At 41.9% G+C, this 144,179-nt stretch overlaps 1 protein-coding gene across 5 annotated transcripts; it reads left to right on the top strand.

Annotated features, from left to right (window-relative positions):
• The first annotated feature begins 32,601 nt into the window (after positions 1-32,601).
• On the top strand, positions 32,602-141,567 carry ZPLD1 (zona pellucida like domain containing 1). 5 transcript variants are annotated; one of them, XM_035540615.2, is made up of 13 exons: positions 32,602-32,738; positions 110,903-111,019; positions 119,701-119,790; positions 120,354-120,467; positions 125,454-125,674; positions 128,319-128,500; positions 129,115-129,187; positions 131,815-131,912; positions 132,567-132,647; positions 133,476-133,647; positions 135,020-135,128; positions 137,837-137,866; positions 139,708-141,567. In XM_035540615.2, exons 3-13 carry the CDS (start codon positions 119,760-119,762, stop codon positions 139,881-139,883), a joined length of 1,287 nt encoding a protein of 428 aa, XP_035396508.1. In that variant the 5' UTR covers positions 32,602-32,738; positions 110,903-111,019; positions 119,701-119,759; the 3' UTR covers positions 139,884-141,567. The 5 variants fall into 5 exon arrangements, with proteins under 5 accessions (XP_035396508.1, XP_035396511.1, XP_035396509.1 ...); XM_035540616.2 differs by having other exon boundaries at positions 32,608-32,738; positions 110,906-111,019; XM_035540618.2 differs by lacking the exon at positions 119,701-119,790.
• The last annotated feature ends 2,612 nt before the right edge of the window (positions 141,568-144,179 follow it).

Genomic DNA, 144,179 nt, shown 5'->3' with positions numbered 1-144,179 from the left:
CATGGCAGGGAGCTGCAAGGCCTTGTGGAGGAAGCAGAGGAGGCTTTGGTGGGTGCCACGCAGCTGAGGCCTGGTCCCACCCTCGTCCCGACTTGTGAAGGCATTCCCATCCGCCACCACGCTGTTAATTTACATCCCAGCCCAAGCTGCCAGAGTTCTTTAACTATCGTTTTCTTGGTACATATTGATCTTATTCTGTTGCCTAAAGCCATAGAAATAATTAGCAGAAGAGTCTTCCCATCTCATTTGCCATATAGTTAATTAGAAGTTTTATCATATAAAGCATTTGTGTGAGAAAAGCAGACCTTTAGTAACACAAGTCTGTTTTCTCAGCTGGGGTGAAACAGCAGATCTCCATTGACTCCTTCAGGTCCTCATTTTACAATAGCAGCAGAAAAATGGTCCTGGATGTCGTGCCAAACCCCAGTGTCTTCTGTTTCAGGCACACTAGGAGACCCTGCAGGTGCTCCAGCGACACTCCTGCTGTTGAGCGGCTTGTGGGGGGATTAAGCTGACTTGGTGCACATCAGTGTCAATGCTATGTTCCCCCCTGGTGTCCTTTCTGTCACCATGGGAGGGACCTGGCAGGTTGGCAGCATTTCCACACTCTTCATGTTCATCTGGTGCTTAGGACACCAGTCTGCCCACAGGCTCAGGACTCTGGGTCTCAACATGGTAATACTAAACGCTGAGCCCTTCCTCCTGTTTCTGCTAGGGCTTTCTCCTATAGCAGGAATGCCCTCCATGCATTGCCCAGCTTTGCTGTGGCAGGAAGGCTTTTCTTGGCTCACAGTGCCAAGTCTCTGGCTGAGATGAACCAAACAGCTGCCTCCTGTCCCTCTCTTTCACCCTGGACCCTAGCAGTGGGTGCTGCGTGCTGCTTGTGAGGTGGCCAGCCAACCATCCATGCTGTGTCCACCCCTCCTGCACAGCGTGGTGGTGCCAGGCCATGGTTCACAGAGGGGGAGATGGCAGCGTTGAAGGTTTGCATGCATGTTTGAAGGTGGCGATGGTAGATCAGTGCGTGCTGAGTGTTGCTTGTTGTGACGGCTGACTGCAAGTTCAACCTTCAGGTGCTGCTGGGAGTGGCGGAAAGGCGCTCTGGTGGTGTGTCTGTATTTGTGTGTATACAGGGCAGAGATGAAAAAGAGACTTGCACATGCCAGTAGGTAATTTGGGTATTGATAACGAATCTCTCCCTTGTAACCAGGTGGCTTAAATGCAGCTGATGGCCTAGAGAGAATAATGTTTATTCCTGAAATGAAGGCTCTTCAGCAGGCTTTTCTGGCCATAGTCCAACTCCTGATATCCATTACTTAAATCAGAATAGGCAATGTGTGTCCCAGAGAAGAACTGAGGCTGGTGGCTGTCTGAAGGTGAAGGTCAGTCTCACCTCCCAAAAAGCATCTCCCATAAAGCAGGGTGGAAGCATGTGCTTGGAGCTCTGTCTTTAGGCCTCCACCTCTCTGCAGAGGTGCCATGCCGGGTGGCTGGTGCTCCTCTGAAGCTGCTGGCAATTAAGCACCCGTTCCTGCTTGTGATGTGTAGAGAGAGGTCGTGCTTTGGTGGGGAGTGCAAGATCGGCCACCGTCGAGTAGCGCTGCCTCATGCTTCATGCTGAGATGGGGTCTCAGCACGTGGAAAAGCAGTTGAATACATGGCTGGTGGCATTTCTTTGGAGGGGTCCCTGGTCAGCGAAGTGGGGTGGGTGGAGGTGCAGAACAGGACTCCGGGGAGGGCCCTCTCAGCAGAGACCAGCATTTCAGCCAGTTCTGCTTTCAGGTCCTCTACTGCGAGCTGCTGTAAGCTACGTGCCTTTTATTTCTGCAGCCGCTGTCCTACTTGCATGGTAAGCTCTTTGGGCCTGGGTGCTATTTGTCTTCCTCTTGTGCCCTGCAGCCTTGGTTTGATGTGATGCTCTGCGGGCACCCGAGGTGGCTCCTGGGCTGGGGGCACAGGCGGGCAGCCCGCCCGGGGGGCACATCCTGAACCTGGGCTCCAGGGATCTGAATTGCCTTCTGGATACTCTGCTTAGCACCCAGGGCTGGTGTAAGCACCCAAGTTAGATGCCTAAAGCTAGTCTAAGGTAGTCGGACTACCCTCATCCTCTCTCCATATGTATTTTTTATGCACACGCACATTCTTATATGATTGATTCTTGTGTGGTCATTTCCACCAAAAGGCTCTTCTACACGCAGTCAGTGTTGTGGTGGCCTTTGCCTGGATAGCCAACATGTGTTGAATATTGTCCTGCAGCTGTATTTGTTGGAGCCTGCAACGAGGGCTCATCTATTGCTTGTGTGCCTCCAGATTGAGGTTTGAGATCCATGTTCAGTTTGGTTGATGTTAGAGTGTATTTAAAAATATAATTTCTCTAAGCCTTTTCCAAATGTTTCTGTTGCACCACTGGAAAATGAGAAGTTCTGCTTGCTGAAAGCCCCCTTTCTCTTAGATCTCTGTCAATGCCTTGCCTAGCTTAGATAAAATACCCACATCACAGCTCACAGCTTTTATCATGTTAGAAGTGAACTTCTCATCTGAGTCTTGCACAAAAGAGCCTATAACCTCAAAACAGCTGTAACTGAATGAGCAGCAGCTGGGCTATAAATTGGTTGCTTCTTCAGAGACAGCATTTTTTTTTCTCTTTGAGTAGCTGGCCAAGCTATATTGCTGGCTCCTTTTTAATTTAAAGCAAATTTACTCTCTCAGCTGTGCTAAAGGAAGACGGCACCATCGTTACACAGCTGCTGTGCCCAATAGAGGCAGCTGATCAAGTGGCAGACCTTTCCGGTGTGTTGTGGAGAAATCCCTGCGAGTGTTTCCCAGGCACAACCCGCCTGCCTGCAGCAAGCAGCTGCCTCTGGGTGTCTGAGGGTTTGCCCTCGGCACAAGCGCGCAGGGCAGGCTACTGCGCGGGAAGGCAACGTGAAGCCCCGACTAGATCTGCCAGCAAAACGGCTTGTTATCTACACCCCGCCGGAGATGAAAGGAGCCCTGTCTGGCTATTCAAACTCTTTGAATGAGCACGTTGTGACTGAAGTAGATTAAGGTGGAAAGCAGGTTATGGTTAAGTAGGGATGCTGAGCTGACACAGCAAGATTTGGAAATCCCATCCACTTGTGACCTCTCATTTAGAGCAGGCTGTTGTGTGTAGCTCTGAAATGAACCCCCATTAGTTCTGGGCTGGAAACAAGAGAGTCTGCTTACATCCCCAGCAGTGGGAAGGTGCCCAATGGCATTTTTAAATGGTGGAGGATGGAGAGGGCAGCAAATCCTTGAGTGTCTGCTGTGGTTAAGGTAGACTCTGAGCTCCCAGATACTTAAAGCTGCATGTGATGAGAAGCAAGACAGTTAACGGAGTCAATGTTTTGATTTTGGTAGGCTTTGTGATAAGGCTATGTGGAAAGTTCACCAAAGCCATTTCAAGTCTTGCCCATGATCTATACGTATTAGGACAATGCCTTGTTTCCACATAAAACAAGACATTTCACAGCTCAGAGTTGCTTATCTCATATGTGGTGAAAGCAGTAATTCTGTTGCTGGAGAGCAGGAATCTGTAGTTTCTTATTATCAGATATATCTTTCCTAGGGTTAATCTTTGAGCCTCTCTAAAAAACTAAGGAGCTACTAAAGTCGCAGCTGGCATTTATCCCCAAAGTGATTTTCTTGGCAAGGCTTCAACAGGTAGGCTTTAGCAGGAGGAAAGGAGGGGTAGAAGTTGGAATTTCCCTCTGCAATTAATTGTGATCAGGAAAGTGTTCTCCTTGCACACCTACAGGTAACCTTCAGGTGGGATGCTCCTGGAGTCCTTTCCAACGAGCAGGAGGTGTTGTGTCTGGAGTCTTCTACTTAAATGTCATTTATCAAGGGGTTTCCCTTTCAGCAGCTGCCCAGCATTTTGAAGTACACTTTGAGGAAAGCTAATTGTTATCGCTGCAGAAAAATATTTCACTTGTTAAATGAATTCAAATGAATTCTTCAGTCCTGCCCAGACTGAGCTGGCCAAAGCAGATTGCTATCATCCTAACTAGCTCAATGCTGCCCTAATGAATTTCTGGCTTGAGGATGAACTTTCCTCTCAAAACATGCATGTCTGCAAACACAACTGTGAATGTAGCAGGTGGAGAGGCTGCAATCCAGCATGCTGCTTCAGATACAGATCTGCCTTGAAACAGCAACCTGGGCCTGATTCCCCTTGCCAGGTCTTTCAGTGGCTTTACTGTATGTGCGAGGCATGGGGCTGTGCCTCGACACAGCAAGGAGAAGAGGGAGGAGCAGGAGCTGGCATCGTCAGGGAACAGGATGGGAAAAGGGGAGCCTGGTGGGAAACCAAGCTCCTCATCCCTGTGCCATTTCTGATGGGGATGGTGTTTGCAGGGCTGTTAAGGGACACCGTGTCCCTCGCTGGGTGCATGTAATGTGAGTTGTGAGAACTACTGATCAGTACAAGGTTGGAGGATGTCTCTCTGACCTGAGGAATCATTTCCACAAATGTTCTGCTAACCTCAGAAGCTGGTGAAAACTGCTCTCATCTAAACCAGATCTACGCAGAAACAGGATCAGGTCTTGCAAAATATTTAGTTATTGCACCCGATATGTCCGGGTAATTCAGCAGACAATAGCTGCTTTCTCCTCTGACAAGAGTTTCACTGATTGCCCAACTCGGCAGGGAGAAGAAATGTGGAGCAGGGTTCCTGCAACAGCAGCTCCTGGAGCAGTGCAGACAGTGGTGACAGGGAGGTGTGCAGGGGAGAAGGGCCAGGCATCTGTAATGTGAAGTGAAAACCCAAACCAAACCAGGGAGTCAAAGCATTGCTGGCAGCTCCTGTTTGCTTTTCTATTCGATTTGCTTTAGCAGCCAAGCAGGCCCTGCATTTCTCTGGGAGCCCGGGCGCCCTGCATGGTGTGGAGCCTGGGATGGCAGCTGTCTCCGGACCACAGGTGCTGGGGGCTCCCTTTGGGTCTCTGCTTCAATCCTTCAACTTGCCCTGAAGCTTCTCCCTTCCTCATTTCTTACACAGAAAAGGTTTTTATCCCCCACTTCACCCTGTGGCAAGGTGCATCAAGGGCAGCGTCTGTCTCCCTGGCAGACTTGTTGTTCTCAAACTTTCCTCTTGTTCACCTCGCTGGCTTGGGACTCTGCTTCTTGCTGTGAGGCTGCCCTTCCACTCCAGTTGCAGTTTCACCCCTCCACCTGTGATGAGGGGTCCTGGTGCTGCTTTGGCCCGGGCTCTTCCTTGCAGCGAGCAGGACCTTACAGCCTTGACAAATCCTCCTGCACGGGGCTGGAGCTGACTCACGAGAGGAGCTGCGTGCACACTCTAGCAAGGCGCTGAGCCAAGGACAGAGAGGGACAGGGCTTGGCACCTGACTGAACATCGCTGTCTCCTCATGTGGGTGTGCAGAGCCGTTCCCGCGGGGATGTTGAACCAGTCCTGTTTGCAGTGTTTGGCTGCTGGTGAGCCTCTGCCTCAGGGCAGGAGACTGGCGTGGCACACAGGCGGGCACAGAGGAGCAGCAGGATCGTGGGTATCGCTGTGAGTTACCAGGATCCATAGGGCTCCCGCAGGAGGAGGACAGGGCTCAGACCCCATGGCCTCTTGCCCTTATGCCTTCCTGGACGCAGCACACCTACCCCTGAGGCAGGCTGGTTCAAGGATGTTCATTTAGTGTTGCCTCTTCCACTGCCTTTTGGTCTTGCTCTTACCTGTGTGTTTGTCCGATGAGCTGGAGAAGCAGGTTGCACCTCTCCTTTCAAGGTGTTTAGGTCACCCGGTGATTCTCCTGTCCTCCTAGCCCCAGCTGGCTTTTCCAACTCCAGCCTGCTGGCAGCTGCCTCAGTTTCAAAACAGGGAAAGAAAAACACAAAAACTCTGTGTTTTTCCTTTTTAAATAGGTCTTACGCTTTATTTTTAAAATGAGTAAATGCCTCCAAAAGAGGAAGTGACAAGGGAGAAGGGGAAACTAGTGACTATCAAGATGCTTGGCTCAGTTGAATCACTCAGACTGCCCTTCTGAAGTTAACTTCCTGCACTGCCAAAAACACTTACAATAAATGTATTTCAGAAAAAAAATGAGAGTGATCTTGTCAGTTTCTCTCTGAAAAAAACAGAAAGTGCTTTTTGACTGTGGATCACCACATGCTATTACATGATGTGGGAGTCTCCAGTGAGCCATTTTCCTGCAAACTGATTTGAGGAAGAATTACTCAGCAGAAGTTCCCTTCAAATATGTTGAGACATATGCAGGTTTCAGCTGCTTCCTAAAAGCAAAACAAGCCTGCACCGTGATTTTAAAAAGATCAGGTATATTGATAAGGGCCTCCCGAGAGATGAGTTACTCCGATTCTTGGGGCTCCTGCTGGAGGGTTACTTGTTTAGTCCATACCTGGCTCTGGCTGACCGAGGCTGAACTGCTGTGGCTGGGATCCCACGCAGGGCTTGTGCTTACTGTGCAGAAGGTAGCAATAGCTCTGCTGTCTGATGGACACAAAGAAACTCATGGTGCTTCAGTGCTGCTAGGGAGCAAATGAAGTGGAGTCCTCTGATGTAAAAGTCCCATGGTGTGTGGGCGGGCTGCAGTCAATACAGCCTCCACCCCAGTTTGGCAGGAGCTGGACTCTCCAGGAACAGGACCGTGGGATTGCAGGCCATGAGCCATCACCCATCCCTTCTTCTGTGCTTCAAGAAGTGAACCTGGGCAGGGTTTGGCTTTTGTTTTCAGGATAAGGGCTGGTTTGGGGTATGAGTCCTTTAAAGCTATTTTTCGCAGGTTGGTCCCTCACCTGGAGCACCAGGGAGAAGACCATATGGGAAGCAAGATGCTGCTTGATATTTCCTTCAAGGTCCTGCTGCTTCCTCCTACGCAGTGCCAGGCGTCTACACACAAGACGTAGTACCAGCAGTGCTACTGTTTTTGCGCATACCCTTCCTGCTCACCATCAGTGTGAGTGCTTGGCGCACAGTGGCTATCGGATTGTGGTGGAACAGAAGGGAGGAATTCAGATTCTCTCTGGTTTCCAGTAGGATATGGCACAACAGTGCTACCTGTGAGGTGTTCATATCTTGAGGTTTCTCAGTATTAGCCCTAAGAGCTGGTGGGAGTGGAGCGTTCCTGAGAAGCGATCAGTGGAACAGCAATTTCCTGCAGCTGCTGCTCCATGTGAGGTGCTGGGAATCAGTCCTCCTCTGATTCACTACCTGCTGTCCCCAGGGCCAGACCGTTCCCAGCCCAAGGGCTCTGCGCTCTCTCGCAGGGCAGAGGGGTCAGTGAGTCCCTGTGACTGCCTTGAACGGAATAGAGTGGAAACGGTTCCCAGAAACACATTACAATTGGAATAGAAAGAATCAAGGCTAAATCGGAAACTGAAGAGAGCGTCCCAGGCTCAAAGCCTCAAATACAAAGAAAACATCCTTCACCTCTCAGAAAGGAGTGTTCACAGTTTACCACTGGCAAAAAATTCTCTGGGTTATCCAGAATGCCCTTTTCCTTGTAAACCTGATGCACTAGAAGACAGAAGCAAAGGAGTAATTTAGATGCAAAGAACTTTCACTGTGCTTGCACCAAGCCCCTTAAATTTTATAGGAACACTTTAAACAGTGAAGGACCTTTGAGAGGAGTCACCAGGTCCAGTAGTATGGGAAGTGGTCCACATGCAGGAAGACTGGGTAGATTACGTAGGCAAAAAAATGTTTTAACAATTATTTTATGGTCTTACTGGAGTAAGTAATTCCTGTGTGCTGATCCTGTCACTTTTCTTTTTTTCTTTTTTTTCTTTTTCTCTTTGTGAAGTGTTTATAAGGAGATAACAAACTTTAAATTGAAGTAACCTGTGGTTTCTTTTTTTTTTTTTTTTTAACCCACACAACTATTTTTCCTGCTCAGTTGCTGAATGGTTTATAACGTGACGTATGCTGAATTTCAGGTACCATTGAAATGATTTCAGCGAAACTGCAAATGTAGAAATAAGGCAAAACCTTGCCTTTATGCAAAGGAAAGCAAAGCAAAGACTACAAAAAAGGACTTTCCCAGGCTTTTTCTATTTCTTCTTTGATGTCATTTCATCCGATATTTATTTGAAAATCTAAACATGAGAACATGTACTTCCTGTGCCTGACACTGTTTCTATTTCTGAAGTAAAGGAAATGATTATTTTCCTATTCACTTATTTCTTTTGTACTGATTCAGCCGTAAGTGTTAGTTGACCTCAACTGGATACGGATCTGTCCAGGCTTTTCTGTTTTGCTCCTTGTGAAATCTTGCATCTGTGCATGCATGAGTCCTCTCCTACCTTTTTGGTTTCCCAACCTGTGTTTTTGTTTACAGTCTGTAGCAGGCAGTCTATTGCTGTGTGCCCAGAAACCACAATGAGTGTGAGTGTAGAGTGGTAGCAGACCACGCCATACACACGCTGATATTTTTATGAAGTCGGGCTGGTCATTTTCAATAACCCTTGCTGGTACAGGAAGATGACGTCTGGTGTTGTGATCATACCAAAAATCCCCCGTTGTTTTTGGCATGAATCAACGTAGAGTTGTTCCTGTTTGAGATGCAAAACCTGAATCCCAACGCCCAAATGCTGCAGTGCGATGAAGCTGTGTGGGCAACCCCAGTGCCCCCAGACCCACAACCCAGCAATCTCTATCTAATGATAAGGGCTTATTATCAAATTCCTGTTTTTGTGATACTGGGTACACATACGGCGTACATGGGTGGTCTGATGGTGGCATGCACCATATATCTCGTTGTTCAGCTTCCTGACTTGGTGCTTCTAAACACGTACTGTAGCCTTCAAAGATGCGTATGTGCTTAAGGCTTTATTCTGAAACTTGAGTATTTATAACAACAAATAGTTGTTCAAATTACTTTCCGGATTCTATTGTTTAGCTTGACCTGATAGTTTAGGATTTGGTAACAGATCTTCAAGGTCTGTCTTAGAGCTGCGGATTTGAAACAAGGACCTATCCTGTTGCTCATTCTGTGCCAAAAGTTAAACTGCTGGCTCATTTCTGCAGGTATCTTGTTGAAGCAAATGCTTCTGTCTAACAAGTTACTATGGGAATGCCTCCTGAAAGCACATAGGTACATCGTATTGCTTATCTGTGGGAACGTTTCTTCCTCTCCACAGAAAGCCATGCGTCCCTGCTGACTCACACAGTGCAAGGAGCCATCCCATAATTCTGGTGGAAGGTCTGCAAGACAGGGTCCAAATCTGAGGAAACATGCTATGCCAGTCTTTATGGTTCAGCAAGGACTTTTCCTCTTCTGATCTACTTTGCTGTGGGCCAGATGGGATGGCAAGATTTGTAACGTCTTGTAGCAATGGCACCAGTTCCGTCTTTTACTTAGGATGAGGTGGATGGTGAAGAACAGTTTGATTTCTGGAGGAAAGCTGTTAGGCCTTTTCAGAGCAGATTGCAGTCTCCTTGATGACAGCATGTTTTGGGAGACTGCGATGCTTCTTGTTCTGTAAAGTGGTACAAACAAAAGGGATGTCTAGCTGGCCAGGGTCACTCCTGATGTCCTGTACTATGGTGCCTTTCCTCAGCATGACCAATAAGGACCAGGTGTCCACACAGCTGGTCTGCCAGTGTGCTCAGCACTGGCCCTTTCAGCACACACACAAAATACTTAAAACTTCTGCAGAGAAGGATTATGGCGGGCTGCCCAAGGTCACAAAGAAAGTCAGGGCAAAAAGGAGATGTGAATCTAGATCTTTATGCACTACACTGGGTCCATGTCTACCAGACCTGCCTTTCTCCTCTCTGTCCTTGGCTTGGGGTAGCTCACTTTTTCCTCTGTAGTTTAAAAAGTCCTCCCTGGCAGCTGGCAGAAAGCATTTCATTCTGCACAGGGCTTCTGAAATTGAGGTATAGCTGATGCAGATCACTAAGTGATGTCTCTCCCCAGCTGTGTGAGGCTGTTTGTGAGCTCTCTCTTCTCTTCCAGTGTTGGCCATAAAACTGAGAAACCTCCCAGTTTTGCTTTGTGTCCGTTTTGTGGTGAAGCTGATGCCAGCTGATTTCTGTCTGTTTCCCTACCGGCATGAGCTTTATTTTACTAAATCTTCTAAATGGCTGTGCATGGGAGAAATTGCAGCTGGATTTTTTCAGGAGGTCTTGATGAGCAAGAGCCGTGGAAATGCCACACTGCTTCCCCACAGAAAAAGCTCCTGATGTGCTGAAGCAAAACACGAGCTTGGAGTGGGAGCAGCAGCTTCCTCCCCGAAGGCTGATGGAAGATTAGGCGTGCTTACATGACCCACAGAAAGGGATGCTGGTTGCCTGTGTCTGTCTCGCCTGTGACGCGGACCCAGTGGGGCTAAATCTGCATGGGATGAAATTAAGCGGACCTCCCCAATAGCAACAGAGCCACCAGGGGCTGGCACTGTGGTTTTGAATCTAAATACTCTCTGCAGTGATGTGGTTGATCAGAAAAGAGAAAGGGGATGGCTTGTAGCCCTTGGGAAGCCATGTCTGCTCAAGAGTGTCCTGAGAAGCTGCCCGCATTTGCTGATGCCAGGTCAGCTCTCCTGGAGCTACTGCTTGCAGCCTGCGGGATTGCGCAGCGCCAAGTCGGAGGAATGCTACGCCACGCCTGGGGCCTCTAGACATTGTTGTCCTACAGATAAATAACAGGGTTTGAGCTGCTGACGTTGCTTGTAACACTGTGAGTCAGCTTTTCCAAAGAACATGGTGCCTGATGTGCTGAGCTGGGGGAAAAGCTGGCTTTGCATTTAGGTGTCTGCTGGCACGCCATGCCCTCGAGAAAGTTTGGTGCTCCGCTGCGGGATCTGTGTTTTCATGGGTTTCGTGGCTCATATCTTCTGCTTGGCCTTGAGGCTAGCCTAGCCTCACTGGCTCTGTGCTGCTTCCCTTGATAGGATACCCCAGTTCTGGGTGGGCTTGTGCTTGCCCGGCCCCTCGTTTTTGAGGATCTCCAGCTGGCCTTGTTCCTGGAGAGGCAAAGAGACCACCTTGCCCTCGCTGGCCTTCACAGATGAGGCTGTTCCTGCCCCCTGCAATGCCTGGGAAGAGCCAGGCGTTGCAAGAGGCATATTTAAAATGAATAGAGAAAGGTGTGTCTTTGCACAAGGTTCTGTTCAGCCTTGGAGCAAAAAAAAAAATCCATCACGGTTATTAAATACACAGAAACTACTTCTGACTCAGGAAGTCCCTGAGCTGTATAGTGCCAGACTATGGGTCTATATTCAGGGGGAAACATCGCTGTATGCCTGTGCTCCTCTTACACTCTTCCAAACTGGAGCCTGGCTGGTTTCAGGGAGCGGAGGTGTAGCAGGATGGTCTTGGATGACACCCCGTGTCTCTGCTCTTGGGCCTTGCCGTTGCACGTGGCCCTCCTGGGGGCTGAGGTGTTGCCTGAGGGGAAGCTCCGGCCTGCACTGCCAAGGGAGAGAGACCAGGCGGGCTCCAATCCCCTGTGTACTGGGCGATTTCTGCTTAGGACTTTGTGTATTGTTAAAAAAGGAAATACAGCTGTCTGCTTTCCCCACTGCAACGATACCAAGAAAAACCACAGAGATGAAACTGTCACAGGACAAACCCCAGACCTTCTCAAAACGATTCCAGCTGTGCTTCTCTTTTTGTGTAACATAGAGGGTTTAATATTTTCACTGGTTTTCTCTGTGTGTGTTGTTGTTGTTGGTTTTTGTTTTTTGCCTTAGGCCACAGACCAGACACAGTGTCAGAGGCAAATGTCAGGGTAAACACTGCAAGTCCAGTTGGCTCAGCTACCCTGAAGGGGTCACTCCTTTGGCCTACTGTCTTCCCTTTCCCTGTATTATTATTTCCCATTTTTCCTTTCCTTTTTTTTTTTTTTGTGTGTGTAGTGATTTTAGACATTGTAGTTCAGCTGTGAGACTCTCCTTGTGCCCCACTTCTGACCCTGATGCAGCAGTAGCTCTGAGCATAGACCATATACATCTGTAGGGAGAGAAATACTAGCATGCCCAGCCCTCCCTTCTACAGCAGTGGCTGTGCCACCTTGCAAGCTGTCCATGGAACCTGTGTGCTTGCCTTTTTGGGCAGCTTATTTCTCTTCTGTGAGGAAAAGGCTGAAGTCCACGTGGAAGCATTGTGAGGACAGCCAACTAAACCATGCTATTTAAATGAAATTCCAGTTTGTCTGGCTGCCAGGGCAGCTGTTCCTTTGAGGCTGAAGCTTCTTTTGAAAAACAAAACAAAACAAAAACTGACCATAAAAGGTCAGGAACTATACAAGGCACTGAACTATTCAGGATACCATCAGCTAGGGATGGAGAGTTGTGTGTGCCTGCCTCCTGCACGCTTGGCAGTCCCTGCCTGGGGCCAGGCTGGACACTCAAATCCTGCTGTGTGTAAGAATGTTGATTGTTTGGGGTTTCTTTCTCCCCAAAGGTCAAAACTGTCTGAAAAACAGGGCTTCAGACTACTCCCTGAAACCTTTCCTTCCAAGGAAGAAAATAAAGCCCTTTAGTGTTGTTTAGATGGAGTAAATTGATGTGGTTTTGGTTTGTATCTTAAGAATTTATATTTTACTCTGGTCTATTTCTACAATATTGAATGAAAACATATTGAAACCACATCATTTGGAAAGGGGGGGATCCCTGAGCAGTTGGTTTGCTGTGACTGGGTATGGGAACTTTTGCCCCACAGCCATTTTTACCTGAGCCAGGGTATTGGCAAAATTGATGCTGAGTAGTCAGATGGAAAAGCAATCCCATTGCAGTTTTCCAAAAAAATCTCATACTTATCTTTGCAATGCAAGAGTGTAGGAAAGTGTACTGTCTTTCATATCTAATGTGTATATTAGAGACTGTATGATCCAGCCTGAATGCCTACTTAAGCACTTAACCCCTGTTGATTTCAATGAAAATGTCACGACCAAGCATCCTTTGAATGCCAGGGTCTGATCTTAGCTAGCCGGATGCAGAAAGCTTTTGGCAGTGCAAAGAACTAGCCATCCTCCCTGGGGAAGGACTGCAGCCAAGGAATGCTACTTGCCATAACACTTATGATGGACTCTCAAATAGAAGTTGTGGCTAAGGCGAGTGTCTGTGCTATGAGAACGGGTCAAACCAATGGGAAGTCATTTAAATTGCAAAAAATACTGCTGAAAGGGAAAAGAGAATAAAAGGCTTTATAGGTTAAATGAGTGTAACATACTGTATGAAAAGAAAGGTGAGAGTGCAAAATGGTGATGAAAGATGAAATTTGGAAGCTAAAATAGTGATCTATTCTATAGGGAAATCAATGGAAATGAAATGTTCAGATGCTGGAGATGCCACTAGCTGACCTACAATGGTGCTTCATGAGAACATCAGTGGGGAATGTCGCAGGTCCCCAGTGCATGGCCCTGGGAGTACAGCATAGCATTCAAGTAACACTCTGAGTTCATGTGAATTCAAGCTAATGCAGAAGCTATGGGAAACCATTTGATTTCCTTTGACAAGATGAATTGTTTGGCAGTGAAACTAAGTATTCTGTTGATGGTGGGAAAAAAAAGGCATTTCAGCCATATTTATATTTTCTTCTCTTATTTTTTTTTTTCAAAAAATGCATGAAGAAAGTTTAATTTGCAGGTTAGAAGTTAAGTATTGTGTTGGTTTCACCCTGATGGACAGCTAAACACCACCACAACTGCTTTTTCTCTCCCCCTCCTCAAAGGATGAGGAGGAGAAAATACAGTGGGAAAAGGACTCAAGGGTTGAGGTAAAGACAAGGAGATCACTCACCATTTACTGTCACAGGCAAAACAGACTCAATATAGTGAGATTAATATAATTTATTGCCTATTACTAGCAGATTAGAACAGTGAGAAACTAAAAACAAACTAAAAAACACCTTCCCCCCCAACCACCCTCTTCTATCCTTGGGGAGGTTTAGGTTAGAAATTAGGAGACATTTCTTCTCAGAAAGAGTAGTCAGGCACTGGAACGGGTTGCCCAAGAAAGTGGTCACGTCACCGTCCCTGGGGGTGTTCAAGGAAAGGTTGGGTGTGGTGCTTAGGGACATGGTTTAGTGGGTGACATTGGTGGTAGGGGGATGGTTGGACCAGATGGTCTAGGAGGGCTCTTCCAACCTTAATGATTCTAGGATTCTACCTCCTCCCCTTGAGGAGGGGGCACAGGAGAACAGGGAATGGGGGCTGTGGTCAGTCCCTGACACTTCACCTCCATCGCTCCTTCACGGTCACTCCATGCCCCTGCTCCACCTGGGGTCCCTCCCATGGGATGCCGTCCTTCCCGAACTGAGCCTGCGGGGGCTGCCCACAGGCAGCAGCTCTTCAAGAACTGCTCCTACATGGCTCCGTACCACGGGGTCCATCCCCCAGGAGCAAACTGCTCCAGCACGGGTTCCCCATGGGTGGCAGCTCCCCCCCAGGCCCCCTGCTCCTGCGTGGGCTCCTCTCCATGGGCTGCAGCTCCGGCCCGGGGCCTGCTCCTGCGGGGGCTCTCCATGGGCCACAGCCTCCTCCAGGCCACATCCACCTGCTCCCCCGGGAGCTCCTCCACAGGCTGCAGCGTGGAGATCTGCTCCTTGTGGGACCCATGGGCTGCAGGGGGACAGCCTGCTCCACCAGGGGCCTCTCCACGGGCCGCAGGGGAACTGCTGCTGCGTGCCTGGAGCACCTCCTGCCCTCCTGCTGCACTGACCTGGGGGTTGCAGGGCTGGTTCTCACTCCTCTCTCCCAGCTGCTGTTTTGCAGAAGTCCTTTTTCCCTTTCTTAAATCTGCTCTCACAGAGGCGCAAACAACCAGCTCCGGCCAGCAGCGGGTCCCTTTGGAGCCAGCTGGAGCAGGCTCTGATCTGACATGGGGCAGCTGCTGGGCTCTGCTCACAGCGGCCACCCCTGCATTTTTGCTGCTACCAAAATCTTGCCACGTAAAACCAATAAAAATTTATGCATCTTTAGGAGGCAAAATGCTCTCAAAGCAAGACACTTGTGAGTTTCACAGTTTCCACTTATGTTATTCATAACATTTACATTAATCAGGACGTGATGTTTCTAAGACACTCAATTGCTCAGCCAAGAGGCTAAATCTAAAATAATCAATCAGTTCCTACTCAGGAAGTAACCTCCTCTGCTTCCTGTCAATGTAAATTATGTTAATGTAAAGAGTATAATTTAATGCAGTGTATAGACTGTTAATGGAAAGAAATGTTAATTTATTAATTGAATATTTTTTTTTGTTTGCATCTTTTCAACTAAACTGACTTGTCACTCTGATGTGCTTATTTTTATGTCATGAAAAAAATACAATATGAATAAATATAGCACATGAAATTGTTTTTTTTTTTTTTTTTAATTTTATTTAAAGATCAAAGCCAGAATTTGAAATATTTGTTGTTGGGACAGGTGGATGTTATGGATGTTAGCCAGAGAGCATAAAAACAGTAGATTTGTTTTTCCCTAGCTCTTGTGTGGCTGGAATACTGTATGAGTGAGTTTACTTATACGGTGACAAGAACCCCATGAAAAGAAGAGTTTTGGAGGATTTGTGCTTCTCAGGGAGTATGCTATGCAATGCAATGGACAGGATGTTCACACATGGGCAGAAGGGCATATGGTGTTGTTGCAGGTGGGCTTTCATCCAGACTGCAGTGTCCTGTTGTGAGGGCATGATCCTCAGAAAGAGTTGGTATTGCTTAAATGTGACCCATGTCCTTTTAATTCCTAATACTTGGTGTTTGGCACTTGACAATCTGGTTTTAGAGATTTTTTCTTTCCCTGTGGTTCTTGTTCTCATAGCTTCTTAATCATTCTCCTCTGCCTTGGCTTCCTGAAAGGAGTGCATCTGTTCTCTTGTGCTGGTTTCAGTCTGAGCTGAAACCACAAAACTCAGATTAGACTCTTCAAAAGCTTTACCAGGCTTCAGGAACTCCTGAAGCAAATCTGGGCCCGTTTTCATGCAAATCCAAATACCTTTTATGGTTTCGTTTCAACTTGACATTTTGATTTTGAGATTTTTGAGTTGCTCAGACCCTAGGGCTTTATGTGAAACCCAAAGGGCGTGAACTTACATGAACTGAAATGGAAAAATATTCAGATGAACCCACTGAAGACTGAAACTATGTTCCCACAACTGTGCTTAATAAACCGCTCTGTTTTTTTCTTAATTGGAGAAGTGGCAGCTTCTGTTCCACAGCTTGAAGCGCACGGCAAGGCATAGTTTTCAGTTTATGTATACGGGGTATTAATTAGGTATCCCAGTAAATCACGGATGGTTCATACCCTTCCAACTGGGAAGTCGGTAAATACACATCTGTTCCATCAAAGTGTGACCCGAGTAGCCAAAAAACAATGCTTTCCCTTCTTGGGGTGTGCTGATGCAGGACTTATGCTTCTCGTCATGGTGGGTCACCAGCTCTGTGGCTTCCAGGAAAACTAAAGCTCCTCCTCTGCCTTGACACAGCTGAGATCAGCAGTGGCCAGCCCAGCCCCAGCTGTGGTGGGGAAGTCCTGGCTCTGCTGTATCCTAACACTTCCAGCATTATTTCTGTTTCTTCCGGTTGTGGCCCACTGGATCCTGTTGACCCTCTGCTGAATCACTTTTGTGGATTGAAACCCTAACAGCCCTGGGGATGTGTGCTGCTGACAGAAGTAGCCATGCTCAGGCACTGGTGGCTTGGTGCCATCCCTCTCTTCTGCCCTCACCACCCACCTTGCCAAGGTCCAGGAGGCTGTGGGGATAGTCCTGTAGGGATGGGATGAGAATGGAGATGGGAGGAGAGAGGAGAAGAAGGAGGAGGTACTGCCTGACTCAGGTACAGACAGGGCAGCTGTCAGGAGGGAGAGCAGTGCGTGCCCCAGGCAAGCTTTAGCAAATAGCTGGGGACTTGGTTATCATGGTAATAGCCAGTTGGGCCCAAACACACCCAAACTTGTCTACTCTCAAGAGCAAGCCTGTAAACAAAACTGCAAGGTCCTAGCATGGCAACAGATTTTAGAAATTACGAATGCTCTTAGGGAGCCCTTGTTCCTAAGTCCTTCTCTGCAACTCTGCATGATAGCTCCTCTTTTCCACCCCTTTTAACTCAGCTTGTGAACCCTGTCCATCCACAGAACTGTGAGGACTGGCTCTCTAAGGACATCCCCACTGAGAGGAGAGCTGCCAGCTCTTGGCACCCCCAAACTTCTGCTCTGTCCTTTTGCTGGACCCACTGCAGCACAGGAAAGCCCACTGTGGGTGCTGCAGTGCATGGTGCTCGTTCCCCACCCACGTCCAGTGGCAGTGGGCTTTCGAAAGGTTTCTTAACACCTGGAACAAAGCTGTGATGTTGCGATGAACATCTCTTATCGCTTCAGTGGTCCAAAGTGCTTTCCCTGCCAAATCGTGTGCACCACGTGCTCTCTGCAGGAGCAGAGGCAGACCTGCGGGGAGGGCAAGCCTCAGTGGCTCTCCTCACTTCGGGGCTTGCACTCTTTCTGTCCTTGAGGTTTCAAGCATGAGAGACTACAGTAGGCTCCATTCAAAGAAACAAATGGTAGTGGTGGGGCTCTTTTTTATTTAAAAAACCCCAAACTTATTGGCACAGCTGTTCACAAGCCCTAGGAGGGAAATCCCACAGTCTGTGACACTTCCACAGACAGATGGATGGCAGCATATGACCTTTTGGCATCATGTTTCCCTTCAGAGGCTACAACTAAAGAGAATGGAAAAACTGCTGTGGGGCTATGGCTGTGAATGGCTGCCCTCAGCCTCCGCTTTTCTTTTTTTTTTAACAAAGCGCGTGCTTGGAAGCAAAGGTCTGCCATTTCAAAGGCTGACTTTGATTTTGGATGTTTGTGTCCATGTGTGAAGTGAGCCATCCACACCTAGGAAAATGAGGCCTTTTGAAATGAAGCTTTCAAAACCATCAGTTAAGACTTTTTATGTTAATTAAAAGATTAATATAATTGATTTAAAGAGCATGCACATCATGGCATCCTATTAGGGACATGATATCTGCAGTTTACATTTGGTTTACTCACTGCAAATACCATACATACAGTGAAGCAAAGAGGGTGAGGTTACTCATGGGTGGAGGGAAGCAAGTTGTCCTTGTTTAGTTATCTTGTGGTAAAAAAACACAACAACTGTATCTCCATTAGGATTTTGCTATGAGCTTGCTAACACTCAGTAACTAACTTGTTTTTGTGTTCTCTCTGAATCCTCCCCCCAGCTTCTCCTGCACTATGGGCTTCAGTTCGGAGTTACCTGATCTCCACAATCATAATTTCTGCACACCTGGTTGTCGACAGGCTTTTGGCTCTTACAGCTGGTAATGGATGCAAGGACTCAGTCACTTTCTCAAGGAGACATGGGAAACCAAGGTGGAAATTGAACCCAGGCATTCCCAGCTAAACGTTTCATGTTTTAACTCTCTCCTCAAAACTCTGAGGCTGTTTTCCTAGGGCCATGCAGTTAGTTAATCCATCAGACCTTTTTTTAGGCTGTTACCACTCTAACACCAAAATTTACAGAGTTCCCCAGCAGACACCTTTTTTTTTTTTTTTTCTTTTAGCAGACAGGGTTAAAAAAATCAGTCTTCCATGGTGTGCAGACAAAACTACTGTAACCTGTAGTTACCTGTAGTTTGTAGTTACCTCCAATAACTTAGCTTTACTGTGAACAGACCTGAGCAATGGTTGTGGCCTGCCTTTCTTTCCGAAAGATTTACAGACTCCTCACTGAGGGTGGGAACAGAGAAGTTGGTATTACTTTTACTTTCTGGCAGCCGTATGAAAAAGTAAAGGACTTTCTTAAGAATATTTGCTTGTCTTTCATTCATATTCCTATGTTCAGCTCTTATGCTGAAAATATTTTCTTCAAGAATTATTTGTCTGTGGGAAAGCATATGGAGGATTTATTGGACGGTCATTGATTCTTTATCATTCAAAGCTTTCTCTAGGCAAGAAGGCCATCAAGCTTGACTACTTCTCCTTTTGCAAATATTGTTGTGTTAATCACAATGTGATGCCTCCTGGAAGTTCAGTGAAGAATCAAAGCCCCTCTGAACTGCTATGACCTACAAATGGCAAGTAGCAGAAACTAGGAGGATTTCAGACATATGTAATTGCCATTAGCAGCATCATAGTTGTTGCCAGAGCTCAGAACAGTTGAAGTATTCCAATAGGAATTTAATCCAAGGTTTCCAATCTTTTTTTTTTCCTTAGGATCATTTTGCAGGTGCTGGGTTTGTACATCAGGAACAGTATTTGTGCTGCTGCTCGGGGGCTGGCATCCCCTCAGAGGGTGTACTTGGTCCTTCTCCTGGGTCAGCTAGCACGGCTTCTCTAGGCATTTGCCATGGCCAGGCTGGCAGCAGCTTGGAAATCACTGAGGTGTTTTCTGGTGGAGGAACATCTGTTGAAGAACAGCCAGTTTGTTGGGTTCAATTTAAACAGGTCAGCAGAACAGATCATTTGTTTTTTCTTTAACCAGAACTTACTGAGTTTCCTACAGGCTCCTCAGCTACAATATGTTATGGTTTTGCTGGTAGACAACGTGATGTTTGGCAGTTTTGAGTGAGTCTTAACCCTTTGTTTGGGTGGCTGCAGCTATGGGATTAAAACTTCTTAAATCAAAGCTGTGAGTAATGTTTCCTGACTTCTCTTGCCAGCCAAATCGCAGGGATGTTTTCTGGTGTATTGCTTAAAAAAAATGACTGAAAAAGTTGTCTAAAGTGATGTGCCTGTAAAACACTATCTGATCATTTTGTGTTTGCATGAAGGGCTGCAAAAAGGTAGAAAACTGTGCAACTTTGCTCAGTTTGAAGTGTTTTGCTTTTTATGGAGCCTTTTAATAACATTTGGCTGGAGCTTTGTATCTGCTTGGTTAACAATAGATAATTTGTATAATGAGAAGGCTGTTGGACATCAGAGTGACAGGTCAGGATTGGTTCTGCTGCAAATGAACCAAGTCACTCACAGGACTGTGGCCAGAGGGGAAAGCCATGTAGGGCTGTTTCAGGAGGATGTGTAATGACCTGATGAATGTGGCTCCAGTATTTCTTTCTGCTAATGTAGAAACAGTGGTGAGTAAATACCAAAAACAAAATCCATGCACCCACTTTAAAAAAAAGAATACACAATTTATATTATTGGTTCATTGTAACTTAGTTTTGAGAGGCAAGACCATGTCCTTTGAAGACTTTGGTCATCTTAAAACAATGCTACAGGTCCAAGTGACATTTTGTCTGTAGAAGAGGTGAACTGACGTACAGTTCTCAACAGTTCTAACATTTAGTTGTGAGTGACCTCAGAGCTGAAGACATCTGTGCATTTATGGGGCAGGATGCTCTTGATCCTCAGAGTCAGCTGGGAGTTGGATCCAGTGGTCAGAAAGCATAGGGAGCTGTTTAGATTTGAAAACAGCTGTCGCCCGCGTACAGTGGGCTGGTTCCTGTTTAACGTTTCATTTCGATCTTCTTGTTTGTGGGTGCAACAAGAGGCCAGAGAAGTTTACTTCTCATGAATAATTTTTTATATCCTGTGACACTTTATTGTAGCTGGCCTATCTGCATTCTCTGAGCAAATCAGAAGTAGCTGGAAAATAATAAACCACCGAAACAGTTGCAAGGGCAAGAGATGGAAATCTATAGCTTTCAAAAATGGAAAACAAAAAACTTAAGACAGCAATGGAAACCATGCATCAGTTGAAACAGAAAAGAGCATTCGGATTTGCATTGGGTTGAAAAAAACGGCTTACTTAATACACCTACTGAGTGTTGTTTCTCCCTCTCCCCCCACACCTGAGTACTTTGGTTTTCACTAATTGGCTTGTTACAATGGATTGGTGTGCCCTTAGCTTTACCCAGGTCTCTTTGTCTTCTGTACTGTGTTACCAGTGACCCTGGTCTTTTATTTCAGTGCAAATGTTATAACAGGTTTGAAAACCCATATGGATGGTGCAGACTTACCATAGATATTATTTTTTCAAGAAACTTTTTTTTTTTTTCTTAAATTTTTAAGTTTCAACACTGGATGGATTTTCTTTCACACGATGCCTATGAGTACCTCTGGCTCAGGTTTCCAGCCACTGTTTTTTTAGGGGATGGGTGGGGAGAAGAGGAGAGAAATCATATGGTTCCCACACTCTGAGGTGGATCGTTGTGCTGCAGCTGCTGGGCGTGATGTGTGGTGGTTTCAGTCTGAGGAGGGTTCCTACCCTCAATTCTGTTTGCTCTGTGATCTACGGCATCCACTCACACTTAAGCATCCTGGTGGCAGCAAGAATTAATGTTCTTCACAGAAAACTGACCTGAAAGTAGATCAGTTCCCTGCAAGGATGAAGGACTGCCCATGGCTTCAAGCACTGCCCTTTGATTTGGTATGCCCAGGAGCATGTTCAGGCCCTTCCACTGTCTTGGTTATCCTTTTGGCTATTCCTGTCAGTGAATTTTGCTCCCAGGCATGGATGCAACCTCTAGACACTCAGCTGTCACCAGGCTGTAGCCCTCAAACCCCAGCTAACAAAAATGCTTCTGCAGAACAAATATTTTCCTGCCTTTTTTTTTTTTTTTTAACAGCCCAATGCAACTTGATCATAACAGCATCCCACTACTAAAGTCACTCAGAGGATTTATGAAAACTACTGGGAAAAGGCTCCATTTGCTGCTCTCAGCACCTTGTGGGATGGGGTTTTAAACAGTGGCTTGGGATTTTTTTGGAAAACCATCTCAATTCAGCATGCGCTGTGTATGGCAGTCACTCAGCCTCCTCCAAAACCTTTTCCAGAGTAACTTTGCTCTGTGTACAATTTTTTTTTTTTTTTTCCCCCGGAACGGCCTGGCCTGGCCTGCCCTTCCCTAGGCTGACTCTTTACATCTGATGGGTCTGAAGAGCAGCAGAATGGAAGTGACTGTTTTAATAAGCACTAGGAACTTGCCGGATTTTGTTACACTTCTTTTTGGTAAGTACTTCTTCTTCCCTCACCTTGTGCCTTTTCTTCTCATTAAAACAACTGTACATCATATGACAATCATGCAGTTGGGTGCCCTCCTTGTTAAAAGTGGCTTGGCATCCTTCTCGCTGAATGCTCCATTAGCTGGAGCAGGAAAATGAGCGCTCTGGCCACGGAGCAAACCTAGTCCTTAGTGCTGCAGGGCTGTGAAAACCCATGGCAGTGTGCTCTCAGCAGCTCCTGCTGCCGCCCCAGTCTACCTGCTTATGGACACAGACATACGTACAGTGAGTGTGCAACCAGGTCATGACATGCTTCTCTGTAACCCGCTTCCAGACCAAGCGCTTCCGCAAGTTGGGAGTGGGCGAAACCCGGTTTCCTACAGCTCTGTGCCTTGCGGTTTGCTTCACTGGTGCCTGGGACAGAGCAGGTGATGACTGACGTGGCTTCTGTGCTTGAGAGACATCCTGAAGACCTCGTGTGTGAACCTCCATGCCCTTTTCCTTGGCCATGGATGAAGCTCTCCCTCCTGTTGCCAGCTGCCAGCTTGAGAAACTTCTAGGAAATTGCTGTCTTTGAAAACTCAGTACTGGGGAAATTTGGCTCAGTTTGGTGATGGGGCAGTGGGAGGATGGATGGGAACAAATGCATGAAGAAGCCCATGGCTGCATCAACCTCTTTTCTTTAGGAAACTAAAAACTGGGCTAAATGCTTTTTCTCTCTTTTTTTTTTTTTTCCTTTTCTTCTGACCATGTGGGCTATCTCCATTTATAAGAGCACCCAATTCCGTCTCTACCAGCATTTTTAAGCTGCTAGTCTGAAATTTTTCAGTGAGGACGGTCTGTCCAGGGCATGCACTTTCAGGTGGCCACCACCTGAGTTTCAGGGAGGGGATACATGGCAACTTCACAAGCTAGGGCAGAAAGTCCTCGTGTCAGTATCCTACAGCAAGGCCAGCTGCGTGCCAGGTGGATGGACAGGGACAGAGCCTCCAGTGACCAGCTGAGTATTAATACGGGGCTTGGGCAAAACCAGACTGCTCCATGGCTTCACAGGGTGCCCAGAAGCTGCTATGTATGCAAGCGTAAGGACAGGTAGCTGCCCCCAGAGGGTCAGGTGTTGCTTGCCTGCATGCTCAGCAAGCTGTCTTTCAGATAAATGCCCGGATTTGTGTGTGGCAGCAAGCATTTATTTCCCTAGTCACTGAGTGCTATTATTTGTTGATCATTATTCATATTTTTCCTTTCAAAGGGCCTCAGTCAGAGATTACAAAAGCAGAAATAATGCTTTCCTGACAAAACAAATTTAATGAATTATAAACAGTTGAACAAAACTGCTTGCAATCAGTTGAGGATAAAAGCTGTTTTGACACCCCTGTGGTAGAAGGAGCTGAATGCTGAACACATTCTTAGGAAGCAAGACTGTCTCACAAATGAGGTACAGACAGCAAAATATTTGCAAATAATTTCCTTTCATTCTTCTCAATAATTCATTTTAAAAGTCTCTAGGGCCCTGCTTCTACAGCTTCAGCAGCTGTAAGCCGAACTCTCTGAGTCCTTTTTAAGGATTCAGATGCAGGCAGCTTGGGAGCCTATGATTTATAATTCAGCAAAGGAACCATACAGGTGCATTTCATGTGGTTTGGTAGCCTAGGGCTCATGTAACTGCTTTACCACCATAACTGCTTCTACACCAGCGGTAGTTTAACTGTATCAGTGCAGCTATAGTGGTACAAAACCTGCGTGGCTCTTGGCAGTGGCTATCTCCCTTTTAGATGTGAATTAAATGTTCTTTTGAGCAAGACCATGATGCTAGGACCACCTGAACCTACAGCTCTCAGACAGTGGTTGCCTATATCGAAGGCTCTGCAGCACTATGTGAAGTTTGCCACTGGAGACAGGGAAACAGATGAGCATAATACTTTCAGCAGCGAAATAGGTATTTGCATCTTATTTATTTATTTATTTATTTCCCAGTGAAATATCCAAAGGGCTATTCTCACTTCTCTGTCTTAGGAGACAGAAGTTCAGAGAAGAACAAAGTGGTACTTGCTGACAGAAAAAACACCTTCTGTGGCCCGGGTTTGGCCATCCTCTTGAGCATGTATGTTGAGGGGGTGAGCAGTTTACATGCTTTTGTTCAAAAAGCTCATGTTCAAAGCCTTTGCTGGATTACAGAGACTGCACACAACGTGATGTTAACAGAGTTTCCTTTGCTGTGAGTGCTCCTTGAAGAGCTGCTTGCTGCCATATTACATCTACTAAAATGCCATCAGCCCTGTCAACAGGCATACCTCACCAGTGGTGGGTAGGAAATGCATACATTTTCTGTACCAATAGTTTATTTTGTGGTGCTTTGTCTGTTTGCAAGTCTTCCTTGTCCTTTTCCTTTTGCAAGGCGGTTGCCCAGGATGTTGGACTGTATAACAAAGGCCACTTAAGCCATCTCTCACTGCTGTAAGTAATGGAATTAGGATTGGTGTAGGCTGGAAAAAAAAAAAAAAGTAGGCTAGAAAAAGATTGGTAACTTGCTCTAAATGCAGTTGTTTTTCTTGTAAACTGAAAAAAAGGAGGAGGCAGTTGGGATCTCTAGCACTGTCTATCAGATATGACTCCTTTATACATCCTTTGATGTATGTTGAGCAGTGCTAATCTAGTTGAGGATCAGACACAGGGGTCTTTCTTCAGTGCAACAATAATCCCATTATTTTATGCTGGTGATGCCTGTGTTGTGGCCTAATTTGACCTCCTGTCAGATATATGGCTCTATGAATATCTCATTATGGTTCTTTTCCCACACCCTGTTACCTTTTAACAGGGGATAATGGTATAGGTTAAATATTCTGTACATATTCTAATTGTAGGAGATTGTACCATTAAGCTTGTATAGTGGTTGATTTGTTTTTTTGGCTTTGTGTAATTCAAATCTATTTTATTTTCCTCATATGAAAGCTCAAATGGATATTGGCTGGAGCATAGCAAGAAAAAATATTTGGATATTACCTAAGAAAATGAATGACATTGCAAAACTCCTTACATTTGTAACTGGAATGAAATAGTTTTGGTTTTCACACTTCTCTTCACTTTCATAAAAACAAACAAAAAACAACAACAAAAAAACCAGCAGCTGCTATTCACATTGCCGTGAGTTGCATCAAGCAGAACTGGCAAACGTGCTCCTCAGCATAAAACCACAAATGCCAATCATGTTTTTTCACAGGGAGGAATGAAATCAGCTGGTTTTGGGGAAAGCAGTTGGAAAAGACTCTTAGTTCTTTTTTCCTTTCTCTGATTATTATCTAGGCCAGAAAGAAAAAGTACTGTTTGTCCCTAGAGAGCCAATGGTTTTGGACGTTAGTGCTCATCTTTATTACTTCCCAGTAGAAGCAGATGCAATTTAGTAGCACAAAATATGGAGCTCCCTACTTGAAGAGAATAGGAGAAACTTTTACTGTTGCTGGCACACAAAGGAAGAAAGAGACTTAGGTCTGTACGAGGATACCATAAACCACCACTATGACACTGAGTTGGAGAGAAGATAGTGATAAATCTGGCTTACTGGGTGAGGGCTTTTCTGAGTAGAAATAGGGCAATATTGGTCCATATCTACACGCATTCTTCAATGAAAGATTTTATATAGCTTTGATTACCCATGCTTCACAACAGTTAATTAATTAAACTGTAACAGGTGCTACTCGTGAGAAGAATGGCGTGCCATCCTGAGGAAAAACCATGGAAAGGCACTGGTTTTGGAAATGGAGAAATGAAGGTTGGAATAAGATATGATGGCTCTTTATAAATGTATTTTTGGGAACAGGGAGAGGACATAAATCATAGAGGGAGAAGAGGTACTTAAGTTAAGTGACATTATTGGCACAAACCCAATTGGCTAGAAATTTGTCATGAGGGAATTACTTAAAAAACTAGTAAGTCCATTCAAAGAATGAAGTTCTGGATCAGTCTCTCAAGCAATGTAATGAGGACAAGGACTTAATTCATTTTTTTAAAAACAGAATGTACTGTTATTGAAGTGATTGTGCTGCAGAGGATTTTAGTAACAGACAATAAGATATTTCTTCAGACAACCATGAACTAGCAAGTCCAAATGGATCAGAAAGAAGGCTGATTGGAAAGATGACTTTGCATTCTCCTATATTAAATCCATGCCCGGGTGCCTGTACAGGAAGGATGCAGGAGCCAGGGAAAAAAACCCTTTCCCTGCTCCACCCTGCAGATTGGCTACAGATTGGTTGTGGCAGGAGGTACATCTAAGTGAAAATCTGATACTGTTCAAACCTCTGCTGGAGGGAAGGAGCACCCTGTTTGTGTCACTAGGTTAACTAGTCCCTGGATTTAGAGCTGAGAAAGAAGTTTCCTGCCAGCTGAGAGAGCAGTGCTTCCCTCCTTCCCTTGTCCCATGGGGATAGGGCATGGTCCTCTTCCAAGGTCTGCATGGGAGCTCATGCTGATAGCCTCCTTCTACCGTGAATAAGGAGAAAGTGGCATTTTCAGGCACATTTTCAGTGATGCATCTGACCTATTTCACACATTGACTTCAGGATGAGATGAAGAGTGCCCCAGAATTTCATATCCCTTTTTGTTGCCCATACTAGGAGTCAAGATGGGTAGCTATAATCCAGAAGAATCTTTTTGTCCTGAGGACAGGGTATGGCAAGGGGAAGGATTTTTTTTTTTCTCAGAATATCTCGTTGCTTTGATGAGTTTTCCTAGGGAAACAAGCATTTGTTTAAAATGGGAGGAATTAAGTTCTTCAAATCATCAGTTTCCTTGGCTATTCAAAACTGCCATCAGCTCTCAACCCATCAGTACTTTGATTGGCATCAGGGAGGGTTTTACCACCAACCTTTATGGAAGAAGAACTGAGGTAACATGAAAGCACTTTGGTGTCTGTGTGTCTGCATGTGGTTAGCATTGCAAAACAAGACAGCAACGCTTGCAGCTTTCCTGAGATGTACTGATTTACATCATGATATGCTGCCCAGTTACTATGGGGACCTTTAACAGCACTTTCCTTTTTTGATTATGGTGGATCTTACACATGTGAATGTTTGTTTGTGTGTGTACGTGACATGCATGTGTAAGCATCTACTGTGGGATGGGAAGAGGAAATGCATTTTGTTTGTCATTTAAAGAGGAGGTGTTTTTTTTTTCTTTCTCATAGGAAGCAATCTCGCTTTGCAAGCATATTTCTTTTAAGTGCGCATGCTGGAAATGCTTGTACTTTGCTTCCAAAAACTAAGCTACTGAGAATGTAATATCAATTATACAATACCCATATGTCTGCATTATCATTTGAACTGTTGTGGAAATTATATATATATAAAAAATTAACTTCAGGTGCAGTAACTTTATTTCAGAGGTGTCTGAGAGGTGCAAGATTATGTTCTGGCATCACTGAGGTTGAAAGTAACTGGAGTGGAAACAAGAAGATTACTTATATCTCAACTATAGCAATGAAAATTATGAATTAAAGCAATCTGGAAACCTCCCAGGGTTCTTTTATTGTCTCTTTGTGTTCATCTCCTATCTTTTCTGGAATAGGAGTAAGCTATATTGTGAGAAAGCTGGCAGAAAGTGGCCTTAGTCAACCGTTAAAATAGAAGGCAATTTGTGAATCTAAGATGCAGAACGGCATGTTACTGCCTTCCTTTAAATTTGGAGGCAAGGCAGCAAATACCAAATAATCTCCTGAGTGACACCGTGACTCATATGGGCAAGTGTGGGAGATGGTGCTTCTGCCAAGCTTTATAAGGCATTCTTTCCTATTAGAAAAGATTTCCTTATTTCAGTATTCTTGTTTTGTTTTGTTTAGTACAGCCTGCCAAGGTAGAAAGGAAAAACCTGCCTTCATAAACAATCTACATCCGTGAGCGAAATCTGTCCTTAAGCTGCTGAAGTGTCAGTCACTTCCCCAGAAAAAAATGATTTGTTTGGTGTGTCTGACTGACATCTCCGTCCAGGGTGTCTGAATGTGTTTGACATTCTGGGTCATGGGGGGTTCAACCTGTGGAAGGAAGGGTGGAGGAAGAGAAAAGCAAGGTTTCAATCCTAGCTCAAGTGACATGCTAAACCAAAAATTCAGCCTTGACTTGAAACCCTTGGTTATAGTTGGGGTTGTTAGCAGAAGGGCTATGATCAATTCCTACAATTTGAAGGTAGGATCAAACCATGTGGACTTTCAAGTGGCAGTCAGGGAGATGTGGTCTTTGTGCTGTACACATCTGGCACACAAGGGACCATCCACTCATGTCAGCAGCTGCAGTAGCTGCAATGGGGAGGTTACTCAGGTGGGAGTAGGGAACACTCATTTACAGGCCTGCTGCCTGTACAGGCCACTTTAGGACACTGCTTACCTTTGACAACTCCCTCCCTCTTTTTCTGAATCATGATTCAGGCTGAGAAAACACATCCCTTTCCCCCAGAGAGCTCTCATTACTGAGAATGCATTGTTTTTGTTATCTCAGCCTGTCTGGCCTCTCGCATAGTTGGCTCTTTGGAGGCAGTCTGCGCTCTGCCATTGGCACCCTCAGAGCAAAACACTCTTATCGGGATGAAGCTGCTTTGTGCCCTTCTGGGGCTTTGCAGCCCAACCTGGGAGTTAAATTGCACAGCGAGCCTTGCAGTGAAGGTTACAACAACACAGTGGAGATTTCGGTTTCACACCGACCTATCTCTACCGTTCGTCACAAGATCCTCTAAGCCTTCAACTTCCACCTATAATCACACCAAACTGATTTCACTGCGTTGGTTGTTATTTGAGACAATGCAGCCATTGTGCAACGATCTGGGTGTGTGTAAAGCAAAGCACCCCGAGCTCTTGAAACAGGGAGCAGAGGAAGGAAAGGCATTTTGGCGTGCCCACGCGAGCCCTGTGCCCACCACATGGACACCTTGCAGGTGCCTGGGCAGGGCAGGGGCCCCATGTGCCACTGTGGCCCAGATGCCTGTGGGTGGTGGGCGAGCTGCTGCCATGGCTGCCCTTAATGGAGGCTCTGGCCTGCTCCCAGTGCGACCCATCAGACCGGGCTGCGACCTTTTGGCTCTCAATTTCAGTTAATTGCAGTTCCTGTAAAACGCTCAGCCTTCCTCTTTTGCTTCCAGCTGTTAGCAGGTGAAGCAAGTTTCTATTTATAATTGTTTTCATGCACTTCCCTGCGCAGGGCTTTCTATGTTCATTGCAAATAGAGACTGGAAAGTGGTGATAAGTTACAGTAGTTTTACTGCGTTTTTAGCCATGGCTTCTCACCTTTCTTGCTATCGAGCCATTGCACAACATACTTTTTGGTCTAAAGTACACACGGATTGAGGAGTTAATCACCCCAGCCTTTTGCTCTGTTATCTCCTATGCCAGGTGAATTGGCATAAATATTGGCTCTGCAATCCAGCTGAGCCAGAAGGATCTGCTTTAAAAAGAAAACAAAAGGTAACCACAGCTTGTATGGAGCATGTTGGTAGCGTTAGGTCAGGATCTGTCCCCATGGGCTATAGCGTCCACAGAGCCGAGGGGATGCACTCCACTTGTGGCTGGGCAGCATCTCTCCTCGGCTTTCTGCTAACACTTGAAGCAAGCCTGCAGAAAGCTTTCTTGCATGACATGCCCTGATGTAAGAGATATCAAGGCATTGAGTCATAGATGCATTCAAACGATCTCATAGTCTTTTGATGGTATCTAGTGACCTGAAGAGCCACTTTTATGCTCCTCAGGTGCATTTTGGACTGCTGGGAGGGAAAAGGGAGAGCTCAGTGGTAAACCAGCCTGCTGTGGTAAAGGTGGGAAGAGAAGAGAGCACTCTTGGTTAGCGCAAACCCGCCTGGCAATGGACCATGAGCTCCCCAAAGCACCACGCTATCTGTGCCTGTGCTGGGGCACTGGATCCAGCCTTTTCAAATGCATGTGCACTGTTTCCTCCACAAGTTCAGGTATGCCAATGTGGTAGGAGAGCTGGGGGTGGTCACGCAGGCCTTTGCAGGGCTGTGTCCTTGGCTGTACAGCTTTCGGTGCCTCTGCAAAACCAGGTCAGCTCCCATATCTGTGCCAGAGCTCCAGCTCTGAAATCACCACCTCACACTTGGATTGAGGATGGGGAGGCAGCTCCTCACCCAGGTTTTCTGGATGTGCTTCCCAGCCAGCTCTGTCTGTCCTCTGTCTGTGGTTTGGGATAGATGCTGGGGATTGCCACAGAAGTGCCACATTCCCTACTGACTCCTAGAAGGGATCTTCTTGTCTAGTTTAGGGAGTGAAGGTGCTGTTACAATGCACAGGATCATTTTCTTTGGCTCGTTTTATATTCTCGTTTACAAAGCTGTAGCTTCCCCTTTGCAATGATTGGGTGGATGGCATTTATGGTTTATGGTTTTGGCTAACAAAAAACTTTATTGCACTCAGGCACCAATAATAAGGAGCTTACTCTGGGTGTGATCAGACTTGTGACTGCAAATAAGTTAGAATGTTATTTGGAGTGATAAACACAACAAACCGAAGACAACACAAATATCTGATGAACTAAATAAACAGAAGGCCTCAGCCAGAATCCAGATAGCATCTCTGTGTCCCAGGTAGTGCCTTCAGTCCCAGACCCTTTTCTCTTTTTGCTGCTGACGTGGTGTGAGCTACTTCTGTGAGGAGGGGACAGGAAGGAAGGACCTGTGCCTGCTCCCTCCATAGCCCTTTCACTACCCTGAGCCAGCAGGATGACTGCTTCCACCTCCTGCCATATGTGGGGAAGGGTGGCAGGAGCAGGGTTGTGATGAAGATGTGGGGCAGGACAGGGTGAGGAGTAGGCCATGCTCTGGGAGGGCAGGTGGCCTGGGGGGAGCTGAAACTGGTGGCTTTCCCTTCTGATGAATCTCTGCTGGGTTTGGTGGAGACAGCGGGCTGAACGGGAGGCTGGGGAGTCTACCTGTATGGCTGCTCTTTGCAAACATGTGTGTGCTCCGGCACCATGCACGACAATGAGCATCTCAAGCACTCTGCTCGTCTGTGCCATGTTAGCTGTATGCTCATCTTGCACATCTGTATATCCTGGTCCCTTCAGAATTTTCTGCAACCTGGCCCCTCTGCGGAGGATTTTGAAAGGAGTCCTTTTGAAAGGACTTTCTGCTGTCCCTCAACTACAGCTTCCACGTGCAGCAACCATGTGGTGGATGCAGCTGCTCTCTTAAAAAAATAAACCAGCTACCCATGGATGAACAGTTACATGGCGTGCAGAAGATATCAGTGAGTTACTCACATGCTGCAGGATCATGTGCCATGCCCTCTGCCCTCTTGTAATGCTATTTCCTTGTTTGTGCATATTTGGGTAACTGTCTGGTACCAGTGGCTGTGCCTCACAGCATGACTATGAGTAGCTCCCATTCATACTGGTGGCATTCAATCAGGAAGCAGCAGCAGCACCAGGCAATTTAGATAATCAGGTCACGATGTGAATTGTTGGTGTGCCATTCAAAAAATTTGTGAACAGCCCAGAGACAGAAAATGTTTTTCACTGGGTTTATTGTTAGTTTGTATTTATAAGTAATGATTATACAGCTGGAGATCCTTCAGTAAGACCAGGACGAGAAAAATCTAGCAATGTGTAAACTGTTCTCATAACAGATTGTAAAAACTACAGCTAGAGAGCATCTTCTAATCTAGCAAGTCGTCTCAGTCTATGGTGCACACTGTCTCCATCTGAACAGGGAGACAATGAATCAGGAAGGGAGGAATAAGGGCAAGAATGACCATAGAAACTTAACCCAAGTTTTATTTGGTTTTAGAAAAAAGCCCTGGTATCCACAGTGTCTGAGGTGGTCTACTGAGATTTGCATTTTTGCTTTCATGAAATTTAGGTAAGCCTTTGTGTTTAAAAAAGTGCTAAATTGTCAATGTACTCCTCCACCCTCAGTAAGGAGTACAGCTGAGTTGGTTCTACTAGGAGATAAACAATGGCTCAAAATTTGTCTAAGCAACTGGATTATCTAAAAAACAAACACACAAACAAAACCCAACAATTATTGTAGATATCTTCAGAAATTAAACAATGGCTCAAAATCTGTCCAAGTGTCTGGATAATCTCAAAAAACAAAAACAAAAACAAAAACAAAAACAACAAAGCAAAACAAAACAAAACAATTTATTGTAGCTATCTTTGGAAATTAAAAGGAAAGGATTTGAGTTTATTGGACTTAGACTTTTATGTGTTTTGTCAGTTTGCCACCTTTGCCATAATATAGCGCTTTATATTTGACAGTTTGTAGTGTTTCTCATTGCTACCAGCAATGGAAAGTAATACATTCCCACCCACTTAATCCCCTTTAAAAAGAGCGATCCAGACCACAATGAAGTCATTTTGGTAACATGATGCAGATGTTTATAAGCATGCTGTTGTTGTTATGCCAGTCTCGGTAACTATCTCCCATCGCTGATTTAGCGCTTACTAAAATGTCAGAAGCTGTTTATTAACCCACCATGAATATATAAACTGGAATCATGAGTACAATGTTTAGCTTAGAATATTGTTTCATCGAATTTACCAAAATGCAGTGCAGAAATGATGCTGCCCTTAACTGTGCATTCCCCAGCCTCTGAGTGTGCAGATTTTATCTGTGAAGTGTGAGGGAAACGCATCAGCTCACACAGCAACTGCAAGCGGTGTTTATTCATTTGGGACTGGGGGGTGGAAGAAAGGGTCTGAGTCATAAAATCTCAAGCCATATTCCAGTTTCTTTAAAATCTGTGTGTGTTCAGGAGCAGAGTTTTTGTCTCTGCAACTCTGAGACCACTAACACTCTTCATTAACTTCTGGACAGAAGTTTGAAAAACATTCATATTTTGAAACCCAGCTTTTCACAGGGTGAGTGACCAAATTATTATTATTATTATTTTATTTTTATTTTTTTTCAGAAGCGCTAGCTTACTAGCACAGTGCCTTTCCCTGGGTATTGCTGGTTTGATTACACTGACAAAATAAATGTCCTGCATCTCTCTGCCTCCTAGCCTGGGACTGTGCGTGTGGGATTTGTCAGGCTGGTAATTAAGCTTGACACTAACTGCTGAAGTCCATTTGCATCCAGCATTGGATAAAACACAGCCAGTGCCTTCCCGAAGCAAGCAAGCTCTGGCAGGGGGATGGTCACAGATGCCAGGGGGGTCTCAGCCAAATCCCATCTCTGCCCTGCAGCAGTGCCAGCCCATCCATCCCTGTGTGTAGAGAAGGTATCGCTGTGCACCACACAAGCCATCAGACCTTGGCTGTACAGTTGACCCCATTTCCCTGCATCAGCCCAGGCACTGGAGCCGAGGAAGGGCTCTGTGGGCAGTGCTGGCACCCCACAGCCGCTGGCGAGGTGAGGCCTGGTTCCCGTCTGCGCTTGGCTGGGGCCAAGTCTGGCACCACATGTCATTGTCCTGGAGGGGACCTAGCCACGGGCTTGGAAACACCCTCACATTTCACCCTGCGCTGGGAGTTTTCAGCACTATGGAGGAATGAAATGAAAACAAACTGCAGTCATGTCACTGCCGTCCAAAATAAACAGGGATGTGGGGGTGGCGATCCTGCTTTTGCTTTTTTTTTCCCTTCTGCATCCCTCAGTCACAGCTGGGGACTGGGGCATTAACCCTGCTCCTGCTAAGCTGCCTTGCTGCCCTTCCAGGTGGGAGACAGGTGCTTTGCTGTCAGCTTTTCTGCAGGTGTGAGAAAGGGAGATTACCCTCGCATTTTGGTCCCATGCTATGTGACATCGTGCTGGTGAGCCCTGTGGCTGACAGTGCCTGTGGGGCTGAGTCCCACGTGCCTTGCCCCCTGCACACGTTTGGGGCCACTACTTCTCCTTCAGCCCTCTCCTGGGACCCCAGCAAAGTGCCCTGTGGGAAATACAGACATGATAAGATGATGGTAATGGGGCCCAGCAGTCTTGTTATGTACAGTGCTGTGCTCCCAGGGGGTTTCTTTGTTGGCCGTCACCCCAAGGAACAGCTGCTGTCCTTGCTCCAGGTGAATTGGGTGGCAGATCTACACTGCAGCCCGCAAACGCTTCTCATCTGTGGTCCCATCTTGGAGCAAGAACAGGGCATATTGATCTTAACTCCCCAAAATGAGGGAGGTTTGTGTATTTGCTGTGGGCTTCCTGAAGCCCAGCAGCACAGTGGGAGGAGGAGTTGCAGCTGCTCTGCTACAGCCTTGGGATGCCTCAAAATCTCAGAGTTATCCTCCCTGCCTGTGCAGGGTGGCTGAATAGGACTGAGACCTCTGGGCTGACCAGGGCTGTTGCTGATGATCGCTGCTGGCTGGGATTCACCAGGCAGCAATGTGACCATTCACAGTCTGCATCTCCAATATCTTTTTTTTTTTTTTTTATTGGCAAAGGTAGGTTACTATTGTAGACATAATGTATTTATTGGTTGCATTATTCTGCTTTATCTAGGCTATTCTATTTCCACTGGCCCAGATAACCTAAAGCTGCTGACAGCAGTGGCTCTGTGTACTGACCCAAAAGACTGAGCTCAAGAGATGTTTGGGGGCCTGGAAGGTTATACACGAAGATGAGAATTCCCCGTCTCCCAAATAACTAAAACTGTCGTTTAGCAAGGTGTCTGCTGAAGTCATGGTTCAATGGTAAATGATTAACATTGTGAAGCAAATGAGTGTGCAGCTGGGAGTGATGAAATACTTGAAGGAAATCTTGAGGCATGAGGCAGCTGTAGGCAGCTGGAAAGCAAGGTCACGGGGGGAGAGCTCCTTCGTTATGGCTTTTCACAGAAGACTGAACAAATATCAAGAGAAAGTATCAACAGTGCCAAGTTGGCATTGTCTGTTGGTTGATTGACACTCTTTGAAACTTTATTTTAAAAAACAAAAGTAAATAATTTAGATAAACAAATACCTGAGGGGCATGCAGCGACCAGTGGATGGGCAGCGCTCTCCTCTGAGCTGGCCTCCAGGAGCGCAGACAAGATGACCCAGCAGGGAGTTTCCACTGCTGCCTTTTGACCGGCTGCATCAGTCTTTCAGCCAAGCTGAAGAAACTCATATTGGAAGTGAAATCAAAGCACCCTTGGCGTTTTGTCAGCCACCTCTGTGTGCGTCTGCTTCGCCGTTCCCGGACCTTCCCTGGGTTTTGGGATGTTGCTGGCCAGGCCATGTGAGGGGACGTGTGCCCGCAGCTTCCCTCTGCCCGTGCCTAGGACGTCCCAGCCGTAGAGTGGGAGCAGATCTGGCCTCTCAGTATTATGCTTCCCAGAGTAGTTTTCCTGCAATTGAGTGATTCTTATCGGCTAGAAAACAAATTCTGTCTTTGTAATGATTTTTGGCCTCGTTGTTTGGCAGGGTTACATACCCTTTCTCAGTCATGCCTGTGTTTCATTCTGGGCTTTGCCAGTGACGAGTGTGTATCCCGCAGTACTACCATAATCCTGTAATTCTGACATCAACACGCACACACAAATTAACAGCTGGGCTTCTAAAACCTAAACACTGACTTGAACCTATATGTTTTTACATGGTCAGGTTTCACTTGCCTTTGGTTTTGATTCTTACAAGATAGCTTCTTTGAAGCACTTCTGAGCTCCAGGAACTTAATTTCGTTTTAATGAGAGTCCAGATTTTCTTAATTGCATGATACTTGGCAGTGTTAAGAAAAATAGTAAAAATCATGAGACCTTTGATACTTGCCAGAAATGTACAAGAATCTGCGGGTAACTTTTTATGTCTTATTATCCAACCCATTTTTCAGGTGTGGCTGGCTATTAATGTTTTTCAGTTAGTGGACATGAGCTTTAGTCACGAGTATCTTTGTTTTCTACACCTGATATGACACACAGTGCCTGGAAGCCCTGTTTATTTCTTCAGGAAGATATAAAACTGCTTTGTCATAGCCGATTGTCTTGGTGTTTATCATCCTGATGCTAATACTTGTCGGTTCATTTAGTGTGTGTGTGTGAGCACGTGTCTGTGGGTACCCATAACTGCTAGCAGACTGCTCTTCCCCAAGCCACACTAATTTCTCTGACCATTAATTCGAAGCCCCAGAGACAGGAGGAGGCAGAAATTAATCATGGACTAGAGGGATTGTGCTGTTTGGGCTAGAATTGTGTATTATCAAGAAACAATTTTGTTCAATTTTGGTTACACTTCCTTGGAGCTGGGTTCTGCTTCCACTGGAGTCAATGGGCCTGGTTTTGGTGACACCAGAAAAACAGGATTCAGCTTGTGGTGCTGAGCCACCTCCAGCTAAGGTCCAAGGAGAAGCCTCTGAATATAGAGGAAACAGTCTCATCTTGAATGACATATGAGACTTTTCTGTAGGGCTGTGTTTTTCTGGGGTCTTTTTGCTCTTATTTTCCTCTTATCCTGATGTGCTAAAAAATCAGTAATAAATCTTGCTGTTTCCTCAAATGAAGTGGGGCGTATGGTGCCAAGCGGGCCAGCTATACTTCATCAGGAGAGGGAGGCAGCAGTGGGGCTGAGGAGACTGGAAGGAGCTGTGGATGTTTGCAGGGATGTGGGACAATACCCTGCAAACAAGACTCACCTGGGCGCTGAGGTGCTGCCTGTGGGGTATAAAAAACCTGGAAACCACTTAATTTATTTTTGACTTTTTCTCTTGGGGGGGACAGAAGAGGGACAGGATGGTGTTCCCTTGGCCCTGAAAGCAGAGGGTGACAAAAGCAATGGTACCAAAGGGTATGATTTTTTCTTATTTTCTACAACTGTTCTTTGGGAAACAGGTGTGTTTTCTGTGCTGTTGTCTTGCTTACTGATGTATGTGATAATTCAGTGAGGCTTTATTTTTTTCCTGTGTCTTTGTGGATCATTTGAGCTAAGTTAACTACTATGTCTTTAACGCCCTTGTTTTCTCTAAGTCATCCATGAAGTAGTAAATGAATTTATATCACTATGGTCTCCAAAGGAGTATTTGCTAATTAATTTGAGGTGCATGTACTGTTTGCCTGTTCCTGTTGAACTGCTAGTAGCTATGAACAGAGATAACTGCTATCACTGGGCAATTATGGCTTTATATCCTTCTGACAAAAAGTCTTGTTCTAAGATGTGTTTGGAGCCTGGACCTTGCTTCCTCTGTGGACAAGAGGATGCTTCTAAACATAACTCAATTAATGTGTGGTATAACCCTAGTGAAGATGGTGTATCTCTGTAGTTGTGGCTCATGACAGCAAGTTAGGCTGGTCAGCCTGCTAGCTTACAGACAGGAGCATGAATAGGACTGATTCCCCAAACACCTTTGATTTGCAGGCTTGTTAGGTCCACAGACCTGCAAGTATGTCTCTCAGGTCTTCTCACTGATTACCTGTGTAAGATAAACCTATTTGCTTGCCTCATTTGGCTACAGCTATGAGGAAGCTCTGTGCCTTTTTTTGTGAGCAGAAGGCAATCAATTTGGCTTTCTGTGACCCTCTCACCTGATGCCCTGGTGCATGAGACTTGTGATAGCTTAAGAGAACAATTTTTGGTGCCTGAGCTTACAGAGGTGACTACTCCTTCCCCTCTCCCAGGTGCTCTCCTTTCCTTTTCACTGTAAACTCTGCTGCTGCTGTTTTCTTGCCTGAGGCCTTGTACATTATCCTATGAATATGATCTCAGCCTAAAATCCAAACCAAGATATAAACACAACAGAAAGCGGCAGAACTGTTTGTTTTGCCTGCATTGTCTGTTTCTGGAGAAATCACCGCTGTGTTTAGCATCTTGTTTAAATTGCTGAGGTGTTCCTACGCCTTTGAAGGGTTACTCTGTGCTTGCCTGTGGTGTGCTGCTCCTAATCACCTCTGTTTATTGCTGACACATACTTGGCTTGTTTCACCTGCCTGTGATCTGGAGATGGGGGCAGGAGGAGGAAGCATCTTGCTTTCCCAACCAGGGCCACAAGTTGTAGTAAACAGGGCCTGGGGAAGAGGAGGGCTACCAACCACAGCTCTCCTGTTAAAGCCTTTGTTGGGAGTAAAGATGTGTTGGCAGGAGGGTCTGGATATGGTCATCCACCACTGCCTGATGAAAGGGTCAGTATGCTTTGATATGAAGCACACTGATTTCCTATGCCAACACTGGAAATGATGTTCATCCTGCGTCAGGCTCCTGATGGTGGTGCCAGCATGAGCATGTTGGCTTGGCTCCTCTGGAGGTACCTTGGTCTCCTTGGATCCTGTCCTGTCTCCCTCCTTCCCTCTTCACAGAGCCCAGGCTGGAAGCTGGTTGCACCACCCCTGACCGATACTCACGAAATAGTCGTCTTGGTGCAGGCAGGAGCCCTTCAGGAGCCAGGGCAAGCCTGGGGCGTTGAAATGAGCACGCGTGTTGTTGCAACACCTCTTGTGCTGCCTGGTTTCAGTTCTTGCACTCCTCCCCTCCCTTCTGACTAATGCTGTAGGAATGCGACAAGCCAAACTCTCTGTGGGGTACTGCTTAAATTTTTGCTTTTCTTGACTCTTTGAATAAAAGAAGGTGGAAGGAGGCATGCACATGCTGGCCTCCAAAATAAGGTGACACTGTGCTGCTGGAGGACTTCGAAAAGTGACTCCTGGATTGAGTCTAGATGGAGGGAGCACTCTCCCAGAGAGCAGCTACTCAGCTCCTTCAACAATTTGTATTCCTGTACAATGCATTCAAAATCACTATCTGCTCCCGAAAGCTTGGCCCAAGAATTTAAGATACGCAGTCCAAGGGGACAGGAAAATCAGAGGTAACTGTACTGTGGCTCATGATGAGGTCTGCTAGAAACAGCAATATAAATCACATATATAAGTGGATGCTCTCTTGAGGGGGCTTGGGGTGGGGAACAGAATGGCAGTTCACATGCTGTTCTCATCTTTTTCATGATAGTTTCTAAAATTACTCTAGTCTGAGTTGTTACTATGCTTTCCAAGTGACAATGTGAAATGCTACTGTGGGCTTCCCACCTGACCCACAATTGTCTGGTCAGTGATAAAGTCAAGTGAAGGCTGGGATTTAGAAATCTGAAAGGCATTTTTGTGCTTGGGAACGTCTTCAGTCATCCCTTCTAATTTCAGTGTGTCTTCTGTAACTTTGGTGTAGTGTTTTCTTGCCTCATTCAATGCAATCATTGAAGTAATGATGCTCAATTAGTCACGATCCTGTAACTTGCGGCAGATTTTGTTCCCAAATGGGGTGCTTTGTCAGCACGGCAGATGAGCTGTGTTGCAGACTGAAGGGTAGGAATCTCTTCACTGACTTCCTTTTTTCCATTTCTTAAAATTAATAGCAGAAGTTGGGATGCGTTCTAAAACTAACAAAAGCAGAGAAAGCAAATGTGATTGTAGGGTTCCAGCTTGAGGGGGTAAAGGGCAAAAAACTGTGATTGAGCGGAGTTATTAATTAACAACTACTTACCGGATTCTTCCCAATTTATGACTTCATCTATCATAACTCTTTCAGTAAATCATCCTTGGTGACTATGTACATGGCCACTGAGTAATCATACAGTATGTACAGCCAAAAAAAAAAAAAAAAACTTAGAACACAGCAACTGTAGCTTAAGACCTGTTCCCAAAGTGGACCAGGTAAGAAAATCTTTTCAGCAAGACCGACTGCAAGCTATTTCATTAAAAATAGAGGGGCTGGCTGTGGTGCTGGCGGCTGGATAGCTGAAGGGTAGCCCTGTGGTTGGGTCAGAAATCGGCCTCATCCTTGAGGATGCTTCTTGCCTCTCCCTCCAAAGCATCCTCCTCTGTGACTGAGCTGCAGGTTTGGGTGGTGGCAGCAGTGCCACTGCTCCAGCTGTGAAATAGGCTGGGGGGCTGCTGGGCTGGCTGGGGACCTCCTGGGAAACACCAGGAAAATCACAACAATGGCCACTTGTCTATTCTTTTGTTTTGAACAAGTGCAGTTAGAACAGGAGAGGGGACCTGAGAATGGCCTGGAGAGCATCTGTTTCCCTACTAGCCTTCAGACTTCAATGTTTAACCAGCCTCCATAATTAGGGCATTTTTTTTTTATGCATCATTGTGTTTCTTCTAGCAGGAGAGTGAACAGAAAGAGAGGCAGGTATGAAAAGTAAGCTTGGAGCTGGGAAGGTGAAGACCAAAGAGCTGGAATGGGGCCTATTCACTCCCTGGCAGCTTGAGAACTTATCTGTGCAGGGGTGAGCATGGAGTCCATTGGTTTTTGACCTAAGCATAGCTCAATAACAAATGCAATTTCAGTATGAGAGGCAGAAACATCATTAGAAATTGCTGCTAATTAGAGAGTTGCCAATTCATTAGTGAGAGGTTTGATCTCAGGTGGAATAGCAAAACAATCAGGATCCTACAGGAGGTGGATCTCCATATCTCTCTGATCACCCCTCTGCCTCCTGTCATCACAGGGATGTGCCATCACTAATAACTTCATCACCTGCCCGTGAGGCATCGTCTTCGTCGTATGGATTAGAGGCTGAAATGCAGCATGGACTAAATGACTTGCCCAAGGTCACAGAGGAAATCGGTGCCCGAGCCAAGAACTTCAAAACCAGTATTTCTGAATCATGACTGACATCTTGGTGCCAGCCGGGGTTTGGTTAAGGTTGGGCCCCTGGGCAGAAGGAAAGAGTTAAACAAAACAAAAAAAAAATCATGTTGATGTTCTCTGAGAAACAGCACCTCTGGTTCAAATGTTCTTTTCATGCTCTGACCCTTCTTATCTCCTCAGCTGTCAGTTAGGCTAAAGAACTTTTCCCAGCGTGCTTACTTTGAAACATTCCCTCTGCATGGACCTTTGGGGTCACGAAGCCTTCATGTTTGCTTCCTTGTGGGGTTTTTCTGTCTAATTTTTTTTTTCCTTTTGGAGGTGCTTTCTTCCTTTTTACATTGTTGAAGGGCAGGCGCTGGGAGGGACCAGGGCGGCTGCCAGTGGAGGGTGTGAGTGGCAAGGAGTTAAGTAATGGCTCTGCCAGTGCTGATTCCCGTAACTGCTGCCGCCTCCTGCCCTGCCAGGAACAGCCAACCCATCGGGTGGCAAGCTTTGAAAGACAAAAACAGCCCGGGCTGGCAATCTGTTGCCCTGCATGGGGCTGCAGGGGAAAGCTCGTGCGTGTGTGTGCGTTTTCATAAGGAATTTATTAGTGCAATGTAATAATATCTAATTATTTAAGTAATAAGTGGCTGGGAGCTACAGGTGCCCAAAGAAGCGCGTGAGGGAGGGTGTGTTTGGGGTGCAGGCAGGAGAGGGGGCCCTGTAGGGTGAGTGTGCTCCTGCTGGGGCTGCCTGCCGTGGGGCAGGGTGCTGGAGACCCCTGTAAACGCTGCCTTGCTCCTGTCCTGTCTGCTTGGTAAAGGGCGTGATTTCTATACCCCTTTCTTGTCCCCCTCTCCTTTATTTCTTCGTGATCCAGAAGAGGTGGATTACAGGAGGGTGCACAGGGTGTAGTTAAGGGTTTCTTTTAATGCCTGTGTGAATCCACTATTGGTTGAAGCTGCAGAGTAATCTGAGCGGGCTGAATACGACACTTTCTGATGCCCCCAGGAGAAATCAGATGTAACTAAATACATGTGTTCTTAGGAACAACTTAAACTCCTTTTTCTTCCCTTCTTGCTTTGTAGTGCTGATTGTTTGAAACTACCCAGACAAATAGCCTCTTAAATGAGATGCATCTCTGCTTTCATTGATAATAGTATATTTACATCCCTATATACTCTGCCATAGCCACCTCTAATACCCATAAAGGCAATAGGGTCTAACAGTCCATAAGGCTGTCCTAAAGGATAGGTTTCCACTAAGCTATACAGACAGGGAACTTTTCCATTGGGGGGGAGTTTTGCTTCGTTAAATCCTGCCACCAGCCTGTCTCTTTAGCTGACTGATGAAGCAAACCTTGAGACCTCATTTCTCCACTGGTTGTTCCCTACCATCCTTCAGTCCATGAGCTTGCTTTTGTCTCCTCCTTGTCACAATGTCACTGAAGCAGTTCAAAAATCCCAGAGCTCTGAAGGTGACCGGTCAAAGTAGCAACTTGATGGGCATATTGATGCTCAGATAAAATCATTAAGGCTGGAAAAGACCTCCAAGACCATCTGGTCCAACCATCCCCCTACCACAAATATCACCCACTAAACCATGTCCCTAATCACCACATCCAACCTTTCCTTAAACACCCCCGGGGATGGTGACTCCCTGGGCAACCTGTTCCAATGTCTGAAATAGATATAATCTGAAGTCTTCTACCAAAAAACCCCACATGACTCAGGAAAGCCTTCTTTGTCCAAGGAAGCTTTGCTCTATCTCACGTGCGTCAAACCTCAAGTAGCTATTGTCCTGAAAATCTGCTTTTTGCTAACACCCGATGGTATAGACAGGAAACATCAACATGGGCTGAGATGATGGGAGAGGCAAGCGCAGGTTATCCAGAATCACAGCAGAGTAAAGGTCTGTCTGACCTGTGTTAGTCTGTCTTCTGCAACCAGACAATAAAGCCATAATTTTTATCAGCTCTTCAGATGGGAAAAAGTGTTTAACCTCATTTCTCAAGAAAAGCTGGATGTTGTCTTGAGTCTATGTGCTGACTGTAATCCAAGTACTCTCCTCCCATTTTTCATTAAGCAGACTATGACCCATTCCTGTTGTTTAACCCTCCTTTGACCTAAGATGCTGTATAGCTGTAGTCCCATTGATTTTTTTCTTGAATTATTATGGGAATTGAAGCATAAATGTGCTCTTTCCTTAACAGCCTTTTTTTTTTTTCCAAATTAATACCTTCTGTCCCCTCTTAAGTAGTATTTAAAAGATATCTGGATAGACAAATGTAATTATGGAAAGACTGAAGCAAAGGAAAAGCTTGTTTGTAAATTTATATTGAATCATTAATTGTCATGTTTTGTAGCATTTTTATCTGTGATAGCACTACAGTAATTACTTTCCCTTTCCATGACTGAGATTCTTTCAGAGGCCTTAACGTGTTGTGTTTGAGTGTTTTGCATGCTGTAGCTTGACTTTAGGATACTTGTGCTCTCAGTTCTTGGGCTGTGAAATGTGACCACTTCCATAGGACTGATGTGAAGAGTGAATGATTGCTTGCAAAATGCTTTTGACCCCATGCTTTGCATGTATCTGAAGTGATACCGTATTTTTAAACATCTATCTCACCTTTGTGGGCAGCATGCATAGATGAGGTCTGTTCCTCCTTGTGGAAAAAAAATAGGCAAGTTTGCCAGAATCCAGTCTTATACTGGTACTAAACATGTAGTGCTTCTAAGGGGCCATCACCAATCTCCTTTATTTGCAGACTGGTATCAAACAATTCATCTCAACGAAAAACACTGAGAATGGATTGCTACTCTTGAACTGCTTTTTTACTTAATCCATTAAAAAAGCTAAACGACTTCAGTAGTGAAGACTGGTATTTTTCAGAACAGATAATAGAAAGGGGAGGAGCAAAATAAATACTTGGCATATGTGGAAATGAGTGTATACATCTGCTTCCAACCCCAGCTGGAGCTTGCTTTAGCTTTAGTACTGCAGAAAGAGCTCCACTCACTGGTAGAGCATGTTTCTAGACTCTGCGAATAACTTGGTCCTGGGCTAAAAAGATACAAAACAGAGCAGCTTTTCCAAATGATAATGTCACTGCTGTGCTGGGAAATTTTGTGTTCAGTGCAGGACTGCTTGTTTCCTTACTAAACCAACTCAAATGTTTTGTGAACCCTATGCATGGAAGTTAGCCTATAGATTATCTCTGTGTATAGAATAGGTCTGGAAGCTCTTAAGTTTGCTGCCTGGTTCACTAAGCTGATGCACACTGTGCATGGAAGGCTTTTGGCTTTGGTCCCACTATGATAAAGAAAATTCCAGTTTTGACCAACATTGTTCTCCCTTTTCCTGACCAAGTCAGCACTTCTGCTGCTTCTTTTTCTCTCTCCCAGGAGCAGGCCCCTCTGCAAATGCACTGACAGCATGTCGTGCAGCTGCTTGCCCATGGCTGCTTGGTGTAGGGATCTTTCCTCTGCTACCAGAGCTGTTGCTCTTGGGATTTTGCTGTTCCAATGGGCAACAATTAACATTTTAAAAGGATGTAAGTGTTGGTTTGGAAGACCTAATGACAATAAAACGTGGGTTTATTGTGGCTGTACCTTCAGAGCTAGATCATAGTTCACAAATTGTTGCATGTCCTACACCTACTGCAGGACTAGGCCTGCAGAGTTACAGGCGATGGGGCCAGGCATGCAGAGATGTCTTGGCTGGCTTTGCGTGAGTCGGTGCTGGCACTGAAGGCATCATTGTTGCATCAGTGGGGCCATGCTGGGGTGTGGGTCTGCACACATGAAGCTGGATGGCTTTCAAGCCCCAGTCAGGCATGAGCCATGCATGCAGATGCCTGGGGCTGTCTTGGCTCAGGTATCTCTTTGTGCTGCTCTAAAATAGTGACAGGGCTGTTTCTGGAAGTAAAAAAATGCTTTGTGCCCACATAAAGTGGTTACAGCTTGATGTGTTATCCTTGTTACATTGCCTGGTCTACTCCACTGCTGTTGACTATGAAAAAGGTCCTTTGTGGTTGCCTCTATCTCTGAGGCTTGACTGCTGTCTGGGTAGTGGGTAGGAGTGTGTATGAGCACAGGGTGCAAATATATGATGCTGTGGTGGTATGGCTGTGGGATGTCTTGCTCCTTTTTGTGGCACTTGAGATATTAGTTGTGGCCACATGGCTGCAGTAGCAGGCACAGCCACAAAAATGTAGTTGGTGGAGATGTACCTTTGTAAACAAATTGTAGCTGAGCCTGCCATAACAGGGTCACACTTCAGGGTTTTCAGGTCATTAATTGAAAATGATTGGGTTTACTGCCAGTCATAAACATTGATTCCTGGCAGAGAAATCAATACTGCCTCCAGTCATCTCAAAAAGTGTCAGTCTTTTCACACCCAAATAGACACATGCCTTGTTAACACGTGCCATGCGACATGCTTTGCTGGTTGAAGATGTTGAGGGATGTAAAGACAAATCAGTGTGTGCTTGCTTATCCATGATGAGAAAGCTATCTGAATTCAGTCCTGGTTTGGGAAAAGCCGCCTTATTTAGTGGCAGATGAGCTTGTAAGGGTAGGTAGATCTAGTCAGATCAGGAGATGTGCTACGTGCATGGCTGTGCTACCTGGCACATGGTGGAGGCAGAAACTGTGTGGTGTTGTGTTGTGGTCTGGATATATCTGGGAGAGATGGAGCCCTTTTAAATCTGGAGCCTTGTGTAACCCTACTTGTACCTGGTTAAAGCTTCCCTGTCCATGTGTTGTGTGGCCACTGGGAGCTCAGCTGAAGGTCAGGACTGGAAGCTCTTCTGTTCTGTGCAAGCATCTCTGTTAATGCTATGGTGAACACACCTAAAGGAGCTGTACAGGCCCATCTGGCCCCTATCCTGTTGCAGAATGGCCATAAACAGGTACCCTGGTGGAGGGAAGAGCGAGGCAAGTGAGCGTGACACTGCTCCCAGTTCTCTTCTCAGGGGTTGTCCACAATAACCTGACTTACTGAAAGTCACCCAGGAATTTGTACACTTCTTAAGGGGCTTTGTGTTCTTATGGTCCAGTGGTTTTACTGTGCTCTCTGCATGCACAGGGAACTCCCCATGAGTCAAGGTTTTAAAACTACACATAACCTCTATGAACAATGTTGCTTCCCACATCCCTTCTCCCCAGCCTTTGTGAGCCCTGACCCTTGGAGATGGGTTGCATGTGAGGAAGAGGGCTCAGCTCTTGGCCTTGACACGGGGTGGTCGCCAGCCTCACAGCAGCTCAGTCAAGCCTGCTGTTGCTTTGCAGTTGATGTCACCTGCCTCCCAGGTGGGATTTGGGCAGGATAGAGAGGCCACCTCCATGCTTAGACACTGTTATTGCTTGGCACTGTGGATCCAGGACCTGGCTGTGCTGAGTGATGCACGAACAGTGTGGTCCCAGCAGTCTGCAAGCTGTGTAAATTATGTCCTGGAATTGCACAGGGATCCTGATACGTCTACGTTCCTTTGGCCTGATTTGTAAGGGTTTGCCAAGTCTCTAATGAGAGAGAAAGTTGTCTTCAGAGACTCAGCAAGCCAGCTTTGGCCGATGATATTTTATTAGCTATCTTTGCCAGGAAACTGAAGCAATACGTTGATATGGTAAAGGACACTTCTCTCTTCCAGTGCCAATGTAGTCATGTTTTACGAGCAAATAGCCATCTGCCACATAGTTGTATGAAAACGTGCACATTGCATAAATGCTTGTGTGTAGTAGATGAGATTTTTATCATAACCTTAAGCATAACATGTAGCTATCTGGACCAGAATAATTATTAGGAAACATTTCAACTCCATTTCAAGTGTTCTCCATTTCAGTGCTGTTGAGAGCTGTACTGTAGTCAAGATATGGATGCTTGAAATTAATTACTAAGTGGTGTAGATAAGAAAAATGCTTTGTAAATATTTTTTGTTAAAATTTCTCCTCTTGAAGCAAGAGTGAACCCCTTAGAAATGCTGATCCTCACTACTTTGGCTTGTGAAGTTCCATCTAATGTCCAGGGAAGACTGAAAACTCTGTATTTAATTCCTTTTTCAAGGAGTAGATTAGTGAAATAAAAGACAAGCAGAGGTGAGGAGGTTTATCTGCTTTGATGGTTGGGGTTAGTAAATGTGGTGAGAAAAAATTACCTGGATTTTTTTTTACTCTTTACTTTGCATTTCTGGGATTTTTTAAGAAAAAAATAGTTTCATATAAGGAGTAACTGAATTTCAGTTCATAAAAAGAATAAGTTTTTATTGTGACTTTTAATCAACTTTTTTTCTAACCAAAAAAGCATGCAGCTTTTTCAAAGATATTCAAATTAAGATATGCTTTTTGCTCTTCATTACATGAATAAAAGGCAGGTGCTGACACTTGTGTGTTATGACCTATACTCCAACTTCTGATGCAAAAACTCTTTTCCATACTTGCAACTTCATTTATGTGGTACTGAGTCCTAGACAATAAGCTTCAAGTGATTGTAATACCCTTCACAGATGCTTTAATTATGTCCCTTTTTCAGACCTGTGAGGAACAGGATCATCTAGCTTAGCTGAGAGCCCATCCTCCCTCTGACATTTTAAAAGCTTGGTTAAATAATGAAGTTGTTTCAAACACTTGAAATCTAGAACCAAAAATGTCTGGGTAAATTAAATAGCTCAGGTGCTTGATTTGCCATGGGAGTAAATAAAGTTGTGGTGGATTTCTGTATTATGAACAAACTGATGGTCTTCCCAGCAGCTCCTGGAAGTGCTTTGCCTGATTTCACAGCTGATGCCTCTGTGGTAGAGGGGATTTAATATGATGAAGTTCAGTGTTGTTCTTTCATATTAAAAATATGAAATTTTCATATTAAAAAAAAAAAATTGAGGAAGAGCCAATGTATGTACTTTGGTTTGGAGGAATGATGAGCAGCAGCCAAGGAACATTGAGGTCCTTCAGGTTTGTTGCACCATTCTCTGGCATAAATGTGTCTGGGCTCTCCTGGAGATGTGGGATCTGCCTCCAGGCTGGATGCAGCTCATCTGTAGAAAAGTACTCTTGCCTGTTGCAGCACTGCAAGATTAGCCTTAGAAAGGCATGATAGCTTGTTCCTTTGAGAGATGGTGGGGCTGAAGGGAAATGATGAGGCTGCTTTCTTGGGGGAAGGTCAAGTTGATGGGTAGTCTGGTGCTTCAGCACCCGGGGCCTCCAAGGACTGTGTGTCAGTCCCTGCTGCAACCTGGTGCCTGCAAGGGGATGGGCAGGATGGGGGCATCACCCCTGCTCCTGTCCTGGCTGATGGAGCAGCTGTGCTGCTGTACCCCGCCACTGCTGCTGGGATGGGCCTTGGTGTGTAGGGTAAGCAATACCTAGGATTGGCCCTCTCCTGCCTAAATCACTTGCCCCCTTTCTTCAGCTTGTGAAAAAGGACTGTGATATGTATTGGTCCTATCTGAATTCAGATGAATCAGGGCTCTAACATGGGCTTATCCTACCCTTTACAAATAATAGATTTTTTTTTTTGATTTAAAGAAACTGAAGATAATTTGCTGCTTGCATTATTTATTTTTTCAAGGAGTAGCAAAGATAAGCTGTGGTATTATGGCATCGGTGCTGCGGCTGGATCATTGGTGGTAATGCTGAATGTGAACCAGCTGGATTGAGGCTCTCTTCACTCCGGCAGGTGCCTTTTGCTTTTGCATGATGAGTGAATGGCTTGGGGGTATCAGACTAGTGGTGGCCAGCTCCCTCCAGTGTTTTCCTCTTTCAAAGAGCCTCTTCTGCTGATGTACTAGAGCATGTACTGAGGAAAGGAAAAGGAGGTAAATATCTGTGTGCAGCTGTTTTATCATTCCATGAGGGCTTCATCCTCCCACTGCACTGATGGGGAATACATGTGCAATCTCTACTGTCGCGGGCCCCTGAGTTTGGGCTGGAGTGATGAACTCGTGGTGTACCAGGCTGTGTGGCTTGGGTTCAGCAGGACTGTGAGCAGTAGAAAACATTTTGCTTGGTACAAGGAGATATGAGTGTTGGGGTGCTAGATCCATCTGCGTGGAGACTCCATCTAATTTCTGCTGAAGATTTTTCTGAGGGAAATATTGCCTCTTGTGTAAGATGGTGGGTACTTTATGCCAGCCTTGGGTGTTATGTATTTGTCCTCTAAAACATAACTCTTGCAAGTGCTGCTGTTCTTGAATTAAACTTGCTAGTATTTTTTCCTAGAAAGAACTGGTGTGTTCGTACTGGTGTTTCAGTATGCCATGGTGAGGGATGAAGGCAGACAAAGCACAATCCTGCTGTGGGGTGAGGGAAGGGAGACAAGTGTGGTTGTCTGGAGCTTAATGACAGCTCAGACCCTGGAGCAAGGCTTTGTTTGAGTAGGGCACGTTGTGTAGCTGGTCTGCCAATTGGCATGCATCTTGAAAGCACTCATACAAAAATGTGAAATACGCCATTTCCAGGTGAAAGGCTTCTATGTACAAGTGTGGGCTTAGGAGCATACAAATAAAATGCCTCAGGAATAACCTTCTTAAAATGATAACCAGTACTTTAAAGGGGTGAATGTTTTGGTCTTTTTCCATATTTAAGAAAAAGGAAAAAGACATTAGCAAGTCCTTTGATCGGTCTAGCAACCCCTCCTGGATTCTTCAGGTCAGTGTCTCTTAGCAGGGAGACTAAATAGCTGATGCTGGAAGATCTGGTTTTGCTAGAAGCTGTTGAGACTTAGTGGCCCAGTCACTGGGTTAGCGAAGCAGAACACGTAGTTAGTTACACAAGCAGCTGTCTGTTTCTTGAAAAAACATACTGCATATGCAGTTACATCTGCTGGAGTCCAAGCTGGTCACACTTTCCATCTGGCTTTTCCAAGTACCTTGACCATGGCTGGAGCTTTTCCTGATATTCCTTCATCAGTTCTCTTGCTTTCTCTAATTCTCTAAAGGCTTTCAGCAATGAAGGGGAAATCACAGGGTTGTGTATACATCTCAAATGAATAGATCTCATGGAAGGGAGCAAGGATGTATCTTAGACATTACTTCAAAGACAGTTTTGAAGTAGAATTTTAGGGCAGGTGGAAATATTCTTGGAGGGACTTATTTTTAGAGGAATAAACACCCCTATTATTCTCATTTCGTGTGATCCAGATCAAAATTTGTAATGGTCTGCAGTAAAATATTGAACATCCATTCAGCATTATGCTAAAAGCAAACTCAAGTGGTGCAGTGGCAATGCTGTGGGAATTCCTTGTGTAAAAGCAGAAAGATCAAACTGATGCTTATTATGGAAAGAAGAAACTAGCTGTGGCGTGGGTTGGAAGTGCAAGACTCAGTAACAGACTATGCTCCATTAAGCACAGACTTGCTGAGACTCTGTAGTACTTAAAACTGTAAAAGGGGGGCTATGTACTTGTCATGGGTTGGACTATACAGGCTGTAAAAAGCTGGATGAAAATGTTGCAGCAGGATTAGACCTGGGATGGCAGATGTTTGCACACAAAAAGAAGTCTGATCAGAATAAAATAACTTAATCTGTGCGCACTTCTTTTGGGACTAGAGAGCCTTCTCATTTCCCAGACAATGCTGGCATCATGTGGCCACTTCATTTAGCTCACCTCGTATTAAAATATCTTTGAAGAATACTTGCTGTTCCTCAGCATCTTTCTGCATAGAATCCCTCAAAACTCACAAATGCCCCAACGCAGATGCTTCATTTGCCTGGATGCACTGGGACACTACCCCCATTTTATACAAGGCATGAGGAGTTTTAATTGATGGCTTGGGAATTTCATTTTCTGACCAAACATCACTGATCATATTTTTCAAATAAAAGGAATCTGTAATGATGCTTTCATGGGGACTTTGAAATGGAGTACTATTTTGTAGAAGATTTTTAATAAAAGAGGCTTCTGTGACAGCTGGAAAATTGAAGAAAACTGCATGTCTGATTCTGAATTTAATAATCCAGGCTGCAGAAAATAAAAGTAATTTTAAAGCAATACTACTGGTATTCTGGAAGAATGGAAACCTGGGTAGAGATGGTAGAGATACTATCTAATACTAATTGAAGTGGGATCCTGTTACACAGACAAGACTGATTGAAAGAATTTTGCAAAATTTCCCCTGAAGCTCAAGTAAATAAAGCCTAGGTAGTATAGCTTTAATCAATGGTACTAATAACTTATTAACCTCCATATGAAATAATCTGCCAAGAATAAAAAGCAGAATCTGTTCAGGGAAGTTCCTCTTTGAAGTTCTGTACATCCAGATAAAACGGCAAACTTGGCAAGAAGCATAAAACACACAAAAAGAAGGTATTTCTCTCAGCAGTGTTTCAGACTGAGAAACAAATGATACAGCCTTCTGAAACAAGAAGACAAAGCATGTGCATGATTGTACACTTGTGTAAACCTACAGATGAGCATGTATGCTTACATACATTTCTATACGTAGAAAAGTTTGTGCACATGCACAGCTATACTTCTCTGCAGAGACAGTTTAAACTAAAAAAAAAAAAAACAAAACTCAGATGGAAGAGGAGTGAAACTATCAAGTGCAAAGCTAATGACAAAGCTGGAAAGTCTTCAAACACTGAAGCTAACTCTTAGGTCTTCCGATACCTATACCTGCAAGCAGGAAGTCATTTACCAGGAACAAAATGCCTTAAGTATGCAATGCTAGCCGTCTAAAGCCAGGCATGTGTTTAAGTAAATAATGAGAAGAGTTATGGCTATGACTTTAGAGCTCCTGTGAACTTGTAAAATTATGTGTTTAGGTGACAGGGAACCTTTAATCTGATTTGGTGTCTTGTTTCAGATTGGTTGCTCTTGGTTAAAATGTTTAGTGTGGATCCTGTTTGGAGTAGATAAGGTACAAAATTACTTAATGCAAAGAGGTTCTTGGCCATCTACATTGCCTAGTAAAATGTAGTTACTTGACTGTTTTTGCATCTAGCTGAAAATCCATGGCACGTCACTAAACTTCTTCATTGTCACGTAGGTTCTAGTTTAGTTTCCTGGAAAAGCTCCCTACCTCTACAGCAGACCCAGCAAATTCAGACTGATTGAAGTTAGTACTGCAGGGTATGAATGCGGGCCCTTGGCCTTTCTATGATATATTATTTTCTACAGCTTCTATCCAAAAAGGAAGAAACTTATTTGTTCTTTCTCTATAGATGATAACATAGAAAGAGCACTATATACATATACCTACTCTGTATGTGGCTTACTAGACCATTTTTTTTAAAGACTGCTTTTTTTTCCATGCTGGTTCTTACAGATGTGTAGACAAAAAGGAAGCAAAAATAGTGTGCGCTGTTCTGTCTTTTTCTCCTGTAATTTTGAACAGGAGACTGCCTGTGTTAAAACAGGGCTGTATACTTGTTGAACTCACCATTATCTAGAGAGCTCACTGTTGTGGTAGGACTCAATGCAAAGCTGTTAAGCAGGTAATTCTTTTCCTGAGTGTGCTGGAAGGGGGTGAATGGGATAGAAAGGGAAAATGAGAAGGTAAATAATGTGACTGAGGAGAGCAGAACAGGTTCTTCTGCTTAACTCTGTTGGAGCTAGGGAAAAAGTGAGACTCCTGGTTGGTAGGTTACTCTGTCTTTAATTGTAGCTCTGCATTCATTCTCTGTTCTTCTGACTGGAACAATGAGCTCTTTAATACATAATTTTTAGAGGCTTTTGTCTAGCTCTGTGAGTGAAAAATGGGACCTGTTATTAGTGATCTTAATCATTCTGGGCCATGATGGCAGACAGTCTTCCTGATGACCATGTGTCTGTACCGGAGCTGTAGTGAGCAGGTGTTGGCAGACAAACAGAAGCCCATCTTTTCAAGGCAAATAGAGCCTATATCTTATGATACCACAGAAAAAAAAATTACCTTGGCTGTGAAAGAACAAATGAGCTGGTTGATTTTTTTTTTCTAAACTGTTACCTCACCTTCTCACTCTAATTTCTCAATGGAGTTAGTTCTAGTAAGTGACAGCTAACTGCCACTGAATGTGGCAGCAGTGCATGTTCTATGCTCTGCAGAATATTTTCTATGAAGCTGTGCATTGAAGGAAGGACTGGGATGTGAAATGAAATGTAAGAGATTCAAAATATGAAGCACTATGTACATGCTGTGAAGTGAATATACCAAAGTGTTTAATGTAGTTAAGCTCAGGCCTACCTCTTTGAGGAAAGAGGAAAACCTGTTAAATACTTTTTTTTTTCAGAAGAAGGAAGGAAAAGAGGCCCTTAAATATATTGTATCTTGGTTTTCTACCTAGTTTACTAAGGACAAAGATTGTGTGTTAAAAGTATCTTTGTAATCATTGTGACAGAACACAATATATATGGAAGCTTCAACCCTGTTTTTTCTGGATGAGAAATGGAAGAGATAACTGTTATCAGCTCAAATGCTCCAGGGAAAACTTATCACTGAACTAGAAATGTTGTCCAACTTCCCCCATTAAGTAAATTAGTCTTTCCTTAAACTTAAGAGGCCAGAGCCCTGGTAAATATAGGACAGTGAAGCTGTTCTTGCTGCAAAAATCCACCCCAGTTACTCTGGAACCCCCTTCCCCTCCAAAAAATTAAATAAATCAGGGCTGGCAAGAGTGTGTTGCTACAGGAATTGGTAGATTTTAGTTTTGGGGGGAAGAATGCACTTAAAACTTCAAGAGCAAAGCATTCATTTGAAGATATTTCTACTGCAGCCCCTATCCTTTCATATATTTTTTATATATGAAGCCCTATCACCATATTGATAAATATTCTTCAGAATCACTCTGGCAGGGGTAAAAAGAGGAATTGGCCTATTGATATCTCAGCATTTCTGTTTCCAACCACTTTTTTTTTTTCTTTAAAGGCCACAAGACTGCTGCCAGCCTGGCTGGTGTTAATACTGCTACTCCATGATGCTTTCTGGCAGTTGTTCTGGCTGTCTGCTTGACGTCCTTGCAAGGTGGATCTGGCCTGTGGGGCTGGAGGAGAAGCTTGCAATGCTGCCTGGTAAAATGCAAAACACTTACCTACCTGAGGGAAGGAGCGTGGGAACTATGCCTTAGTGGTAAGGCCTGAGAATAAATGAAAACAGGTAACACCACAAGGGGTAACAGGTGTCTTGTAGATGTTGGCCACAGACTGAATTAGTGCCGTTGGAAAACAACTGGAGAGAGAGTTTTGTGAAAACTGGTTTGGTGGTGGAGGTGCCCAGGATTTATCTGTCTGCTCGGGACAACCTTTCTTCTCTTTCCTCAACCACTAGCTGCGTTCTTGTCTCATCCTCACCTGGTATTACATTTTTGACTTTGATTTTCTGTCCTCGCAATGTTAGCTGAGAGGCTGTTTTCATGATGGGTGCTCTTCTGAGAAGGTCACCGCAAGCTCTGCAGGCAGCATTCCTTGTTCCCATCACATAGCTTTGCTACAGTCTGGCTTGTGAATAAAAACATGAGTTTGCTGCTGCTGTTCCATTTTTCCCCAAATACTTATTATAAGGTTTATTGAGGCTAGTGTGGGCTTTTTAAAGTTACAAAGTGAAATTGGTAACTGTATTAAACGATGGCATCAGACGTGGAACAGATTCTCTTTCAGCCTCCCTAAGACTCAAAATTTCATGTCCTTGACATTTTCCTAAGTGTTCAAATTCTCTGTAATTTAGAAATTAATCAGTTGAACCCTTCCAACACTTTTAATGAGAACTACCTATAATCTGTAGCAATAACTTCAATATAGTTTATCTTACCCTGGTAATAAAAACATGCTACATGACTTTAATCTAGTGTTGTGGAATACTTTTGGGTATTTTTTAGATTAGCATAAGGGCACACTGCTGGAAGAAACACCATGGGAAGAAATTATATTATTAATCAAACCAAAGCACAGAGTTCTCCACATAGTGGCTTTAAAATGCCCAAGATAATCCTTAATTGAAATGTTATAGAAAATAACAGAGTGAGAAACTGTGTACTTGGTGCTTAATTAACTTACATTGTATGTTTAGTGGTTTATGTGAGACAGTGGGACCAAAATGCAACTGTGATGCAAAATGTTGCCAGCAGTCAGTTTATCTATGATCTAATAATAAATTTTGACTTAGATTTATAAGCACTTTCTTAATTAAACAATCAGCGTCATTCCTTATTGCATGTTGATGGCTGATACCATTTCCATGTGTTGTCTTCTATTCAGCACTCATCTTTTCTTGTGATGATTATCTCTCAAACAAAGAAACCAGGTTTTAATGATGTTTTTTTATCAGCATCTGCCATATAACTGATTGCATTTTCTTCTGCATTCTTTTATCGAAGTCCAGGCTGCATTTTTTGCTGTCTGTGGCTGTGAAAAGATTGTGGGAAATGCAAAGAATTTGATTTTATACAAAAAGCTTATGCTGGTGGTCCTTCACATGGTTGCTGTTTGTGCCCTGGGCCAAGTGTAGAGAGACAGCTGTGTCCCCCTGGAGGAAGGCACCAGCCTGGGTGTTGTTCACTTTGCTTTTGTTTCTTCGGGGCATGTACCTAGAGGAGTGTGTCCAGCTACAGACAACAGATACAGCTAGTCCTGTAAATGACAAGGCATTCCTGATGTACTCTTCCTGAGCAAGCAGACACGTTGCTGCAGCTAGGTTCCAGCTGTGGGTTTTCATGCTGCCAAAAGCTACTTCCACAACCAGTCAGTGCCTGGGCCCCCTGCAAGCCCTTCCCTCTTGGGTTAGCAGATATGCTCTCCTCTTCCCCCAGCACAGCAGCTCCAAACCCAGAGTTTACAACAACATCTTATCTGCAGGATCTGGGTCAGGGCTCTCCCAGAACCTCTGCTGGGACCTGGGGTGGGATGGACAGCAGTGAGGGTGAGCAAAGTTTTCCCTCTTAGCTCAGCTGAGCTCTCACTCGCCTGGATCAGCAGGTGAGTGTTGGTGGTATCTTGTAATATGCAGAGCTGCCTCTGTTTTATATCATACATAGGAAATAAGTGCTGCCTGTTACAGGGTCTTGTATATCTCAGGCGATGCAAGGATACTGACTGAGCAGAGTCTGGCCTCTAGTGGCCTATTTGCAACAGACACTGGAAGCTGGGGATTGCTGGGCTGCTTATACGTGGACTCATCTATTCCCTCAGGGGTCCTTTTTGAATTAACATCTGCACATCTGAAAGAAAAGAAAAGGACCATCAAACACCTGTGATAACTAGCTTGCTTGATAGCAGGCACCAGGTCGGGTGAGATGAAACAGCACAAACAGCACTGTGGGCATCTGTGTTTTGCAGTGGAAGAGCTGTCAGTGTAAGAGGTGTACCTTTTTTTAAATGGAGCCACAGTTTAATCACCAGTCACAATTGTTGCAGAAGCTTTGGTACTTCTGTTAAACATACAGTAGAATTTTCAGTAAACTAAGAGCTCTAATAGATCAGATTTTTCGAACAAGGACAAAGTAAATATTATACTGTAGTAGCTTTATTAATACTTGTTTACTTCTCTAATTTGCAAAGCTCAGTTGCAGAGACTTTGGCCATCCTGTGCATCTGAGACGCTCTACTACAACTTGAGTCTCAGTTGTGTAGCAGCAGTGCAGGTTGGGTGTCAGAGGACATAAGCTTCCAAAGCTCCAGCCTGTCCCACTTGGCTTATAGCACTATCTACCACCTTCCACCAGAGAATTGCAAAAGCATATATGGTCATCCTGGGCACGTTAGGTATGAAAGCAAGCCCTTATCCAACAAACGCTGTACACCTTTGAGACAGTAAGTTCCCTGAAGTACAGACTTAACAGCAACAAACAATGGCAGTGCTAACAATCAGTTCATCCATTTATCTGTGATCTTTAGTTGTAATCCGGAGTAGTATAAGTATCAAATGGGCAAGGTGGATCAAGTGATGTTTTGTATTGAATTTGTTTTCTGGGGGATGTGTGGAATATTACTGCTTATCTTCCGTAACATCCTTCCATAAATGTTCACATCCTCACTCTCCCACAGCCTGTGGGGTGCTTATATCTTCAGATAACTGGAAGAAAGTCGTTACCAGTGCTCGCTAAATGCAAAACATTCTTTGCAATAAGAACTGTTTTTGACTGTGCTGCTGACTCAAACATGAGCAAATTGTAAAAGTGCGTGGGTACAAAGCGTGCCTTCCATGCCTGTCCATCGCACTCTTGACTCAGAGGTTATTTCCTCCAGAGGCATCTGGCCCTGCTTCAGCAGTGACTCAACTTGTTGATGGCCCTGATCACCACAAATGACATCCTGGCATATTAAGGAAAGCTGAAACTGGCCCTGACTTTATCATAAATGTGCTACAGCTAAGCAGCTACTTTGTGAACATCTGAGTCATCCCTATAGCTGGGCCAGAAAAGTCTGAGTTAATTGGGAATAATGACTTCCACAGACAACGCTCTTGTGTTTTCCAACCAGAGCCCTGTGTTTTTTCACGATCTTGGTGGCTAGGCTTGGTAGCTTCCTTACCCTGGAAGAGAAACCTGGGAAACAAAGCAGAGCTGGACTCTTGTTCTGTCTCTGACTAGTGTCTGCTCTGGTGACTTAGCTTTGAGTGTGAGTGGAGCTCTGGGTTTTCTGCTTGCAGTGGTTTCTTGCATGTGATCATGCTCAACAATGAATGCCGGCAAGAGCATTGCAGGGACTGGTTAGGACACATTTGTTTTCAGAAGTACATAAACCAAATGTCATAACATTAGTGCTTCTAAAACTTGCATTGAGTATTGTCCTTCAAAGGCTTTTTCACAGGTCAATTGATTTTTTTTTTTCCTTCATAAAATGATTGCTGGATTTTTTTTTGTAAGTTTATCTTTATTAAAATGGACACAGATGCTTTCTGGTGAGGTTACCCCCGGAGACAGGTGATGTGAGAATGCCCCGAGGTGGTGAAGATGAAAAAAAGCTTAATGGTCACTTGTTCTTCACTGTTTTGGGCTATAGGGAAGACTTAAACTGCTTTCTCTTTAGACTGGGGACCTTTGTCCCTGTTCTTGAAGGTGTGCTGGGGTGAGTGGTGAAAAACTAAGTTTGAGTTGTATCTGCACAATACAGGAGAAACCTTTTTAACATGAACATCTGTGGACAGTTAACTTTGTAATGAGACTGGGAATTGGTGGTGTCTCAGAAATCCCTGAACAGCTATGGCTGGCCAATGCTGACTTGGGCCATGTTACATTTTCAGTACTTTCATATTTAGTCACAAAAAATATTTCCTAGCTGATTCCCAGAGAGCTTAGGATGTTGCCTGGAAAGAAACAGGTTTTCTTTACGCATGGAAAAAGCAATAGCTTTTGGAATAAAAGTATTCAAATGGTAGACTAAGCAGTGATGGTAACTGGCAACCAGGGAAAACATTCTCCCTGTCTGGGCTGCTTGATGGAGGGCTCACTGCAACAGCTTTGTGGTGAACAGACAATGTGCTCTCACTGCCTTTTGTGTGCATATGGATGCCTGAGAGGCACGATGGAGTCAGCTTTGCTGGTGTTCGAGCATGATAATGCCTGTCAGTCTGGGGCTAGGAAAAGGATCTGCGTGAGGGAAAGAATAGGGAGACGGTATAAGATATGAAAGTAGACCCTTGTCTGAATGAGCAGTGTTTTCTAGCATATCTATGTTTCACAGGCATAAACTCAATATCCAATTTATTTTGTAGCAAGAAACTAGTACCTTTGAAGTCCTCTAACTGAACAAAGATTTGTTATATTTGCATCTTCTCTTCTAGCTCAGACCTCTTTGTTCTCATCTGGCATTCTGATTTCTGCATTAGTTGATGCTTTAGGGAAAGGTAAAGAAAGAAAATGAATGTCTCAAAATGTAGTGCATCTGTATAAAGTGTGGAGAGCTGTGTGTGAGAAACACTCCTTTGTCTGTAAGGATGATCTGCCTGTGCAGTGAAGCAAAAAATCTGATTATTTTTGTATTCCAACCTTTATTATAGCTTGTGCAGCTGAAAACATTACTAATGTAAATAAAACGATGCAACTTTTCCTAGGCAGCATAATCCTCTTTAATTTTTGGAGGCAGTGATTCCCCCTGCTTCTGTGTAGCCCGTGTGGGTAACTGTTGTTTGTCCCACAACTTGCTTTCAGTGTAGTTGTGGGATAAGGGACTAACAGAGCGTCTTTGCTTTCTTACTCGATGTAAAACCGAGCACTTTGCAAGGGCTTAGACTTACGTTGGTGTCTTTTTTTTCTACTGAAAACCTAAGCCTCTTGAGTGTCAGGTCAGAAGCATCCCTATTTCCTGAGATGGGTCAGGAGCACAAGGTGTGACTATCGGTGTATTTTGGCATATGCCGCAGGGCTGGGTCTGCTGGGTGCCAGCAGCCAAGAGTAAAAGCAGGCAGAGAGCTGCAGTTGAGGCAGACCCTGTAGATGGCAGCAGAAGAGCACCAAAGGCAGAGCGTCCCCAGCCCAGCCGCAGCTGGAAGCTGCTGGATGATTTCGTCGGAGTTGCGCTGCAGGTCCCAAGGACCCTTGTGGCCCGTGCTGGAGTTTGACACCTGGCATTCAGGCATGGTGGGGGGAAGATGGTTTGGAAGAAAGCGGACGGCTTAAGGTGGGGGGGAAAGGCCTTCAGTGATGAGTGCATGCTACTATGTTTTTCAGGTGACACCCTCCAGGTGTCCTGTTACTGCTCATCTGTGAATACTGGCAAAGGGCCCTGAGCTGGGGTGTTGTTTCCCATGAAACTTAACTCTAGTTGAGATGAATGCCCTTGCTCTCAGCTCAGGCCAAGGGATGCTTTCTGAAAAGCAGGAGAGGTTCCCTGATACCTATTAGAAAAAATGATCTAAGCTCATAGTTAGCACTTTCTCCCTTGAAACATGGGTTCAGGAGCCTGCACATGGGAGAAGGAGGTAAAGTCATGTTATGAGTGGTTGCTCCACCACCTGAGGGCTGTAGTTGCTGTGGCTAAGGGGTATTGCAAGAGCTGTAGGGCTCTCAATTTGCTGAGCCCTGATGACTGTCCTCCCAGATGTGTTATATAGGGTGGGAGGCAGGCATCTGCTCTGAATTCCAATCACTTCTAGAGATGTCAGTTTGTCCTGGGAAAATCTTCAGCCAGCTGCTGAAGCCAGTTATGAGCCTGCTTTGCACGGTTGGCTTATGTGCCAGGATCTAGCTCTGGGTGTCTGTTATGATTATTTATTACAGTGGGTGAATGTAATCATTATAGCAGGTTTAAGAGGCTATTTACTGTATATAATATACTGAATAAAATCAGCAGTTATTAAACTGTTAGTAAAAGCACCCACAGCAATGGATCTGGTGTTTTGACATCAATCAAAGTAAGACTGCTATGAAAAAAGGCTATTGCCCACGCAAAGCAACTCCTCTTTGGCAGCATTTTTATTATATCTCTTTAATACGCATGCAGGTGGTAGTACATAACCTCTGGAAGATGTGCAATTAAGCCATGTACTTATACTCATTTCAGAACTCATGCCAGTAGACCAGTTTTATGTCTGCAGTCATGTTTGTGCTACTTGTTTCTCAAAATCACCATAAAAATTAAACAAAGGCAGTATTCTATATAATGTGGTTTATTGAGCATATTGAACAGTAATACACAAATCCATGAACCTGTGTGCAGCCAGATACCCCTAAGTCATGGCTGTAGTACTTGCAGGCTTGAAAATGAGCTCAAAAATTGAGTTGGCTATTAATATAAGGGTCAGTAGGATAAGTGCTTTGCTTTGTAATTACCAAACCTCCTGTTGAAATCTAGAGTGCAAGAAGGCCAGCTGAGGGTGTGTGTTGTGTCCCCCCCCCCCCCTTTTTAACCAAGTGATTTATCTGCCTTAACAAAAAGCTTCATCTGGCTCCTAATGTTTTGCAGCACTGTGAAGTCAAAACAGTTAAATAGTTTTACGAAAATGTGGTGATTTTTTTTTAAGTGGTGAATTTCAGAAGTACTGCTGTTAGGAATTTCCTGATGCAAGTTGGTTTGATACTTAGGGTTGTCACAGCACTGGGGAGTGGGAGTGAAGAGCGGATCACAATACAAAACAGCTGTGATATGAGAAGTGTAGGGTTTAAACATCTAGGTTTGACTTGGGTAAAGATTGGAAATAAGGACTGTCTCAGGTAAGTTCCTGTTGGTTAAAGGATGTTGCAAGGTGTCACCTGTGGCCTTATGGTTGTCCATGTCTTACTTTGCTTTAAATACTTAGGAGTTGGAGAGAATAACTATCCCCAGTGGTGATGGCTTCTTGGCACAAGGAATATTTGGATTTGAATCTCAGTTTTGATAATAACTTAAATATTTGTAGGTCAACAAAAAAGGCAGGTCCCACTTAGCACTACACATGGGCTAGTAGTTGAGCACTTCTTTTGGAAGGAGAATCCAGTTCATAAGGATCCTTCTGCAGAGGAAGTTTGTCTCTTTCACATCCTGTGATTGTTGTAAGCTCCAGGCCACCTTAGGCAATGCAAGTGGAATTGCACTGAAACTGGTCATTAAAATGCCAAGAGTTTAATTTTGTGAGCTCAGCCCTTTGCCTTTGCTGAAAGTGGCTAACAGGTGAGGAGGAAAGGGAAACATGCCATGGATTGCACAGGGCATTGAGTTTTAAGTGACTGAACTTTGACAGATTGTTTCGGAAACATTTCTGAATCAATATTTCCCCCTTCTTTCCCCCTCATTTATTTCAGTTACGGGACTTGCATTCTAGAGAAATTTAGCCAACTTTTCTATTGGAGCCCTGGTACTTATGGTAACTGCTTGGGGTCATGCCCATGTGGTCATCTGTGTGCCTGTTGCTCCTATGGTGCATTAGCTTAACTCATGCTGCTTCTCATTGAGAAAGCATTTTCCATACTAGCTTGGCTTGAGAAAAACAAGCTAGCATGGCAGCTTGTGAAGAGGCAGGTGATAGCAGCTGTGCCACAGTGCACGTGGAATGTATAGATATTTCTGCAGCCTGGGACACAATGAAGAATGCTGGTTTAAGTGAAGTTGTTTGCATAGTGCTCTGTTCTCTAGGTCTGTTATGCTTTGGCGCTGGAGAGTGGGAAGAATAATATTAACAATTTCCATTGGACCAGGAAGTGTGGACCCCTAGGGGAGAGGCTGGCAGCAGGTTGAGTGAGGCAAAGGTCAATGAAAAGAAGCATTGGTGTTGCTGCCACTAAAATTTCTATTAAGCCAATGAGACTTCTGAGTACTCACCACTTCCAGAAGACTGTAGGACAACTCCTACTGAATAGTGTCTGTTACAGAAGCATTGTAAAACTAAGGTGTGAGGATGAAGGGCATCAAGAGATCGTACACATCATCTCCGAGTCAAGACAGAATTGAGTCTGAGCCACTCAAGTGTCTTAAATGGAAAAAGCAATACAACAGGCACAGGGATGGATGGAAACTGAACTCAGAACATTTATTTGCCACTGAAATGGAATAACTTCTTGGAGGGTGGGTTCTGGAGACAGTGTTAGCTAAAAAGATGGTTAAGATGGTTGTTAAATCTACTGCTGCTGGATGTTTAAATTTCTTGGGCTCAAAAGCACTGGAGGTAAGTTGGAAGTTAAAGATTAGCTTGAGAAATCAGGAGAACTGTGTGTGATAGAGAAATGGAATGGAAGGAAAGAAGCAAAATAAAATTTGGCAGAAAAAGTATGAGGTACTTCACTTGAGCAGGTGTTATTTATTGCACATAAGCAGAATGGGGGAATAACTCAGTGGGTATAACTCTAATCCATCCTACAGAAAAGGTTGTAGCACATGACGATGCATCACAAGCAACATTTGAGTTGGTAGTGCTATACCATAAGGGAAGCAGGCAAATATCTTACTAGAGTGTATAGTAACAGACTACAATCCATCAGATAGGTGAAGCATTTGTACTTGCACTGCTGGAGTACATGGCGTGCTGCACAGAGCACTCTGGGTTAGATGTGCATCTCAGGGAGAGCTCAGTGGAGAGTACACGGGAAGGTTCAATGTGGAAAGCATGATCTGTGACAAAGGACAGAGTAAATCGACAGTATTTTGGTCAGAAAATATCATCCCCTGAAGAGTCAGAGAATGCCTTGACGCTTGTAAGAGGCTATTGTAGAGGAGGGAAACAATCTGTTCTGTCTCTGTGGTGAATAGACAAGACTTGATGGATCTGAATTGCAGCAGAGATTTAGGTAAGGTGGCAGGAGAAATTGGTGGTGATTAAGATGGAAAGGATGGGAAGAAGGACTCTGTGCTCTGAGAAATTGCAGTCTGCAATTGGAGGTCTTCAAGGACAGACTACACAGCAGCCAAGACTGACACCAGACACCGATGATCCTACTGTTACAGTGTTTTGGTGAGCTGGCTTGATGATTTTGAGCATTAACTCCATCTTTCATCATTTTAAACCTTTTTTTTTTCCTTGTTATAAGTACACTTGGACACCAGCACAATCTGCCCCTGCCTGCCAGGTCCATTCCCCCACAGCCACCCAGCGCTGCTGGCTGAATGTCCCTGGCTGTGGGGACTGGACTGTGAACATCTCCATGAGGGAACCCCTATTTGCTCCAGCATTGGAGGTGACTTTGCGGCCTCCATTTTGAGAATAAAGCCAAGGGTCTCGAGGCTGGGGTTTCCCCGCCTCAGGCCAGCCCATCCGGTGGGGGCGGGGCGGGCGTCAGGGGGCGCTGCCCGACAAGGAAGGTGCCGCTGCCATTTTGGGGTGGCTGTGGGCTCGTTATCTGTTAAAAGCTCACGCGGGGAGGGAGCTCGGGCTACGGGGCAGCCAAGTGGAGTCTGGGGGTGTCAAAAGGGGACGGCTGGAGCTGCAGCACTCCTCGGTGGGTGTCGGCTGCTGCCTCCCAGCCCTAAGGCTGCCTCCACCTCAGGGTGGAGGCTGGAACCAAGATGGCGGGCAGTGAGGTGCATGGTCATGCTCCTGTTTCTTGTCATGTCAGGGAGTGGCGGCTGACTGCTATTTAGTATAAAAGCAGGCAGATGGGAACAGTCAGAGCTGTTTAGAGAATAGAATGCCAGCATTGGGGGGAAGAAGAGTTCTTGAGAAGCCTCTTGCATGGAGGAAGAGAATAATATGTGTTTGTAGTGATCAGCCAAGAAGCACTTGTATAAGGTGTGGGAGAGGAACCTTTTCTGGTTCCTGAGAAGAGCCAAGCACTGGAGGAGCTGAACCTATTTAGTAACAGCAGATCGGCTTACTTCTATCAGGATCTGCACAGTTACTGCTTGATCCGTCTTGGAAAGGACATGGAATTAAATGATCCACGCTAGGTTGGACTAGATGATCTTGAAGATCTTTTCCAACCTTAATGATTCAGTGGTTCTACTAGTCTTGAATATCTGAAGTTCCTTAAGAATGACTCCACTTTTCCAATTAGCTGTTCACACTTCTGAGGAGCTTAATACGTAGGTGTCATTTTCATTACTAGAGTATGTTTCCATGCCTTCAGATTATAGACACTTTCCATCTTCCGGAATGAGTTTTAGAGTATCCCTTAAGTGAATTGTAAACTTTGTCACTGAGTAATGTAGGCCTGTTTACCTGCCACCTCCAGACCAAATTCTTAAAATGTGGCATGGTTATCTGTGTCATTCAATACTAAGAAGATGTATGGCATGAGAATCTTTCATTGTAAGAGCCCTTCCAAGTACCTTCACCTTCTCGGGTTGGGAGCAAAGCCTCAAGTCTTCTGTTCTTTTGGTTTGTTAGGTTGTTTTGTGTCAGGAAATGTAGTTGGGGTGCATTTAATGTCCTTTAGAGCAGGATTCTATAGGTCTGGAAGACATTTTGTTTTATGTGACAAACTGGTCCCAAACTGCGACTTTAACTGCAAGTGGTGCTTTGTATCTTTCGGGTTCTCTTGAAAGGAAGCATTTTGCTATTAATGCGTTTTCAACCACGCTTAATATGAATAATAATGATCTCATTAAGGCTGACAGACCTGTCCTTTTTAGAAACTTAATTTTAACATGGGATGATTTGAATTTCTGTAGATAAATTAAGTGTTAGCCTTGAGTGAGTACAAATTTGTAGATAATTAAAATCAGGATTAGTGAAAGAAGAGGTGAAGAATGGGGTCAGAGGCAAACCACTGTAGGTTACACACCATCAGTTTTGCTCTCACATTTTTTGTGGTGTTCAGAGCAAAGCTTTTGATACTGCTGGTCAAATTAGTTTCTAGTAGTTTAGTGCACTGAGTTTCTCTTTCTTAAGCATAGCTCTACCTCAGTGATGCTGATAAAGTTTTTCAATTTTAACTAAAGGGTTTAAATATACATGTAGCGTCCTACTACCTTTATATGAATGTCTCATGGTCATGTGAAATTGATGCAAGGACCTCAATATATTTTAAAGAAATCCTTTCTGGGTTCTGATGTAAGGGTATATATTCTAAATTCATTTGGGATTTCCTTATAGATAGTGATTTAAGCATTTTTGTTTCCTCTCCTGATCATGGCCTATGTTACCTTCTGGCAGCCATTTTATTATGGGTGATGAAAAGTATTCAATGTAGTTTGAAATAATGGAACTGTTATTCTTGCAATAAAGTAAAATGCTTGAGGAAACATGCAAAATTCATGTAGTTTCATTGTTCAAGGAATGAGATAATCGTTCATGAGAAGTCCAAGGTTTTGACATTTCTACTGCTGGTAGACTGTAGTGGTCCCCGACTTCCTACTTTCCTATAGCGTAATATAGTCAAGGGTAAACACTGGAAAATGAAAGTTGCAGACTTCCAGTTTGCAGTGAAGAGTTACTTCTCACTTCTGGGGTGTAACAATAGACCCAAGTTTATCCCCTTTTAATGGGCTACCTATAGTATTGCTGCCAACCTAATGGTTTTAAAATGCTGTACAGACCTAACCCTACTTTTGGATATTTTTCTACTTTAATGGAAAACAACACAACTTGTAAGTAGAGAATGTTGCAGCAGGGAGTTGAGTATTCTATGGAAGTGGCAGAACTGATACACTGAGATCTGGTGTAGGGACTCTCTCAAAGGTAATGAACCCTTTCCAGTTTCAGCAAGAAGCTTTGGGGGCCAGACATTGAAATCTGGAAGAAACTACATCTTAAGCTCTGGGTAAAATAACTTCTAAATATCACTGAAAGTGTGCCTCATGTATCACTTGTAACCGCTGTATCAACAGCGGTGTGAACTAGCAAGTAGCCTTGTAATAGAGACAGTAATGGAAAAGCCTAAGGCCCCAGATACAAGGATCCCCGCAGAAGGTGAAATAGTCTGACAACAAGCAATTTAGTTGTGTTCACTTAGTAGAAATGAGCATTTCCTTAATTCCTTAGAAGTTCCTATGGACTAATACGGTCTTTTAACCAACTTGGTACTTGTTTCTTCCCCATAGTTAGGATCACAGAAGCACCTCCAAGATCATCTGGTCCAACCATCCTCCTACCACCACTGTCACCCACTAGAACATGCCCCTAAGCACCATGTCCAATCTCTCCTTAAATACCCCCAGGGATCGTGACTCCACCACCTCCTTGGGCAACCTACCTGTTCCAATGCCTAGCCACTCTGAGAAGAAATGTCTCCTAACTTCCAAGCTAAACCTCCTCTGGCACAACTTGAGGCCATTCCCTCTAGTCCTATTGCTAGTTACCTGTGAGAAGAGGCTGACCCCCAGCTTCTCTCACCTTCCTTTCTGGTAGTTGTAGGGAGCAATAAGGTCTACCCTGGGCTGCCTCTTCCCCAGACTAAACAACCCCAGTTCCCTCATCTGCTCCTCACAGGACTTGTGGTCCAGGCCCTTCACCAGCTTCGTAGCCCTTCTTTGGACATGCTCCAGGGCCTCTATGTCCTTCTTGTACTGAGGGGCCCAAAACTGAACACAGTACTGGAGGTGCAGTCTCACCAGAGCTGAGTACAAGGGGACGATCACCTCCCTGGTCCTGCTGGCTACGCTATTTCTGACACAAGCCAGGATGCCGTTGGCCTTCTTGGCTGCCTGGGCACACTGCCGGCTCATGTTCAGGCGAGTGTTGACCAACACCCCCAGATAATTTTCCTCTGCACAGCTTTTGAGCCACTCTCCCCCTAGCACTGCATGGGGTTGTTGTGGCCAAAATGTAGTGCCCGGCACTCAGCCATGCTGAACCTCATCCCATTGGCCTCTGCCCATCGACCCATCCTGTCCAGGTCGCTGTGCAGGGCCTTCCCGCCCTCTGGCAGATCGACACTTCCCCCCAACTTGGTGTCATTTGCAAGTTGTAGCATTCATCTGCTGCTGATTCTTCTGGTATCAGAAGATTAGTGAAAAGCAGAGCTATATTGGTTATTTCATAGAATTGTAGAATATCCGGGTTTGAAGGAACCCACGAGGATAATGAATTCCAACTCCTGAGTCCCCAGATGACCACACAAAAAAATTAGATCATATGTCTGAGAGTGTTGTCCAAATGCTTCTTGAACCACAGTAGGCTTGGGTCTGTGACCACTGCCTTGGGGAGCCTGTTCCAGTGCCTGACCACCCTCTTGGGGAAGAACCTTTTCCTCCTATCCAGCTTGAACCTCCCCTGTCACAGCTTCAAGCTGTTCCCTGGGGTCCTGTTGCTGGTCACCTGAGAGAAGAGATCAGTGCCTTCCCCTCTACTCCCTGTTGTGAGGAAGTTGTATGAGTTTTCCCCTCAGTCTCCTCTTTTCCAGGCTGAACAAATGAAGTGATTTCAGCCGCTTCTCATACATCTTCCCCTCTGTGGTGATTTTATTCAGGTGGGCAGCTGAACCCCACCACAACCCAAACAAAGGGAAAGAGGGAGAAAATATGATGAAAAGGGCTCAAGGGTTGAGTCTAAGGACAGGGAGATAACTGAACAGTTATTGCCATGGGCAAAAGAGACTCAACATAGGGAGATTAATTTATTGCCTGTTACTAACAAGTTAGAGAAGTGAGAAACAAAACAAACTAAAAACACCTTCCCCCCCATCTACCATCTTCTGCCTCCTGCCTCCCAAGCAGCGCTGGGGAATGGGGGCTGTGGTCACTCCCTGATGCTTTGTCTCTGCAGCACCTTCATGGTCACTCTTCTGCCCCTGCTCCATGTGGGGTTGCTCCCACGGGATGCCGTCCTTCCCGAACTGAGCCTGTGGGGGCTGCCCACGGGCAGCAGCTCTTCAAGAACTGCTTCCACATGGCTCTGTACCACGGGGTCCATCCCCCAGGAGCAGACTGCTCCAGCATGGGTCCCCCATGGGTGGCAGCTCCCCCCAGCCCCCCTGCTCGTGCGTGGGCTCCTCTCCATGGGCTGCAGCTCTGGCCCAGGGCCTGCTCCTGCGGGGGCTCTCCATGGGCCGCAGCCTCCTCCAGGCCACATCCACCTGCTCCCCCGGGGGCTCCTCCACGGGCTGCAGCGTGGAGATCTGCTCCATGTGGGACCCATGGGCTGCAGGGGGACAGCCTGCTCCACCAGGGGCCTCTCCACAGGCTGCAGGGGAACTTCTGCTGCGTGTCTGGAGCACCACCTCCTGCTGCACTGACTTTGGGGCCTGCAGGGCTGGTTCTCACTCCTCACTCCCAGCTACTGTTCCTAGCAGTTTTTTTCCCCTTTCTTAAATCTGCTCTCACAGAGGCACAAACAACGTCGATTATTGGCTCGGCTCTGGCCAGCAGCAGGTCTCTTTGGAGCAGTCTGAAACTGGCCCTTATCTAACAAAGGGCGGCTTCTGGATTTGTCTCACAGAAGCCAACCCTGCAGACCCCACTACTAAAACCTTGCCATGTAAACTCACTACACCCTCTAGACCCTTTACCATTTTTGTTACCCTCCTTTGGACACTCTCTGACAGTTTAATGTCTTATACTGTGGTGCCCCAAACTGCACATAGTGCTCAGGGTGAGGCTGCCCTAGAGCAGAGTGGGACAATCCGTTCCCTTGACTGATTGGCAGTGTTGTTCTTGATGCACCCCAGGATACAGTTGACCATCCTGGCCACCAAGGCACACTGCTGGCTCACGTTCAGCTTGCTGTCGATTAAAACCCCAAGATCCCTTTCTGTGGGGCTGCTATCCAGCATCTTGTCCCCAGTCTGTACATATAGCCAGGGTTGCCCCTTCCTGGGTGCAGAATCTGATGCTTGCTCTTGTTAAAATTCATGTTGTTGGTGATTGCCCAGCTCTTCAGTTTGTCCAGATTTCTCTGCAAGGCCTCACCACCCTTGATGGAGTCAACAGCTCCACCCAATTTGGTACTGTCCACAAACTTGCTCAAAAAACCTTCAAGTCCTTCATCCAAATCATTTGTGAAAACACTGAAGAGAACTGGGCCCAAAATGGAGCCCTGGGGAATCCCATTAGCAACAGTTGGCCAGCCTGATGTAACCCCATTTAGCAGAACCTTCTGTGCCCAACCTATCAACCAATTGTTGACCCATTCTATCATGCTTTTATCAAACTGTATTCTAGTCACTTTGGCCAGAAAGATACTGTGAGAGACAGTATTGAAAGCTTTACTGAAATCTAGAAAGAGTATGTTGACTGGTTTCCTTTGGTCAGTTACCTGGTTGATCTTGTCATAGAAAGCAATTAAGTTTGTTAGACATGACCTTCCCCTAGTGAACCCATGTTGGCTCTGACCAATGACTGCACTGTTCTTCAGGTGTTTTTCTTTAAGTCCCAGAATAATCTTCTCCATAATTTTACAGGCACTGAAGTGAAACTGACAGGCCTGTAATTGCTAGGTTCTTTGTTCTCCTTCTTGAAAATTGGGACCACATTTGCACCTTCTAGTCGACTGGGACCTCTCTGGATTCCCAAGACAATTGAAAAAATAATTGAGAGAGGTCCTATGGTGACAGCCAGCTATTTCCCTTTTATCTAACAGCCCTGGATGTGTAGACAACCGTTCGTTGTGAAGGCCACAGCTTGGCCTAGTGACACTGAAGAGCTCAGCCATAGTGCTGGAATCTGGTTGTTCTGTGGGGTGAGGCACTGAGGCTTCTCCTATAGCTTGGGGGACCGAGAGGGATGGAGGTGGGGGAGTGGGGGCATGTTAGGCTGCAGTAGGGCACATGAACCTCCCTGAGGGAGTGGAATAAGAAACTACTATTTTTAGTTTGTTTCTGATAACTACAGTTTCCATGGTGGAAGGCTTATTCCAGTTCTGTTTGAAGGAGCTGAACCTTTCCTTTAATTCTTGATAATAAAAAGAAATAAATGAAAGTGCTTTTTGTCACTGTGGTGGCTTGCCATAGGTTGGAGAAAACTGGGTGCGTCTATGGGTGACTGAGAAGCTTTTTTCCAACTACCTGTGATTTCCTTGTTTATTTTTTTTGTGGTGCAAAGTGGAAAGTCTCCTAAACAAGGTATAGAGGAGGCAAATAGCAGTTGATCTTCCACTGCCTGTTTCACAGACATGTCAGCAGTCTTGTTCCTGTCTCCTGCATCATCTCAAGGCCTTATGGCGAGGAATTTTCTGTGTATCTTCTTCTGTCTCCATTGATTGAGTTTGCATCTGTTGTAGCTACATAGTTTCTGCCCTGACCTCTGCAATTTTTTTTTTTGCTATTTAGGAGGGTAGAACTGAGTTACTGGGTCGCAGTTATGTAGCTGTGAGCTGAATTTCCATCATTCCCCAAAAGTCAAAAGCAGGAGCTGGTGAATACTGGGCACGTACTGAGGGACCCAAAGCCAGAGAAGCCCTTGTGAGGGATGTTTTGTCTGGGTAGAGAAAGATGAGTGTTTGAAAGTGGGCAGCTGCCAATATCAGGGTGCTGTATTTGTGGGTGTAATTGGCTTCCAGATCTTGCCTCATGAAGTGAGAGAAGGCTGTGGGGATGGTTGTTGGGAAGGAATATAGAAGAACTGCTCTTACAGAAGTGGTGCTTAGATGGTACGGCGATTCCCCCTGGTACTGCAGGCTTTTAAGCCTGCCTTCCACTGATGCTTTGTAGAGGTATTCTGCAGAAGCTGAATTTCTTCTAGTTTAGCTCTTCACTTATACCCTTATGACAATTTCCATAGTTGTCTTTGGAAAATAGTTGATTAGCTGCTTTATGTATTTAGATTTATTGGACATCATCTGAGGATATTGGCTTTTAAGGTGTAGCTGAAATGAAGCCAGGGCACGAAACCAGTAAAGTAGGACAATTGCTTCTGTTAATTTCTGCAGTTTCCATGCATTGTGCTGTTTATAGCAATGTGTGCTTATGACTTAGGAGAGAACATGAGTTAGAAACTCAAGATATTTCTTCTGTGGTGACTTAGTTTGCAGTAATTCCTGCACAACCCAAGTTCCTTGCAAATAAAGAAGAGGTTGAGTCCTATGAATTTACTTCTTTTATTATTTTAAAATTGCTCTTGCAATTGTTGTAAGTGCTTGGAAAGCAAGTTTAGAGCGTTATTAGAAACTTGTCCCTGAGGGCATGTCTTTTATAGAATTACCAGTGGGTAAGAGCTGGCTGGGGAGGGAAGCATTTATACTGAAACAGCAAGGACGGAAAATGTTTTTAAGTAATACAGTACTGAATGTATGACCTGGTGCCCCTTCACTGTCATGGGAAATGAATGGCACTCTGCCTAGCGAAGGATTTCTTTAAGTCCCCTTTCACCTCCTTTATTTGTGCACTGGCAGTATTTTTTTTGCCTCTAATAATTCCTAAGGCATTAGGCGTAATAGTCTCCATCTGAACCCTTTTAAACATGGCAGATATTTATGGATGTTCTGGTGAACTGGGGTCTAGTTTTCAGCTTTTCAGCATTCTCTCCCCTTGCGGTTTGTCACATGGCACCACAAAGAACTTTCTTCACCTCGCTGAGAGTTTGTGCAAAACACTTTTCCACCTCTTAGTTTTGAACTGCCACAGAGTGAGTTCCCAGCAGAGATCCAGCTGTAAAGGTCTTTGTGCATAGGCTGTAGGATCGAAGGGCAAAGAAATGTCCGGGTGCAGGGGGAGGAAAGGAAGAAGGCGAGACCTGTCTTGTGGCCTCTCTACTTCTTTAAAATGATTTTGGGCTACTACCTTTTGTATTTTTGGCTGTTGATCTTTTGTTAAATCTACACAAGAGGTGACTACAGTCCTGAGGTATCAATGCTATTGATGTGGGGCTGGGAATCTACCTTATTGTCCTAAACAGTTTGTTAGGTGCCCAAGTAAAACCTTTTAAGAGCTTTGTGCAGATGTGTGAATGTATGGTGTAATCCTCATTCCTTGCTTTCTTGGATCTTTTCCTGGACCTTTCCTACCATCCTATTTTTGTTTGTTAAATCTGTTTCCTTTTTTTTTTTTTTTATGAGGGCTGGAAATTGTTTTTAAATAAGTTTGATTACTTTGCTCGTTCAGTTTATTGAATCTGCAGCCTTAGTCTCAGTGCTGTACAGAAAGGTATGCTCTCATTAAGTCCTTTCAAACTGTCAATCTGCAGGGGAATATCCTCGCACACCTTTTTTTGAAAAGGTGACCTTCCTGATGCTGAGATGGTAGAACAGGCCAGCACCCCAGAAATCTCAGTGGATGCAGACTGGCTAGGATAGCTTTGGCTGTTTTCCCTCTTCCTCTATGAAAAGGTCTGCCAGTCTTAATTATGAGCCCTAGATGTGCATCTTGAGGTTTGCAGCATCTGGAACACAGTGCAATGATTTCTGTTCTGTGTGAGGCATGCAAATAAGTGGCAGCTTGAACTTGCTCTGTTCCTAATGGTGTCTGTCTCTTTTGAATGCATCCTGCCTCATCAGCCCTTACAGATACGTGCCGCCTTGTTGCAACGTGACAGGTTTTCAGACTCCCTTAGCTTTTAAAGCAGGGGGATGGATTCTCTTAAGGTAAACCTTACATGGCTTCCTGAATTAAATCAGTATGTTCTAATTGGACAAACCCAAATGAGTTGGGCAGCTATGCACAACAGGGGAGAGAAAACTGGAGTTGAAATGTTTTGCTCATTGCTAATATCCATGGATGATATTCTTCGTAGGACTGTACTTTTGCTCTTGCTTCTTAGTCCTGTCCATCATTTCATATATTGCTGAGGATAGCTCTCTAAGCGGAACAGCTGTGCCATCTGCCTCCAGCATTATTTCAGTCCTCACTGTTTTGGGATAAATTTCATAAAGTGTATTGCACATACAAACATTTAATTGAACGAATGGGAAGCTTCTCCAGTTAAGAAAGCTTTGCAAATGACAAGCAGTGTCCAATTTCCATTCTAATGGTTACTCTGGGGCTTTAAAGTATGTGTGAATTCATCTAGTAGGGGCTGATAGTATATTTGAGGCAGATGGCTTTGTTCTGCAAAGAAGAAATGTAAGTGGCTTTTGCTATAAATCTTATTTTTTTGGCAAAGGGTTGACGTGATAAAGATGTGAGTATTACTGAGAGTGCTCTTTAATAATTATACTACCTTATGTTTTCCCTCAAGAATATGGTTAACTGACTAGAAAAATCTATTCTGAGTTTTTACGCCTAACTATAACAAACAGAAACACCCCCTTCTGTCTACAGCAGAAGATTGAAGAGTAGGCAGGTTATTAAACAGAAGGGCAGACGTCAGTCCTTAGAGAAGCATTGTAACTCCAGAAGGGTGTTGGACTTTGGAAAATGCATGTTCACGACAGTGTGCTTTACTGATCAGAAAATCATAAAATCGTGTAGACCTAACCCTGTGTATATTACTGTTGTGGTTTTACCTTGCTAGGCAGCTGGACTCCACCACAACTGCTCTCTCACTTCCCCTCCTCAGAAGAGGAGGGGAAGAAGAAAGAAACAACTCATGGGTTAAGATAAGGATAATTTAATTAAAGGAAAAATAATTAAAGGAAAATTATTATAAATTAAATAGTTTAACTAAAGGGAGAAAAGCCACACAAGTAAAGGCCATATTGAAATGCAGAGGAAATAAATTACTCTACTTCCCACCAACGAGCCATGCTTGACCATGTCCTTGAAGCAGGGCCTCAATGGACATAGCCGTCGTTTGGGAGGACAGACGTTTTCACAGTGAGAGCCCTGTCCATCCTCTCCTTCCTTTTTCCACCTTTTATTGCTGTGTGCGACATCATATGGTACGGAATATACCTTTGGTTGGTTTAGGTCAGCTGCCCTGGTGATGTTCCCTCCCCACCCTTTGCCCACCCACAGCCTGCTGGCTCTTGGGGGCTTGGAGGGAGTCCTGATGCTGTGCAGCACTGCTCAGCAGCAGACACAATGCTGGTGTGATACCAGTGCTGTTCTAGCTGCAAGTGCGGAGCACAGCACTGTACGGGCTGCTGCAGGGAAAGTTAACTCCATCCCAGCCAAACCCAGTACAGTTATCTGCTTTTTAAGGCAGTTAGAAAGTAGACAATTGGAAGATGCTTAAGGTGTTCCTCTTAAATTTATGCTGGTGGTTTTTGCCCAAAGCTTCAATGCCTTATACATCGTAATGTTTATGAAGGCTCAGCTGTGAAGCAGTTTCTCAGTCATCTGCCTGAGAGCTACTAACGCAAATAGTGGGTGAAGGGGAAAGTGTTACTGGATGAAGTGAAGATGAATAAATCCACGGGATGGATAAGGTGGGAGGGTCTTGAATCTTGATGTTTGCCTGAATTTGCATTCAACCAATGCATGGAAGTAGGATGTCTAATACAAATTCAGCTGTTATTCATAGCTTTGAGACTTCTCTGGGATTTACTAGTGGAATAAAATTGAACAAGTATAAATTTGTGTTAGTGTTCCGTATCTGCGTGAGGACGGGTCTCGCTAGCATGAGCAGTAAGGGTGGGCAGCCCCAATCTGTGTAACTGAGAATGTGTTGTGTTTGCCACAGATTGTGTCAAAGCTGCATGTTTCCCACACCTTTATTTTCAAGGTTGAAGTACTATACTCCTTCCCTGATGCTTTCTTCCACAATATACTCTTAAAACTTTACTGTCATTTCTTCCTACCTCAGGATTTGGATTTATGGATGGATTTTGTGGCTGCTGGTGTCCTTATTGTAGAGCTTTTACCTTGCTAGTCTTCTACTATGTCTCTAACTGGAAACCCATGAACAGCTGAGCTCTGGAGCTCATTTTCTAGTCTATCATTCATGGAAAAAAAAAAAGAAAAAGGGAACAGAGGACCAAACATACTGCATGCCTTGGAGGGATCAGCTCTTGACAAAGAAATGCAAGGAAACTTGAATGAAGTTCTAAAACTTGCACTAAATATTTAACCCCCCCCCCCCCCCCCCCCCCCCCCCAATCCGTTACTCTGATGTGAAGTCCAGGTTTATGCACTTGAATTTATAAAACTTTTGAATATTGGCATATGTCTGTCTGAAATCTTAAAATATGCTTGTCAGAAATATTTTATAAGAACAGGCTTGATTATTGAGTCTTCAGACAGCATTTTTTGTTGTTACTTGAGACAGGTTTTTCTAGTGAGTTATGAAGCCCTGGAAAAAAAGACAGACATAATGGAAGCATTGACGGATGCCTTAACTGCTCTAGTGTTGGCAGGCACCAACCTTGTGTTCATAAACCTTCTCAATAATTCTTATTCTAACAATAATAAGCAGGTATTGACTTCTGTTGTATTCAGCATCAAGATTCATTGACCCAAGAGGTAAATATTGGTGAGAGTGAAGCCAGGGTCAGTATAACCCTCAAGGGACTGTTAATCTTCTGTAGACTGAAAAAGGAGTCAATATTGCTATCATTACATAATTCCAGTGTAAAAAATTCTATTATGTGCACACACGAAGGAAAGGAGAAAATAAGCTACCAACAGATATGTAGCTATTTCACTGGTGGTGCCTGTGTATAGCATTTAAGTCATAAGATGATTGCTTTTTATTTAAAAAAAAAAATCTTGTGTAATGCAGTCTTGGTTTGGACCAAAAGCTAAGGAAGGCTGTGAGATCTTTTAAGGGCAATGGCATTCCCCAAGTGTTTTTTTTTTTTTTTTTAACCTGTGGGCATAGTGCTGCCACATGCTGGGTGTCTTAGTCTTAATGCAGCATGCTGTGAGAGTTGCTGCTATTGCATCAGAATAACCAAGTGCTGGCTGCTTTGTGGGCTTGGGCTTCAGTGCTCACAATAAGGCAAAGTCAGGCCTTCAGTGTATCTGCTAAATTGATCAGCTCAGTGTCTTCCTGAACAGGTACCTGAATTTCAGTTGAACCCTGGTTTTAAGCATTGTGCTCTCTGCTTCTCTCCCAAGGCCTGTAGGTTCTCCTACTTCTCTAACCAAGCTGAGATAAAGATGGAACAATCTTAAACTAGTGAACTTCAGGAACATTCAAGTTCTGTGAATGCAATGCCTTCAAAAACAGCTATGCTTTTTTGGAGAATGTGATGTGCGTATTTGGGAGGGGTTCTGCTGGTTCACTGTTTGCACAGCAGTGGGTAACACAGCAAAAAACCAAACAAACCACACCAACAGCAAAAAAAAAAAAAAAAAAAGAGGTAGGGTTGCACTGATGCCAGGGAACCGCTTAACAAATGCGTGCAAAGTGTATGTTCTTGCTGTCTGCAGTAGAGAGGTGGGTAGCCTGGAAGGTGGTGCTGGGGTTCTGAAATGAGGGAAGCCATTTTGAGAACGTCACAATTTCTACCCCCCTTTCTCGGTGTTTCAGCCAGGTTTGAAATGAGGAGGCTTCTCACACTGCTGTTGTGATTTGGTCTTGTTCCTGCTGTGTGCGTCTGAGATGGGATTTGCCTTTGAAGAGCCCTGCTAGCCCTGCTGCTGTGGTTAGTGAGTTTGGTCACACTCCTTGATGTGCTTTCTGGGGGGAATACTGTCAGCTTCTAAACAGCTAGGCAAAGATCACATTTCACTAGGAAACAAAATTGCCTATTCCTGGCTCACGATTTGTTTTTCCTCTATTGAAATAGCAGCTTACTTTCACTCATTCACTTAGGGAGTAGAAATAATGTTGTGTGCCTTAGGAGCCTGCTCAAACACATTGGATAATAGGTAGGGATCAGTAAAAGCAAACAAGCTTGCGGACAAACCCTTAGGGTCAATTTCCTTCATATAAATTATTCACTGAATAATTTGTAGACAGCGAATACATATCGGCAAGGAATGGGTTTGGCTTGTGGATGAGTCATAAAGAGGAAATAGGTTTGAAATCAGCAGACCATTTACTCGTAAGAAGTAATTGGACTGGCTCATGTTGTCCCTTAGGATAATCTGTAACTCTAAAAGAAAATCATGTATTTTAGGGTTGCGTAAAACTTTTTGCAATTGGTAACATTTATGAATCTATACACACTCACACATATTCTGTCATTGGTATTTGGATAAGAAGTTTTAATTTTTAAAAAAGAAGTATTACACTTAAATGACAAAAGATACTGATATATCTTACTGGAGCTGATACTCAGAAACATGCATGGTAGCAAGACAAAATAGTGAGGTCATCATGTAATATAAAAAAGCCTGTAGATTAAAAAAAATATTGTTACTAGTCTTTGTACTTCATGCTTGCCTGAACATGAGCTGGCAGTGTGCCCCGGTGGCCAAGAAGGCCAACGGCATCCTGGCTTGTATCAGGAATAGTGTACCCAGCAGGACCAGGGAGGTGATTGTCCCCCTGTACTCTGCTCTGGTGAGGCCGCACCTTGAGTACTGTGTTCAGCTTTGGGCCCCTCACTACATCGAGGCCCTGGAGCATGTCCAGAGAAGGGCTACGAAGCTGGTGAAGGGCCTGGAGCACAAGTCCTGTGAGGAGCGGCTGAGGAAACTGGGGTTGTTTAGTCTGGAGAAGAGGAGGCTCAGGGGAGACCTCATTGCCCTCTACACCTACCTGAAGGGAAGGTGTGGGGAGCTGGGGGTCAGCCTCTTCTCGCAGATAACTAGTGATAGGACTAGAGGGAATGGCCTCGAGTTGTGCCAGGGGAGATTGAGGTTGGAAATGAGGAGACATTTCTTCTCAGAAAGAGTGGCTAGGCATTGGAACAGGTTGCCCAAGGAGGTGGTGGAGTCACCGTCCCTGGGGGTGTTCAAGGAGAGGCTGGACCTGGTGCTTAGGGACATGGTGTAGTGGGTGACATTGGTAGTATGGGGGTGGTTGGACCAGATGATCTTGGAGGTCGTTTCCAACCTTAATGATTCTAGGATTCTAATTTATATGAATATCTGAGGGGAGGTATTGAGAGTGTGGAGCCAGTCCCTTTTCAGTTGTGCCCAACAACCGGACAAGAGGCACCGCGCACAAACTGAGCCACAGGAGGTTCTGGCTAAGTATGAGGGGGCACTTCACTGTGGGGTGACAGAGCACTGGAGCAGGTTGCCCAGAGAGGTTTTGGAGTCACCTTCTCTGGAGATATTCAAAACCTGCCTGGGTGCCATCCTGCACAACGTGCTCTAGGTGGTCCTGCTCGGCATGGGGTTGGACTGGATCACAGAATTACAGAATTGTAGGGGTTGGAAGGGACCTCAGTTCTGTGATCCTGTGAGTAGATGATTTTCAGAGGTCCCTTCCAACCTTGGCCATTCTGTGATTTTGTGATTCATCTTCGTATAGGCATAACATCCTAGAAAGAAATGCTTTTGAAAATTGCGTGATTTTCAAGTCCGAGTCTTAGCATTTTTTTTCAGGTCTGTTATAGTACAGCAATGGAATTAGGTCTATGTAAAACTAGATTAATATGGTGGTGCTGTGACTATACATTTAGAGCTTTGGCAACTCCCGCTGACTCTTTTCTCTCCCTCTGCCCTGTTCTGTTTCTAGCTAGTTGATTTTCAAGAGAGCTTTTGCATAGCAAAACTTGTTTTATTGGTTCTTTAAATGTCAAGCCAATATTTTTGTGCTATACCTTGAAAGCCATCTGCGTTATAGTCTACAAAGTGTGAATCAGACTACTAAGAGGTACTTTTCCATGGTTGTCTACGAAACTGGTAGTTTTTACACATTTTTTTCCATTTTTTTTTTTAGTGTTCATCTCTAGACTTCAAGGTAGCTTTCCATTATGAGGGATTATTTTTAGCCCAGTCTTTTTATCAGATGGTGGTTAGAGCAGAAAGAGAGGCTGTTTGGCCTGTTAATGTTGTCCAGAGAGCTTCCGAGAATTAAATGTTGCATGCAGCATTCAGGACTGTGAAGAGTGCTTCTGTTTATCTAGATGTATGTTAGAAACAACTACAGATGGTTAGAAAACAAGAAACGCTTCAATATTTCCTGCCCGGAATTACTAGACCTGAAATTAATAGCATAATTGTAGCTAATTTTATTAAACTGTGAGTTTAAGCAAAGCAAATTAGTATTTTCTGGAAATTTCAGGGAAGGAATGATACTTCTGTAGAAATATTCTTATGCTGAGTGCTTTTTTTTTTTTTTTTTGAGTGGGAGACGATTATTTGTTTTTGTCTAGTTTTTTAGGTAGTTTCCTGAGACTCCGAGCTTATGGAATTATGTCAGGAAAAAATGCAAAACAAACAAACAAAAACAACAAAAAAACTTGTACAGTTCTTACGGGATTGGCACAATTCCTCTTTCCTGAATTAAAATTAGCTGTGTTTTAGGCAGGGAAATCTAGACTACAATAGACATCTGCTGAAATAGCCACTTCTGCATCAATTGTACATTAAGGATGTAGGCATCCCATTTGTGACAAAATAATACTTGAAAAGGATTTGGTATGGAAGCTTCCTAGGCAAGAAGTTCTACCCAAGTGTTTATTTCTATGTATATATTTGCATGTGTCTTTTGGTGCTATAAATTGTCAAATGTGTACCCTGTGAATCTGTCATGAGAATATCAGTTTGTCAAAAATTGATCAGCAGCCCATTACAGATTAAAGCATTTACCTTTCGCTGTGGAATGGTAGAAGAGTTTTTTTCTTTTTTTTTTTTGAAAGATTGTTGCCTGTTCCTGGTTTCTTTCCTTTTAAATACAAATGAGACTGAGATATGAATAACCCAGTAAAATGGAAGAAGTGCTTTTTCTAAAAGCCCAATATTTTCAGTGCAAAGTGTTCATTTGTCTCAGGAGTTTCTTGGTGGAAATGCTGTTGCTGTTAGCACTAAATGGATGTTCAATTTCCAGGCTCATAGTAATGGAGGGAAAGAATGTTGCACCACATGACAGTGTGAGTCAGGCATGTGGCACCAAACTAACAAATTCATGTGCCGAGCTCCATGTTAATCAGTTTCTACCATGTGGATCCCTCAGATTTGCTTTTCAGGTAGCACTATCCATTTGGTGTGGAGAGCAGATGTGCATTTCCAACATATGGTATAATCAGAAAAATCCAGAAGATGGTAGAGTAGACAGTGCCCATATTTCATCTTGGGTTTGCAGCATATTGATAGCGTGCGCAGCAACTCCTTTCCCTTTCCTGTCTGTTACTTCAGAATGCCACATCTCTTTTCTTGCACATTACAGTGAGCAATCTGTAGCAGTTGGATTTTGCTGCCATCTGCCAGAGGCTCTGTTCCTTTCAGTTTTCACCTTCTCATGTTCTTCATGATGCTAATCTAGGAGCTGCAAGTAACTTGTCCTTTGTTTTTACTTTTTAAACAACATAAGGCCTATCTTTGCATTAAAGTCCAGGAATAGCTTTATTCTGTTAAGGTCTCTTGGAAGTATGGACTTTACTCACTGAGTTCACCTTAGAGAACAAGGGCAGGCCAAAGATGTTGTCAGTCCCCTAAGAGCACTGTTGTGTGCTTTCAATGTACTCATACTTTGATAGAGCAGTCAGCACCAAAGGTGATAAGATGCATTTCTGATGTAGGCTGTGCTTATAGTGTTGGCTAAGTTTAGGTTTGGATCTTTCGCCCCTCTAAAAAACCTCCTGTTCTGCCTACAGAAGCCACAACCTCAGGATAAAATGTTATCGAAGCCTTCATAACATCTCAGGGGCCTGAGCAGAGTTTGCTGGAGCAGTGTCAGGCTGAAGAGGCGATAAGCTGAGTCACAGCTGCACTGTGCTACTCCCCAGTTCTTCAGTTTGGGGCAGTAAGAGGAAGAAGGTATTTCTTTTCCCTTGTGATGTCCAGCTCTAGCACAGGACTGGAGGGGATGCAGGGGCTAAAAGTGGTTATAGCCTCCAAGGGCTGTTTGTGGAGTAGGTAATGTTTTTGCAAGTATGTGTGTTTTGGCCAGCTGTTTGAGTATTAAATTTGCTGGGAGCTAAAGAGTGGGTCTGTTAGCTTTCAGCAGCCTGACTAAAGACACTCAGCTTATTAAAAAAAAACAACCAACCAACTAAAACAAACAAAAAAACCAAACCACAAACAAAAACCTGCCAGTAGCTGGGATTGTTGGGCTATGGATGCTGAGCCATGTTACACATGATGCTGCTTTTTCATGGAAGATGAGTGAAGAATGATACCTTATCCCCTTGCTGGCATGAATATGTCTGTTGGTGTCTGCTGGAAGGAGCTTGCTTTCTTGCCCTTGCTCTGATGTCTTTCTGTACTTTTCTTTGAAATGTGGAGTTAGAAACAGAAAGCTTGTGAGCTAGGCTTTGCTTTTATTTGCTTAATGCTTTTGGAGGGCCCAAGAGTATGCAATGCTGACTTGAAAATTGCCACTCGTTAATCATAATGTGGTGAGCTTCATGATTCGCACACCATGTGTTTGTAGTATTTAGTCTTGAGTGAACAAAGGCCTTGGGTGAACAAAGTGTTTCTTTGGCTTTAGAAGTCTTGGGTGCTGCTGTGTTTGCCAGGCTGGTGGCTGTCAGCCAGAGGAGTAAGAAAGGAAGATAGTTATGGTAGACTAACTTGCTTCTCCAGGAAAGAAAGGCAGCTTATGTTTGTATGTGTCCTGACGATGCTCAACTGGTATCCCTTTTCTTAATCAGTGGACCAATTATTACAACCCTGAGGTTGGAGAAGGTTTTCATTGCAGAACTTCCTCATTGTTTGATAAAATGAAGTGGGCAGAAGTCAGAAAAAGGTTAGTTAAGGTTGAAAAGTCATTCTTATTTCTGCAGCATTTTATTATACCTTGTATCTGTTCTTCACAGACACTAAGCACTCCACATGTGGTTGGCAACCAGTGCAATTTGTAATGCTGTCTGACCAGGAGGCTTCTGAATAATAAGCCAGTAACAGCATGTGCAAACATGGCGTGAAAAGATTATTTCCATAGCCTTGCATGTAGGCATTGCCAAGTGATCGGGTTAAATGAGGGGGAAATCATTGGTGCTTTCATATGGATCTGTTTCCTCCCATCACAAAGCTATGGACAGAGTTCCCAAAGGAGAGCATAGTTTAGCAGTGTTTGAGAGAGATCACCTTGCTGATGTCTACTTGAAAAGTGGGCCTGGCTGGGCTTCTCTGCCCTTCTCCTACTTTGTTCGTTTTTGTCTCACTGTATTCAGGTGAGGGAACAAGAGAACAAGAGTTTTTTGTGATGTTTGTGCACTGTGGTCAGTGCTCTGTGTGCTCCTGCAGTCCTTGGTGCAAGCCGCCAACTAGTAGTGATGCTGAAGCACAACCAGGAGAGGAACCTGTGGACAAATGCCAGTAACTCAACTTCTTCACCAGGGGCTGCTGCTGATGTGAGATGGGTGAGAGAGGACTGAAAGTAGAAACTTACAGGCTCTAGTGCCTCTGTCCCCTTGTGCATCGTCTCTGAAACACTGAAAAAGGAGTTCTGGGACTTTCCCTTAAATATATTTTTTGGTTTGTTCATCCCTTAGCTATTGCAATTACATTTGTCCATCTTCAGTTGACATCAATTGTCCTTTTTTTTTTTTTTTTTTTGTAAACACCCTTTTATCATAGTACATTGCTGCCTGTCTCATCTTATAGATATATGGTGGCAACCAACTTTCTTGTTGTTCTCTGCAGATGGAAGGAATGTGACACCAATGTACTTTTCTGGTTTGTTACCAAAATTAACATATTTACTTCTCGGTGCCTTTCCCTCAGTGGTAGTGGAGTGATGGGAGTAATTTGCTTTGGTTCTTTAAATCTGCAGCAGGAGGCATCAGGGAGAAGCATATAAAGTACATGTTCTGCAGCGGAACAAAGCTGGGAGAAAAGCTTCAAGGGTAATGTCCTGTCCTTAATCTAATAATGTTTCTTGTTCTGCATTAACAGACAACGACTCTTTCTGCAATCCTTCGCATTGCTATGTAATAAACAATAGCATAATACTGAAGATATGAAGTAATTTAATAAGTCCAGGCTTTGTTACAGATAATGGATAAGTATGCACAGGAGTATAGTAAATCCTGAATGACAGTTTTACTTGATTACTGAGCCTGAATGCAATGTTCCACAGCGCAGCTTTGCCGTAACGCTGTGTCATGCTGTAGGAAGTCTGATTGCTCTCAGATCAGATTAAGTACTTCTACTTCTATGGCCTCCTGTCTCATCAAATGTGACAGACCGTGCTTGGTCAATACCTGGATGGAAGATGTCTGGAGAAGATTTATGGATGGTAGGAAGAAGTCCTGTTGGCTCAATATACCCAATGCTTCCCACCTAGTCCAAGCTGAACCGAAGTTTGTGAGGTGTAGTGCTAAGTATAATCAGGGTTGCTGATGGAGTTGCTGCTTTCAGATGTGATGTACAGCTGAGATCCAGGGCAAACACTGAGTCTTTAAAGTAAGAAACTGCGATTTCAGTTCATCTTGTTTTTTGCTGAAGTGAGGTTTTCATCATGTTGTTTTGTGCCTGCATTTTAATGATCAGTGAAATGTTTTCTAATGGAGTATAAGATGGCAAAGAGCTTTTCTGTCTTACACGTTTTATATCTTTTTGTGAAAATAGCACAATGAATAAAGGAAATATAAGGAGATCAATTTTTATCAGACACATATCGCATCTGCCTGACAGTCTTGCATATTTCTTACTTTCACTGCACCTGTTTTTCCATTCAGCCTCTTACCTCCATGCTGTTTGACAGGGTGACTTTTGAGCAAAACAAGAGAAGACATTTGCCAGTTTTATAACTAAGCACCCACACTGTCTTTTAATATTGCCCTGTGAGAAGTCATGGTATTTGGCTCCTGCTTGATAGGCGACAGCCAAATGTTGTGACATTTTGTGATGTACAGGAGCTGAGAATAAGGTTTTGTCCTTAGGCACTGAATTAGTTAACTCTATTTGGAAGAAAACAACTGTAACAGAGTTAGAGTTCACTCCTGGCTTACTGAACACCCCATATCTATCTCATGCTTCTAGTTTGTTTTACTCCTCACAGGTGCACCCTATGGCCGTGGAAGGAATAGTTCTTCACGCATTTGCTTTTTTTTTTTTTTGACAAACATGGAGGTTGCCAGTATTAACAAAGGTCATGCTGTGCTTTGTTACTTTGTCAGATTTGTACAATTTCCTGGCTTTCAATTTTTGGAGGTTTCAGTAAACTTTCTTTCTGATTTCCTACGTTTCTGTATAACCTGAAGGATTAATACTGAAGTGGGTTTTTGACTTGTGTTTCCCGTGTCACACATCTTTGACAGAAGATCCCAAGACAGGAGGAATAGGAGCTAATTCTCAATTAAATATTGCTGGGGTGTATTAAGCTGAAGAGACTGGAGAGGTGTGGATCTAGCCATGTAGTGCTCCTGTAGCGGGACTCTAAGGACAAAGAGCTTGCTTTTATCTAGAGAGATTTGAGGCTCTAGAGCTCACTTGAATATGCTTCTAATACCACTTAAGTCATAAGACTGCAGTAAGCAGCATTACATCAGTGCTAACACTTTCAAAGTGCTAAGTGGTCAAAATAGGAGCTCCTCTGTATTCTAACCAATGGAGATCATTTATTTCAGCTTTCGAAAGGATTTTGTTATGCACATTCATAAAAGGCAGTTGAGGGTTCTTGGTTAAAGATTGAGAGGAGGAGCCCTTTGAGAGAGGGAACAAAGTCTGAGAATAAAGAGCTAATTCTTGATATGTAGGGGAGGTTAATAGTGGGGCAGGCCAGCGAGCGACTTGAAAGGAGTGCTGGTAGAGTGATGGAGATCAGAGATGCTGTTTGAGTCCATCACCTACTCTTTAACATCTTATTCACCACTGAAGCTCACTCGAACATCTAAGCAAACTTTTTTTGTCTCTCTAATTAAGACTGAAAGTTAAGAACAGCTAAAACTTCTGCAGCTAAACTGAGGTCAAGTAGATGAGTACTGCAGTGTCAGGGCCCTGTGGAGGAGGTATAGAGATGCAGTGTGAGGGCACTTGAGACAGCTCCTGATTTCTTTTACCATTTGCAAAGAGAATGCAAGCTTCTAGGATCTGATTCAGTGTTGTATAATCCTGAATAAGGCATTTAAAGAGGGCAAAACTGGCCAAATGTTAGTTCTCTTTAAAGTAGGTATTTTTGTACAGTTGGTCCTAGTAACATCTGTGTTGGCTGAGACCAGCAGAACTCTGGACAGCCCCTGTTTCCCAGCATTATAGGATGTGTTGAGCAAGTGGATTTATTTAGATGACATCAGTGTATGGGACAGCCAGTGAGGGGTTCATAATATTTAGCCTGTGGTTACTGCATGCAAAAGTGATCATTGCTCTAAGGAGCTATAAACCAGCCTGAAAAAAGGATACAACCATTATCTTATTTATCCACTTCTGTGGATTTCTCTAATGAGACTCTTATGCATAAGGCACGTTTTTGCAGATGAGTGAAATGAAGTAAGGAATAGAACCTTTTTTTTTTTTTTTCCTCCTCCTGGCCTCCTCAGAACTGAATGCTAGTTTCCTTAAGTATTTGGTCCCAATTCACTTGGCAGAATGAGCCCTTTGTACTCTCTGCTGTATACCTCAATGTCTTCATTTGCAACCAGCTATTATAGTACTAGAGCTGAGTAAATAATTCACAATCAATGATTTATCCTGCAAATAGCTTTTTTCCTTGCTTGTGGAAAATCCATGAGTAACTCTTGATTTCTTGTAGTGGTTACTCAGTAAATATTTTATATTAATACATGGAACATAAACCTAGTTCTGTTGGCATTCATGCGCTGTTTGAATTGTGAAGATGAGGAGTATTTGGGGGTAATAATTTGATATTATTTCAGTCACTGCATGCAGCTTAAATAATTTTGTACAGGTACCTTGGCATTAATAATTCTGTTTGTAACACTCATTTTTAGCAAATGAGCACCTTGGAAATTGTTTCAAGCATTTCTGCTAGTATAATTCAGTGGCAGAAACACTTTAGAAAGCAAATGCAAAAGAGGTCAAAGCAGGTGTTGTGTGTATTTTCAGGCTTAAAATATATAAAATATTCAGTCAGATCTTAACTCATCTTTCCTTTACTCAAGGGAGTTGCAGAAATCACAGCATACTCTCAAGCACCTTACAGATGTGCAGTCTCAATTTGAGCATACATTTGGAATGGCATATTTTATCTGACCTATATATTTTAGGTCAGAAACTGCATCCAGAATATAGCCAATTAGAAACTGTCCTGATAATGTAAAGGTTTTCCTGCCCAGTGTCACTGGTGGTTACCTGGGGAGAAAGTGGGTGGAGGTGTAAGAGCACCACAGATACCGGTCTCTGTTGCATGTATTTCATCACAGCTTTTAAACAACTCTTTCTCTTTCCTCACTCACAGCATCAAACTGGTTTTGGAAGGAGGTGTTAAGCCAGCAGGACAGACCCATTTGTCATTCTTGAGAGAGTGGCAGTGAGCACGGATGACATAATCTGCTGTGCAAGTGCTGGTAGAATTTCTTTAACATGGCTAGATTTGTCTGTAAATAGTCAATAATTTGAGGGGGGGGAGGGGGGAGCTGGAGTAAGTCATGCCTAAATCTTGCTCATTTTATTTTAAATGATTGAATTTTGCCCTCTAAAACCAACAGCACAACTTTCCCAAGGGAGGCAGGATATGGCCCCCAAGGATGGAGAAGCTGCCATATTGCACACAATGAGAATGTCAGCCAGAGAACACTACAGCTTTAAGTGTTGATTTTTACTTTTTATTTTTACTGCTAGATCTGAAGAGTTAAGTTCTGTTTCTGGGATGTTTCTGGGAGATGTGACTTCTCTGTATAAAAGGGGTGCGTAATGTGCATAAGGAGTAGCTAGCGTTCACACCGCAGGTAAAGATGGCAGGCTTTTTTTTTCACTTAAGTCTGTCTTTGTGCAAGTGGGTGACCTTCCATGGCCAGAGAATTTGAGGCAAATTAAGGCTGCATTTACAATTAAGCAAAAGGCTGTGGTTTAGCTTCATTTTTGAATTTCCAGATGACCGTAGCTTCAAGTAACCTCTTCTGTTATTTTCCCTTATTTTTCTGGTATGGTTGTATATAGATGCAGTATTTTATGCTAGAATGGCTGAGATAATGCTACTCAGACCATCTGATCTGTATAAGAGAGCTGACATGAATCAGAATACTAAGTTGCAACTTCTTTGGTGCCAGTAATCTACACAACCAAGCAGCCTGTGACTGCATTAAATTGCTATGATTTTTGACAGAAGAGACCTTGTTTGCATAAATCCCTTGAATACCGATGGGAGTATGATTACAGCTTTAACAAAGGGAGAGGTTGAATACAAATTTGGGAGGGCCAGAAAGTGTTTAGTATCTTATTGTTTTCATCAGAATTCTAAATCTCATTCATTCAGATGACTCTGATCTTTATATCAATGCACAAAAAGAAAAGAACAGAGAAGGAGAAAGACTCTTCTCTTTTGACTGAAACGCTGATTTTGTTATCATGTTACCAAAGAGGGTCCATTTGGGATATTATTCAAGCACAGAGATCAGTGCTGACTTTTTGTAAGAGCCCTTAAATGTTTGGAATACATTTGCCCTTGAGAGAAATAATCTAGTGGAAAAAAAAAATCAGGTCAGAAGATAGAGAAGATGGGATTGTGTTTAGTGCATTGATGCTGGCATAGCAACTCTCCCTTAAGCTTAATACTACCTGCATTCTTAATACACTTAATAGCTGGATTCTATATTTTTTTTTTTGTCAGGTTTTGTTCATGAAACAAATTGGCAATTAGCCACTGGCTAGGGGAACAAAAGGATATTTGTTTGGAGCAAATACAGTGATCACGGTGTATTTCTATTTGGTTTCTTTTGAGGTCAAAAATACCAGGTATGTTTTTGAACCAAATATGTTGAACAGCCTGCTTGTTAGACTTAGAAAACAGAAGTTCAATATCTGTACTATTGTAGTGACCTCATATTGTCTCTTGTTGCTTTTAGAGTGGTAGTTTCTTGTTACAATTGGACAAAGTCAGGTTGGTTTCTTTATGGATTCGCAGGAGAAAAGAAATGAGCCTTTTTCCTGACTTGTTGCATGTAACAAGGCCAGTCTTCCTTCTGAAAGGAAGGATGGGGTTTGAGGCACAAGCTGGAAAAAAACATTGCCACATCTGAGGTTGGCAGAGCTGCTGTAGGAGTATGTGCAGCCCTGTATGATAAACAAAATGAATACTTGAAGAGTTTAACCTGCAAAGCTTGGGCTTTCATTCCTGCAAAACGGGAGAGAAAGTAGTCAGACTTGAAAATTAAAAACATCTTTCTGGGAATGAGTCAAAGCTGGAACGAATAAAGCAATCCTGACTGAGTTCAGGACCCTTGGATTTGGGCCTGCAATGATATGGACACTGCTTTCATTTTACTCTGAACATGTATCAGTTCATTGTAACTGTGAATATCAGACTAATTTGGGATTGTTTCAGTTCTGAGTTTATGCCTAAATGGTCTCCCAGCAGACCTGAAAATAACTGAGAGAAAGACACTTGTTAAATTTTACATTCAGGCTAGGTTATACTTAAATGTGGCAAGTTAAGTGAAACTGTTTTTGTTGTGGCTGAGGATTTGAAGACTAGGCCAAGACCCTCTGACAGTCCTGCTGGGTCACAGCATTACTTCACATCTGCTACCCAGTACCTAAAAGGCCAGCATCTAGCTAAAGATCATCTAGCATCTTGTACACGTTTAACATCTCAGGAATATCAACTGCGATTGGAATTTGGAAGGATCGGCAACTTCCTCTAGGCCTTTTGAGAACTCCCACATAAAGTGTTGTCTTCTACGGAATTTTACTGGCAGAAGACCATTGATGTACTATCACTTTGGGTATACTAGTATAGGTTTTCCCATATAGGTGCTAATTTAGACTCAACCTTCTAGTTCTAATTGCTGCTGTTATAAAGTGTTTTAAGAACTTCCCACATTTCTAGAAGTGATCTGAATCCAAAATTGCTTTCCATATAGGCAACTTAATTTATGTATTTCATCATACATTATACTGACGCAGTTTTTCCCAGGCACTTCCACAAATAGACAGGTCTATTTCTGTCTCTTTTTCTTGCCCCACCTTTCCAGGCCAGAAAAACTGCCAAAATGGATATTTCTTCCAGGAATGAAACTACAATAATTCAAATAACCTTTTTAAGCATTAGCTTGGGTCATCAAATTGCAGAGAAAATCCACTCTAAATTCTATTATCTGTTTATGCTTTTATCAATACATAATGACTCAGAAGTGAGCACATTACTTGAAGTCATCACTTTTGACAGTCCCGAAGAAACTTGTTAAACAAATGTTTCATCAATAATGCAGAGTTTCTAGGAATGCCCATTTATTTTTTGTGCCAAGTGGATGTACCATTGTAGGCAACAGCAACAGCAACTAGTATAGTGCAAAGGAGATGCAAGTATTATCTTGTCTGGTTCTCCCAGTGAGCATGTTGCTTTGTACCTTCATAGTTTCTCTGGTGTCTTTCCAAGCAATGGTACCAGCAAAGTACAGGAACAAGAATACCTGTGAAGTCAATCATCGGTCTATCAGCAGGGTGCAGTTACGTTACGTAGTCCAGTGTTATTTCTGGCATAACATTGAGAAATATGGATATGTTGGACTACTTGGACACTGAAGCTAATGCAGGTGTGGCTACACAAGTACGGGAGTGTAAGGGAGTGTAGCTGGGTGTGGTGCATGTGTGTGGTGATGTGTGGTGGTGCCCATAGGAGAGGGAGAAGCTGAGAATTAAAGCCCTACATCTGTCTTTCTGCTCTTGTCCTTAATGTCAGAGTCCTGTGGCTTTCAAGTGCCCTTAAGGCTGTGCAAGAAGTTGAACTGGAGCATTGTGCTGCGATCACTTTTTGTTTGTATAGGTTACAGGACAGTTCATTAGCGTGACACACAGCAGTTGCTCTTCTTTGGTCACAGGGAGATGATAGACTGCTGTCTAAATATTTCACTGTATTTATTAGTCCAAAGGCACTGCAGGAGTTCTGTGGTAATTCAAATCTGAACAACCCTTCAAACATTTCTTCTGCTTCCATTTTCCTTTGCAAATAGCTCAACATTCCTAAATGAAGTGTTGCTATCCTCAGTTATGTTTAAAAAAAAACAAACATAAAAAACTGAAGTAACTCAAACTATCCTACTGCTCAGCTACTGCTGTCTTTTGCCAGAAAACTTCAAAACTGAAGATGATACTTTGCCTGAATGTTTTAGTTTATCATCTGGAATTTGTGACATTTAAGCTGAACACCAGCTATTTGCAAGTTCCTAGCTATGATTTTCTTGCTATACGATGATATGGATAAAACAAATATCTGGGGTTCATTCTCAGTAGAGCACACTTCCTGACATACCATCACCTATTTCATGGCTCAGACCTCGTCTAGGGCTCCCTAAGCAATTAAATAGATGCCATTTAAAGGAGGTCAATGAGAACTTGCTACACTCCTTTAATGTCATAGATAGGCTTGAGTAGCACTCATTTATTTGAATTCTCCTTCTCTTTATTACATTTGATTTATTCACTTAGGGATTATAGCCATGCATAGCACATGAAGCCTAAATCCTAGTGCAAAGAAAGAAACAAAGGCCCTGTCTATGATCAACATTCATTCAGCTTCCAGTTCCTTCTACCTTTCCAATTTGGTAGCGTTGTACTTTCTGCATATCTGATTAATATACTGATTTTGGAAGCTGAGAGGTCTTGCAAATTTTCCTGGCTCCTAAAATATCAGCCTGTAGTGTGTGTGTTTATTTTCCTGAGTAAAAAAAAAAAAAAAAAAGAAAAAAAGCAAATTGACCTCAAAGCCTAGTCTCTTTTGTTAAAAGAACCAGTTCCACAGTTGGGATTTTCAAATGTTGACTCTGCTTTTGTTGAATTGAAGGTATTTGGTCTTGATGCTTATGGTTCCCAACACACCTTGAGTTCCCTTACTGGTCCAGTAATACTCATCTTACTCTGACATTAATTAAACCTTAAGTCTGCTGATGCCTAAGTAGTACAGCTCTCATTGACTTTAGTGGAGACATGCCTATGTATTCAAGGACAGAAGTTAGCTCTTAATTAGCATGCTCTGACTTTTTTCATCTCTTTACCCAGCAGAACAAATTCAGAGCAAATGAAGCATCAAGAAATTCCAAAGGACCGCTCTCAGTAGCCAAAAGTGATGAGCATCAATATTTAGCTTGCCAGGGGAGACTGATATTGTCTGTAGGCAGAATGTAATCAGTGATTAATGCATTTTTCTCCTGCAAAGAGATTGGGACTGCCTGAACATATGGAGGTTAATCAGGGGAGATGTTCAAATCTGGGCTAGACAAAGCACAGCGTACAATCATCAGAGCTGGTTCAGGGAATGGATGGGACAAATGATGTGCTGGATTCTTTCAGATTCATTGATTATTAAATTTAATGACATACATGAGAAACAGAATGTCTCCCTTCCCCTTGTAACTAGGTTTTACAGAGCAATACTTGTAATGGAGAGTAAGTATACAGCAGACATGCTGTAACGTGAATTTCTCTGATTTTGCTTTGAAATATTGCCTTTGTAAGTCCTTCCTGGTCAGGCATGAAGGCAGAAATTTGTTTTTCAAATGTTTGGGAAGTTGATGCTCCTGAGCAATGTACTTTGGGATCAGGCTTGACCACCACAACCTAGCCAAGCACTCAGCATGGCTATGGCTTGAAGATCAGAAATGGGGTCAAAATGTTTTGGTGTTCTTTAGGTTTTGATTTTTTTCCTCCGCAAGTGGAAAACCAGTGTCCTGCTTATGATTAACTAATGGGAAACTATGCACTGGTGTGTGTCTCAGACCTGATAGTTCAGGGTATGAGTGTCTGTCTGGATGGGGGTAAACCCAGTAGTTACCTTCCCAGTTCTGACTCTCTGTGGGATTAGGATATTCCAGTGGAAGCAATATGCTCTCTCCATCTGCTCTGACTTGCTCTTGACTTGCATGGAATTATGGTGAGACCGTGAGGGAGAGCAGGATAGCTGTGAGAACCTACTTGTGGCGGAGCTCTGAGGGGAAGTATTGCCCTCTTTACCCAAGCATCTTTTGCAGAAAACGAGGCCCTAAAGCCCTAGGGAAAGGCCTTGTAAAAGTTGGCTTTGTCTTCTGTGTCTTGGAGTAGGGAAAAGGAGAGGAAGCAAGCTATCAGTTTCTCTGTGGATTCTTGCAGAGGAAATGCAGGTGATAAGTAGTGAAACATTGAGCACCCCCATGAGGTGTTACATCAACACCTTTTGCCACCTAACTTCTGGATGAACAGCATTGTGGTTTAGTTTTTGCTCCTAAGGGAGCAAATCTTGGGGGGGAAAGCCTAGCACTGCAAATGTAATAGTAGCAGCCTTCACATGTTGCAACAGATAGTTAAGGCAAGCATCTTAGACTACAAAAAGGCTGTGCGGTTGCTGGTGTGTGGCACTGCTGTTATTTTCCTGTTTGAAGAGAGCTGTCTCATCAATCTTGCTGCCTGTGCTGCATGTGCAGGCTGGGAGGAAGGTACTGTAACAGTAATAGCAACCATAACAAAATCCCTATTAGAACAGTACGATGGAGCCTCTTGTTGAGAATGTGTTGTATGCATACTGACGTATGGGAAAGTACTTACGTCCATTTAGTGCTTTTTGTTAACTTTATTCTGATGATACAAGATGGCCATTTTTCTTCTGGGGTGGGCAGTTGCTCCATGGTTAGTTTTCTAGCTGTGTGCTGTAATCACAAAGTGGGAATAGCATTTCAAGTCCTCACACTTGGGTTATGAGTCTCCTGCTCGGTGCAGCTGAATACACACATGCTTTTTCTCACAACACCAGCAAACTACATTAAAAAAGTGTTAAGGCTGCGAAAAGCGTGGAGAGGTAGGGATGAGGAGCAAAATCTACAGTTTGGTGACGCGGAGTGCAGAGCTGCCAAACCAGACACTCTTCTGCTAGTCAGTAGAAGTTTAATACTTGGCTGTATGCTTCTATACTTACTTCACTACTTCAATGATCTTTTCCCTGTTCAAGTTGCTTCAGGTCCTGTGTCACCTGATGCTGGCAGGATGGTGTTTCTCTGAATATCCCACACTTATTCTTTGAAATAATCAAAAACAATACCCTTAGAAACGGTTTGAGAGCAGTGGCTGCCATCCATGACATAAATCATGTATTATGGAAGCTTCTTCATATCAGTTTCTACTTGATGCATATTTACGGAGTATAATCATATGTAGCTAATCAAATTATATAACTAGCTGCTTACAATTATTTTATTACTGTAAGTCATTAAGAAATACAATCTCATTGACCATAATTTGGTTGTTCATTTTTAAAAAAAATGAAATACATCATGCAAGGAAACTATACGTGCAGGGCTTAGACTTAAAAGTATCTCATATGCTTGAAAATGATTCTGGTTCAAGGAATTTAAATGTGAAGTAATAGTACCTTTCCAGTTACTGTATCTGTGATAATTCTGTCTGGAGTTAGTGCTGTTTATGGCACAAGCAGTATCGTGTTTGCAGCACTAGAGGCATTTGGAGATCCTGTTCTGCAAAACTGGATTAAGAATCGGTCTTCTCTTGGGAGGTTTCCAGTGTAAAATGTATTTTCATCATAAGGGAGTTTTTTTAACCAAGGTCTACAAGGGGACAAGAGATATAGCATTGTAAATAAGGCATGTTTATACAACTATTTTGGGGGTTTACAGAGTTAATTTTGAGCCTTAGGGAAGGCTTTGCTTTGTATTTTTTGAATGTACCCTTTTCTTGTAGTCTCTGTGGTTGAGAGAACAATTGTTCCTGGAAGTTAATGGGGTTTAAGCAGTAACAAATGCAGAAAGATTTTTGTTCATTTTCAGATGCTATTTCTGGATAAAAGAAAGTATATCAATTTAGGATATTAATTCATAACATTTAGGTCGTTTGAGCTTCAAAGAGCTTGGCATTCTGTAATGAAATACAAAGACTTTTGGTTTTAAAGAAAAAGAATGTCTTTAGAGATCAAGGAGCCAAGACAAAAATCAACTCTGAATTTGCTTTCCTCTCATATTTGCCCTAATTCTTATCTTCTTCATGGAGCAGAAGTGTTCAACAGTTAGCACTAGGAAAAAAAAAAAAAAAGGAATAAGTGGATGCTGCTAGTTCTAGCAGGTAATGTTTGATCTCCTTGTTCTTAACTGTAAAGACCAATCAGTTTTGTAATCAGTTCTTCAACTGTTTGAAAAATTCAGTGCTTTGGTTTGGACAGTAAGTTTAAATAAAACTGCATATTAAAAGTTTCTGTAACAATTCGGAATCACTGTCAGATTGTAGAGGCAGAACCAAAAATGGTAGGGTAAGACTTCTGCTGAAGCTTCTTGGTTTCTCAAAGGAAAGCTGATCCAAACAGGACATGGCATTTTTAGAATGGCCAATACTCCTAAACTGAGCTTTGTTGCACTAACTGCAGTCTTGAAATCCAAAAATATCTCCCACTGCTTTACCTTGTGTGTTCCTGTCTCCCTTTTACTTGATGCTAACTGGTTTCACTTTTTTTGGCCAGCCTGTTGCTCACTCCCACCAAAATAGTTTTCCTACAATTGGTCTTCTACCACGGTATCTTGTGTAATGCTCAGCTGCTGTGCTGTTATTCCGGTTGCTGCTCTGGTACTTGCACCAGAGAGCTACTTAAATGACTAATAATGTGACTAAGTGTTGTCTGTCAGCATTCATCTAATTACAAATTCTACCTTGATCACTGGAGTGTTTGTATCAGCATTACACTGATTGGAATAGCTATTTTAAGAGACTGTAGTTCTAATTTAGAGAGGATTGTGAAAGAATTTATGCATGTACACTTGTTTTAGTATACGTGCCATATAGATAAAGTGAATAAATTCCCAAATATTATAGGGAATATGTAGATAAATGCAATTTCTGACCATGGCTTCAAGACTCTGATTATGGATTTTTTTTTCTACCGACGCTAAGATACTGCCCTAAGAAAACTTCCAATAATTGCTCTTTGAAAGCAACCTAAGAGTCCCAGGGAAATCTTTTTGCTGTTTTTCAACCTGCCTTTTAAGTGTACTATCTCTTCCAACCACAGAATACAAATTTTTGTCTACTTCTTTGTTGTTATTTTATTTTACTGCCTAGAGTTGACAATATTCAGTCTTGTGTTACTGACAAGCCTGGTCACGGCTGATTGATCAGGATGAGAAACAGCATCCTTTTATTGCTTTCAAATCAAGACCAGATAAGTTTCTAAACAAAATAATAAAAGTACTACTGCTGAAGCCTGATACAGAAAGGGCTGTGGAAGCTTTTTGGTCTGTCATACAGAAGGTCAGGCTGAACATTACAGAAGTCCCTCCTGGGCTTCAATATTGATTTGAAGTTGGAAATAAAATTTATGCTTTTCTGAGGCTGAATGACAGCCTAGAAATGGAGTACAGAGGTGCTGTTTCTGACTGGGGTGGAGATGTCAGTAATAGAATTCATGCTATGATACCAAGAACTCATTTTTTTTTTCCAGGCATTCATTAAAAACTCATGGTGGTTGTCACCCCCCTGACTTTTGGTACTTTGTAAAGTTTTTAACAATGCCACCTTACATGTAAGATTTTTTTTTTTTTTGGGGGGGGCGGACACGACACTTTACCCCAACTGCCTTTACTTCACCCATATTGACTCTTTCCTGAAGGCCTTTAGTGATTCCTCTAGAGAAGAGACTTTTTGGCAGGAATGCCTGACAGACATGGCACAGCATCCCTTTTTAACTCCTCCCTGTGGAGGTGCTTCCAGGGCTCTGGCATGGATGCCTGGCAGTTGGAAAGAGTGGATGATGGGGTAGGGGGCTTATGTGGTAACTAGGTTAATTAATCACATGGCAGGGAGCCCTTGTACAGATGTTTATATCATTCCAGAATGAAATAATAACAAGTAGGGATATTCCTGATCATAAAATAATCTAAGTTAAGAGTATCTAATTCTTTATTAAGCAAGACTTTTGGATAATTGACAAAAGCAAACATTAATCACAATCTGAAGGTGGTACACTTTACATTTAAGAAGTTAATGGTTTAATTTCAGGACCTTGCAAGCTTCTCTGTTCTCTGTCAGCAGGGAGGTGCACTCAAATCCTCACGTGTTGGTGTCAGGCTGTGCGTTGTGTGGCTGCTGCAAGTGCTGATAGGAAACCAGTCTGCTGCTTTCTTGGCACTGTTGGAAAGGCAGGTCCAGACCTGTGATTGACAGGAGGAAAACTGATGTCATGCTCCCAAATGCCAGGGCCCCGTGGTGGTTATACTGAAGTGGGCAGCCGAGCTCCACCACAACCGCTCTCTCACTCCCTCCCCTCAAAGAGGAAGGGGGAGAAAATACAACACAAAGAGCTCAAGGTTTGAGATGAGAATGATTTAATTAAAGGGAAAGGGAATGGGGAGAAAAAGAAACAAAAAAAAACCAACAAGGCCGTGCAGAAGCACAGAGAGAAAGGAAAAAAAAAGTTGTTCTCTACTTCCCATCAACGAGCAATGTTCGGCCATGTCCTGGGAAGCAGGGCCTCAAAACGCGTAGCGGTTGTTCAGAAGGACAGCCCCCTCCCCCATGAGAGCCCCCCTTTTTTTATTGCTGAGTGTGACATCAGGTGTTATGGAATATCCCTTTGGTTGGTTTAGGTCAGCTGCCCTGGTGATGTCCCCTACCCATCACTTGCCCACCCCCAGCCTACTGGGGCTTGGAGGGAGTCCTGATGCTGTGCCAGCACTATGCAGCAATAGACACAACACTGGAGTGATACCAGTGCTGTTCCAGCTACGAGTGCAGAGCACAGCACTGTGTGGGCTGCTGCAGGGAAAGGTGACTCCATCCCAGACAGACCCAACACAGGCCCTGAGAGCACTAATAGCCCTGACAGTCCCTGCCAACTTCCCCCAATTAATGCTTCTTAATTTACCTTAAATACACTAATGGTGTGGTGAATTTGGCTATGAGTCTTGGTGCCAGATATGATGAACTTGGATTCTAGCAAGGTAAACCAGCAAGATATCTGAAATGGTACAACATGTGGAAACCCACAAAGCATGTGCAATACTTCTCTCTGTGACAGGGTGAGAGAAGGCAGTGGTGTGAACAGCTCAGCTACAGAGGCCGTGAGCCGATGGTTTGGCTGGGATCTTCATGTTGCAGGGGGTTTCAAGAGCTGAAAGAAGGCTGGGAATGGCTTCAATTGCCCAGCCCTGTGAAAGCTCAGAGGAACTATGACCTTGAAAAATAGATTTGGACTTGGGAAAAACTTTAGTTTTCTCCATGGCAAGTTTATGATTAGGAAGAAATTCTAGGAATTTTATTGATGTTGCCCATATTAATATGCCATCTTGGACTTCACCAAAGCCTCCTTTATGCATCTCCTTAATGGAGGAGGAGTGCTTGCATGAGGTGTATTGTTGTGGGAAGGGAAAATATGCTGATGGAAGACAACTGGCAAAAGCTTTTGTGTGCCAACCAAAGTGGTAGCATATAAGCCATGTGAGTTTTCCTAACGCCACAACTTGGTTCCTAGCTGGATGTTCTTTAGACCTTGTCGAGTCTTTCTTTTAAATTTTGTTGTGTTGTTAGGAGGAAGGTGATTGTTCTAGTGGTACAATATAAGAAAGTGAACAGTAGTTGGTGCTGCTGTCTCACATTAGAGCAGGTGAGTCTTGGCTGCAGTCCTTACTTTCTGTGTGAGACTCACAAAACTTCTCTGCTCTGAATTCTGTGGGTTCTTACTCAAGCATTTACCCAGTGCAGAAGCTCATGCTTCTGACTGAGAAGGGGGACAAATTTGACACTAAACAACAGAGTTGGAGATGCAGTGTGCAGATGAAGGGGGTCTGAGCAGGGATTTAAAACTGAGATTCTTGAGGGTATGGAGCACAGCAGTGTTGACCTGGGCTGGTCCTGGTTTGGTTAGGAGTGCAGGGGAGCCTGTGGTACTGACTGCCTGAAAAACAAAGGAAGGCCGTCTGCCTTAGCCTACATATTTAAGTTGAATTGGTCAGAGAGGAACAGTGCTGAAAGTTACAGAAATGCAACTGAGTGGCATTTCTTTGAGTGGCAGAAATGCAATGAGCAAAAATGGGTAAATGGTGTACATCAGGTGTGACGTGATGGACTGATAAGGTTCCTCAGAAATTCTGTAACTACAAGGAGAACGACCATGTGGATTTTACTTTCTTGCATAAATTAAAAGCAGGTATTTGTTGGCAGGATGTGTATATTTCTGACCTTCCAGGCCTCCATTTATCAGCCAGAGTTTTCCATGGTACTGTCAACGTGTTTGCAAAGTCTGTTCTAAGGAGAGAGTCTCGGCGTGTAAAATATGAGCTATTGAAAGTATTGAGAAATGTGAACTTCTGAGGAAAGTAGTCATGATATTGTTTGGCCACCTACACCCAACTTCGTCCCTGCTCCCCACTTTGTCAGGGCATTGAATTATCTTGCCAGCTTCTCTGTACTACTGCTGCTTGTAGATAAAAAGTTATTTCTGACCCTCATATGTTCACTCCTAAACACCCATCTTTCTGTCCTGGCCTGTGCAAGACTGGCATACAGGTCATAAGTAATAACGCTGTGGTAGGTTGGCTGTTCTTAAAAGGCCTTAGGCTGGATCTAGACCAAGAGAATTTTTGTCCCAAATAGCTTAAAGGTAAACATGATGAAACTGTGTAAATGTAAAGTACTATGTAAATATCCAGTACAACCACTAACTTGGCTTTATCAACTATTTAGTGAAGACCATGAATACGTATGTACACATGTAGAAATAGACTCAAGTCCCACCTGATTTTTCCCAGCATAAATGTTTAGACACAAACTAAATAACTTGAAATGCTAAGGTAGGTTGTTGGGCTTTTTCTTTAGGGCAAGCAAAATTGTCTGGACTAATTACTCCTCCTATAGATGTATTTTAGATCCAAGAGTTTGTAAATTTATTATAATAAATAATAAATTTACCACACTAACTTAAGTTGATAAATGAACTCCCATGAAACTTTTTGAAAGCTAGGTCTGTTGGCATCATTAACTGCATGCTGTCTCACATCCTTGAACAACCATCTCTACTGTGAAAAGAATTTACAACCAAGGTCAGCTGTCTTTCTTCCAAAGTTATGGTTTGTAAATCACATCTGGATATTTATGCTGATAGTCAGTTTTGTTCTTCTCTGTACATAGTTCATGGGCTTTCTTGAATGACACCTTATGGAACCTTATCAAAGTCCAATATAAGCAGTTTTGGTATTGACTAGCTGAGAGTCCTCTTCTGGTAAGAACTAACATAGATTTTTGAAATACAACAATGAAACAACCTAAATTACCATGTATAAAAACATTAGTACATGTAGAAATGAGTGAATACTGGGAGTAACTACTTCCAAAAGCATACGCATATCCAGGTGTATTGATCTCATGCCTGAAGGGGCTCAGGGAAGGCCAGGTTGGAGTTAGATGGTCTTTAAGGTCCATTCCAACCCAAACCATTCTATGATATGAACATGATTATCTCAAGGTAACATGTCTATACGACTGATCTTCCTGTGAAATCTCTGTGCTTTTCCTAGCTGTGCATGCAGATGAGACTGTTCTTGTCCTTATGCTTGGTGTAGTCTTCCAGAAGTGTGGGCTGCGTTATTTTCTGTAGACTTGCTGAGTGTGTTCATGTTCCCCTTGTATACCCCTAGGGTGCTAAAAACATGGTTTTAGATGGGAATACAGCATTGCCTGTTTCCTTATTGAGTTGCTGCTGCCTTCTTTTGTGCACTGACGTGCTCTTTGCCAAGGTTGTACATGACCTTAGCTTTTATAGCTTCCTTTCTCATTTAGTGTTGAGAATCTTGTCTTTTGCCTGCAGCCCGTGATGTCTTGGTTAAATCTCCAACAAGTGCCCCCATTCTTTTTCTTCCTCTCATACCACAAAAGAATAGCAAATGTTTCGAAAGCTACTTTGCTGTTCTCCCTGTTGGAACACTCCTTTGCCTAAAGGTCTGCACAAACCTTGGCTGGACTGCTCACAGTCATTGCTATTAGTCAAAGCATAGTCAAAGACATTGCTCTTACCAAAATACTAATGTAGTCAGTCTGTGCAGAAAGTTGGTCAACTTTAAAAATAACCCAGCAAAAAAGCTCCCTGGTTCCCTGAAGAGGTACATCAGCACATCAGGGAGGGCTAGTAGCAAGGGGCTGGGGCTAGGGGCTGGGGAAGAGTTGAAATCAGCTCGTTTCCCCCAGGAGCCCAAGAAAATGGCCCCTGGAAGCACAGCCAAAAACTGCAGTGAGTGTGTGGTCTGTGGGGGGATTCTCATGGCTTTACCAGCTGTCCTGTCTGTATATCTATGTTTATATAACGTATCATACTTCAGATATGATTATGAAGTCTGAGACACACTCTTGTTGGTGTTTGTATGGTATTTGGTACGAATGTGACATTATTACAGCAGGAGAAGTATATAACAGTGGATTTTAGGGAGAGATTCAACTAGATTTTTTTTAGCTGAAGGAAAATAGAAATAAGCTGAGAGAGATTGGAAAGGTTGATATTTAAGAAAAAAACAAATCTAAGTCTCTTTGTAAAACTTGTGCATGCTGTTCTGTATTCCTTCCATAAATTATTTTTATCTCCACTTATAGTGTCTGGTATTAAACTAGACATTAAATTCCAAAGGATGGTTGTTTTTCCAAATGTATTTGTTACAAATAGCGTGCCTTGATCTAGAGACAGGAGCTTCTTGCATATAATAATAAAAAGCAATAATAATTACTCCTGTTTGGAAGTCAAGTTGAAAATTATTTTGACTATATGGAAGAAATGTTTACTTGCATGAAGCGTAAAACAGTAGGCCTTTATGGTCTTCCTTACTGTGTGATGGTGTAAACTACAAGTATAGATGCTGTGGTCTGTGGATATACTGGCTTAAAAACAAGATCACATCCTGATGCGTTTGTTCAGGGAGGATGGTAATCATTAGGGATTAGAGTTGGACAATATTTTAGCAAGATATCTTATGTACTTTCTCTGAATTCCTTTTTCTTTTTTTTTTTTTAGTATTGGTAATACTGTCACCACGAGCTTGCACCTAGAAGTGATTCTTTATCCCTTATATGACCTCTCCTGGAGGTTGTACACAGGTCCTGCTGTGGAAAAGAATAATACCCTCATTTATAAATACAAGGCTGAAGTTGTTTTAGAGAGATTTTATGCAAGTATGGTGCACTTCTAAAACACGTGAACTTCAGCTTCAGTAGCTCTGGAATCTGGTGATATGAGCTTTCTAGCTCTGTCTACAGTATTTATGCTCATGGCAGGTCTGCAGCTCTTTGTTACAAGGACGGTTTTGAAGTGACACATGCATTTTATTCAGGAGTAACACTGCTGTTTCTCTGTTTTGTGGCCATTGTTGTTTGTGTTCTTTTCTGTTCTAATTTTAAACCTCCTTCTGTATTCTAATTTAGCTGGAGTGTTCAATGTATTCATTTTTACGTTACTTACATGGCTTTCCTATCTCCTAGTGGCTTGATTTCAGAGAGATCTAATAGAGCCAGCTGGCTGAGAAATGGATTTCTCCATTTCACAGGAAAAAGCACTTATTTTAGGAACGTGATTTCTTTTCTCCCTGATTTGAAATGGAAACTAAGTTCAAAATTTTATATGGAAGTCAGATTATGAAGAAACTACTTCAGATGTATTTGAAAACAAAACCATGATGCACTTAGTGGTTTGTTTAACATTTTGTGATATTCTCAATGACCATATTAATGTCTTGGTCCCTTTGAATCTAAACTTGTTTTACTGCTCAAAGAAGTGGAAAGGGAAAAGAAGAGGTAACTACAGACACAATAAAGAAAACTCTGCAGCCAAAATGTGAGCTTGTATAGAGCAAGATATAAACCTTCTGTTGAACGTGGCTTTGCCATCACTTCTCCTTTTCATTTAAACTTAAATTTTGAGTAATACTAATGGTGGATTGAAAATGCAACAAAAACCTGGCAATATTTTTCATCCAAGTAGTTTAAAAAAGGGTCTTTTTCTTTCTTCCATTTGAAGAAATAGCCTGCCTTTGATTTAAATACCATTTCAAATAATGTGTAACATCACTGTGACATAATACCGAATATTTAGTCTTCATTATGTAATTTATGATGAAAGGAATAGTTTAACTTTTATGTTTTATGAAGACTATAATATTACTGTTCACTGCAGTGTCTGGGCACCTCACAAATCCAGGAGTGTGCCTAAAAAGCCTTGTTTTGGAAGGAATTGTTATCCTCACAGCTGGTAACAAATGTGACTCTGTGGCTATCCCTGCATTGTGACAGCCACCTCTGCTCTCAGAACTGTGACAGTGCAGAAACATCTGCTCGAGTTGTTAACTTTAAGCTAGGTAGATTGAGTATTGCAGTTTTGTAGCCACAACAGAGTCGTGTTTTATATGTGTTATGCCATATATTTGCATGATTCTCAAATAATCATTTCAAAATACTTGGTGTCCCCTGCTGTAACACCTCAGCTCCCCACAGGTAGGGCTGCACGTTGGAAATGAGCAAAAGTTAAACAGGATTTCATTTTGCATAAAAAGTCTTTGAACTGCAGTTGATGGTGCAGAATGGCTTGCATGGGTCCTAGAATCAAGTGTAAAGGGAGGGGACAGTATGCAACAGAATTTATTTGAAGGAAAAAGCCTCCCTTTTTTTTTTTTCTCACCACAAAATAACTTTCTCAGCTGTAACCATGTAATGTGCCCTCAATCCAGCTAGTTTTTTATGCTGTTGTACATCACCAAGGACTGCAAATTGCTGTTATGTTACCACTACATTTAGTACTGCGCTCTTATTTAAAATGACTTCTGAGCAGTTGTCTTGATTAGAGCACTTAAATGCATAAATAATGCAGTGGACTTAACAGTGAGGGAAGAAATAGATCAACTGGAGCTGTAATTCTCGAGGATACATTTTTCTCACTTCTTGATTTTATGGATTATTTAAAAGTAGTAGCTGTAATCACAACGGTTTTTGTAATGTTTTCATTTAGAATAGTAGCATTTACTTTGATCTGTTGCTATTGTATGTAGGAGGTAATCCTGATATTTAGCCTACAGTATCTTTCCCTAATGTACAGACTAATGAAGATTTGCAAGCATTCATTTCCTACTGTTTCCAGAAAATGAACATGAAGTTCAGAACTTGGTAGCTCTTCTCACTAGTTTTGCATGGAGGAAAAGATGTGAAAAATATACAAATAACCCCCAGGTCTTCACCACCAGTGCTGTACCACCAGCATGTTTTCCTCCTCGGTCCTGAGGTGGTGTTTTAGACATTTGTAATAAGAAAACTGGCAAAATCATGAGTATTTCTGCAAATGGCATTTCAAAGTGTTAAGGAGTTACACCAGTCCTGATGTACCTGCTAAGGCCTGAGGATGGGCATGTTCTTCTAAGTGAAGAAAGAAGGAAAAAAGCTATACCTTTTCTGAGTTTCTTGTTGTGCATGACAGACTTTGCTATTGAAAACATATGTTCAAACAACACAAAGAGCGGAGTGAGTAGGAGGATTTATTGCAGCCAGTCCTTTTTTCCTGATCATGTGTAGTCCTGCATACCTGATCTTATTTTCCAAAGTACTAAGATAAAGTGTAGCCATCCTCGTTTTTAAGGTGTAGGCTCAAGAAAGCACGTCTGACTTCTGTGGAGATGTGACTGAATGGATGGAAGAGAAGTTGTATGCAGATCCCAGAACCCCTACCCCTATATGACTGCTCCTTTGGCCAGAGGGAGGAAGAAGATAATGAATTTTTCAGTGCAATAATAAATATGAAAAAAGAAAGCAACTCCCCCCACCCGTTCAGCTGTCCCAACCTAGGCCATTTGTTTATTCCCTAGCAGAAGATAAATAACTCCTAAAGGTAAACAACATTTTTTTGCCTAAGTTTTGCAATGGCAAACAATTTTTCTGGAATGCAACCAGGTTGAAGGGTGAGGATAATTCTTAAGAAAAGAGTTATGCTTGTTAAACAGGGAAGTGAGATAACAGAACATCAAAGAATTAGTACTAAATCAGGCTACCTCACCAGCAAGAGCGGGATGCAACCAAATAAGATGAAGGCTTCAGAAAATAGAATGTGTAGGAAGGAGTTAATGTTAAATTTTTTGTACATTTCAGTGCAAACTGCAAATATGATATGTAGAGTAATGAAAAGAAGATAGGGGTATCAGATGACAGGACTGTTCCCTGTAATTGCAACTTTCCACCTGAAAAATGCTGTCGGTCCTCTCAGTGTAGGGCACTTAGAGACGGGTGATGGTGGGAGGGAGGGGGAGAAACAAAGCTGATTCAGTGCAACAAGAATGTAGGTGTGTGTATGCCTCTTGTATGCTGTGATGAAAGAAATCAAATGTGAACTTGAATAAAAGGACCCTTTTTTGTTTGCCATGTCACTCCTGTGATGCAATGTATAAAAAGTTTTACATGCCTGCACCTCCAGTAGCTCCTCCCTGGTACTCCAGCGGCCTGGCTACTTGATTAGGACGGAGAAGACCAAGTTTAATGCATTTCTTAGTCTGAGGGATTGTAACTTATTTCTTAGGGCAGTGCTTTAGGTACTGATCTACAGCTAAGCTGGGTTGTTCTCAGTTGTCCTAAGCAATATTACGGAGTCTGCGTGACCAGTTCAGGTGAGGTGGGGACAAACTGTCACTAAGCCAGGAGTAAGTTCTGTTCATTGACTTAATAGAGCTGAACCTCAGGGGAGATAGGCTCCCTTGAGCTAGAGGAAGGACCTTCAGTCTGCTCAGACCTTCAGTCTGTGGAGTTGGTAGAGCCACAGAGGCATGACTGATTTTGTGATTTTAACTATTAAATAACACCTTTATCTTTGAAGATGGCCCAAGGGGGAAGCAAATGTTTATTCAGTAGGATGTAAAAACACTCAGTTTTTCAGTTTCAGCAAAGAGCATAAAACATCCATCTCAAGTGGATCTAAATTCATGACCTTTTTTTTCCTCATGCAGCCATTAAATTGGTAACTCCTACTTGTGTAGGTGGAGTCCTTCGGGCTCAGGCCTCTGCCTGGTGGGGGCCTGGGGCAGGAAGGCACTCTTGTGCTGGATGCTCATAAATGATGTGAAGACCAGTGAAATCGATGCACCCTTGGCAAATTATGATTTGGAAGCTCATTATCTCTTTGTGAAACTCATTTTCCAGCCTACTGATTAAGCTTATAAAAGCACAGTTTTAATATGCCTCCTGCTCTGTTTTTAATTCCCTGGCTGACAGTAAAGAATATTCTAACCAACTCTCAGGACAATTTATACTTTTCTTTTATCTCAATGGCATATTGATCCTGTTGAACATCCCCTCTGCAAAATAATGAACATGCATCTTAAATCCAGTTCATAGAGGTCATGTAGTGAGCTTCATTTTTTCCTAGGGGGACAGTCTGCAGCTCCATATTCTGATACTGAGTACAACCTAGGAGGAACGGGTCAGGATTCTTATATGGCAAATTTTTTCTGATCTCTTCTTGCTTGTTCTCTCTCCTTGATTAGTTTCCTGATACCTGATGCTGTTTGCATTTTGGAGTTACTTCACAGTAAATGCTAGAAAATCATCCTAGTAATTAAAACAGGCGCTGTGTTGATAGAGGAAGAAGCTCTTGGAAGGTGGTCGTAAATCTGTGTGGCCTGAATAAATATGGGAAGCTCTGTGTTTATTGTGCTATTGCACTTCCTTACTTGCTGTGTTCTTAAATAAAAGGAGTTCTAAAAAACAACAGAAAAAACAAAAGCAAAATAAAAACACCCACAGATTAAAAAACGAAACACCCACACATTAAAAAATAATCCTAAGAGAAGCTCTTAGTGCCACGTCAAACAAACTCCACAAAAAGAGAAGCCCTGTCACACCAGGGGAAGGGACACACAGGTGGATTGTGCAGGTTTGCTGGTATGCTAATGGACATTAAACTCTCATCCTACCTTATGCAGAGATGGCTTTCCTCCTTAGAGAAACCCAGGCATGTGCACACATATAGTCAGCAGCAGAATGCATTTGGACAAACACCCCCATTTGCTTCATCTCTGTTCAGACTGTTATTGAACATGAGCAGCAACTGGGGCTGTCTGTGTGTAATTTTCCACCATTGTGAGCATGGACTGAGTCTCTGAAAAGGAAATAGCCTTCAGGATTTGCCTCTGGAATAATGGAAAACTCAGGCATGTTTCTTTGCAATGCAAGCTAAACTACCTGTATTTTTCAAACAATTATTGCCGCACTCACCCTATGCTCTGGAGTCTAACAGGCTCCCAGTCATACGAATGAGGCAATCTTTCAGCAACTTAACACTAAACTTGAGAACAGGTGAAATAAGGAAACCACTTAGAGGAAAATAACCTCTCTGTGATGGCCCTTTCTCAGAAATAGAAGATTTGCTGTTCAGCACCAGCAAGTGTGTAGGGAACCACCTGAATGGGAGAATCTGTCCACTCCTCTAAGTACTTAATGGGACACTTATTTCCTTTTGCTAAAGAAAGGCCGGTGACATCTGCATTTAGTTGAAGAAACGAATAGCAGAGAAACAAGAAAGGGCAATGCTGTAAAGCAAGAGAACCAGATTGATTTTGCTTGCAGGTTGAAAATAGACTTTCTCATTTGAAAATCTGCAAGCCTCAGTAGAAGAGAAATGGTTGAGGTAGTGAAAGATATTAAATATAATCTAGTTGTTAGAGGAAAGGAATATAGGCTCTGGGTTTCGCTAGAAGGTGGAAATGGGCTCAAAAAGGAGTGTCATGTGGTTAGAGAAAGGGAGAGTGATGCTTAGAGTTAGTATAACAGGAAGAAAGCGTGTATATATTTAGAAATGTTGTTGAAACTGCTGTGGTCTTAAAAACAAACTGCAAATTTTTTGGACTATATAAATTTCTATGACTAAAGATGAGATGGAATGTGATAACTATTATTTTTCCTTTTGTTAGATTTGGGGGGGAAATCAAAATTCTCTATGTAATCCAAGAAGTTTAATTCTAAGTTTGTTTTCATAGTGGATTTTCATCTCTGTTATGGTCAACATGAAAATTATTTTCCAAAACACCCCCGGTAAGTTGAAGTTCACACATGACATGGTATAGATTTCCCTTATGGGGGTCTACAGATCTAAGACAAAGGCAGACAAATTATGAAACAAAATATTTTAATGCAAGAAATTGACTGTTTTTAAAGCTTTTCTACAGCACTGAGAACTTATTTCTTGCTACCAAGAAGTCAGTTTTCCGGAAAGCTGGAGAAGCTGACTGTAGTCTCATGTTTTTATTAATCCCAATTCACAATTTGTTACCATTTCTTATTTAAGTTTACCTCTGCTGATACTGAAATGCATCGGTCCTTTGATGTATGATGTTGTGCATTGGTATGACTAACAGGGATTTATGTATCCTGGCTCTATGGTCTTTACCCAGATGAGACTGATGCCAGGGTTATTTACAATCTGTTCAGGTCGTGTTTTTGCCTTTGGTAAAGCTCTGCATAAACTGGATTTGGGTTCTGTGAAATGTTTCAGTGCAAATGTAATTTCATGATCATTTTTTCCTCACATGTGCTCCCTGTTCTGCTAACAGTTTGCATTTGAGAGACTTAAATTACCGTTGCTTCAGCAAGATAGAAAGGGAACTAGTTAGTTCTCAGGCTGAATATTGTTTGGTTATTTAAAACTGGTAAACTCTCTCTGTAAATGCCAATAATATAAATAGACATGACACTTTTTAAACCTTGTGTTTGTGTAAGTGTATTTGACTACATCTTGAGAAGAATTTCTCATACAGTATCGATTCTTTTGAAATATTTTTCCTTGCAGCTACATGAGGTGTTTCTATGTACAGTATGAACGTGTAGTAAACTGCTAGTCTGTTAACTGGGTTCTGAATTAAATCTGATCTTTCACACTATTACCCGATTTCTTTCCTGAATGTCTTATACCAAGGGGCTTTATACTGAGAAACAGCTAGAAAAGTATGTAGGTTTTTAAATGCAAACAAAAATGAGAAACACAAAGCACCTGGAGGAGGGACAGAAAATGTTTATAGGCCTATGCAGCTTCATCATAAGGAGAGATGAATGTACTGGTGTGGGCCTGGGTGGAGAAGAAGCAGATAAGAGGGTATGTAATAGCTGTAAACAGATAATTATAAGGTCTAGAGAGGAAACGCATGAGAATGCCTACAAATATATGTCTATATCCCAAATATAAACTAACTTCTGTCAGGTTATGCTTTTAATCATGCATTTTTCCTGAAGGTTTTTGAAACCTTTGGTTTTGAGGTATATTGCAGACAAGATACATGACTAGATAAGCTAATCACGTGTAAGAGTTCCTCTGATCCTAAACAATGGAAATATGTTTTGGCTGAATTGTTCCCTCTAGAAAGCCTTGTAGGTTGCAGAATTCATTTCACGGACCCTCCAGCAATCACTCTGCACCTTCTGAACTTGTTCCTGAAAAGGCTGAGTTCCCCTTAGGAGAGCAATACCTTTAATTTCTAAACTGAGCACGGGAATTCCATGTGAAATATAGAACTGAAGAGTATCTTGTTTTGGAATAGTCTTATTTCTCCTCATGCTTAACAAGTTAGCAGTCTAGTTGAGCTTTGTGGAATTTCTCATTAATGGTGAAGTTTTAATACTGGTGTAAACCTGTCAAAAGAAAATATAGAATATCTCCATAGCTCTATAGAAGAGGATAATTGTGATAAACGTGGTTAAAGGAAAGATTCTTTCTTTTGCTGATTAATAATAAATAATATTCTTCTTCATTTTCCTAAGAGAAATGCTAATTTGGTAGGCTCTGATGTTATATCATGGGAATTTGCCCATGCAGAATTTAGCTTACATATGGACTGGTTAAGAGTCTTTGGACTTGCCCCTTTGTTTGGAATTTGTTCTTTTCTACTGAGTTTTTCCATTCTGTTGTAGTCATTGTCTCCTTGTGGATATTTGGGCATCAGCAACAAATTTTGGGTGAGTGGGGGCTTTCCAAATCCTGAAGGAGAGGGTAAGAAAACTGTTTTTCTCCATGTTGTCTCTCTACATGGAAAGAGAAAGCTCCTTAGATATTAGTTACTACAACTTGTAATCAGGCTGTGTTCAAAAATTCTCTAAAATCATTGCTTAAAAGAATCAGGTCTTCTAATCTCAAATAATACACAAAACAAATAGTGAACCAGGTAAAAGGATTTGTGGAATAGAGACAGATTCTGAATTTTTGAATGAACAAGTGTATTATAGTCATAATGAGGTACATTTGGAAAGCTACACTTTGCTTTTTACCTGATAATTTCATAGTGTTGTTGTTTTATTTGCTCTGGCCAGAATAGCTGTTTGGAATCATTTTGAAGCAAGCTTGCAAAAATATTGGATGTTTTACAGAGCAAAAATAATTTCTCGACAAGTGAACTGTGTAAGATCAGAGAATCAAGTAGTTTGGAAACATCCCTTCAGGGATTAGTGGTGAAATATTCATTTTTTTTTCCTCATGTTAATGAATACAGAGATTTCTTTTTATTTCAGTTTGAAAGAGCAGATAAATAAGCTAAGTTCCAGAGCTCTGGCTAAGCCCAGAGCGTGTAGCCACCATTCCTCTGTGCATAGCTGCTGAGACGACCGGCTTCTAGGGTGAGTCTAAGTTTGTAAGGACCTGTCCTGCAGCCTGCTTTGTTGTCTCTCTATTGAAAAACACTGTCTGCAGCAAGAGAAAGATAGGATGACAGCTGTGATGCTGGCAAGGACTCGGTTGTGTGTACATCCCTGTGTAGGGAAGCAACCCAAATGTTGTGGAAGTTGTAGTTGCTGCCAGTGGAAATGGAGAGAAATTGCACAGGGTGTCTTAAGATGATTTGATGTTTTTAATAAACTCATCTGAAGGCCAAAAGGCAAGGGATAACTTTTGATTTTATAGCTGTCTTAAGATGAGGTTCTTGTTTCGGAAACCTACTCAAGGGTAAGACCATGCTATAACACTCTTGTTTGTGAAACAGATATTACATCGAGATACTTCATTGTGGACGTGTGAGATGAGGTATCAAACCTGTCTAAACACTTAATATGAAGTAAAAGACATGTCATTGCTGCACATCCCTTGGTCTATCTTTTTATTAGTCCAAGGCTGCTCTAGTCCTTGCTATATTGCACTATTTATATTGTAAGGTTGGATTTAGTTTTTTGAGTCCGCTCACAGCCAAACCACCGTTAATGTTATAGGGTATGTCTGAAAAAAGGACTAGAAACTTAGAGGTGTAAAGACCCTTTTGGTGCCCTCACAGTGTACTATAAACTGGATCCTTTGTAGAGCAAAATGGCTAAAAACAGACCAAGTTTTGTCTGCTTGGTTTGGGAGCAGCACTGGGCTCTCCCCGCTGGGTCTGGAGCAGCCAGGAATGATCTGCCATTCTCAAGTGCACAGAGCATGAGGATTGTGCATGAGGGGGCTTGCTGCTTAAGGGGAAATCTGCTTTCCTGCTTTGTTCCTTTGGTGTAGAGCATTTCTGTACGGTAGGGAAGCCAATGTGTTAGGCCACCACCATGGCTACTCTTTGGTGCTGGCCAGGGTTGCCATGGATGTGCTCAGAATTACTTTGATGTCTACTGGGAGCTGGCCTAAGTGAAGGCATGGCAGAGGGAGGGCTTCCCTGTTCTGAAAACCACGCTAAGCACCAAAAAGTCCAGGCACCTCCAAAGCTTCCTCTGTGGTGCCAAAACCTACAGACTGTGGTTTTACCTGACTAAAGGTGTAATGAAAGCTTCCAGGCAGAGATGGCTGAAACAAAAACTGAAGGGAGGGAGCAAAAGGAGGCAGGAGGGAGAAGAAAACTAATGTAACAAAAGGGAGTTAAACACTTCCCTCTGCCCCCCTCTAAGTCTCAGAGATCGGTGAGTAGATGTTATGAAGCAGGTTCAGTTTCTAGCAGCTTGATCTTGCCTTTGTATGCAGTTGGCTTTGTATGCATTGATGTACTGTTTGTAACTATCATTCTGTTGACACCTGTATTCATAATGACACCCCCATATCACATTTTCATCTCAGCGTGAAATGTCGCTCTTTTTGCTTTTGTTTTGTTCGGTACTATGAATTTAGCCCAGAATTGAAAAAACTGGATGCTTCTCACAACACACAACGGGACATTGATAGCCTTGCAGCTTAGTTACTGATCCTATCTCAGTGCTTCCATCTGTCTCCTTCCTCCCACCCCTCTTTTTAAGCAGAAAAGGTTTTCCCTCAACAAGCTGATGACAGAATAATTTCCTCAGGTTGATTGTTTGCCCCACATGGACCTCTGGAGATCTTCATACAAGTGGAGAGAAGCAGATCAAAAGGCTGTAAGAAAAAAAAAAGGACTGAAAAAAGCCACCATAAAGATCCTGCTCAGGTTTCAGTCTGGTGATGAACAGACTTGTAAAGTATTCTGAGACCTGTCAAATTTTCCCATCTAAAATCCAGACCTATTTTAAAAAGAATTTTCATAATGAGTGTCTCTTTTCCCCCACCAGCAGGCTCAGAGTGTTTTCTGAAAAAGTTCTGCAGGGCAGAGAAGTTGAACACTTGATCACATGCGGGAGCACAGGATAGATGGAGTACAGCTGACTCAACAGCTACAGGGGATTTGGGTAAGTGCCCACCATGTCAGCCAACTAGAACTTTCTAAAATATTGGTAAATGTCAAATTATTTGTAGCTTACAAAAAAAAAGTTGTCGTTTTAACACTTGCCTGACGAATTTAATCTCACTGGGAAGTCTCAGATGGAGTTGGTTAGGAAAGAGGTCTTTAGGGAATGGCTAATGAAAACAAGAAGGCAAATTAGCATCCAACTATGAGAAGATGTTTTTTCTCAATTTATCTTTTACCTAAATGTACCCAGATCAGACCCACACTGTTAATGTGAGGGGAGAAAGGTTAAAAATCCCTTGCAGTGCTGAGGTTACCAATGTATGTCAAACCGGCTCACTTTGCTTTCAGGAGGAAAACAATCAATTGCTTGAGGGAGACAATGTTATCCAAGTTGTGGTGTCAGTGTTCCCACAATCATTGCATTGATGGAAGAAAATTTTGATAAGCGAGACTTATCTGGCTCCCACTGCAATATAATGAAATGGGTTTGCTGATTGGAAATGACATTGTCTCCAGTCACAAAGCAGACTGGATGTGATAATTGCACCACCTTTCATTATTCTTTAAAGTATTAATAATGACAATATATTCTTGAGTAAAAATAGCAGGGATTTGAAATCAAGTCTTCAGTTAAGCTGATGAACTGATACAATCCAAAATGACATAGTTATTCTAATTGCTGTGTGTACTGTGAGAGGAAACTTTACCACGGTCTAAGAGCAGCAGCAGAAGGGACTATTGGCCCTGCTTGTGTGCTTTTGATCAAAGAATTTTTTTTATTAGTGTGTGATGTTTTGTTTTCTTTCATCTAGGTCTTGAGCAGTATCCCTTAGGCTTGTTTTAGATGCTGGCTTGAAAATTACTTCAAGCCTTTCTATAAGTCCAAAACGGCTAGGAGAGGGACTCAAAGCACAGTGAAAGAAATATCCATAAGCAAATCTTTCATAATAAAAAATATTTTCTTTTTAAATGTAAGCTTCAGAACAGTAAGTGCTCTCTGATTTCAAGTGCTTATGAAACTTGTGGTTCTCTATACTTGGTCAGACCAAGATATTAGCAGCAATATTTACCCTGTGTTTGCTTAACTATTAAGGATCTGATAAGGCTGTACCATACTACAGCAGTATTCTACAGATTTACTGCATAATTTCTGTTCCTAAAAGTCAGGAAAATGAAGTCATCCCGATAGCATAAACTGTTGCTGCTTTTTGCCAGTGAAGTCTTATTTTAATGGTAACTTTTCAAGCTGCAAACAGATGGCTGCAGTATAATCTACTTGCTAGTGACATCAAGCATTATTTACTGAAGATTTATATTTATATTGCTCTCTTCAAAAGCGTAAAAAGAGTAATTAAGTAGAATGATACTCATTTAGATCTTCATCTGCCCATGTGACTGCAAGGCTCTTGGGGCAGGCAATAGGATTAAGAGTGTTTCATCTCTAGATCGGTGTTTTTTGAATCCAGACCATGATTAGAGGCGACTGAAGGCCATTATCATGCAATGACTCTTTAGTGGCCTATATTGAATGATTTGATGGTCTCTGTAAATTTGCTAGCTGATGGAACCCCCATAATGATCAGCAGTCTGAGAAGGAAATGAATAGCCCGAATGTGCATGTGTTGAATGTCTTTTAGCCTAGAAACAACGTGTTCATTCCAGGATTTAGGGCTGGTCTCTGTTTGCCCATACTGGGGACCCTGCTCAACCATTGCTTGTGTATTTGTCTAAGATGATCCTGGACTTGCTTTAGTCTCTTACTGATTTTCAAATTGCAACATCTCTGCTAAAAGTGAAAGAGGAACACAGCGTGGAACAGGTGCAAAAACAAAATCAGCCAATTTTTCTCAATATTCAGAGTAATTAACCAATGACTCAAACTCTGTAGTCATTGTGCTCATTGCAGATACTTCTGCATACCAGTCTGTAGGTGAGTGCTGTACGCCTCATGGTAATGTGATGGTCCTTGTTTTGTAATCAGTCTGTTTTAATTATGGAACTTCTTTCTTGTTTATAATGTTCTGTGACCAAAGTGAGAAATCCAAAATAATTTTAATTTTATGATGCTAATCAGATACGCAGTGACTTTAATAGGAAGTATGTTTTCAGTTATATTCTTGCCTTTTCATGTTGAACCTAACTCCGTGCAAAGTTGCACTATGAATCTAATGTTGAACTCACAAGATTAAGGAGAAATGTAGAGTGAAGTGCAAAACATCAGATTATGAATTTTAATAATGAAAAGGAGGTCTTGCTTTGTTAAGGACTTCCACATCTGGCTTAAAATTATCTTTTTTTGAGATGACTGCAATAGTCTTCAAATCCTATACTGAATTTGCTTTCTTTCTCAGTCTCCTTTTGATGTATTTTTTTTCCTTATGTAGTAGACAACGTAAAGACTATAAAAGTGAGAAGAGAATTTTTAAATTTAATTTAATTTGATTTTTTAAATTCCAGTCTGAAGATATAACCATTGATTACTTGCTTCAGGCCAGTTTTCCATGTCATAGAATCACAGAATCATTAAGGTTGGCTCTCAAATCTGCTCTCAGTGATGGCATTCTGCACTTCATATCCGTGTGAATGTCCCGTAGGAAACGATTAATCTTGCAGGTTGGGAGAACAGCATAGAAATCTTTCCTGTGTGGCTCAGTAATTTATTTTTTTTTATATATATGAAGCTTTTAGTTGTTTTTTGCTTTCACATTTTATTGAGGAATCCGAGAATCATGGAGTCAAACATTTCAAACAAATTTGATTTTTTTTTTTTTAGCTTGCCTATCAGATGCTTAATATTTAGGTACTTTTCTTATATGATATGATGAATATTATTTGGAAAACACTAGTGTTCTCAAAGGCCTTAGGCTGTTAAAACAAATGTCTGAAGGAGTTTTAGCAATATCTTTGAAATGCAGGAATAAAGATCTAAGTAGCCTATTCAGATGATCTGTGTGGGAGGAAAAAAACCCATGTGTTCTGGTGATATTTAAGTAAAATCAAACTGTTCGTTAAGCATAACTACAATAAAAGCAGTATGGAATGGGGTGGGAGAAAGGTAACTCATTTGTATTTCACTAGTGGATGTAGGAAACAACTAGAGTAACTCTCATGCTTTGCACAGAATAGCAGGTCAACAGTTTGATCCATGTTTTCAACAAATGGCTTGTTCAAAAATAGTTATTTTAAGACGCTTTAGCTGTTTCGCTTCTAGTCTCATATCTCCTTGGAAGGTATTGTGCTACTTTGTATGAATCTTTTGGAAATATTTAGTGTAGTCATATTCTTCATTTGATCACTGTTTCTCTTTTTACCTTGTAAGTATACAGTAAGTTTCTATTCAGACCATACTACAAAAAAAAAAATAATAAAATTCTCAGTGTACCCAAGGATTTGTTGTAACAGCAAATAAAGACATGTATGCTAAAGTACATTATTTAAATTATTATGAATGTTTTGAGGTGTTAAAAGATTGTTTAAACAGCTTATAGGCAGTATGGCACACTGGTTACATTTTCCTAGCCTTCAGACAGGTTAAATAAAAAGCAAGTTTTAGCTGGAGTTTTGCCTGTCTAGGGCTATGAGAAGCTGCGGATGTACCAAGGCTGCTATGGATCTCTATGCATATTTGCTGACTTTATAGGTTGAAGTACACTTTATGGCTGTAAGGCTTTTGTATTATCTACCCAACAAACACATTTAACTCTCATTAACAGTAATAAGGTACATAAAAATAACCAAAGCTGTGTCTTTGGGAATAAGATCTGGATTTTCAGTCTCTCTGTGTTCAGGGTTTAGAATGGTTTTAGAATGGTTATTTCATTTCAATTCAGAAGAAAGCTATGTATTACTTAAACACATTTTAAGGTCTTCATTTTCAGTTGCCCGTATAGTGTGCTGATCTAGATTTAAAGTCTACAGTGTCCAAAAATGAGACTGAACACATTTTTGGACTTGTTTTTTGAAAAATGTACAAAAAATTTAGTTTTATCCTAAAGCTTATGAAATTTTGATTTTCCAGTCCCTTTACAACAACCTTTCACATAGGATTAAAAAGAAAGGACAGATAAAGAGGCATTGATCTTCCACAAAAGGAATCCACACCAAAATTACTAGACTTGAATCTGGAAGGTGGTTTCTTCAGAAAGGCATTAAATGTTCTTAGTTTTATTATTTCCTTGTATGTGTTGTGACATTACACTCGAACTCTAGTGCATAGTACCATCAAATGCTGTGACTTTGGGAACATCCAGTTTGTTTTGCAGGTTTCTGTCATCAGCTTTTGGTTTAAGAAAGTGCTGGTCTTCAAAATCTAATATGTGTCTGTGTGTGTATATACATATGTTATGTATATGTGTATATCTCTATATTTTCAGCTTTGTAGATTTTACTTGATCTCAGAAATAGTGTGGCACTGAAGTCTGAAGTCAGAGAAATCTGCAAGAAAAGAAATTCTGTATTTCCAAGTCTTGAGGACAAATATTATCCACAAGTGGAGGGAAATCTATAAGTTGAAACCTGTTCCTAAAAAGTTCTTTGCATCTCGGGTGCCCTTTTTTAATGTCACAATCCTTTAGAAAAAGAATTATCAACATTTCATGAGCTTGTTTTCAAAACAGATACTATAAAGGTCCAAATCCTATTTCATCTGTGTGAGAAGAGCTATGGATGTAAAAAAGTCAGTGATAGAGAAAACATGATCTGGATAATTTGTTACGATGGGATGTGCCAGTTAAATGAGAAAGTTCCACTGAAGGACTGGACGTAGAGTTATTTTCCTGGTTTTGTTTGTCAGGTTACTTTTAAATGCAAATGACCTGGTACACACCTGTAAGGAAAACACTTCTGGAAGATCTGATGGAGGTGCAATTAACATGCTCCACAACTTCAGAAGCAAGTGCAGCAGCAGGACGGACATGAACCAAAAAGACAAGGAACTATTCTGTCATGAGATGACTATGAGAAATAGTATGCATTGAACAATATAACTTATAAATATTTTTGAGTAAAAGCAATATTTTTTCTATTCCATTACTTGTAGAGACCTAATGTATGTTGCTAGAAACCATTTAGGCAGTTACTAGATCTGTATGAAAACACTTGTAAATGGAACACTTATTCCACTAACTTTATTATGCACTATCACATCTATAATTTTCTTTCAGAAATTTTCATTATTCCCATTAACTATTCTTTTTGAAAGACTTACCCTGTCAAGAGACATAAATATCACCATATTATTTTGCAGCACTGCCACACCCCATAAATGGAAAATTAAGAACAAGCAGTAGGTTATAAACTGTTGTTATATAAGATGAATATTTGAAATAAATAATATGCTCAAGTCAGCACTAGCTCACAAATGAATTTCAATAAAAATGAAGGGCTGAATCAGTAGTGAATGCTGTTGACAATGGAAAATTTTTGAAGATCATTCTGAAGAGGATGGATGAACAAGAGAATTGAGTGTCAGGTAATGAAAGGAATGAAGTGGGAATTTAGGTAGGTCACTGTTCCACAGAATTTCTAAATGGAATGCAAAATAGATTTTATTTAAATTGTAGACATCTTTACTTTTTTAAAATATAATAAAAATCCATAAAACAATAATTGAATTGAGGAATGCATGTTGAAACTATTACCTCTTTGTATTCTTCAATGATATACAGCACAGAACAGCATGACCTGCAGTTATGACTCTGTGCTGAATATATATATTTTATATATATATATATATATATATATACATATAAAAAATATAAAACCTTCAGTTCAGCAGAGACTCATACCCTGGCTACTTCAGCATTCTGAAAGCTTAGTGTCATTTTATTACATTGAAATCCAAATATGTTGGGCTGTTTTTCCACTGAACTGGCGGGTTTAGAAATCTAAATGATCCACAGTCTCTCAATCTCTGAAATAATTTAATGAACCATGTTCGGTAAGTCTTCAAATCCCTGTCTTTTTTGTCTGTAGTTGTCTTTTAAATCTGTTCTACTGTGAATACTTAAGAGAGTTGCCATGTGAACTTCTTTTGGTGTTGACTGAAGTCTTGTACACAGACCTTACCTCCATCCCCAAGTCAATGAAAAGAACTGTTCACTTGCTAAATAGAAAATATCAATCCTTGTTTTGAAGATGTCCTTAGGTGGATGGGTGGAGGCAGAAACATTTGGAAGTGAAATCATTTAAGTGACTATGAAAGGATTTTCTGAGGTGACTTGGAGATTTCGGTGAGTCCAAGCACTATACTGAATGTCATAAAACACAGTAAATCACACGCACATGGAAAGGTCCTTGGTGATACTCAACAGAGAAAAGTGGAGAATGAAGTCTGAAGAAAACAGAAAAGTACTTTGGGTACATTAGTAAAACCTAGGGTGGGTTTTTCAGCAAAGAGTTCCATAGAAAGGATCACATTTTCCATGCAGTGTGTGTTGACGTGTTCAGGATCATGAAAATGTCTTTTTAACAGCCAAATATACTCGCTGCTTGCTGAACCAGAGAAGCATACTGTTTTGGAAAGCACCTAGAACTGTATTCCTCAAAAATGGCTCTAAGAACTCAGTGCCTTATTAAGAGGAATTAAAAAAGGGCAGACATGAATCTTTCACATAAGCATGTTGACTGATGGCTTATAAACAACCCTATTCCTGACACTTGAGTTTTACCCATTTTTGTGGATTTTTTTTTCATTTCATGCATGTACAGACAAGAAGTGCCATTTTGATGAAACTTTATGCTTTTTTATTCGGATGAAATATTGAGGTTTTAGCATTTTTGATTGAGAAATTGCTAGAGACATTTAAGAGTAAGTTGAATGAGCAGGTACGACTACCTTGATTCGTACTGAGGTAAATGGATAGGTGAGGTTGACCTCTTGGGTGTTTTTCTAGTCCTGCATTCTCTCACAAGAAATAATAATAATAATAAAAAAGGCATATTGCTACTTATTTAACTGAAATCAGCAGGAGTCAGCCCAACTGGTGATGTGGAATCTGCCTGCTGATCCATCTGTAGATGAGTGAGTAGTTGGGGAGCAAGTTAGACTTAAGTGGTGGCGTTAAAATCTGACTTGATCTGAATGCAGCTAGAGAACTAATGCTATAAATACTTAATGTCTTAATTCAGTTTTGGTCCTTAGCAATCATCTCTCCTTCCTCTGAAACACAGCAGCAGAAGTTAAGTTTATAAGTAAACTCTAAAATTTTAATTATTAAGCTCTGCTTTTCATCTAAAATAATAGCTAAGCTACAGCTTTGTCAGTGTCATCTTTCATTAAATTCTTTTCAAACGGCTTTTTTTTTTGGTAGCAAAAAGTACCGTAGCAGTTAGAAAATTGAAGTCAGATTTAGATCTTAGTAAATTGCCCTTGATTTATACTGTTGTAACAGACATCAGAAACTAGCTCATATACAACAGAACAGTAATAGCCACTTTATCCAAGTAACTGTTGTACAAGCAGAGGTGAGGCTCCAGTACACTGGAGAAATGTCAATTTTCCAAACTAAAAATGTTTCTTTCAAAATAGTTTGAATTTTCATGGGTTAACAAAACAAAACAAAACACAACAACACAACTTATTCTGAGGAAAGGGTAAGGAGTTCATAAAAATGCAGAGGTTTCATAGCAAACCAGTTAGGAATTTTAATTTCTTTTTTCTCCTAATTCTTCATCAGCATTAGCTGTGTGTGCTGTCAACCTCCACAGAAGTCTAACTGAAAAAGAACAGAGGGTCAAAGAGTCATTTCATTTAGCTTTTTATCCCCCTGAAACTAAAAGGAGGTTGCCTTGTTTGCTATAGGTCACACTTGGATCGAGAAGTTGTGCAGGTGTTACATAATGAAATTGCTTTTGGATAGGATAGCAGAAATTACACCTGACTTATTAAGAATAGAATAGTTCCAGTTGGGTGGGATGTACAAAGGCCAAGTCCCAGTTACAACATGCATGCTTACAAGGAACCTGGTGTTTCCAATTCCAATTTTTTATCCTAGGTACTTCCAAGCAGAACTATGTAGGAGTGAATGGCTGGACTCCCCTGGTGATAAATGGACATCTCTTTGGCTTCCTTAGGTAGATTGTGGCTCACTGCTTTGTTCTTGCTGGTTTGTTTGCTGCCAAGGAGCATTTGGGAGTGTCTTGTGTGGGTCCCTCTCTCAATGCAGGACTTAAATCCTAGGTTTATTTTCCAGGAGCCCAGTTTGAAAATTAGGGAAAGTCTTTGCGTTAATATGAGTAGGCTTTAGCTCAGACCCCTGTACAGCCACAAATGGTCCAGTTACAAGAGCTGGGGTTTGTCTCAAATATTCTCTCTCTGCCAGCTTTTTCCATGCCTGCATGGAGGTGGTGTTGTGTCTGTGGAGTTGATAAACGTTCTTTGTCTTTTTGGAGAAAGGTGGTGATCGGTGTCTGTAGCTGTAGTGTTGGAGGAAGCAAATCTCCTTAATCTCAGAATTGCTTGGTTCCTGTGTATGAAAAGAGTATTGGTGTATCTGAGTTCCAGGTCAGCAGAGATTTTATGATCATTTAAGAAAAAGAAAAAGAAAACAAAAACAAACAAAAAACCAACCAAGCAATGAGACTTAGGTTCGTGGAAAAAATCCTTGATATTTGATATTCTGGGATATTTTTTGACAGATGTGTGAATCAGATGTTTTTTCATTGTGCTAAATATCATAGGTATTACACCTTGGAGGTTTCCTCCCAGGAAGAGTAATTACTGAAGACATTAATAATTCATGCATTCTGACCTTCTAGTCTGGTTGCCAGGTATGATTCAAGTAGATGTAATTTCTATGCCAACTCTGTACATGAGCTCAATACAATTGTATGCATGCTTCAAAGCACAGATTTTTGGCAATTAGGTATGGACTGATTTCATTCTAGGACTGTGAGTCTGAGAAGTGCTCAACAAGCCATTTATCCATACAGTTTTCAAGGACTTGGCTGAAATAAAACTATTGTTCTGTTTAATTTATCTTTCTCAATGGCTTTTTTACATTGAAATTTTTAAAAAACACCCTGCATTTAAATACGTAAGCACTTTTCCAATCTATTATATTTTAGGGAAGGTTTTCCTTTTTTATACCATCCTTGAGTATCTCTTTTGCCACAAGTTATGATTAAAATCTGTAAAAGTTAATAGAAATTATTCATTATTCAGAAGTAGAGAAATGGGCCCAGCTGCGTGTGGCCACTTTCCCATACATTTGTGAGCTTTATTCCAGATTCCTTTGCTGGAGGCCATCACCTCCCGAGTGGTTAAATGTCTGCAGTAAGCATCCTGAATGCAATGAGCAGATGTGTGTAATAACCACCTAATGTTTTGCTAGGTTTTGCAATGGAACAGGTATGGTTTCTGCTCCTGCTGACGACTAAAGTGCTTTTGGTGACTGCTCAGTTCAATGGATACAACTGTGATGCTAACCTCCATAGCAGGTTTCCTGGTAAGTGTTTAATAGACTTTTTTCTAAATGGCTTCTTGGTCTTGGTTCAAAGCAGTGCTTATTTTTAAATACAGAGCTTTAAATCTGTCTGAAGCCTGGGGGTAGGGCTTCACATTAAGAGAGTGTTAACTATCTGAGTGACAATAAAATTGCTCTAATGTTATGTTTTACGCTCTTTTTAATTGCACAATGGGTCAAATTCAGCCTAGTATTAACAAATACAACTCCTCTCACATGAGCTGTGTTTGACCTGCTTTTGCCAGGGCTCTGTCCTGTCCAAGAAATTTATCAGAGGTCATGGTGTTTTAAATGTTCTTTATAGGTTTAAGAGTTTGACACTTCTATCTGGGTTTTCTTTCATGTTTTGTCTGCGTGAGTTACTTATGTACTTTTATTGAAATACAGGAATATATGCTAATTTTCACACAAAATGAAGTTGATGGTAAAATTCAGTGCCTCATTTCAACATTAAGCTCTTGGTTAGGAGCAGGTGAAGCAATGAGACTTATCTATAGATGACCTACATTCATGCCTTAAGAAAATGGGAATTAAGTTGTTCTGGGGACATCAGATGTCTGGAGCTGTTAATACAGTCAGAAATAAAATTGTATTTTGATCTTAGCAATACATATATCAATTTACTCAGCTAAAGAATGTTTTTAGTCTGTTATATGGCTTATCCTTCTGCCTCCATTGTTTCTTGGACAGAATAACAACAATATGTCTGATTTTGATTGATTCACATCTTGTGTTTCTGAGGTAGCGATTGAATCAAATGGTACCATGATGATCTCTCTGTTTAGTATTATGCTGTAATACCTCTCAGTGTTGTTTTCAAATAATTATAGTGATGATTTTCCTTCAGGAAGGATCAGCCCTTTTTATTAAATTTAAGTTGGTAGAAAGCATACATGTTTTCAGTTTCCTATTACATTACACTGTTAGGTGGTTTGCTGACATGAAGACCAACGGTGGGTTTGAATCTCTGACTTGATTGATGTGAATATGAAAAATAGAGAAATACAAGACATGAAACGGATCAAACATTTTTTTTTCTTTCTGTGGCAAAAATCATTGTTTATCTGAGTATTTCATGAACTATTTCTATATTTCTGTTCTTAGAACTTTACAGACTTGCCTCAAAATTGTGGGTGAATTGGACCCACCTGCCTCAGATCTGCCTTACATAGTTTTTCATGCAACTTTTTTCCCCTGTTTCAGGCTTCTTGAGAGGATTGCAACCACTAGAGGGAAGCTTAGATTCTTCTTTCTGTGCTCTGTAAAAGCTTCTCTGGTCACCTTTTTGCACTAAGCCTGTGCCAAGGTTTTATATTTGCTATGTGATACCCATGAATTGAATCCAGCTCTTATTTGGAGATTTAGGGGCCGCTTGCAGTTCTGTCTCATACTAATGGTTATATCAGATGCCATGTCTGATGAATCTCAGGGAGTCAGGGGCACATCTGTTTAGGCTACAAGTACACGGATTTTTTTAAAGTCAATTCTAATCACACTGTTCTGCACATAGCAGCTGAGAGTTGAGTTCTGCTCCTTCTTGTTTGTGATCTCAAACAGCACAGATTCAAAGGTTGGAATTTAATCAAAACTCTTAGGGCTGAAGAAAAAATTCTGCTTATGTTAGCCATTCATTTGAGTTAGAGGTAAAAACCCAGAAAACAAAAAACCCTGTTGTACTCAAGTCTGGCAGGTATTTTCGGTGTTCAGGAGGGACTGCTAAGTAACATACAGGGGCTAGTGGATCCTGCTGGAGCTCTCTTTTATGGGTTCAAGAAACCCAGAGGATGGGTGAGAGCCTCTGCTGGGAGAGGGGGCTTGCTCTTGCTCTGGTCACTTCCGTGGCACATGGCTCAGGCTGTGGTTTTGTGTGTGTGCAGGCCTCACTGCCTTCCGAGGTCAAGTGAAAGAGGAGCAGGGAATGAGGGGTCAAAAAAGAGAATGTTTCAAGCAAGCGTCTCTGAGACACAGATATTGCCTGCAGGGCCTGGTTATAGACAGAATTTTCTTCTCCATTCCTTATTTGTTCCTCATTAGAAATGTTTTTGTCAGCTGAAGTTCTGAACATGGGGTGAGAGTGGACTTTCTAGATGAGGCCTGTGGTGTGCAAGTACCACAGAGGCCATTGATTTTTTTTTTTTTGAAGTTGTTTGCTCTTTTACTTAACGCTGTGAGGAACAGAAGTTTAGGAAGCTTGTCTTCAGCAAAGATGAGGAATTAAGTCTTCTTAAAGGACCCTTAAAGCTCATCCATTTTTCATTTGTTTGTGCTTTTATCATTTATTGCTTAGGTGGCTTTTTGCATAGGGATGATGCTACATAAGTAGTTTGATAAATAACCAGACAGGGCTCTTCCTGCAGCTTGCAGGTTTTACAGTGTAAGTATGAGATAATTAGAAGGATTCAAGAAAAAAATGTATTTGGTAGATGGAAAATACTTTGACTTTTTGTACTGAAGGGTAGACATACTCTACAGTATGTAATAAGGTCAAATCCTGCCATCCTTCAGAGAGTTGCATGGATGAAAAGCTTTAGTTCTGCATTGCAGCAGAGCATAGCTTTTAGAAGGCTTTTGGCGTGTACAGCCACGTCAGTACAGCTGTCTTCAGATGGGAAACACAACTTTGATTCAGGGGCTCTTGCCGTAAGTGCATACCGAAACTTAGTAAAGCTAGTTCATCTCCAGAATATACTGCCACTTTTTCTCACGCACTGTGCATTTTAATTCACCGCTAAAGCAGGAATTCGATCAAGAGGAGGCTTGTGCAGAGAGGCTGGTTTTGATCTATAAATGTCCTATAGAATACTTCTGGTGAAATGACTTTTCTCAACAGTGTTCTGGCAAACTCTTATCCTCCGCAGGTATTTCTGTCTGCTCTATGGCAAATCTTAGCAGTGAATGGAGGGGTACCAGGGAGCGGAGCTGTCAGCATTTGGCTTGTGTTGCCATGAGTCCACCCGTGACTCGATGGTGTCTGTTACTGCAGTATCTGTGTACCTCATGAGCTGTGCTCTGTTTTGCACAGGACACTTGTCAGTAAGGTTGACTCAGAAAACCAGAAGCCTTTACTGCAGGAATGAAACTATTTTTGTTTAAATGTACATAGGTAGGGTTAATGTTTAACTTTCTAAATTCACAAGAAATTTGCTGGGTGTTGATAGTCTTAAGAGACATTAGATCTGTTTGCATCTAGTTTCAGATTCACTTCTGAACAAATATACCGTGTTTGAGTTGCAGAGTGAACAAATGTGATGATAATACTTCCTTGTAAAGCATGAGCAAAACTTCAGTCTGGGAAAGCAGCTTATCCTCCTGTACAATGCTAAGGTTGCTTTTGTACTGTAGAGTTCTCATTTCATTAGTGTCAAGTGAGAATTTTGCCAAGTGGTAAAGGTACTTTAACAGGAAAAGTAACACCCTGCTCTTTAAAAGACTTGAAGTGAGTTATAAAATTAACTGAGCTAGTTTATATTACATCCTGAGATTTATTACAATCTGTTCATTGCTTTGAGCAAGCGTAAAAGCATATTCTTTATTTACTTTTTTTGTACTATTCCCTCTACCTTAGTATACCCATTAAGTGGGTTATAACAACCCTCTAGTAGTGGATACCAAAGCGTGCATTTTGATTTTTGTACATTATTTTAGTGGAAATAAGTATACGTACAAACCAGGAGAATATCATGCTGCGTCACTTCAACTTAAGTTTTTGCCTCCAGTATCTTTCTGCCCAAATTTACACCCAGCGAGTAACATTTATCACCACATTAGCTAAGGCCAGAGTTTAGCCTGTTATTTCCTGTACTTGATTGTTTTGGCTTTAAAGCCACCATTAAAACTGTCTAAATTAAACCGCTTGTGCTTCTGTACCATGGGGGAAGAGCTAGTTCATTGTAATAGAGATTTCATTTCCTCTCTGTTGTGTCAGTGCAGTGAAACAATTCATTTCAGCAGGCTTAATGGTATGGTATTGACTGAAGTTGTTTTTACAATTTTTAATAGCACTTAATCTTTAAGCAGGTGTAATAAATGAGTTGTTATATAAAGGAGTAATGTCTGTGTTGAACATGATGCAGTACACCTTTTCACAGAGCACTAGGGGGAAAAAATAAATGCTTCCCCCCCCCTTCCCCATCATCTAATTGCAAAGAGAAGAGCTTGCTTATAGAAAAGTTATATAATAGCTAGCTCTGGACTCAAACAAACTATTCCTTGTTCCTGTATCCTAACCTGATTCTTTTATACTCAAATACATAAAAATCTTCAGAATTTTCAGATAAAGGGTCAAATTCATCCCAAGGAGTTTTTTTGCTGCTGTTCAAAAACTGATCAGTTGTAACAGTTGCTATTTACTAGGTCTTTTTAAATTGCCATAATGTACAGAATGACAGATTGCAAGACACCTTGTGGTTTCAGTCATTGTCTTCTGCACAGCCTGAGACTGTGGTCTGGTACAAAGTGGACTCCAGACAACCTTAAGTGCACATGACTTCCATGCCAGATGTCATCTGGAGTGGGCTGGAGGGCAGAACTCAGCCTCCCAAGTTTCTCAAAATTGCTGGGAATTACTGTTTCAGAAAAGGACTGTTTAATCTAACTCCAAATATATAACCACTTGCTGTTTTCCAGTCCGTTGCAGTGCTTCGGTTTATGGATGTAATACTGAATGACTTGCTAGGGAAGTTTGGAATACTGTTTTTGTTGCATGGTAGACTACATTTACTGTGTTAATTCTTGTTTTTCTTCAGTGAATTTGTAGATTCAAATATATCTTTTTTTTTTTTTTTTAATTTTTAATTTTTTTTTCAGAATAAAGCAATTCTGACCCCTTATGTTCTAATATTTTCCTGTGACTGGGGTCTAAAAATTGATTTGATCAGAAGGTGCAACACTAGACTAATTGCTGGAGTACTTATGTTTGTTGAAAAGCATCTTCTTATGTCTTTTCCTGTCTTTCTTATTTTTGTGCAGCTGAACGAGATATCAGTGTTTTCTGTGGAGTGCAGACCATTACTATGAAGATAAATTTTTGCACAGTTCTTTTCTCTGGTTATTCTGAAACAGATCTGGCTCTGAATGGGAAACATGGGAATGCTCACTGCAGGGGGTTCATCAACAACAACACCTTTCCAGCAGTGGTCATTTTCATCATCAATCTGAGTACTTTGGAATCCTGTGGAAACACTTTAGTGGTAAGATGAGATCAAAGTGAAATGGTAGCATGGATGTTTATGCATAGGATCAAGCGAATGCCCTGACAGCATTGTATATTTTACAGATAATGTTTACGTTGTCTTTCCTAGTTAGCAATATAATGTGTACATTATATTTTCTTCACAAGAAAACAAAGTCAATAATTTATTTTGATTTCTAATTAGGAAATGTGGTGGGACAAGCTTGCCCTGTGACTACATAGGACACTTTTTTATTGCAGTAATTTTTTCAGTGGAAAAGGGGATTTTTGCAAGCCATTCTTAAAACCTTTGAGCGCGTCTTGTTTTGCTGAAACTTTTCAAATACCTACTTGTGAAATGAAAGAAAAATATTTTTAAGAGTTGGTTGATCAGGTGAGAGTTATAGACTGGGTACTTCTGCACTCTCATAGGAGAGGACTTGCTGAATGATACTATATGCTCTGTGATAAGGCAGGGATTTCAGGCTGAAAGTCACAGGGGGAATATTCCAGCCAGAGGACCCAACCCCAAGAGAGGAAGCTAACAGTAGGCATCTTTGCAAATAGTGCTCTCCGTGTAAAATCACAGCTATATTTAGAACTGCCTGGCAACAAACTGAAGTTTTCAAGCAAAAATTTGAAAGAATGTTTGACAAAAACAAAAAACAAAACAAAAAAAACCAAACATATACAGAACATAAAATATTACCTATGTGCTCAATTCATGAGAAAAAAAAGACAATGTAGGACTGATGTTCAGACTTACACATTCAGCTTCAATCTTTGATTACTGTATCAAACTATTTATGAATGACTTATAAAAATGTATTCTTTCTCAAGGCTCATCTGGTGTCTGGAATTCATACTCATGCTTAGTTACCTGTCAGTTTTCATAACAACCCTGCTGCTTTCAGTTACTAATAATTTTTTCAAATTGTGCTGAATTGTTCAATATGCTCTCTGACCTGTTTGCCAGAGGCTGAGTTTTATTTTGAACTGTTTGTTATTTGAACAAAAACAGTTCAGTGAGATCAAGATTCTTTCCCCAGTCTCTCTGAAAAGCTACCATGACTTGCAGTAGGGGAGCTTGACAGGAAGGAACCTCTTGCTATTCCTGTGGAGTTGGTCATAACCTCCTGGAGCTTGCTGTTTGATTACAACTGTAAGAGCTTGCTGTCTGATCAGTCCAAATAAATGCAGATTGGGGCTCCAATAAGGCTGCACAGGATACAGAGATCAAGCAGTAGCTGCTAAAAATTTGACAAGAATTTCCCCTCACCTGGTCTAAGTTTTTGTATGCTGTGCCAAGAAGAGGATGAAGGAGCAGGTAGTGTTATGTTCTTACTGTGGAGTAGTACGAAGGGAAAGTAGCATTTTGGGCAGAACTCAGATAAAATACAGGTCTGCAGTATGGGAGACAAATTTTTTTATTTGGGGGGGATGGGGTGGGGAGAAAGCCAAACAGCAGTAGCTGGTTACCCCTGTGCTCTAGGCTGTGTTTCTTAGGCAAGGGACAAATCCTAGGAAATCTGATATTCAGTGTTTTCCTTCAATTTGTGTAATGACTAGCCACATACCGTTGGCAAAGTGCACAGTTGTGTATCTTCCACCAGACTTCCCTGTAGCTAAACAATCAATATACCTGCTGCATATCCTGTGCTACTACAAAATGCTGCAGCTCATGTGCACCTCAGGGTGACTCTTCTAAGTGATGAAATGGCTTTTAAAGAAATTGCATGCTATAAAACTGTGGAAAGTGTTTGTTTTGTTGATATAGTGCAGAAGCTAATACAATGCTACAGATGAAGTCCAGTGCCATGTTTATCTGGCTTTATTGTGTTTGTGCCTAATGAGAAAGTAATTTGGGACGTATTTATTTGCTGTTCTCACAAACTATTCCTTCATTCAGATTAGATGGAGTGGGGCAGGTTGCTACCAGGAGGAAAGGGTCTGCTTTCTGGAGAGCTATTTCTTTTACTGGCTCAGCAGTTTGTGAGCCTGAGCAATGCACCAGAACACAGTCCAGGGACTGAATTAGGGTTGTATTGGCATCCTCAAATGAGGCATTATCTGATTTTACATTAAATATCTAACTTGCATTTCTGGCAGTTTTTCTTTCTGCTTAGTTTATCTTTTAGAGATGTATAATGTAGGCAAAAACACAGATGCAAAGTTCAGCTGCTTGATTTGTATCTGCTTATAAAGTAAATTGGCTTTGTCAAAAATAAACATTGAGTGACTAGGTATTGTTTCTTTAAATAAAATTGTTTATGTATCTACTTCATAGTTGCATACAGAAGCTTATTTTATGCTATTTAACTGTAATAGAAAAGTTCCTTCAGCTTTTCCCAGTAAGTCATGTGAATTCATTGGGAATGTGCAGAGAAACAGTTCGTACCTGGATTCATCAGTTTTATTCAAATGTTGCTTGAACCCATGTTTTAGGATCAGTGGTATCCCCTGTGAACTGTATGTGCTTGATCTCGGGGAGGTGAGAAACAGAACACAGGCAACATGGTGTTAATAAATCAAATTCATGTTTGAAAGACCTTCCTGAAGATATTTCTGGGTAAATGATGGTCTAAGACATCAATATTCTTAGGCATATCTCTTGTTCCATGCTCAACTTTCTGGTAATATTTCTTTTCTATCTCCCTCAATAGGTGTCCTCAGCTCGAGGTATCAATGCTTATGGGAATACCTCAGTGATACAGATAGGTAATGTTTCGGGCTATATAGATACACCAGACCCACCAACGATTATCAGCTATTTACCTGGGCTTCTGTATAAATTTAGCTGTAGCTATCCACTGGAATACCTGGTTAACAATACCCAGCTTGCTTCGTAAGTGCGCTTTTCATTCCTATGTGTTTCATTCCCATGTCTGCATAAGCCCATATGCATGCTATAGCAGTACTGTCAACAATAGTGATACTTAACTTTGTAAAACAGTGAAGGGAAAGAAGAGGTGGTGCAAAGGAGAAAACCTTCAGTAGCATAACTCTGTAAGATAACATAGTTTAATGAAGACCTGCTTTTGTCTTAGTTGATGCAAAAGTTGCCTTAAAATTGTGGTTTTCTGATGACAAAATGGTAGCAACAAACATGAAAATTCTTCATGAAATTGTTTGTAAGTTTGTGAATACAGAGAAAATATTTCAATGAGTAGACCCTATATATCATGAAAAGCGGGTTCCTTTTTGTCACTTGGCCTCTCAGCTAATTATTTTTCTGATTCATGTTTTCAACAGTATCTATTATTTTCCATATAGTTAAGGTTCTGTCAGTGTTTCCACTATAAATTTCTATTTTTGAAGTTTATAACACAAACGTGTAAATTAACTCCTTGTGATATAGCTTATTGAGATTTTTAATGATATAAAAAAAAAAAAGAACACAAGTGTGGAAAGACAAACTGTATTCTTTGATCTTCACAATGATTTCTGGTTCTGTTGTAGGTCATCAGCTGCTATTTCTGTAAGAGAGAACAATGGTACATTTATCAGTACTTTGAATTTGTTGCTTTACAATGTGAGTATAAAACACAGTAACACGACCTAGACTAAATCTGTCTCTGTTCTGTGGGTGCAAGCTGGATTAGCACAGCAAAATGTAGACTTCCCTTCATTTGGCGTTATTACTCTCCCATTTCTCCCATGAAGGACCAAGGGCAGCTTTCATCTACATTCCCTTGTCCTTTTTGTTTTCACGTACCTCTTGTCTTGTATTTATATGGCTGGTTTTTGAAGACACACACGGTCTTTATTCTGTATTTATACAGTCCCTCAGTTTGCAGCTCTGGCTTTTAGGTTCTACTGCAATGCAAATAATCAGTTGTAGTAATAATAATCATACTCCAGAGTGCATACTTGTTTGCATTTATTATGTTTATGTGCATATTTCTAATATCCATGTACATCTGTGTATATATGTGCATAGATGCATTGTACTGATACAGATGTTCTGTAGAATTCTGTAAAAAAAAAAAATAAATCTAGATCTATTCCTTTAGAAATAAACTGTAGCATTTTTTGCTGGAGTATTTTTATGTTCAAACCTCGTAAGTGTTTTGATCACCTAATTGTTGTGAGGCATGTGGGATTTGTTCCAAACCTAAAGCCCACAGTACTTGTTATCTTAGTGTATGAACTTTCAAGATTTTAAGGCTAAATAATTTTAACAGCTTTCAACTAACACTTCTATCATACCTTTTAGATAATTTAACTTGGATATGCATTATTGTATAAGCTTTTGCTATGTAAATATGGAAGGTGACAGTAAAATGTGAAAAATGTGTGGACCTCTACTTAAAAAAAACATTAGTCCCTGAAATGATTTTTTTGCGTTGATTAAAAATTTTGTTCATACATTTTAAATACCTGATTTAAATATCATTTTTTCAATCTATCAAGCAACATTTTTGTAAATTATGATTCTGATTTTTTGCATTATTATTCATGCCATCATGACGCTGAGTTATAATTCATGCAACTGATTTAAAAGTCAATGCTTTAAACTTTGAACATAATGAGCTATAAATATTGTAACAGGACATTTTCCAAAGGCATTCTTTAAAAAATCATGTTTGTTTGACAGAACAGAGCTCTGAATAACAACCTGTAATCTGTTAAAATGAAGATTATACTTCTCTCATTTTTAAATAATCCTGTGACCAAAAGGATGGGGATGGGAAAAGTTGCCAAACTTCTCTAAATAAAGGAGTTGACCACCACTTGTTTGTTGCTGCCTTTCAGGACCTAATTCTGCAATCACTCAGCTAAAAATGCTATTAATGCTTGTACTGAGAGTGCCTTTGTTTCTCAGTTACCTACTGGAAAGATGGACTTTCATCCTCCAAAACTGATGGAATGAGGAACTTAGTGTAGAAAATTTTTTATTAGCTTGCAAAATTTGACAGAGCTAGGTAACAGAGAAATGTATAATTGAATTTAAAGAAGGCAAACATACCTGTTTAACATCCTAAAGGATCTTACAATGCGAGATATTTATGCTGTTTTAAGAAATGATCTCATTTGAATGGATCTGCTAAGACTTGCTCTGTGCATGTCAGGGAGCTGGTCTGTGTGTGCATGCGTGGCTCCCAAGTCCTCCAGTAATGAAGTGAGTACACATTTGGCAAACTGTGATTTTCGGCATCATTCCCTTGGAAAAATCACTTGATTTATGTACTTAATCTTTCTCATTACTGTCAGCTGCTGCTCTTGCCCGCCACAATGAACCTGGTATTATTGTGGCACTGTCAAAATTTCACTAAACAAAATTTTTCTTATGCATCGAGTGCTTTGACCTCTCACAAGAGGTCTCAGTATGCTGAATCCCTGTGCTTTCTGGATTAGCAACTTATTTGACATAGATGACATTACCTGTAAGTGCATTTTGATACGCTAAATTAACATCTGTCACTCTGTATTTGTTTCATGGCATCTGTGGGTCATTGCTCAAGTGATGTTAATGATTCAGCCTGTGAACAGAGAAACTAGCAAAACAGCTATATCTATGTAGTTATATATGGGAAAATCTTTTTTTTTTTTGTTACATACAAATTTATTGAAACAGAATTTTGAAATACTAGAATTTAAATGAAAATATTTGTTACTTTAAACCTTCAACAAAACAAATTCCATGAAAATTACATTTTGGATATTGGAATATGTCTAAAGCTTGAGATGAATAATGCCTGGAGGGATTGCTATCTCCACTAAATTAAATAATTGTAAGAACCTTTCCTGGGCAAGACTGCACTGTGACAACCTAGTTAATCTCTTCTTTAAAGAAAACTACAGCAGTCACTGTTTGCTTGTAGGCACTGGGAGACATTAAGGTGTTAACTTGAAACCTTGTTCATAAATAATAACTTTTCTTTGATTACTGATCTAGCCACTTCATAAAATGATAAATAGATTTCCCCAAACAGTTGCATAGGGTAAGACAAGTCAAGTGTTGTTGATCTTTACAGACAAACTTGTAGGCAAATGCTGTGGAACTGCTTTCTATCTCCTCCCAGAAGGAGGACTAAGTAAATAGTTGTCCTACATGAGTCAGAAATTAGATGTGAGTTCAGTTTGTGAATGCAGATGGGTACACCTGAGTTGTCACAGTGGGATTTCTTGTACATTGAGGCAATGTTTGTTTTTCAGGACTCAACCTACAGCCAGCAGCTCCTTATCCCAAGTACAGGTTTACCTTTGAAAACAAAAATATATGCAGCTGTGAGAGCAACCAACCTTGATGGCAGGTACCATAATGGATGTTATTTCTTGTCCTGTTGGCTATTCAGCTCTTGGGTTTCTAAATTATTCTGATTTAGAAGCATCAGTCTTCTTTTATTTTATTTTATTTTTTTTGTGGGTTAGAAGGATGTTTAATGTTTGAGCTCATTGCCCTCAGCTGGAGGTTATCAAGTCCTTGATGTTGAGTGCATATCTTGCTGCTGTTATCATAATGAAAGTTCTTTCCAAATTATGCTTTACACTCTATATTGTTGTTCTTTAAGAAAGGGTCGAATGAGGAATAAATGAGAAACTCCTGGGCTTTTAAAAATGGGAAGGTTTTGGCTTCTAGTTATATATGGCCATCACTTCTGAGAAGAGGTATGCGACATATGGATTGGCATGTTTTTTGTCTCGCATGAAACCATATGATTTGAGTTATAAAGTTCTACTGCTGTGGTGTGTGTTGTTTAGTTCTTTAAGTTGGGAAGAAACAAGTGGTATAGTTGGAACCTAGTACTTCAGCTTTTAAACACAGTAACTCAGCTTCAGTGTAACAGCCTGCATTACTAGTTTGTACACTTGCCTGTACTGTCCTTTCATCTTATCCCCCGTGTTCTCCACCCCTTCTCTTATGTTGCCAGTTCACTTCATCATCTATCACTTTGCCTCCTGTACAGGTGGAATGTCTTGATGGACTACTGTTACACCACACCATCTGGTAATCCTGGTGATGATCTTCGGTATGATCTTTTTCTCAGGTACATCCTATGCAAACCCAGTATTTGTGGTTACTTCTTTTAAAAAACATGGTTATAAATCTCCCTGTTAGTGGTGTTCTAAAACTGCCTGAAAACTAAGCAAAGTTAGCAGAGAGGCCTGAGGGCTGGATTTATAACATGTCAAGTCTTGTCTTGTTTATGAGCATAAACATAGAATCAAGCTCAAAGTCATGAGAATTATGGTGGAGAAGCATACATTCAAAATGGCTGTGCTAGAGATCAGAAACACCAAAACTGAATGGTTAAACTGGACTTTATCTTAATAAAGATAACCTTGTGGTCAATGACAATGATATAAAACGTCAAAGACTGTAGTTCAGGAAAGGAGTTAAGCAAATGATTAAAGATTACTAGATGCTCCTGCTAGTCCCAGTAATAATACTTACTGGAATTGGAACTCTGTAAAACATAATTAGTATCTTGGCAGTATCTCTCATTAAGTCTCATCGGTGATGGTTGCTTGGAGAGAGTCTGTCTTCATCTGGAGTTACCTGTCTATGCTGGTTAGCACACATGATTACTTCTTGTTTCAGCCCTCAATTTTTTGGGGCCACTGGAGTTAAATGGTATTTTGGATATAGCTGTGATGTTGCAAATCATAGTGTTTCTGTAGCAATGAGCACAGGACTGTGCAGCCTAGTAGGGAGATTGCGGCTGCACATTTTGGACATCGTGGCATCGTGGTCTTTTCAAGGACCTAAAGCACTGAATTGCTGCCTAAGTTATCTTATTCTTAACTAAGAGCTTTAAAAAGCTAGCCATACATCTGCTCATCCTATTTTTTTATATTTTTTTAACAAAATCTAGTTGCGACAAAGACCCACAGACAACTATAATTGAAAATGGCAAGAGCCAGATGGGAAGGTTTTCTTTTGAGGTATTCCGCTTTGTTAAGCACAAGAACCAGAAGATGTCTACAGTCTTCCTTCACTGCGTGACAAAGCTGTGCAGAGCAGATGACTGTCCCTTTCTTGTGCCAGTAAGTTTCAATGGATAGAAGTTGCTGCTAGTTATCTGGATATAAGTTAGTCAAACCGGAGTCATTCTGCATCCAAATGTAATGGATATTTGGATGACATAATGAAGATGACTTGTAGAGTCAAAATTAAGGATGTTCTTTGTGTGTCTGAAGGAATATAAACCAACTGATGAATAAGGTAACGAATGTTGTCACCTAAAGGTAGAATAATACTAGACCTGCAAAGCACAGGTTGTTGAACACGCAAGAAGTGATCTTTTTGCCTTTTGGTCCTTAACTCATTATTAGAAGTAATGACTCTAAGACAGCTTCAGAGCTGATAATCTTAATGTAGTGTCTAAGAAACAAAGTACTCATAATCACAGTGGATGGAATATAAATATCTTAGAATAGAATAAATAGAAAATTTAAAGTTATAGTAAGCACACTTATCCTGACAAGGAAAATTTGAAAGTGTTTCTGATGGGGGTGGGGGAATTATTACTTCCTCTTTTGTTTATCTCCACCTCCCTTATAGTTTGGAAACTACTGTTTTGCTGAAGTTAATGAAGATGTGTAAATTCAAAAATTATTTCATTTTGGGAGCATAAAGAACAAGAAGTATGTCTGGGAAACTGAAACACTTGAATATGCATATGAACGCAATATTCTTTGAAGTCTTCAAAATGCAGTGTAGTTTCCTGCTGAATGCCTTTCCACTTAAAATTGTAAAGTGCTATCAGTTCAGTATACTTCTTTCATTTTGTGCTTTATGTTATACTTAATTGTGTTTAAATAATTTGTTGTTTCTATGGATGTGCATGTTCTGAGGGTTTTGAAGTTCTTTTGTATGAAGTTGAAATTGAAGAAATGCTCTTATTCTTGTGTACACAACGTTAAGGTAGATAAGTTAGAGATTTAAATTAAAGGTGGATTCCAGATGGTAGTGCTGAGGATTGTTTTCATGTGTCATCGCTATTTAGGGCTTCATGGAAAAGTATGAAATTTAACTTAAGAAGCTCCCTGGAATAGGGACTGTAGCGTATTGTCTATCCCTATTCAAGCAAAATACATTTGTTGGGAAAAGTGACTGTAAACAAAGCTTTGGGAAATTAACTACTGAAAATTTAATATGAAATGGATCTTGTACACAACAGCAATGTAGTTCTGTAAATGAAGTGAGGCAAAATGCAATGGGAAGCTAGGCATTTACAAGATATACTTCTAGGGAATATTGCAGCAGTTTTTATTGCAGAATAGTTTAATGCATACTAAGAAATAAAATCGAAGTTGTAGTATTGCTTATAAAAGAGCTTTCATTAAAAAAGGAAGCACAGAAGGGCAATAATTCCATTCCACTCTGAAACGGTGATTGTTTTGATTAACTGTTCAGATTTGCAGTAACAGAGAAAGAAGAGACACTGGTAGGAGAACAACTTGGAGTCCTCAGAGCACCTCTGGCAATGCTGTAATCACTGCTGGCCCCATCATTACAAGGAGTGGTAGGAACAAGCAAATTTTTTCTGTGTACTGCAAGAATCTCAAACACCTGGGGAAATGTTTTTACAGTTAACTAAAAACTTCCAATGACTTAGAGAAAGGGTGGTTTCTCCATGAGTTTGGGTATTTTTTACTCAACTATTGAAGTCTTTGTTAGAAATTTTGAACTAATATTTCTGCTCAGCTCACATGATTCCTCTTGACCCCATGAAAATCTCTGTGAGATACTGTTATGCATGTACACCCATTTGAAAAGCCCAAACTCAGCAGGTTGACTTTTTTCAGATTTCGCTGAATATAATGGAATTTACAGTACTGTGTTCACAATCACAATTTAATTTGGACAGCTAACAAATATTCACTGTCACTTTCTATTCACCATTTCTTCCAGTTTCACACGTGTTTCTATTTGTGTTGAGTAATGTTAATACATGCTATACTTAGCCTTCAGCTATAGGAAGGAAATAGGACAAATATATCACACCTCGTAGGGGACTAAAATCTACTCTTTTAGATCCAGAGTTAAACTTCATGGATTTCCATTTTAATTGCCAAAAGTAAAGAAAACAAAAAGCAACCCAAAACACACACAAAAAAGCCCACAATCTGTAGTCTCTGAAAATTATTTGACTGCTGTTGATAACTTAATAAATTAAAAGTATTTAAGAAATTCTGTTTTGCAGATTTCAGCAGTCTTAGATTTAGGAACCTGAGAACAGGACTGAATCCTGTCTAGGAAAAATAATTGAAACACTTGAGAATAAAATCCTTTTTTACACACAAAGTGGTTCTGCCCACATGTACAAGGGCCAATTGATCCTCCAGGACTGGGAACCATCTACCAAGAGACGTCTTAAAACAAATACTCTCAGTTATAAGCAATGTTTTTGCAATCAAAGTCACTATTTTTTTTTCTCCATTATACATGGTCTCAATTGAACACCCTTGCTGTCATCTGATTAGTCAACAAAAATTGAAAAGAACTAACTTCAAATTTGCATGCGTGAATACTTATTGAAAATAAATGACAGATTTGCTTAAACATCTATGCTAGAGAAATGCTGCCTTGACCAAGGAATGGGAACTATATAGAACTTGCTATGTGAGCAGCCCCTGTTAAGTGATATACTTTGATTCAAATGCTGTGAATATTGTTTTTATTTTTTTATTTTTTGAATAATAAAAGTACTTCATAAAACAGTGATTCAGTTCTGAACTCTGCCACCAATTTCCTGAGTGCTGTTGGTCAAGTCAATCTGACTTGAGCTTCAGTTTTCCTTCTGGAGCAGAAAGAGGCAATTAATATTTCCTTTCCCTGTCCCTTACCCTTGTGGAAATAAGTGTATTAATGATGTGACATTCATGAATACGGTAGTGAAAGAAAAGGAGGAAGGTCATGAGAAAACAACTCAGTTGGACAAAAGTGACTTTGTGGATAAAGAGTGCCATAGGTGGCAGTACTGGCTTACTCTGACATGAAGCTATGCAAAGGTGCTTATAGTATTTTCAAGACAGACACTGGTCCAGCTTTAGTACAGGTGTGTTTGTACAGCGCCCATAAAACCTGCTGCACCTTGCTGACCGTAGTACGTATGTCTGTATTATATCACGTGGCTGCAGTTGCACAGATGTGCAACCCCTCACTTTCCTCATCTGATTTGGATTGGTGCTGCATCTGTCCTGGGGCTGGTCCTGTGTGTCAGTGTCTGCATAGGCAGGCACCTCAAGTAGTTAGCCAGGTCTTCCCATCACTCTAGTCACAGTTATTCTGGTAACAGCACTTTTTATGTAGTTACCCTAGTATGAACTGAATAGCACTACTGCAAAAGAATAACGTCCCTTTTTCTGTGTATTTCTGAACTCATATTTTTGACATTGTATCCTTTTCAGAGAAGCTTCATTCTTGTTTGTTAATCTGAAAAGTCATTGTAGAAGGAATACACAGAAGGAAATATTTTGGTCTCCGTGTCTAGAGACAAAGCAGGTATCTACTTGTGAAGGTGAAATTTCACAGATTTTGATGGTTGTCTCACTTAAACATAGAAGATGGCTGCTTAGCGTAAACATATATAAGAGCTGTGCTTACGAGTTGCCCCAGAAAAGCACAAACAATGACAAGAAATGTAGTTTTGAGATGGACAATGGTAAGTAACTTCAGAAAGATAAAATGAGCACAAAATACAAATGTTTCCTTGAATATGATGTCACTATGTAACTGTTAAGAGCAAAGTGTGCATTGGGTAAGGGCATTTTTTGGTAATCATTTAAGGTCACTGTTTTTTCCTTGGAAAAAGTCAGGTTAAACCTTTTTTCATATACAGATACTCTTGTAAAATGGTTATTGTTGAAGGGACTTGTGTATAATATCATGGTTATCTTTGTATTTGTATTAAAAGGAGCAGAATAGAAATGCAAATCTTTTTAAATAAGGGGGCCCTGCACTAAGGTGGTTTTTATTTTTATTTTATGCCACAGAATACTAAGTAACTTCATATTGGTGCACTCACCTTAAAAATGAAGGAACGTCATGCAATTCATGTTGTCATCCTGATTTTACCAGAGATACTAGGAGCAGCTAGTCAGTATTGCAAATACAGTTGATGTGCTTTGAAAATGAAGCTAGGACTTCTGTGTGCAAGGTGGGGAGGAGGGGTGTGTGGTCACCAGGTGCTTGTAAAAATGTAATGCTTCCTATTTTTGTTTTATACAGATGAGACACCAACCAACAATTCACAGCTTGGTAAGTTAATCAAAATTCCAAGAAACACCAAAGAGATGGTTTGAGTGAACCATTTTGATTCGGCTCTATGCACTGAGCTAGATTTTTTTTTGTGTGTGTGTCATTTAAGTAAGTAAATACTGACATACCATAAAGAAAGCAAGCAATTGTTAAATCTAGAATGCTCAGTTTAATTTGTATACCCAGCCCCACCAACACAGTAACTTCTAATTCTGTGTTGGCTTTGAAATGAAAATCTGCTTCTGTGACATACAAGGGTGAAGAAACATTACAACTGCCAGAAGCAAAATTAAACTTAAGCAGTAAAATCTGCTCATGCCATCTGGGAGTTGTGCAGCAAAATTGTTGTTATGGTGCAGTCCAGTTCAGTTCACAGCTCAAAGTCAGAGGAGTCCTGCTTCAGCTCTTGTTCTGAAATATGCTGCAGGGGAGATCTGGTCTTTAAGTTTTACAGTGATTCTCTTTTGGGCACTTGGAAGACTTGTTTCAGCTTGTATGTTATTCTGCTGGTAATGAGGAGTAGCTAATGACTAGGAAAGGTTGTTCAAGCTTGGGTACCCAGGTGGTCCATTGGGCCATCCTGCTTCTTACTTGCCCATAACAGGACCCAGTGGCACAATCAACCTACTGTCTCCTCTGAACTTTAGTAGCTATTTGTTCCCTTCTTTTCTCAACTTAGACCCTTTAGAAGCAGCTACCTTTCCTTTCTGGCATGGAAACAAGTTTTCCCTAAAATGAATTACTTACTGGTTTGTTCCTACCTATGGGTGTCATTAAAATAATAAAGGCAATTTCTCCATTTGCTGCACACAGCTTGGTATTGTAATGGCTGCTACCTTTCCTTCCCATCCAAAGAAAACAGTAGCCTTCTTACCATTCCACAGCACCAGCCTTCCTGTACCTGTTTTCCCAGAGGGGGGCACAGAGGTAGTGAGGTAGGATTACTAATGTAGTAGAGAGAATGATGGGTAAGGTCGGAAAGCATCACAGGATTGAGAAGGGGATGGCCACCTGACAAACAGAGAGCTGACTTTTTCTGCTTTAAGGAGGGAGGGATTGGTGATGTGCAGGCTGCTTCTGGGAAGAGCAGTGTGGCTCCTCACCTAGAAGCTGCCCTGTAATTTCACTGGACTGTCCAGCACTGGTAGTGCAAAAAACGAGCTCTTATTAGGCAAACACTGATTGGTGCTTTGGATAGTACCTACTGCTCAAATGTTTTGTCCTCTGCTGTAAAAGATGGTACAGGCTGGATATGTGCATTGTAGTGTTCAGGTTTAGGTCCACGAACAGCCTTTTTGAGCTACACTAAATAGTAAATACATGTGTTGTATCTTCTCTCTGAGACTGGATAAAAAATTTTAAGGGGCCTCCTGTGAAGGTGTACAGACAAACTTTTAGAGTAGCTGAGCTCTGACTCTAGATACGCCTGCTAAGGATTTTTATATCCATCATATTGATGATGTAGCTAAGGATATTGGGGAAGAAATCCTTTCGTTAATTTGCCTAGGCCATAAATCCTTATGCCTCACCTTGATAGTTTTTGGGCAGTACCTGTCTTGCTTTAAATAGCACAGGTCAAGGTTGGTCACCCAATGTGAGGGGTTTATGCAAGAAGTGTCCTTACTGTCTTTATTCCCCAGCACGATGGGTATTGAAAGAACTAACGACTATTTTCAAAGTATACTTAAATTTTATCCAAGCAGACAGGTACTTGCTCTGTAGTAGCTTTAGTCCCTCCATTGTAATTATTGTTGATATAAGGTGTTGTAATGGAAAGATGGATGTTCGGCACTGCTGAGAAATTCTAACCAGACCTTCCCTGTGCATTTTTGTTCTTGCAGCTCATCTGAATGGAGCTCCTTTCCAGCTGAATTCAGTCACCAGTGCACTGATTTCTGGTGTGGTCATTCTAGGAATCACAAGCATTTTCTTTTTTGTATGGTCCCTAACACTTCTGCACAGAAATTGGCCCAACAGCTCAATTTTGAGCGGCATCCGAAACCCAGTTTTCAACTGAAAGTGATGTACTTGCACTTTTTCTTTGGGGTTGCCTTTCTTGTTCATAAGATACATCACCACTAAAAAAAAAAGGGGGGGGGGGGGAGCGCAATATTCCAGCTATATCCAGCTGCTGTTCCAGCTATTCTCTATCTGCAGACTTGTTAGATGTTGTTGTGTAGGTAGGCAGCAGCAGTAGTATTGGTAACAATCCTAGGAAATTATGAGAATCTCAATTGTGTTTGTGATCAGACTGTGACATTATGCCCATGGGTGTGCTGACAATAGAGCTTGTGTCTCCAGCTTCCCGGTAAGTTCTTCAAGCTGAAGATGCTTAAGGTGAGAATCTTTCCAAGTATGCCATTCTTACGCAAAACCTGACACATGCAGAAACATTCCTAAAATCATATACACCTACTAAGATGAGGATCACTTCTATTTTGTCATGTTTTGTCACAAATTTGAAAAAACAATTGTAGCTCAGGAGGAGCTTGTTATTATCTGTCTTGGCTAAAAAGAGCCACTGAAAGACTTAGAACAAGAAGTGACTTTTGTTTATTACTAATTTGAAAGTATTTTCTTAAGATATGTCTTCAGTTGATTTGTGGTGATATCACAAAAAACAGGACAGAATTTGGCTGGTATCTTTGAGTTCAGGGCAAATTGCAGTTGGTCATGAACAATGTGGCAGTTTTAGAGGTGGAGAAACTTTTTTGCCAACAAAATCACTGAGTGAGAACATAAGTGAGTTTTAAATCTGATGTTCAGCAGAAAGCTAATTCTGCACAGAATCACCACAAACACAGTCTTCAGTCAAATTCTAACACTGGGAAATGCTCCAAGGGGAAAATGTATTTGTTCAGCCCCTGCCTCCCTGAAGAGGCAAGCAAATACAACCAACTAATGCCAAAACTTTCCCGATCTGAAATTATTTTGGAGCCTAATTTGGCAGTAGAATCTAACATCCCAATTTGTAAGGTCCAGTTTTGCCCTTTTTTTTTTGTAGTTCTGACTTTCCTGTCTATACAAAGAGTAGTAGATCAATGCTTATTTCTTCAGCAGATTTTCCCCATGGATTAGATTTCTTCATTGCATGGATAAGGGGAAGAGAGCAACTAGAAGAATACCAGGCCACAAGCAGTACCATACTGTTGACTCCAGTTATTCTGATAAAGACTTATCTGAAGTCAGTGTGAGTTACCAGGTGTCTTCAAACAGGTTCAGCTGTGTAGAATAGACAAAATCCTAGTACTAGAGAGGCCAAAATAGATTTGACATTAAGCTGGACTGGATAGACAGTTGGGATTTTGGTCACAGATTCAGCAGTTAATTTGGAATTTCATTTTTTCATGTACTGTACATATTGGCCCAGAAACACCTCATTAATATTTATCATCATCATCCTGTGTTAACAATGTCTGTATTTTCATTAATGTGACACAACTGGCTAATGATCAGGGCTCCTTGGCTCTCAAGACTGAATACATAGAGACTTGTTCTCAGATTTGTGATCCTGCAAATGCTGTATAAAGGCCTGTTGTTTGCAAAGTCAACTGTGCTCTAGTGTGGTATCCCTAACAACCAACACTGTACCTGTTTTCCTCCCGTCTTAATACCTCAGAAACATTTTTGCACTTCAGGGGTTAGGTCTGATGACATGTAAAACATGATTGTTTAATAAAATTATTTGAAACACTTCAGAATGAATGTTTTGTCTGAATTGTTCCCCCCCCCCCCCCCCCCAAATTGTTTATATGTGCATGCAGTAACCTCATTTCTACAAACATGAGAAATCAGTTTGGTTAAGAGCTTTCAATATAAAAGATAAATTAATAAAGGTCTGCTGGCCCTTGAAAAGCAGTGACAAAACTCTAGAGATTAATGTCCAAGTCTGGATAGAAATAAGCCTCAGATAATCTGTTGTAGTTTACTCATAGGCAACCACAGAAATTCTGTAAATGCAATTCATACTTCTTAGTTTTAGTTGAAAGTTTCCAGTGATGGAGCTAGTTACCATCCTCAGTAAGCTGTTAATTACTGTCCCTAGTACTTTCAAAAAGACTCCTCCAAATGTGAACATGCCCAAATTAACTTTCTAGTGATTAGAAGCTATTGTGCGTTGGTTAGACTGAGAGAGACCCCTTTCTAACAGAAATATTACATAATTTGCTTAAGACTGCAGGGAAATAGTAAATGTTACTGCAAAAAGTTGAAAAACACAAGTTGTTGGTATAGTATCATACCTGTCCTATTTCAGTTTCTATTTCTGGAAATAAATTTTATTGCTTTTATATAGGTAGAAGTAATTTACTGTAGTTAACAAACATGTCCACAAAACTTATAAATGTTTGGTTAGCCTGCTCCTAAAATTTTGTTACCCGATAATGTAAACTGTGATTTTCTTCTGTAAGGTAAAGATTTTGGAGCGGTTTGTTCTTGTGAAGAACCAGATTAGGTGGTGTCTAATGTTGTTTATCTTTTCCTCATGTGAAAATTATTAGGTACCAAAAGGTAAACTCAACATGCTGGTTGAGTTCGTGAAGAGGGTTCCTGCAGTCATCTGCGGGAGCAGATGCATCTTCATCTTACTGATGTATGATCACACGATGCATCTTCATAACTCACTGAGATAAATGCATCGAGGTGCATGTGGAGGTCATAACTCGTGACCTCACCCCTCTGAGTTTCGAGAAACAGCTTAAGCAGAGTCAGGGCAGATGTGCACAAAGGCTGCACCTTACTTATTCAAAGGCAGAACGTTAGGTGAGAGGGGAGGATAAGTGGCTTGAAAGTGTAAGTTATGTACTCCTGGTTCTTGAGATACTGGGTCTTAAATGGAGAAGTGAATTAAAAAGTGTGCTGTATATGAAGGAACCTTTAATCCAGATGTATAATCCACCCGGATACATAATGTGGGTCTCATAGGTTAAGTGAAACTAAATTAGTAAAAAAATATAATCTCCCCTAATAGAACCCCGTTCAGTAGTGGTTCCCATCACCCATGCTTAAACACTTTGCACAGAGGCCAGGTTTCTGCAGGTAAGCACAATGTACTGAACAGTTCCCAGGTTGGTGACCCAGATATGGGACAAACAGAACAGACACCAAATGACTCTAAGCTTGGTTTAAATCCAGTCAAATTTAATTAATCTGTACCAGTGTGGAAATACTTCTTGGCTTTGAAAGAAATAAAAGGAATATCTAGCTGGAGCTAAGCACACCGGTACTTGGGATAAATTCAGCTGATACTTGACAAACAGGTCTTTGCGAGGTAAGCTGGAAGTTAGTCAGGTTTTCCACTTCATTTGTCAGGCAATATTTCTTACTTTTGGTATCTCTTAGGCTCTACCAATATTTCAGAAGCAGCAGCCTTATGCTGTTAAGCTACTCATCCTTTCATCTGGAGGAGGCACAGGCAGGAGTATTGTGATAAACTAGGAAATGTTGCAAGCATGGCAGACTGGTCCTGCCTTAGGTTACACCTAGTCTTTATTTTAATGCCACTTGGACATTTCTAGTGCCTTTCAGGAAGAAAGATCATCACTTTTCTGGCAGGATGGAGGTAGAAGGGACACAGCAGAGTAGCTCTGCAGAGTTATTAGTGGCTAGACTGGTCGTTTGATACACAGTCAGTCTTTCCCATTCTTTAGGAGAATGTTTGTGCAATTTGGGAACAGATCCTTGGGGTGGTGGAATTGAAAGTGTAAGGGAGGAATATTCTTCATTGGGTGATTTTTCTCATGCAGATGATAAGCTAGTCACTGCTGGCAAACTTAGGAGGGTTGCTGGCCAGACAGATTTGAAATGCTGATGTTACATTTGTAACCTCTGCTTTTGGGCTTGTGGTGGAGTGTGGAAAGTACTTTCTGCTAAAGCAGGACCCATAGCAGTCCTTGTAACCAAGAAATGGCTTTTAGTAATAGCTCAGATGTTCTGATACTTTGCTTGCAATTTACAGCTGAAAGGGGAAATGAAATCTTCAGTGCTTTGGACTGACAACATGATAGTGGCTCCAGAAGTACAGCATCCTAGCCTGAGCAGCCATTAAATGGCGTCCATCCTTAACTGGTTTATTTATGCTCACAACTTAGGTCTCTGAGGGGCATTTATTAAACTCGCTTATTTTGCATAAGCATTTTAAAAAAGCTTACTTCAGCATGTTTTCAGCCAGTTTCCCTGGACTGGAGAACGAATGGGAAGAGGCTTGGTGTTCCTGCCAACAGTGCACCAAGCTTCCAGACAGGATGGAGAGGCTGGGTGATATCCACTACAGGTACTGCTCAGGGTGGGCGAGGCAATGCCTGCTGTGCTGACT

The sequence above is a fragment of the Cygnus atratus genome, chromosome 1, assembly GCF_013377495.2.
Source record: "Cygnus atratus isolate AKBS03 ecotype Queensland, Australia chromosome 1, CAtr_DNAZoo_HiC_assembly, whole genome shotgun sequence".
Classification (NCBI taxonomy): Eukaryota; Metazoa; Chordata; class Aves; order Anseriformes; family Anatidae; genus Cygnus; species Cygnus atratus.
This window is presented reverse-complemented; position numbering and strand designations above follow the sequence as displayed.

Coding starts and splice junctions, on each gene's coding strand:
- ZPLD1 (XM_035540615.2), top strand. CDS start 119,760: ATGCATTCTGACCTTCTAGTCTGGTTGCCAG. Junction 119,791..120,353: donor CCTTCTAGTCTGGTTGCCAG/GTATGATTCAAG, acceptor ATGTTTTGCTAG/GTTTTGCAATGGAACAGGTA. Junction 137,867..139,707: donor AACCAACAATTCACAGCTTG/GTAAGTTAATCA, acceptor TTGTTCTTGCAG/CTCATCTGAATGGAGCTCCT.